At 41.6% G+C, this 121896-nt stretch overlaps 6 protein-coding genes and 1 long non-coding RNA gene across 17 annotated transcripts; 3 read left to right on the top strand and 4 right to left on the bottom strand.

Moving 5' to 3' along the window:
• Positions 1-998: 998 nt before the first annotated feature.
• On the top strand, positions 999-10389 carry LOC115165809 (SAM pointed domain-containing Ets transcription factor-like). The gene is made up of 5 exons (XM_029719209.1): positions 999-1496; positions 4355-4803; positions 8241-8438; positions 8676-8858; positions 9096-10389. The coding sequence occupies exons 2-5, from the start codon at positions 4368-4370 to the stop codon at positions 9272-9274; spliced, it is 996 nt and encodes a 331-aa protein (XP_029575069.1). The 5' UTR covers positions 999-1496; positions 4355-4367; the 3' UTR covers positions 9275-10389.
• Positions 10390-10478: 89 nt separating this feature from the next.
• On the bottom strand, positions 10479-63056 carry LOC115165808 (protein kinase C and casein kinase substrate in neurons protein 1). 4 transcript variants are annotated; one of them, XM_029719206.1, is made up of 13 exons: positions 62915-63056; positions 54361-54412; positions 53700-53770; positions 22571-22700; positions 20513-20669; positions 19725-19960; positions 18798-18953; positions 17160-17335; positions 15580-15700; positions 15193-15308; positions 15004-15045; positions 14177-14409; positions 10479-13674 (listed from the first exon to the last, which is right to left on the bottom strand). In XM_029719206.1, exons 4-13 carry the CDS (start codon positions 22631-22633, stop codon positions 13565-13567), a joined length of 1410 nt encoding a protein of 469 aa, XP_029575066.1. In that variant the 5' UTR covers positions 22634-22700; positions 53700-53770; positions 54361-54412; positions 62915-63056; the 3' UTR covers positions 10479-13564. The 4 variants fall into 4 exon arrangements, with proteins under 4 accessions (XP_029575066.1, XP_029575065.1, XP_029575068.1 ...); XM_029719205.1 differs by lacking the exon at positions 54361-54412; XM_029719208.1 differs by lacking the exons at positions 15004-15045; positions 54361-54412.
• A 3611-nt stretch (positions 63057-66667) lies between these two features.
• Positions 66668-73722, top strand: LOC115165814 (40S ribosomal protein S10). 2 transcript variants are annotated; one of them, XM_029719216.1, is made up of 7 exons: positions 66696-66746; positions 67281-67429; positions 68085-68234; positions 68418-68592; positions 72590-72676; positions 73466-73521; positions 73629-73722. In XM_029719216.1, the coding sequence occupies exons 3-7, from the start codon at positions 68085-68087 to the stop codon at positions 73674-73676; spliced, it is 516 nt and encodes a 171-aa protein (XP_029575076.1). In that variant the 5' UTR covers positions 66696-66746; positions 67281-67429; the 3' UTR covers positions 73677-73722. The 2 variants fall into 2 exon arrangements, with proteins under 2 accessions (XP_029575077.1, XP_029575076.1); XM_029719217.1 differs by lacking the exon at positions 67281-67429 and having other exon boundaries at positions 66668-66746.
• Positions 72719-73663, bottom strand: LOC115165818 (uncharacterized). Its single transcript, XR_003870242.1, has 2 exons — positions 73026-73663; positions 72719-72816 (listed from the first exon to the last, which is right to left on the bottom strand). It is a non-coding gene; the product is annotated as an uncharacterized LOC115165818 (long non-coding RNA).
• A 159-nt stretch (positions 73723-73881) lies between the features above and the next one.
• LOC115165813 (diphosphoinositol polyphosphate phosphohydrolase 1) lies at positions 73882-81068 on the bottom strand. Of its 4 annotated transcripts, none has more exons than XM_029719214.1 (6): positions 81048-81068; positions 79769-79875; positions 78356-78466; positions 77474-77518; positions 77235-77319; positions 73882-77015 (listed from the first exon to the last, which is right to left on the bottom strand). In XM_029719214.1, exons 2-6 carry the CDS (start codon positions 79865-79867, stop codon positions 76816-76818), a joined length of 540 nt encoding a protein of 179 aa, XP_029575074.1. In that variant the 5' UTR covers positions 79868-79875; positions 81048-81068; the 3' UTR covers positions 73882-76815. The 4 variants fall into 4 exon arrangements, with proteins under 4 accessions (XP_029575074.1, XP_029575073.1, XP_029575075.1 ...); XM_029719213.1 differs by lacking the exon at positions 81048-81068 and adding an exon at positions 80159-80253; XM_029719215.1 differs by lacking the exon at positions 81048-81068 and having other exon boundaries at positions 78368-78466; positions 79769-80123.
• Positions 81069-81074: 6 nt separating this feature from the next.
• Positions 81075-104030, top strand: LOC115165816 (small integral membrane protein 29). Of its 3 annotated transcripts, none has more exons than XM_029719220.1 (5): positions 81075-81470; positions 100932-101230; positions 101394-101419; positions 101950-102055; positions 102733-104030. In XM_029719220.1, the coding sequence occupies exons 2-5, from the start codon at positions 101123-101125 to the stop codon at positions 102799-102801; spliced, it is 309 nt and encodes a 102-aa protein (XP_029575080.1). In that variant the 5' UTR covers positions 81075-81470; positions 100932-101122; the 3' UTR covers positions 102802-104030. The 3 variants fall into 3 exon arrangements, with proteins under 3 accessions (XP_029575080.1, XP_029575081.1, XP_029575079.1); XM_029719221.1 differs by lacking the exon at positions 81075-81470 and adding an exon at positions 98375-98921; XM_029719219.1 differs by lacking the exon at positions 81075-81470 and adding an exon at positions 99942-100101.
• Positions 104031-106712: 2682 nt separating this feature from the next.
• On the bottom strand, positions 106713-115900 carry LOC115165804 (high mobility group protein HMG-I/HMG-Y). Of its 2 annotated transcripts, none has more exons than XM_029719193.1 (5): positions 115752-115900; positions 114698-114807; positions 113835-113915; positions 112726-112782; positions 106713-108982 (listed from the first exon to the last, which is right to left on the bottom strand). In XM_029719193.1, the coding sequence occupies exons 2-5, from the start codon at positions 114791-114793 to the stop codon at positions 108920-108922; spliced, it is 297 nt and encodes a 98-aa protein (XP_029575053.1). In that variant the 5' UTR covers positions 114794-114807; positions 115752-115900; the 3' UTR covers positions 106713-108919. The 2 variants fall into 2 exon arrangements, with proteins under 2 accessions (XP_029575053.1, XP_029575054.1); XM_029719194.1 differs by lacking the exon at positions 115752-115900 and adding an exon at positions 115509-115682.
• Positions 115901-121896: the final 5996 nt, after the last annotated feature.

Here is a 121896-nt window from a genome sequence, read left to right as displayed (position 1 = left end):
GTATGAACACGATAACACTGTAGCGATCCAAAGAACCTCCAGCTGTGGTTCTGTTCTCTTGCAGATCATGGCTCGCCTCCTGCTGCCTCATCACATCTGATATGGCACTGTTGAATAGGCTGGGTAACACTATAACCAGGAAAAAGACAAACAAATATTTATGTGGTGTAAATTACTGTGGTAATTTGTGCTGGTAAGGACGGTTATTTCGAAGAAACCCCCCCCCCCAAAACAAACAAAGTACACTCTATAGCAAGTGTCAAACACATTCCACGAAGAGCCTAGTGTCTGTGGTTTTTCGCTCCATCCTTGTACTTGATTGATGAATTAAGGTCACTAATTAGTAAGTAACGCCCCTCACCTGGCTGTCTAGGTCTTAATTGAAAGGAAAAAACAAAAACCTGCAGACATTCGACCCCGTGGAATGAGTTTGACACCCCTGCTCTATTGGCTTTATAATCCAAAATATTGAAAGGAGAGAAATATACTATATATGTAGAGAGTTTGTGACTTTCTTCATTTTTTTCTCAACTTCACCTAAAATGGCAAAAAGTAGAAAGCTTGTATGTCAAAAATCAGTGCATATTGTAATTGCTCATTTGGTAGACAAATGTGTTGTTACCTGCCTCTTATTAAGACAATGCAGCCTGATTCATTATGCCCATTTTTAAGTGATGAGAATTCTTCGAAAAATCCCCTCAGGCCAATGGAATGTTATCTTATTCACAAATCACAAATGTTGTATAGATTATAACAAATACTGAAGGGAACACTTTTAGAAAACTCGTCCTTTCACTATGAGAAGCCATGGTTGACAGCAAAGAGTTAACTGCCGCTCTTCTTAAGAGGGGAGGAAAGCTACAGATGTCATCACAGAGTTGCTCATTCACCTGTGGCTAGGCAGAACCACATTATTCATACTGTTTACATAGGGTAAAATGTCTCCTTATAAATATGACTTGAACTCACATTGAAGCAAGTATTCCTATGCACACACTTGCTTGGGCACACACCCTCCTCTGGCATGAATTTGTCAGTATTGTGAGAACTTTATTACAGATAAGGCTGGCCGGCAATGACCAATAACCTCGCCTTACACTCAACCAATCAAGCCAGCTGAGGACTCCCTCACAACTGTCAGAGCATCAGACAGAGCTCCGACCACCTGAAAGTTTTTGAGACACGGCTCCAGGCCTCCTAATGACCCTCTCTTTGACACATCACTGCCTCATGACCTGAGGGCCACAATCATCTGTTACAACCTGACGACTGCGACAGCCAACCAGAGAGGACCACTGAGGTAAAGCCTACATATTAGACTCATCCACCACCAGAGGAGCTTGGGACTTGAGCTTCTGACTGCTATCTGTATTGTGACTCACTGTGGAACTCCTCAGCACTTTGACAAGAAGACAGTCCTTTGACAGAGGCTCAGACAGATATCCAGAGTGACAGTCTCAGCTCAGACAGAATCAGCAGCCTACACCTCTGACCAGGTAAGTCTACGGGCACACCTGGGCTTGGGAGAGATGTTTATCATTTTGTCATTTTTTAATTTAACCTTTTATTTAACTAGGCAAGTCAGTTAAGAACACATTTTTATTTACAGGTGAGGTGATTCTCTTTTTTATGGCGTTTTCATTCCCCTCAGATATAAAGTGCAGGTGGTTTTCTTTCCTTTTGATGCACTGACATTTCCTGATCTTTTCTTGCATCCATGGCAAGTGCACAAAACTGCTTGTTAATTATCACTCACTAGCAACGTTTTTCATTTTTATTAACAATGCCCCAAGGGGAACCAAAGCAGTTCAACAGGTTGCCATGAGAGTTTAACCACTCTCTGCTAATGATAATGTGTGCCTGAATTCTGATTGAAAGTTTAGAAGAATACAAACACACTCAGATTTTTTTTATGCTGGTAAAGTAGCTAGATAAAGAAATAGGTGTGCATTTTAAAGTAGCCCTCCCTTTGATTAATGTGTGGGAGAATGCAATGAGTAATACATGACCAAATATCTTCATATCGACTGAATTCCTCTGATATCAGTTTACCATTGTTATCCAGCAAGGTATATTTTTGGAGCCAGTGCTTTGTTCTAAAGCAGTATTTCTTTCATGTGTAGTACAATAGTCACACATGCATGCACACATACCCACAAAGGAAAACATAGAAATGGAGCATGACTGTAAGACACTTCAATAAAGGGAAAGTATTCTTTGAGTATAACACCATGTACAAATCATTAATGTTTTAATAGTTTTGAGAATCAATTGAGATGTATTCATTCTAATGAACTATTTCATTTTCCATAGAAGATGAAAGGCCCCCATTTTACAGTATTTAGTCAATTAACTTCCCTGTAATAACTCACCAATTATGTTACACTTAGTCTTGGAAACGATAAGCCATATGATCTGACCAAACCCCTCAAGCACCAAATAGTAATAAAACCTAGCGGTGTAAAGTACTTAAGTAAAAATACTTTTAAGTACTACTTAAGTAGTTTTTGGGGTATGTGTACTTTACTTTACTATTTATATTTTTGACAACTTTTACTTGAACTCCACTACATTCCTAAAGAAAATGATGTATTTTTACCCGATACATTTTCCCTGACACCCAAAAGTACTCGTTACATTTTGAATGCTTAGCAGGACAGGAAAATAGTCAAATTCATGCACTTATCAAGAGAACATCCCTGGTCATCCCAACTGCCTTTGATCTGCCGGACTCACTAAACACAAATGCTTTATTTTTAAATGATGTCTGAGTGTTGGAGTGTACCCCTGGCTATCGGTATATAAATAAAAAAGCTAAAATATCATGCAGTCTGGTTTGCTTATTATAAGTAATTTGAAATTATTTTCTACTTTTACTTATGTTTTAGCAATTACATTTACTTTTGATACTTAATTATTTTTAAACCAAATAATTTTTGACTTTTACTTATGTAGTATTTTACTGGGTGACATTTTCTATGAAGGTATCTTTACTTTAACTCAAGTATGACAAGTGGTTACTTTTTCCACCACTGTAAAAACCTAAAAGTCTTTCCCATGTGATATCTGGAAAGGCAGGTATTTTAACAAGCCATGTTGTCAGCAGTAAAATTTTATTTTACGTGATATGGATTTTCTAAGATAATTTGCGTGAAAACGTCTCATGGTCTTGCGTGCCTAGTCCATCACCCAAAGACAAAAGCACCTGAAAACACACACCTAGGGGTAAGTATCTCTTCCATGATAATCTCTCTCAACTCTAGTCATCTTGGGAGGAAAAGCTCCTAGGCTCAAACAGCTGCACTATACTGTCGTTTGTACACCTTAGTGTCAACGGCAGCAGTACAAGATACAGCATAAGTCATACATAAGGATGGTGCATTCTGGTTTTAGTGCCCAGAGGCACAGCACTTCTCAGCAGTGTAATCCCTCCCGCTACGTGAGCATGGCCAGGGCAGCATTATGAGCTGTTGTGGTCACACCATGGATATGGGCTGGGTTATTCATTATCCACCTTTTATCTAATATGCCATGAGGGCAGGGACTTTCTTTTTACAATTAAGCTCAAATCAATCTTGGTGCCTAAAAAACTTAACCCTGTCAGTGTCCACCAGCACATGAGCAACCAGCCAGACATCCTAGGCCTAAAGGCCTCAGTTTATAAGTGCTGATTCAGCTGTCATTGATACAGTATTGCGTGACGTTATTACTTGACATTACAATATGTCTGTTACCTCAGGGTAAGATAAGAGGCCCCCCCACCGTAGAATTAACTGTCACTCTGGTATCCAACTGAACTGTCGTTTCACCTGCAGGGTTTCATCCTATAGGGTTACTAATAACGTGACAAAAAGTCACACCACACTCAAACCTGCTACTCTACATAATGAAATTATGTTTTAATGAAAAGAGATTGTTTAATTCAACATTTTGAAGAAGGTGCCAACAGACCAAAGAAAATGTATGAAATGTCATATTTGCTTTAGGATTACTACTGTTTAAATATTTGGGCATTTGTCCATGGTTTAAATGCAGAATAAAGACAGTACTGTCTGAGAGAATATAATTCCATGTGAATTGAAGGAAAATAAGACAGTCAAACAAAGTGACTAGAAAAGTGTAAATAGAAAGTGTCACTCATGGATGGCAGTTTCTGTTCTTCATCAGATATGATTAAAAAAAAAGTTTGTTCTTACACATCTCGTTTACTATGTCAATATATGAACAGTTTGCCATTGAGTTCGCTATTGTCTCCAATTGAGCCTCATGAGATACCGAAATTATATTTAGGTGTATCCAGTATAAATCGCTTTATACAACATGACTGATGAAAGTCTTCCTTTGTTTTCTCCAGCACTGTTGAAGCTATGGGGAGTCCAGGCTGTGACCGCATGAGAAGCACAGTGCACCTACCCCTGATGAGTTTCAGTGATTACTCCCACAGTGGGTCTGCCCTGAGGGCCTGGGAGGAGGAGGAGGACACCAAGCCGCCCCGGGGACTGATAAGTGTGCCTAAACACACCGCTCCTGAATGCAGCCTGCAAGGGGTCTTCCTGCCCTGCTTCGACATGCTCCTCACTGAAAACAGCTCGTGGCTGTTGAAGAAGTCTGAAGCAGCGCCCCCTGTGCCCCCCTGTAAGGCCCTGGAACAGTGCCCTGTCATCAACAGCCAGGGCCTGGGGCTCCCCTCTGGGCTAGAGGGACAGGTTGAGGAACGCTGTCTGGAGCAGGTTCAGAGCATGGTGTTGGGAGAGGTACTGAAGGACATAGAGACTGCCTGCATACTGCTCAACATTACTCCAGGTAGGAAAACTGTTAAATTACCAAGCTATTGTTTGCCTATAATTTGTTACAATACCATGTTATTACCACCTTATCCTGTCCTATAAACTGTGTTACCGTTTCATATGTTAAGTTCTCCAAAAGGTATAGACCTCATGCCTCTATCAGTCTCATGGTCTATTATGTTCACTACAGTTGAGCATGTGACCTGTCACTGTCAGTAGATTGGCTATTATATATAAGGATAAAAGAGCACAGAGAAAAGAGCACCTTTCATGCACTACTTTAACAGTTGAAGTACCCCCTTATGCATTATTGGATCTTACTTACAGCAAAGCAAACAAAACAGTGAAGGTCACCATTTAGGTTGGTCTTTCTTTATGCGACACTCCGACTTTATGGCAATGCCACTGACGATAGGCTAAACCCAATGAAAGGAAGTGTCTGGGGCCTCCCCGCCCTGTGCAAATGGCTCTGTTGACAATTCATCATTTCACACACTCACCAACTTGGTACCTGTCATAAAGAAAATAAACAAATATGAGTTCAGAAATTGCGTACAGTACAATGCACACACACCTCATCTCCTTCTCCTCAAAGGCTCCTTAAAGATGCACTAGCTCACATTTGAATAGGTAACCTATGCATTTGCATGAGTGCCAACCAGTGATTTATATATTGGCTAGATGACTGCAGGGGTGCTGTTTTGAAGCTTCTGCGACTCCATCTTGGCACTCCCCCACCATTTTTAAGCTATAGAAATGCATTTGTTCATGTTTACATTTGTTTTTGCCACATTTATTATATTACAGACACCTTAATGCATACATTTAAATTATATTATGTCAGCTAAACATAAAAATAAAACATGAAAATACAGTGGGGGAAAAAAGTATTTGATCCCCTGCTGATTTTGTACGTTTGCCCACTGATAAAGAAAGGATCAGTCTATAATTTTAATGGTAGGTTTATTTGAACAGTGAGAGACAGAATAACAACAAAAATATCCAGAAAAATGCATGTCAAAAATGTTATAAATTGATTTGTGTTTATCTAGTTTTTCTATTTCTATGTTGGGGTTTTGGAACAACCTCCAATTAGAGGAAGCTGGTTGTCGTTGCCTCTAATTGGAGGCCATATTTAAGTGGGTTAGTTTTCTCTTGTGTTTGTGGGTGGTTGTTTCCTTGTATAGTCAGTGCACCTTACGGGACTGTTTTTCGTTGTTTGTTTTGTGTAAGTGTTTTGGTTTCCTTCAATAAAAGAAGATGTTCACTATACCCGCTGCAGTTTGGTCCACTACCTATAACGACGCGTGTGACAAGAAGTTTACATACACTAAGTTGACTGTGCCTTTAAACAGCTTGGAAAATTCCAGAAAATGATGTCATGGCTTTAGAATCTTCTGATAGGCTAATTTACATAATTTCAGTCGATTGGAGGTGTACCTGTGGATGTATTTCAAGGCCTACCTTCAAACTCAGTGCTTCTTTGCTTGACATCATGTGGAAATCAAAAGAAATCAGCCAAAACCTCAGAAACAAATTGTGGACCTCCACAAGTCTGGTTCAACCTTGGGAGAAATTTCCAAACACCTGAAGGTATCACGTTCATCTGTACAAACAATACTATGCAAGTATAAACACCATGGGACCACGCAGCCGTCATACCGCTCAGGAAGGAGACGCTTTCTGTCTCCTAGAGATGAACGTACTTTGGTGCGAAAAGTGCAAATTAATCCCAGAACAACAGCAAAGGACCTTGTGAAGATGCTGGAGGAAACAGGAACAAAAGTATCTATATCCACAGTAAAACAAGTCCTATATCGACATAACCTGAAAGGCCGCTCAGCAAGGAAGAAGCCACTGCTCCTAAACCGCTATAAAAAAGCCAGACTACGGTTTGCAACTGCACATGGGGACAAAGATCGTACTTTTTGGAGAAATGTCCTCTGGTCTGATGAGACAAAAATAGAACTGTTTGGACATAATGACCATCATTATGTTTGGAGGAAAAAGGGGGAGGCTTGCAAGCCGAAGAACACCATCCCAACCGTGAAGCACAGAGGTGGCAGCATCATGTTGTGGGGGTGCTTTGCTGCAGGAGGGACTGGTGCACTTCACAAAATAGATGGCATCATGAGGTAGGAAAATTATGTGGATATATTGAAGCAACATCTCAAGACATCAGTCAAGAAGTTAAAGCTTGGTCGCAAATTGGTTTTCCAAATGGACAATGACTCCAAGCATACTTCCAAAGTTGTGGCAAAATGGCTTAAGGAAAACAAAGTCAAGATATTGGAGTAGCCATCACAAAGCCCTGACCTCAATCCTATAGAAAATTTGTGGGCAGAACTGAAAAAGCCTGTGCGAGCAAGGAGGTCTACAAACCTGACTCAGTTACACCAGCTCTGTCAGGAGGAATGGGCCAAAATTCACCCAACTTATTGTGGGAAGCTTGTGGAAGTCTACCCGGAAACGTTTGACCCAAGTTAAACAATGTAAAGGCAATGCTGCCAAATACCAATTGAGTGTATGCAAACTTCTGACCCACTGGTAATGTGATGAAAGAAATAAAAGCTGAAATAAATCATTCTCTCTACTATTATTCTGACATTTCACATTCTTAAAATAAAGTGGTGATCCTAACTGACCTAAGACAGGGAATTCTTGCTAGGATTAAATGTCAGGAATTGTGAAAACTGAGTTTAAATGTATTTGGCTAAGGTGTATGTAAACTTCCGACTTCAACTGTATATAAATATTTTCCTAAAAGTATATATTTTTTAAGTTAAAATGTTACTGTCCCCACTACAACAACAAAAATAATTAAATACATGTTATTTTGTCCTTGAAACATTTAACTGACTGTTCTTTCGCGGAGTGCCAATATGGATGACCGGTGGCTTCAAATTCTCTCACTGGGCAGTACATTGTCACGTCCTGACCAGTAAAGGGGTCATTTGTAATTGTAGTATGGTCAGGGCGTGGCAGGGGGTGTTTGTTTTGTGTGTTTAGTTTTTTTTTGGTTCTAGGGGATTTTGGTTCTAGTTTTCTATTTCTATGTTTCTTTTTCCATGTTTAGCCAAGTATGGTTTTTATTAAGAGGCAGGTGTTTTTTCGTTGTCTCTGATTGGAAGCCATACTTAGGCAGCCTGTTTTTTCCTTTGGATTTGTGGGTGGTTGCTTTCTGTATAGTCTGTGTACCTTGCAGAACTGTTGATTGTCGGGTTGTTGTTTAAGTGTTCACTCTCATTAATAAATTACAAAGATGAGCACTATACCCGCTGCGTTTTGGTCACCTTTCATCAACGCTTGTGACATACATAGCATCAGCAATACAGGGTTTATATACATCATTGGTGCCAACAGTGCCATTGTATTTAACTGTATATATAACTTGCTGTGGATAAATGTTTACCATTATATTGGTCCATCATTAACAACTCATCTCCTGTGCAGACCCCATGGAGTGGAATTGTGGGAACGTCCAGAAGTGGCTGCTGTGGACAGAGCACCTGTACAGACTACCCCAGGTGGGCAAGGTGTTCCAGGAGCTCAGTGGAAAGGATCTGTGCTCCATGACAGAGGAGGACTTCAGGCAGCGCTCGATGCAGTGTGGACACCTGCTGTACGCTCATCTGGACATCTGGAGATCAGGTAGGACAACTGACAACCTTCAATGGGTCCATTTACTTGTACTGTGGTATATATAACATGGCATGTATTTCATCTTCGGTGTGAGTCATTCCATTGTAAAAGTATTGCGTGTTTTATAGCCACAAGCCGAAGGAATACCGGGCTCATTCACTATACAGATTGTGCTGTAGTTTTCAGGTATTTTCTTGTGTAGAGATAACAAATGTGTAATTCTGTTCTATGTCGTTTTTGTCACAGCTGCATGCATGAAGGAGCCCTGCACACCAGGAGATAACAGGTTACATGGTGCTGAGGAGTCGTGGCCAAAGGCAGACTCCTCCTGCTCAGGCCAGCCCATCCACCTGTGGCAGTTTCTTAGAGAGCTGCTCCTCAAGCCGCACAACTACGGACACTGCATCCGCTGGCTCAACAAGGAGAAAGGTGAGTGGGCAGGGAGAAGCCATAAGGGTGGAGTGCATGCCGGTGTATGGTGTACATTTCAGGGCAAACCTCCTAGGTTTGAGGCTGAGGGTGTCCTAAAATGTACACAGTACGGGTGAGAAAAGTTTGCCATGGGAGCTGACTTGGGTTATTCAACATTGGGGCTTATTGTGCATTGGTTGCTGAAAAAGGTTAAATGTTCCATCTCTCAAAAATAGTTTTTCTTATAATCATCAGGAATCTTCAAAATAGAAGACTCGGCTTATGTGTCCAGGTTATGGGGCATCAGGAAGAACCGTCCAGCTATGAACTATGACAAGCTGAGTCGCTCTATCCGACAGTACTACAAGAAAGGCATAATCCGCAAGCCTGATGTGTCCCAGAGACTGGTCTACCAGTTTGTCCACCCTGTATGAACCTGTGGGGCAGCCAGCCAGAAGAGAAGATTAGTGTTGATGATGACTGGAGACCACTATCTAGCCAAACAGGTTTTGGCAAAAGGGTTGTTTTAGCTCCAGCAACGCAATGTATAGACTGCCTCCTGCATTGTGCACTCCTGCCTAATTCCAATATTATTAGGTAAACTGATTGGATATGGGGTTTTGTCATTTTTTATTGCCACATTGCATTAGATATGCAAAGTTTTACATTTCCAATATTTCCAATACTATTTGTCCAATATTTCATTTTCACGAAGGTCAAAACCATATGTCTGTATTCTTTTTCTCTGATTGTGACTTCACATTACTGTAACCACCATTATTGACTTTAAGGTGGTTTCTCTTTCATTTACATTACACAATGTCCCTCGGATATAAAAGCATTGGTACAGTCCATGGCATTTTGTTACAGGCCGGGTGAATATTGGAGTGAATGTGTGCAATGTGGTTACTACTGATCTGTAGTGGTATTCCCATGTATGGGGCTCTTCACGAGTCACAAGTAAGCACAGCTGTTAACCACACAGATCTGATGTTTACGTTGGTAATTTCATTTAAGTATAGAGAAATGATTTGACTCCGGTGCCCGTTCACTGGCGGAAGAATCAAGTCTAATAGGAATTTGTGAATACAGTAAACTACTGTAATATAAGCATTTCAATACCATTGCCACATTTCAAGTGCTAGAATCCATATGTAGAGACAAACACCAGTGACAGAAGCCCTGTTTATACCTGGTTCTAACATGCTGCCTTTGTCCTGATCTTATCCACATTCTGATTGTGCCCACATTTTTAGACAAGTGAAGACGATTAAAAGAAACATTGTGATCAAATCTTATAAGTGTAAACAGGCAAGATCAGGTCAAGATCATGACGAAGGACGCGTGTTAACGGCAGGTATAAACAGGGCTAGAGATTAGTGACTGAATACATACTGTACACATGTTAAAACATAATATTGAATATTTATAATGAGAGTGTGAGCAAGATGTCTTTTGTAAATATTGAGGTATAATGACCTAAAGCATACTGTATATCCTTCTATGTGTTTACATACTGAATGTGTCTAAAATAAATTGACACAATGTGTATTTTTCTGCTTTCTCATCAAGCACCCTGAGACTACAATCATAGCATATCACAATGTACAGTCAAAATCCATTCAAGAAACACACAAATGACACAAAACGTTTTGTTTGTATTCTCAACAAACTTGTTTTCCCCTTTCAAACCAATATCGCAATATTGACACCATCACAACAACTTTGATTCAGGATTTTCATTACTATCATAATTATTATCATAATCATAATCATCTTTATGCATATTTAAATGAACCTTTTGTTACATTAAGATGAACAGGCACTACACCAGTTAGGAGATCAAATTACATCACTAACTATAAACATACATACACTGCTAATACAGGGTTTTCACGACATGAGTCGTGTCGCCCTTGTGTGCATAAGGAAGAGAAAAATCAACATAAAAAAGCATTTACATTTACACTGTTTTTTACTGCCTCAACATAGTTAGGTTTCCTTTCCAACTCAACACAGTTGTACAGTTACAATAGAATATAATCTTTAAATTACATCATCATATACAAATTTGACAGCGTGGGGTAACATCACGCTCTGGTACATTGACAATTCCATTGCAATGAAATTCATACGATATGGTACCTATAACGTAATATGCTTTTCCATTGCTGTTATTTTGTTGTAACACATTTACATGTATGACACTACATTTTTCTTAGTATTCGATCACTTGCATTTTTTTTCTTTTTTTTCTTTACAATTACACAACTCATGATGATAAGGATGTTTGCCCCCAAAATATCTACCCGAGATGTGTGTGTGTGTGTTCCCCTGTGTGTGTGTTCCCCTGTGTGTGTGTTCTTCTGTGTGTGTGTGTGTGTGTGTTCCTGTGTGTGTGTTCCTCTGTGTGTGTGTGTGTGTGTTCCTGTGTGTGTGTTCCTCTGTGTGTGTGTGTGTTCCTGTGTGTGTGTGTGTGTGTAAAGGACATAGGATATCTCGATGATATTAGTTATTTTTGCTAGGCTGGACAGCTTACACTAATACACATTACTTGTGAGCTGGTGATATGATCTCTCAACAGTGATACCAAGACCTGGTGAAGTCTCCTCTTAAGCCTTAACCTAAACACATCCTGTCGTTAGAAAATGTTCTACGACATCAAACTTGAAGAGAGACCTACTGTATAACCTCATGTTCATGAGCATTCTGCTCTCACAACATCATCGCATGTGTGATTTAAATAGCTTACCATTGGCAACAATATTTGCATCGGACAACATCTGATAAGTTAGATTTCTCAACAAGTATTGTCGTGTTTTCTGTATATTTAAGCAATAAGGCACGAGGGGGTGTGGTATATGGCCAATATACCACGGCTAAGGGCTGTTATTATGCACGACGCAACTCGCAGTGCCTCGATACAGACCTTAGCCGTGGTATATTGGCCATATATCACAAACCCCAGAGGTGCCTTATTGCTATTATAAACTGGTTACCAATGTAATTAGAACAGTACAAATAAATGTGTATTCAAAGCAGGGGCTGCATTAGGTGTGAGCATGTGAAGTATACTACTGGGAGCAATCTAAAGTAGAGTTAATTACTGTAGACAAAGAAATGATTTCTGATATACTGTGGTCACTGTTGTATGCAACTGGCCTACCTGGTTAAATAAAGGTGAAATAAAAAATAAATAAAAAATGCTCTTGTCTTTTCCCATGTGGATCGCCTATTGAATGAACACAGAAATATTCAGAGGACAGGAAGCAGTTAGTTGCATGAGTTGCATCTTGACAAGAAAATCCTTGACAGGGTTATGTGATATGTGAGTTATTGCATGGATAGAGAGAGTTTTATACATTTTCGGATTTCGGTCATTCTTTGGCCTAAGTAGGTAAATGGGCTCAAAAGCACTTTTTTTCTGGTAGCGTTCTCTATGACAATGGAACAAAACATGCCTAGTTAAACACAGCATGTCTCCTTCCATGCCCCTACAATAGTACATTCATGTCCACGTTTCCATTTTAAGACAAGGATCTGCAGCATGGTACCGTCAAGATTGATGATCCTATTTTACAAGGAGACAACCATCAAACAGTAACATAGTTCAAAACCATTTTTCCTATATGCTGTTTTCCCCCTACAGCAGGAAAACAACTAAATTCACATTAAATATGCCTGAATACATCACCTGAACAATCAAATTGTCCAAAACGTTCTTGTCAGCACTGACAGATTAAATCAAAGCAAGCTGGTGATAATACCTTGCCTACTGACCCTAAAATGCAGAAGTTCCCTCACAGGTATTCTAGATATAACACAGCAATAGATCGAAATGAACAGATATTCTAAAAATACCTCGCAATTAACGGAAATGAGATGTTTGGATTCAATGGTGGTGAAAAAAATCTATCCACCCTCTCCACTTCCGGGTATGAAGGCAGACACAAGCTCATGGTGCTATTCCAATGCTGTGTCTGTGTCTAATGGTGAACTTCGGTCCTCTGCATTGGTCATATCAGGGGATTAGTTGCATCTTGTAGCCTTAATATGGCTTGAAGGTTAAGGGAATGCATGTTGCATAGCACATGCTGCTATTGCAAACCAATTGAGAAACAGAGACAAACAGATACTGTACCACTGCACAACTGGGAAAAGGGATGAGACCAAATCACAAAAGAGAAAAGAATAAAATCTAGGATACATTTTGTGGTACTTTTAACACTACACAGCATTCCCAATGTAAGGAGGAGGACTGAACACACACAGCATCGAAACTGCTACACAAAACGGTGTCATATATACACAATGCAGGATGAGTAGCTTGTTCTGGTTAAACCGGCAGGTAAATAGAATTGGTTACATTATCGTCACACTGTTATAGGAGAATATACTGCAAAAACGTTGAATCATCTGCATGATCTTTATATTGAACACAGCTACACAAATGTGTCCCTGCATTGGCTTGATGTTACAGTATGTTTGAGTGTGTGTACACTGGAATAAATGCTGCTCCTGTTTTAGTGTTTACGTCCTCCTCACTCCAAATACTGGATAAATATAATATACTACTAATATACTAAGATTTTATTTAGGCAAGACTGATTGGCGCATCTGTTGGGCAAGGGATGTGTTGCTCGTAAGTCTCTGGCTATGTGCAGTGCGATTGGATGAGACAGTCCGAGCTGCCTCCAATGGCATGTCCTCCTCCTTTGGGGTCATTAGATCTCCTCGACGTAATTGGCCGGGTACAGTCCCTCTCGGCCTGTATCCAGGCGACCTCTACACCAGCCTTGGTCATCTTCATCCTCAGTCTTGGTCAGTTCATCACCTGTGAAGAACATATGTACATTAGTTCTTAATCAACATGCATTCTATGCTCTTTTCCATGGTCAATAGTACATCTGGTCACCTTCATTGTTTCCTTTATCATGTCACTATTAGCAAAGATCAGGCAGGATGTGCATCATGTTTTTAGGAAGGCCCTACTAACACCATCTAACATATCGATTTTCAGAAGACAATTGCTAATAACTAGCAGGTGCCTGTAATTGAAGGAAGTGGAATGTGGCCATTATTGACTAACCACTACTATCTTCCTCCAGGAATAGAGGAGCTTCGAAATGGGATGAACAGAGATAGCGGGACATTTCCTGTGACCTCATCTCCACCCCCCTATCAAGCCAGCCTGTTCATGATATACCATGTGATACTGATAGTGTCAGTTCCAGAGTTTGGCTTACACTGTTGGACTCAAGAATAGGCTTTAGCTGCGAATGCATTGTAGCCAAATGAAGAGACATTAAAGATGGTGAAGTGTTGTCGTTGCTTACCAGCTTTGAAGGTGAGTTCATCTTGTTCCTGTCCGTCATAATCATACAGAGCACGCACTCGCACCCCGGACGCGGTCCCGGTCCCAGCACCCCCTTTCCCTGCACTGCCAGAGTCTTCCTCGAAGGAGTTACCATTTCCACCCCCGTTGGTCTCACCGCCTGAGTAGGCTGCAGGCGCATCGTCATCGGACCACTCAGTGGAGTAGGCCTGGTTCTTCTCATAGCTGCTCACACTGCAATGGAAGAGTTAGAGAAGATACAGGGGTTTGATAGGGAGAATTTAATCAAAAATACAAACATTACTGTACCGTAGACTAGAGCAACTGTTACTAACAGAGTGAATGAAATACATAAATAATCAACATCAATCCAGTTAATTATATGGAGACTGCAAAAAAAATCATGGCATCATGTTAGATCCCAGGGTGTATGATACAATTTAAGTAGTGGCAGTAGCTGGTGTGTGGCAGTAGCAGATGTGTGGCAGTAGCTGGTGTGTGGCAGTAGCAGGTGTGTGGCAGTAGCTGGTGTGTGTGGCAGTAGCTGGTGTGTGTGGCAGTAGCTGGTGTGTGGCAGTAGCTGGTGTGTAGCGGTAGATGGTTTGTGTGGCGGTAGCAGGTGTGTGTGGCGGTAGCTGGTGTGTGGCAGTAGCTGGTGTGTGTGGCAGTAGCTGGTGTGTGTGGCAGTAGCTGGTGTGTGTGGCAGTAGCTGGTGTGTGTGGCAGTAGCTGGTGTGTGTGGCAGTAGCTGGTGTGTGTGGCAGTAGCAGGTGTGTGGCAGTAGCAGGTGTGTGGCAGTGGTGTTTGATCAGTGTTTTGGTCCTCTCACCTGCCACGGTCACCAGGTGGTGCCACATGATCAGCGCTGATGCTGATCAATTGAAGGAAGACAGAAAAACAAATGATATGGCATCATAGGAGATATCGATATGAACCCTGGCATGTCATTGTGTGTGTGTGTGTGTGTGTGTGTGTGTTTGTGTCAGTAGTAGTTTGACCAGTGGAGTGGTCCTCTCACCTGCCACGGTCTCCAGGTGGTGCCACATGGTCAGTGCTGGGGGTCGGTGGGGCCCCAGCCGGCTTCTGCACCTTCTCCCTCTTAACAACAGCAGCAGTAGCATCTGGGTTGTACTCCTGGAGGTCAGAGCAGAGGATAAATACTTCTGAAAGTCTATACTGAAGCAGAGCCTCAGATCTGGCCAATGTCCTTCACTTTTCCTTTTAAATCAGAAAGTAGGCTAAATCAACAATCTTACAAATGCAAGAAACTGTATTAAGAAGATACAATATTTGCATCTGGGGGGGAATTAATAAAAAAATACCTAAACCTTTGTTACATGTTGTAAATAATCCTGAAAAGCAAGTATATGGATGAAATATATATATAGTATATAGGCCGCAGTACCTCGAACATTGGCCAGTTCATATGCATGCCAGGGCCATGGTGGTTGCTAAACCACTGCAGGTCCTCCTGTGTGTTGGCACCCAGGATGGTGCGCTCCAGTTCTCTGTACACTGTACTATAGCTGGGGAGAGGAGGACAGAGAGCACATTGTGACACGCAGAGAGAGAAGGAGCCTGTTTAATTAAGCAATAAGGCCCGATGGGGTGTGGTATATGACCAATACACCACGGCTAAGGGCTGTTCTTACGCACGACGCAACATGGAGTGCCTGGATACAACCCTGACTGTTTTGTCATACCCATGGTATATGGTCTGATATACCACGGCTGTCAGACAATCAGCATTCAGGGCTTGAACCACCCAGTTTTTATGAGACAATAACACATTAGGGCTGCCAGCGCCAACTGTCCAGCACTAATGGTGCTGTTTCCTGTAGAGTTTGTAGTTGTTTATAAAGCTCCACTACTCAGAACAGCGTGGAATGGTTGAAAGACAAAGCCATTCGATCAATTCATAGCATGAGGTGAAGCTACACAGAACACAGACAGTACATTTGCATTCAAATTGGCGTAGTGAGGTAGTCGCGACAGATGGGTATTTTTCCACCAGAAGGTGGAGACAAAAACACAGAATAACTGACAGTCAAGCCCTACAAATTACGACATTTCATGGTGATACTGCCAAGAATTGAGGAGTAAGATGCTATAATGGACAATAAAATGGACGATCCAAATGCACCACAGCACATAAAAGTTACAAGGGATTTTTCTCTTTTCACCGCTGTCACTGGGACACTGTCTGTATCTGCATAACTGTATTAGAGGGAGCTGAGGCCTGGGTTTTTAGTTATTAGCTTACCATTACCCTGTCTATGGTTGATTTATGGGTTATCACCAATACTGTGGTCCAAAAGGCCCATGTTAGTACTCCACACCACACCATAAAAGCCTATACTCATCCTTCATTCAGATCATAAACCAAGACTATGCATCCAGGAAACAGCTTGAATTAACTCCATATTCCAATCACCATGGAACCTGACTTTGTATCACATGCAATTTGGTCCACAGTCAAGAATATGACAAGAGTTCACTCTGACATGATGCAATTTGGCTGAAATGTCATTAACTGCATCCTCTGTATAATTGGTGTTGTGACTCTGAAAGACTGAAATGTGTTGAAATTAATCTATTTGAAAGGAACTGTAATGAAAGCAACATCATAAGCACATTGGAGTAAATTCCCTCTGAATGTAATATTTCAACTAATCCATAGACTCGACTAATAACATAAAGCAAAGAAGAGATCAATACTGTAATGAAGGTATTCTGACTATATTAGATACACTAATGTAGAACATCTTTTCAAGGCAGATTTGCTGTTGTGTAGATGAGTCCAAGTCGATAATATGTACATACGTATACGTACTGTACCAACTGAAATTGAAGACAGACATGTTTTTCCTCTATAACCTTTCAGTTCAAAGGCCATGTGGGAGGAAAGGTTGATGGAGATGATTTAATACAGCAGGATGGGCTACAGTATGTATGGGACGATAGAGGATAACACCAGTCACTGACCTTTGGTTCTCAGTGAGATTGAGGTGGCGTTTGATGTCCAGCAGGATCTCCTTGAGGAAGGTGAGCCTTTTGACCTCGTGCTGCTGGCACTGGTCAAACACCTGCTCCATGCTCTCCTGGTACGGGGGAGTGACAGCACTCAGCTCCGACAGAGACTTCTCATACTTCTCCTTAGCCTGGAGGAAGATAAGGACAATATCAGCTCTGACAGAGACTTCTCATACTTCTCCTTAGCCTGGAGGAAGATAAGGACAATATCAGCTCTGACAGAGACTTCTCATACTTCTCCTTAGCCTGGGGGATGATAAGGACAATATCAGCTCTGACAGAGACTTCTCATACTTCTCCTTAGCCTGGGGGATGATAAGGACAATATCAGCTCTGACAGAGACTTCTCATACTTCTCCTTAGCCTGGGGGAAGATAAGGACAATATCAGCTCTGACAGAGACTTCTCATACTTCTCCTTAGCCTGGGGGATGATAAGGACAATATCAGCTCTGACAGAGACTTCTCATACTTCTCCTTAGCCTGGGGGATGATAAGGACAATATCAGCTCTGACAGAGACTTCTCATACTTCTCCTTAGCCTGGGGGATGATAAGGACAACACGAGGAGTTGGACACAGTGTATTTCATCCAAAAGAGGTAAGAAGAGCTATGCTACTGCAGATAGATGTAATGTATCATTATCATCAACAATAGGCAGTGCAAACATTTCTGCTCTTTTTGTTACCAGAGCTCCGTGAATAGAGTGGGAGATCCACCTTCATGGATGATTGGGGCGGCAGGGACCAGTGGTTAGAGCATGGGACCAGTAACCGAAAGGTTGCTGGATCGAATCCCTGAGCTGACAAGGTACAAATCTGTCGTTCTGCCCCTGAACAAGGCAGTTAACCCACTGTTCCTAGGCCGTCATTGTAAATAAGAATTTGTTCTTAACTGACTTGCCTAGTTAAATAAAAGAAATGTCCTGTCTGATCACGAGAGTAATCTGCCACACTGAGTCGTCCACACTGTATTGATTCTGTTTTTCACAGCTTATTTCACTTAAGCCGCTAACAGAAACAGACTAATGTACTTAGTATACTGCAATAACACACACACCATGGTGTTAATAGCACCATATATATTTTAAAACAGATGGAATGACACTAGATAACATGGAATTTTCTCCTGTTTGATATGGAGAACGTCAAATGGCATCGTGTAAATTCAGCTCGAAGTCTTACCTTTTCATACATTTGTACAGAAAAGGTTGTCTCTCTGGACAGCTTTAAAAATAAAGTAAAAATATGTTTGATGTCTACTGTGCCCATATGAATAACCCCTATGATGTAACTGGAATGATGAGATAGATGTCATTCTTCTCTGTTTTTGTTTTATTATTTCACTGCCATACTGTGTTTAACTGTGTTGGATCTTGTCTAGCCATCTTGTCTCAAGAGGACCACAATGGAAATAAGTCCCAGACTGTATTGTGCGTTATCCTCCATGATTTTATTCATGTGCATGTATGGCTTTTTGTTTTATGTGTGCTTGTTTTTTTTTAAATGGTCAAATGAATAAACTAAACAAAAAAAAATAAAATGTGTTGCTCTATCTTCCATTTGTTAGACCCTGAGCCTCTCTGTCTCACCTTCTGCACGTCGTGTTTGCACTTGTCTGTTTTCTCATGGAGTTTCTTCTGCTGGTCAGTTGTGACGGAGGCCTGTGTCTTCCCATCTGCCTCGCGGGTGGCGGCCAGTTTCTCCTCCTTACACGCCATGTGGTATGTTTTCTTAGCAGTCTCCATCTGTGGAAGCGCATACAGAATCTTAGTATCCCTATAGATAAACTGTATAAATACTAATACATCTAAGTGACTTAATTGAGTTACTTTCACAGGGCAATGTTGTTCTCTGATGCTAAGCTTGGATGAGTGATGCAGCAAGAGTCATTATGGTACACAAAACAGAACTAACACATATGCCAATAGCTATAGTACCTAGCTGTTTGGCAGAGCAACTTGTATGTTGACTCAGATGTAGGTCAAACGGCCATTGCTTTGAAGATGGCCTCTGTAAACCCTATTAGGCCTGATTCCAGTGGGTTCCAGTCCAAGGACAACTGTGTAGTGTGCGTCACCTATCCTACACCCATACAGTACCTTTGCAGCCAGACACACTCTTTGGAAAAAAGGAGCTATCTAGAACCTTAAAGGGTTCTTCGGCTGTCCCCACAGAAGAACCCTTTGAATTCCCTTTTTCATTTCAGGTAGAACCCTTTTGGTTCCATGTAGAACCCTTTCAACAGAGGGTTCTACCTGGAACCAAAAAGGTGCTCCTATGGGGACCACATTTTTTCTAAGAGTGCAGACTGATGCACAGCCAAATAAACTAATCTAACCAGTTGCGGTCTCAGAGGTCAGTCATGAAGACAGCCAAGTGCATCAAATGCCTACTCACATATCAAATATAGTGTACCCTGTATTGGATTTAAGAATTAAGTGGTTTTCCTGTTAGAAATGCAAGTACACATGGAGGTTACAACAGATCCCCTTCCCTAACCCTTCCAGTCAATTTACCTCTTTGAGCTTCTTGGCCCATGGTTTCTGGGCCTTCTTGAAGCCCTCGTCGGCCTCTTTGGCCTCCTTGAAGCCTCCGATCATCTGCTTGTGGTACGCCTCCTTCTGCCAGTTCTTCACCTTCTCCAGGTCTTCGTTGAGCAGGCCGTTCTTCACCTCCTGGTGCAGCTCACTCACCTTCTCAGCCTCGGTCATCACACCCAGCCAGGCCCTCTCCACAGTGCCATACTGGGGTCCTGGGGTTAGAGAATATCACAGGGCAACATTCAATCACAACATATAGGTGACAGAAAAATATGATGGACAATATGAACGTGACTAACTCAGTGTCAGCCCTGAGATTGGAAGGTTGGAAATTTGATCCCTGACCAAGTCATACCAAAGATTGTAAAAAGAGACCCAATGCACCTGTGCGTGGCACTAAGCATTAAGGAGATATATTGGGGTTAAGGCCCTGCAATTTACTAACATCCTGTCCAGGGGGTGTACTTGTACATCAAGCTGCCTCATGCTACAGAAACAGGAAATAGGCTCCTGCTCCTATGAGGTGTTCCGGCTCGTGCAAGGCTACTTACATTCAACCAAACATATAGGTTTCAGGAAATATGATTGTTGTCATTTTACAGAAAAGACTCACAATACAGCTGAGCAGTGAGATGAATCAAATGAATTTAACATGGGATGAAGACCTCAAAACAGACTGCAACAAAAGCCACCATATGAGAAGCTTCTAATCCACACAGTAAGGTTTGGTTCATTGATTGAACCTCTCCAATCCCGAAACTGACCTTTCTCGATCAGCTGTCTCCATCTCTTGGACCAGGCGGTCAGCTGGTCACCATAGGCCTTCTCAATCTTGGCACGTTCCTGAAGGCAGCCCATGAGGTCATTGCAGAGTCGGTGGCCGTCGTCAATCCGCTTGACGGCACGCTTGTAGTTCCCCACCTGAGAATAGTGAGAGGTTAGATTAAAGGTCCAAGTTACATAAAATAGGAAAACACAAGGCTTCCCTTGAATTGACATACTGGTATCAAAGATTGAGGAGGAGGATGCAGTCATTTGCACACAAAAAATCTAAAATATGCAAGTGCAATACGCCAAATCTTTAATACCACTAAGACATTTTAAAATGGAAATAACTAATCTGATGGGCCAACATAAACTGTAAATGCATGTTATTTCTTGAGAGAGTCAAATTAGAAATGTAGTCAAATGGAGTAAAATACTACAACTCTGATGTAGTGATGAAAATGATATATTATCTATTAATACCCTTGAGTAACAAAGAATCATCTGTACTCTCTTTCATCATTCTCATACTACCTTAAGAGATGCCACCTTAAGAGATGCCACCTTAAAGACGTCATCCAGTGATTTTGGAACTATTCCTGCTGAAAAGTGATATCCCAAGAATAATGACAGTAAAGTACACACACTAAAGTGTAAAAAAATATGTTTTTAGCAAAATAGTGTTTTTTAAACACCTGCAAACTTCAAGGAGTAGGCCATTCTAGCAGTTGGTCTGATGGTGACTTTGTGATGTCATCGGCCTCCCCCCTTGCTTGAAGAAAAATAGAGGAGCGATAGAGACCAAAATAGGAAAGGCCCCACTTGTGCCATGTCATGAGGATACCTGGACCACCTTTTGAGATGTGCCTTTTATTAAGTAAATCAGGTCTTAAATGAGGTGAAAGGGAGACTGGAATATGACTTTATTATACGCAGTACAGAGATCTGAGGCCCCTCCCCCTCGTGCCTGCAGGGGGCGTGAGCTCATGGTGCATGACGGAGGGAGGGGGAGCTCGTGCCTGTGCATGTGTAGTTATGCAATGGCAGCGGCTTTGTGTGAGTGTGTGTGTGCGCTCTGTGTGTGTGTGTGTGTGTGTGTGTGTGTGTGTGTGTCTAATGGCCCGTGCATGTATGTGTGTTTGTCCCTGTGTGTGCGCACGCACGTCTGTGTGTGTGCTTGTGCACTGTGACTGCTATAATCCTGTACTCTGCTCTAATGCAGGCAGACAGATTATCAGGGATAGGACACTGACAGGACGAGGCAGAGACAGGAATGCAGCCCACAGTCACAGACCACTCTGTCCATTAAGACAGGATGGGCCCTGGGCTGGGTGGGACAGGTGTAGGGTACAGGGTACAGTGATTGCATCTGATTGCAGCAACAACAACCTGACACACACAAACTTGAGTTCTCCACTTCAGGTTATCAACAGTGTCTGTAGCCATACATTGTCCTCTATGTAAGATTAAAAACAAAGCCCCTTTGAGCAGAGTTGACAGTATATAGATGATATACAGATTTGTATTTGGTGTGTTTTTTGTCAGATATGTGCTTTTCATATCAAAACATCTAGCCCTGTGAGAGTCATTATGCTATTCACTATGCTGTGGCCAGGGCTTTCTTGGCCACATAGAGATCTATACAGGGCAGGTGCATGTGGGCTGAATGGCTCCCTCAGTGCTGCTTCTAACTGAGAGGCTCTGTCTGTCTGTGTGTCTGTGATCCTCCTCCATACGAAGACACAAAAGGGTCTCTGTGTTCAGTGAATTCATTAGCACTAATTGGATATTTTCTGTGCAACAACAACAATATCACCGCATTGGAATAAGCAACCATATTCCTATGGATCTTCGCGGAAATGAAATGACCTATTGTATCATGTTTGTTTTCTGTTGTCAATAACCTTTTCAAACAGAGAAAAGAAGATGGTGGCCAGTCATGCCTATGTTTAATGTCTCCTAAAGAGGGATTGTTGTGTGTGACTTGGCTTATAAAGGTCGATAGGATATTCCTTCATAGCCCAGAAGAACAGTATGGATGGTGTTTTCTGAAGTACCTCCCAAAAGCTGTCCATAGCGTCGTCAGCAGCAGCAGCAGATTCATCGTAGGACCCCGACATTTTCCTGGTTGTGGCAAAGCAGGCTAAACTCTAAATGTGTCAGCAGCAGAGCTGGGTTCCTCAAGCACTGGAAGAGAAAGAGAGAGAGAAAGAGGAGAAAAGGAGGAAAGAGTGAGAATGCATAGATATCATTTCTACATAGAAATGTATAAAATGCAATACAGTAGAACATCCTACACTCTTAGAAAAAAAGGTGCTATCTAGAACCTAAAACTATTCTTCGGCTGTCCCCATAAGAGAACCATTTGAAGAACCCTTTTGGTTCTTTTTCGAGTGTACAACATTCATCATTTACGACATGATGTGATATGATATACAATACTTGGGCTCTCTATGGTATTCAGAAACCATATGTTTTCCATAACCACTCAATGAGCAGCACTGATGAAAGGCTTCCTTTGGAGGCTCTGAGATAGCTCTAATAATAAGGTGAAAATAGTATTCTCTCCCCATGAATACTGCTCCCTGGCCCCAGGGGAAAGAAAGGCCATTTTCCACATGCCTGTCCCAGAAACCATAGCACAGACACCACAGGGAACACAGCATCACTGTCATCATGGAGGTATGACCCTGCATTGTACTACATAGTAGCTAAGCATAAAGTGTTCCTCTACCCTGACATATTCCATCTGGAAGACTGCAACACTACACCCTGACTGCACACAGACATGTAGGCATACTAACACACATGCACGTGTGCAAACGCACGCAAGGCGTGAGCACATTGACACAAGCACACACATGGACACACACAGACACACACACGGGCACTCGTGCACGCGTGCACACACACACACACACGCACAACTGGATTTCCGTTTGGAAAATGTGGCGCCAGATAACGTGACCGGGAAGATTTTAATTTACCTGCCATTTGAGAAATTTACCGGACCCATATGCATTGAGTGCATAACCCATTAGTTCGTCCATCCACAGAGCTCAGAATGATAGAAATCCCATTCAGATTATGGAAATATTTCTAACAGAACATGCAACTCATGTAATGAAGCAGCCAATAAAACGTCATTTTCAAATATTAGCCGAAATACCATTCTAAACAGCGCACATGATAGCGGTTCCATATGTGACATACCGGGGAATCTGAAGATGCAAGGTAGGTTGGGTTGCTATTATGACTAGGATTGTACTTTCGGATTCTGGACAACGGAAGAAAGAATGATATTAATACCAATAGAACAGAAGAGAAATGGCAAAGTGGTGGGTCCAACAGGGAAGTAAATTGAAATACATTTGACAAAAGAATATAATTACTCCTGTCTATACTAAAATAAAGAAATAATTAAAAATACTTCACCAGAAAGGAAGACCTAGCAACAGAAGAATCATCATTAGCTTATTATGATTTAATTTTGGGCTGTGGATTGTTTCAAATCACAAGCTCGTAGGCCTATGCCTATTAGGAAAAACCCAAATTGGGCAATAGGCCAAGTTGATTGTTTAGCTGTGGCTGTCAGTGAAAAGTATCTAAAATATGTCTGAAGATAATGTGTCTTGAGTATAATTTCAAATGTTGAGACAAGAAGGGAGGGGGGTGCGGCAAAGATACAGGCGAGTCTCTCTCAAGAATGGCTCAACTGTCTCTTGCCAATTCTTGCACATTCATTGTTTCATTGTGAATTGTTTGCCCTTTGATAAACATGTTTTATCAATTCCCCATTACGTACAGTACCAGTCAAAAGTTTGGACACACCTACCCATTCAAGGGTTTTACTTTATTTTGACTATTTTCTACATTGTAGAATAACAATAAAGACATCAAAACTATGAAATAACACATATGGAATCATGTACTAACCAAAAAAGTGTTAAACAAATCAAAATATATTTTATACTTGAGATTCTTTAAATAGCCACCCTTTGTCTTGATGACAGATTTGCACACTCTGTGGTAGTCACCTGGAATGCATTTCAATTAACAGGTTTGTCTTCTTAAAAGTTAATTTGTGGAATTTCTTTCCTTCTTAATGTGTTTGAGCCAGTCAGTTGTGTTGTGACAAGGTAGGGGTGGTATACATAAGATAGCCCTATTTGGTAAAAGACCAAGTCTATATTATGGCAAGAACAGCTCAAATAAACAAAGCCAAATGACAGTCCATCATTACTTTAAGACATGAAAGTCAGTCAATCCGGAAAATGTCAAGAACTTTTAAAGTTTCTTCAAGTGCAGTCGCAAAAACCATCAAGAGCTATGATGAAACTGGCTCTCATGGAGGGGAGCCACAGGAAAGGAAGACCCAGAGTTACCTCTGCTGCAGAAGATAAGTTCATGAGAGTTAACGGCACCTCAGATTGCAGCCCAAATAAAGGGTTCACAGCGTTAAAGTAACAGACACATCTCAACAGCAACTGTTCAGAGGAGACTGTCACGCCCTGATTAGTTTCACCTGTCCTTGTGATTGTCTCCACCCCCCTCTAGGTGTCACCTATATTCCCTATTACCCTCAGTGTATTTATACCTGTGTTCTCTGTTTGTCTGTTGCCAGTTTGTCTTGTCTAGTCAAGTCAACCAGCATGGTTTTTCTGTACGCCTGCTGTTTCCAAGTCTCTGTTTTTCTAGTCCTCCCGGTTCTGACCTTTGCCTGCCCTGACACTGAGCCCGCCTGCCTGACCATTCAGTCTGCCCTGACCTCGAGCCTGCCTGCCACTCTGTACCTCCTGGACTCTGACCTGATTTGTCGGCATCTGGGTCTCACCCTGTATCGTTATAGAAACTGCGTGAATCAGGCCTTCATGGTCAAATTTCTGCAAAGAAACCACTACTAAAGGACACCAATAAGAAGAGACTTGCATGGACCAAGAAATAAGAGCAATGGACATTAGACCTGGGAAAATCTGTCCTTTGGTCTGAAGAGTCCAAATTTGAGATTTTTGGTTCCAACCGCCGTGTCTTTGTGAGACGCAGAGTATGTGAACGGATGAACTCTGCATGTGTGGTTCCCACTGTGAAGCATAGAGGAGAAGGTGTGATGGTGTGGGGGTGCTTTGCTGGTGACACTGTCTGTGATTTATTTAGAATTCAAGGCACACTTAACTAGCATGGCTACCACAGCATTCTGCAGCAATACGCCATCCCATATGGTTTACGCTTAGTGGGACTATCATTTGTTTTTCAACAGGACAATGACCCAACACACTTCCAGGCTGTGTAAGGGCTATTTGACCAAGAAGGAGAGTGATGGAGTGCTACATCAGATGACCTGGCCTCCACAATCACCTGACCTCAACCCAATTGAGATGGTTTGGGATAAGTTGGACCACAGAGTGAAGGAAAAGCAGCCAACCAGTGCTCAGCATATGTGGGAACTCCTTCAAGACTGCTGGAAAAGCATTCCTCATGAAGCTGGTTGAGAGAATGCCAAGAGTATGCAAAGCTGTCATCAAGGCAAAGCATGGCTACTTTGAAGAATTTAAAATATATTTTGATTGAATATTTATTTGGTAACTACATGATTCCATATACAGTTGAAGTCGGAAGTTAGTCATTAAAACTTGTTTTTCAACCACTTTCTTGTTAACAAACTATAGTTTTGGCAAGTCGGTTAGGACATCTACTTTGTGCATGACACAAGTAATTTTTCCAACAATTGTTTACAGAGATTATTTCGCTTATAATTCACTGTATCACAATTCCAGTGGGTCAGAAGTAGACCTCAATCCTGTAGAAAATTTGTGGGCAGAACTGAAAAAGCGTGTGCGAGCAAGGAGGTCTACAAACCTGACTCAGTTACACCAGCTCTGTCAGGAGGAATGGGCCAAAATTCACTCAACTTATTGTGGGAAGCTTGTGGAAGGCTACCTGAAATGTTTGACCCAAGTTAAACAATATAAAGGCAATGCTACCAAATACTAATTGAGTGTATGTAAACTTCTGACCCACTGGGAATGTGCTGAAAGAAATAAAAGCGTAAATAAATAATTCTCTCTACTATTATTCTGACATTTCACATTCTTAAAATAAAGTTGTGATCCTAACTGACCTAAAACAGAGAATTTTTACTAGAATTAAATGTCAGGAATTGTGAAAACTGAGTTTAAATGTATTTGGCTAAGGTGTATGTAAACTTCCGACTTCAACTGTATGTTATTTCATAGTTTTGATGTCTTCACTATTATTCTACAATGTAGAAAATAGTAAAAATAAAGAAAAACCCTTGAATGAGTAGGCGTATCAACTTTTGACTGGTACTGTATGTCACCAGTTGTCACGCCCTGACCTTAGAGATCCTTTTATGTCTCTATTTTGGTTGGTCAGGGCGTGAGTTGGGGTGGGCATTCTATGTCCTTTTTCTATGTTTGGTATTTCTTTGTTTCGGCCGGGTATGGCTCTCAATCAGGGACAGCTGTATATCGTTGTTGCTGATTGGGAGCCATGCTTAGGCAGCCTGTTTTCCTTTGGGTTTTGTGGGTGGTTAATTTCTGTTTAGTGTTTTGTTATACCTGACAGAACTGTTTGGCTGTCATTTTCTTGTTTTGTTCAAAGTGTCTCGATTACAATTAAATATGAGCACTCAACACGCTGCGCCTTGGTCTACTCCTTCAAACAGCCGTTACACCAGTAGTAAATGTACTGTTAATCCCTGTCATTTGGTTACATACATTTATGTTAATACATGTTTTAATTACAGTAATTTACCATTCTCAGAGTTTAAACATTGTTTGCAGAGTTCGCAATCTGGTAGACGTGTGAGAAACAAGTTTTGGTTTATTTCATAACCATAATTTATTAGATTTGACTTTTTTTCATTTGTCTTTTGTTTGGAGTGCTCCATGTGAGCAATGAGAATGTGTCTGTTTTCTCTTTCCTGATTATGTTGCGGGAGTACACCCACCTGAGAACACATACGAGGTCCTGGCCTGCTGTGCAGAAATGTAGGGAAATGCATATATAATTTTTTTTTTACATCAATTACAAATTATAACATTAAAACTATAGTTCCTCACAGTAAGCTATTTGAAAAATCTTTCCAACAATCTCCCCCTCAGTAATCCCCAATCCTCGGTGTGATATAGCAATGGAAGTTAAAGCATTATTTTGGCTTTTTTCCCTCCCGGTTATTTTGGCCAGCAACAGTTTTATTTATCGCCTTTTCATTTTTTTAATCGCCCAAAAGCCGGCTATTGCCGACTAATGGAAACCCTGATGCACACACTGTATATCCGTTCTCTGAAAAGTCTACAAGAAGTTATACAGCCCAGATATCAGAAGGTAAAAGAGACCAAAAAATACATTTATTTCACATTAACATCTAGTGTAAGTTTATACAACTGTAGGTGCCCTCTAACAATGTGATTCAACTGCCAATTACTTTGTAAACCTTTCCACTTTCTAAAAAATATAGTGCTTCCTGGCTTTCCTCCAAGATTTGAGATGAATAGACGATTAGTATCTATTCCTTTGACGGCTGGTCGATGTTTCCCTGCGAATAATAAAATAGCACAGACTGGTTGGCGCTATTCTTGTATTGAGCTCTAATTGAAACCTAATCTATTTTGCTCTGGTTTCCTGTCTCAATGAACTATTTATTAGTGGCACCTCCTTCAGGCCTAGAAGTCTCCACAACTACCCAGTGCAAAATAGCAAGCACATGGAGGGATACACTACATGCAACAACGTTAAATGGTCCCTAAACAAGGAAGGAAATGTCTTAAAGACAGAATCCTGAGCATGTGTGCCAGCCCAACAACAGCCCCAATACTTGGTTTGAAACAGAACAAGCTACATAACAAGCTTTGGTTTATTTACAAAAACATAAATGACAAAACATAAACAATGGAACAATACAATCTCGGATTTGGGTTGATCGTAGAGGAAGATCGTAGAGTAAGCCATTTAGACATGATATTTTTCTCTGGTAATGCTCCCTAAGAGGACAGAAGTAAAGGTGGCATGTCTGTTCGGTCTTAGGCTGTCTTTGCCATCTAGCATCTGTGTCACAGGGAATCACCAGGTGAACTAACTTACACACTAACCATGTTCTGTAAATCCTTAGAGGGACCAACATAAGGTGAGTGTTGTGATCAGTTTGAGCCAACTTGACATATTAGTGTCTTTAAACACCTTACAGATGAGGATTGGTGGAACTCAGAAGCCAAGTTGTATGCACATGATAGAAAACAGCTACACATTTTCAGCCTTAATCTGTTACAAGGCCACCATAATCATGAACAGTCTACATTAAGACAGAAATTGTGTGGTTTGAGTGGTTGTGCCTGGGATTCTATAGCAGTGGTTCCTAACTCCGCTCCTCAAGTACCCCCAACAGTACACATTTTTGTTGTAGCCCTGGATAAACTCACTTGATTCAACTTAACAGGACTTGGTGATTAGTTGACAAGTTGAATCAGGTGTACTTGTCCAGGGCTACAATAAAAATGTGTGCTGTTCGGGGTACTCGAGGAGTGGAGTTGGGAAACACTGGTCTATAGGCTACTTGATATAGTATGCAATAGAGAGGCAATATAGATAGACAGTAGAGGTCGACCGATTAATCGGAATGGCCGATTAATTAGGACCGATTTCAAGTTTTCATAACAATCGGAAATCAGTATTTTTGGACGCCGATTTGGCCGATTGAAAAATTTTTTTTTGCATTTATTTTTTTAAGACCTTTATTTAACTAGGCAAGTCAGTTAAGAACACATTCTTATTTTCAATGACGGCCTAGGAATGGTGTGTTAACTGCCTTGTTCATGGGCAGAACGACAGATTTTTACCTTGTCAGCTCAGGGATTCAATCTTGCAACCTTACGGTTAACTAGTCCAACGCTCTAACCACCTGCTTTACATTGCACTCCACGAGGTTACGCGAATGCAGTAAGAAGCCAAGGTAAGTTGCTAGCTAGCATTAAACTTATCTTATAAAAAACAATCAATCAATCATAATCACTAGTTAACTACACATGGTTGATGATATTACTAGTTTATCTAGCCTGTCCTGCGTTGCATATAATCGCTTAGGTACACGTTGCGCCAACCATAAACATCAATGCCTTTCTTAAAATCAATACACAAGTATATATTTTTAAACCTGCATATTTAGTTAATATTGCCTGCTAACATGAATTTATTTTAACTAGGGAAAATGTGTCACTTCTCTTGCAAACAGAGTCAGGGTATATGCAGCAGTTTGGGCCGCCTGGCTTGTTGCGAACTTAGAAGACTATTTCTTCCTAACAAAGACAGCCGACTTCGCCAAACGGGGGATGATTTAACAAAAGCGCATTTGCAAAAAAAGCACAATCGTTGCACGAGTGTACCTAACCATAAACATCAATGCCTTTCTTAAAATCAATACACAGAAGTATATATTTTTAAACCGGCATATTTAGCTAAAAGAAATCCAGGTCAGCAGGCAATATTAACCAGGTGAAATTGTGTCATTTTATGTTCATTACACGCAGTCAAGGTTTATAAGCAACAGTTTGAGCTGCCTGGCTCATTGCGAACTAATTTGCCCGAATTTTACGTAATATTGACATAACACTGAAGGTTGTGCAATGTAACAGGAATAACGTTTTGTTTTCGAGATGATAGTTTCCGGATTCGACCATATGAATGACCTAAGGCTCGTGTTTCTGTGTGTTATTATGTTATAATTAAGTCTATGATTTGATAGAGCAGTCTGACTGAGCGGTGGTAGGCAGCAGCAGGCTCGTAAGCATTCATTCAAAACAGCACTTTCGTGCGTTTTGCCAGCAGCCCTTCGCAATGCATTGCGCTGTTTATGACTTCAAGCCTATCAACTCCCAAGATGAGGCTGGTGTAACCGATGTGAAATGGCTAGCTAGTTAGCCGGGTGCGCACTAATAGCATTTCAAACGTGACTCGCTCTGAGACTTGGAGTAGTTGTTTCCCCTTGCTCTACATGGGTAACGCTGCATCGAGGGTGGCTTTTGTCGATGTGTTCCTGGTTCAAGCCCAGGCAGGAGCGAGGAGAGGGACGGAAGCTATACTGTTACACTGGCAATACTAAAGTGCCTAGAAGAACATCCAATAGTCAAAGGTATATGAAATACAAATCGTATAGAGAGAAATAGTCCTATAATAACTACAACCTAAAACATCTTACCTGGGAATATTGAAGACTCATGTTAAAAGGAACCACCAGCTATCATATGTTCTCATGTTCTGAGCAAGGAACTTAAACGTTAGCTTTTTTACATGGCACATATTGCACTTTTACTTTCTTCTCCAACACTTTGTTTTTGCATTATTTAAACCAAATTGAACATGTTTCATTATTTATTTGAAGCTAAATTGATTTTATTGATGCATTATATTAAGTTAAAATAAGTGTTCATTCAGTATTGTTGTAATTGTCATTATTACAAATAAATAAACGTAAAAATTAATCGGGATCGTTTTTTGGTCCTCCAATAATCGGTATCGGTGTTGAAAAATCATAGTCGGTCGACCTCTAATAGACAGTGTGTTTACTTCTTCAAACACATTTCTGCAGTACATGACCTCGAAGCCTTGATGATGGGCTACTCATCTCAATCGGAACCCTGGAACATTTTGTACCCTGTGTGATGAATCGTGACTAGCAGGAGCACCAAGCAGCACAGGCAGGGCAGCTATACCGTAGTTACAGGACAGCAATGTCTGCATCAGCCCCGCAGTAATACAAACACAACAGTTATCGTCACTGCGCATCACACTGTCTTGCGTAAACCCAAGGCAGTTACACTACTGGTCAAAGGTTTTAGAACACCTACTCATTCGAGGGTTTTTCTTTATTTTTACTATTTTCTACATTGTAGAATAATAGTGAAGACATCAAAACTATGAAATAACACATATGGAATCATATAGTAACCAAAAAAGTTTTAATATTTTATATTTGAGATTCTTCAAATAGCCACTCTTTGCCTTGATGACATATTTGCACATATTTGCACATATTTGCACACACATATTTGCACACACATATTTGCACACTACTCATGAGGTAGTCACCTGGAATGAATTTCAATTAACAGGTGTGCCTTCTTAAAAGTTAATTTGTGGAATTTCTTTCCTTCTTAATGCGTTTGAGCCAATCAGTTGTGTTGTGACAAGGTAGGGGGATATACAGAAGATAGCCCTATTTGGTAAAAGACCAAGTCCATATTATGGCAAGAACAGCTCAAATAAGCAAGGAGAAACGACAGTCCATCATTACTTTAAGACATGAACGTCAGTCAATATTGAACTTTTCTAGAACTCTTCACAGAGTTCAAGTAACTGACACATCTCAATATCAACTGTTCAGAGGAGACTGTGTGAATCAGGCCTTCATGCACAAATTGCTGCAAAGAAACCACTACTAAAGGACACGAATAAGAAGAAGAGACTTGCTTGGGCCAAGAAACATGAGCAATGGCCATTAGACCGGTGGAAATCTGTCCTTTGGTCTGGAGTCCAAATTGGAAAGTTTTAGTTCCAACTGCCTGTCTTTGTGAAACGCGGTGTGGGTGAACGGATGATCTCCGCATGTGTATTTCCCACCGTAAAACACGGAGAAGGTGTCATGGTGCTTTGCTGGTGACGCTGTCAGATTTATTTAGAATTGAAGGCACACTTAACCAGCATGGCTACCACAGCATTCTGCAGCAATATGCCATCCCATCTGGATTGGGCTTAGTGGGACTATCATTTGCTTTTCAACTGGACAATGACCCACCACACCTCCAGGCTGTGTAAGGGCTATTTTACCAAGAAGGAGAGTGATGGAGTGCTGCATCAGATGACCTGGCCTCCACAATCCCCCGACCTCAACCAAATTGAGATGGTTTTGGATGAGTTGGACTGCAGAGTGAAGGAAAAGCAGCCAACCAGTGCTCAGCATATGTGAGAACTCCTTCAAGACTGTTGAAAAAGCATTCCAGGTGAAGCTGGTTGAGAGAATGCCAAGAGTGTGCAAAGCTGTCATCGAGGCAAAGGGTGGCTATTTGAAGAATCTCAAATATAAAATATATTTTGATTTGTTTTTTAACTATGTACTCTGAGAGTCGGGAAGGAAGTTCAGGGAGTGAATACAGAAGCGGACCGGTCACCTCTGCTAAGGCGCGGGAGCATGATGACCTAGAGCGCCAGAGAGAGAGCATATGTGACAGTACCCCCTCCTCGGCGCGTTCGGCTCCAGCCGCAGGACGCCAACCACAGGGACGATCCCGGGGATCCAGAGCGGACCGGTCGCCTCCGCTGTTTACTGTTTACTGTCACAGAGTTATTGCCTTGTAGTTTTATGAGCAATAAGATCTATACCAGGCATGGTCATCAGAAGTCGTGACTCAGCAAGGCATTAAATCTGTTTGATATGCTGCAGACAATGTTTCAGCCAGGGGAACCAAGACATTTCACACTTTGACCCGCTGGTCAGGTTCTCTAGATAACCTCAACCACAAGCTAGGACCCGCCCATTATTATTGGTGCGCTTCTCATTTCAGTGAAATCATAGGTCCGACTACCTGTCTGTCAGTCTGGCCCTCCAATTAGCCTCTGGATCCCTGGCTAAGAGGCATGCTGTCCTCCAGAGCCGGCTAAGCCCCTGCAAGACTCTAAAAGCTGAGCTCATGAAGAAACCCACATGGCTCTATACCGCACACTACTATAATATAGTTATTATACCATAGTGAGGCAGTTTCTAAATGTGAATAAAGCTAGATTATGCTTTCAACATTCATTCATTTGGGTGAAGAATGTGAATGTGAAATGTCATTGTCAAACATGCTCCATTTTGCAGGTATTTCCATACATTGAATTCTATTGGATAAACACTCAACCACACCTAAACATAACTTTATACTCTTTGAATAAACTGTATAAAACCTTAGCTTTTGCATTAAGTTATTTACTGTATTTTTGTGCAAAAACAAAAAACATTTTACATGATCAACGCTAATACTGTATATTTACATGTAAACACGCTTGTGACATTGAAAGGCTAACTAAGCACACCTAATCTTCAGCAGCATTACCATTATTGTGAAATAACAAGGGAAAAACAGAACTCATACCATTCCAAAATCATCTTATGAGACAAGCTACATGGAAGGTCACAGTCCTTTCATGCATGGTTACCGGCACAATGTTTGTTGATACTAAAGGATAATGTGGACACAAAGGTCCTCAGGCTCAGATGGTCACACAACAGAATGAGAATACATCATCCTCCGGTACTCAGGGTTGTAAAGTGGCATGTGCCACAAACAAAAGTGATCATCACTTGAGGGGATGTGTACCCCTGCACATTGAATCGGTACCGGTACCCCCTGTATATAGCCTCTTCATTGTTATTTTATTGTGTTACTTTTTTTAAACTTCAGTTTATTTAGCAAATATTCTCTTACATAAAAAAAAAGAATTACAAAAAAGTAAGCATTTCACTGTTGTATTCGGCGCATGTGACAAATACAATTTGATTTGATTGAATTTAATTTGGGGGGTAGGGAGACATGCTGCTTAGTTATTTTGGTCAATCCGCCAGTAGATTGTCTTCCTTTGCAATGCGTGGTAAGAAGGAGATGAGAAAGACAGAGAATAGCCTAATTGATTGAAACATCAATTGATGTTCAGTATGACAGGTGTCAAATCTATACATGAAAATAGCTATATCAAAGTTTCAATATATTGCACATAATTTTCATGTTGCTTGTGGTTTCAAGGCCACTAAATGTGCCAGTCCAAACAGATTCTACTTCTCCTTCTCAGAACAAGACTCAAAAGGTTATTTTCACTTCCTGTACCTAAAACTGATACAGTAAGCTGATAGTATCAAGCCTTTTCCACCATAAAAAAATGATTGAGTATCTTTTGCTCAATGAGGAGAATATGCCTATAAAAATGATCCAAACAGCTCTAATAGGCTACTACGATTTCTTGACAATTTATCAAACCATATCTCTAATATAAACTTGGTGCCCATATAAAAAACACGACCAGTACACAGTCTCTCCCTCAATAACTAGAGGATAGACGCTTTGACCAACTGAAGGCAAATTTAAATGACTTGGATAAGAGACATACATCCGAATGTCATATAATTGGGTCCATTAGAGTTTTGATCCAATCCTTGGGCAATTAATGAATCACCGACCGCTCTTGAAGACATAGCTTCCACGATATTGCACTGTACAATCAACATACTAGGATCTGTCTAACAGCACAGCCAGAAGGAAATAAAGGCAAAGGTCAAAGCCATTATGGCTCAGAAATGAGCAACAATATTAATGATTTTCGCTTACCCTATTTGCACCCATGAAAACAGATTGAAGGACACTATCAAAAAGAAAAGTATATCCACAAGCCCTTGTGGGAACCATACACGGGCTACTCCCTCTTCAAGTCTTATTTTGTAGTCCAGATTTGGCTTCTGTTTGAATTCATTAGCAGGGAGAACAGTGGGCTCTGTTGAATTTCTTTGTTTTTGGCCGTCTTAGCCAGACCCAGTGTGAACAAGCCAGTGTTTCTCAATGGTGGACAGATAATCCTGCAATGTTCCAATTGAATGGCTTAGAACGGGAGGGAGGGTGAAGAAGAGGATAGGAGAAGATAGGAGGAGCAATAGAATATAAATGCATTGCAGAGAGTGTGAGAGAGAGAAGGATGCAACGAAGGAGTCTGAGATTACACTAACTACCAGGATGTGATTATGTATTGACAGGCTAGCTAGCTAAACGTGCAAGGCATCCCAAACGTGTGTGTGTGTGAGAGAGAGAGATATATTGAGGCTGTGTTCAGTGTGTGTGATTGTGTATGCAAAAAAGCAGCATGCAAACCTACTGCCTGAATACTTAGATGAGGCGACTGGTGTGGAATAAAGAAATAAGGAGTGGTATTGTTAAACATGATGATGTATTATCTATGACTTCGTATATTGTGTAGCATGGGAGACCATGTTCATACCTTCGTCAAAGGGCTGTTCGTCGCTCTTCTAAAGCCTTGTGAGTGAGAACCACAAAACACTTGTAAACCTATTACAGTAATCAGATTTCAGTCAGGTTCTAACTTCATTCTCTCACACCCTACCATCCCCCTTTCTGACACTTTTTAGAAATGAGGCTGATTACCAAACCAGGTAGCTTACTCAAATACGCCTGAATCCATCTATAACTCACTCATCCAAACAATATGAATTCCATAAACACTGGTGGTTGTCTGGCACCCCAAATACAACTACAGTATCTGTTATGTTCTTTCTAGAATGATACACTCTACCTGTCATGGCTACTGTTGGACAGAAATACACTCTGAGAAGACCTTCAACTGAGAAGCTGATAAGGAGGACACTCAAGGAGAGAGAGGAGGAAAGAGGAGGAACAGGAGAGAGAAAGTGATAGGGAGGGGGAGAGTGAGGCTTCTGAAGGAGAGAGAGAGAGCGAGAGAGTGAGAGTGAGAGAGAGACAGCGAGGACGGGAGGTAGGGAGATGAGACTTGGTGGAGCAGGTGCATAGAGCAATGGAAGCTGTTGTGAGAAAACAGTTGGTGAGCGGAATAGAGAGTGCCACCGGGTCAGAGTGGTAGCTAAATAGATCAGGATAGAGACGTGATTCATCTCCGGGCGTGCGGGCGCTGCGGTTACAGCGGCAGGGTGGAATAAACAGGCTGTTGAATGTTGCTAGGAGACTGACAGAGCTACAGCGCTGTGTGCACGGGCCTTGCATCATCACAGTGGAGATGAGATGAGGGTGGGAAGCTGGCCACTATCCACATTCAGGCGAAAACATAAGGGGTGGTTAGGTGGATGAGTGTCGTCAGGTGACTCTGCAATCAACTCCTATAGGGTCTCCTCATATCCATAACAGCACAGCACCTGCACTCCAGTGAAAATGAGCAGGCTATATCAGTAAAAACATCAAGCATTCAGCGGTGTGTGTAGAGGGAGGATGGGTGTTTGGAAAAGAGTGTTAGAAAGGGAGGGGCAGAGGGTGAAAGTGAGGGGGGGTATTGTTGTATTTATCAGTGGAATGTGTTCTGCAGTGGGCCCTGTGCTCTGCTCTGCTCGCTGGGCCATGGATTGTGAGAGTCAAATCAGAGCTGACATGGCCATCCAGATGGGGAGACTGCAGCAGCATCTGAAAAATAGCCTCCCTCTCTCCATGTACCGTCTCCCCTGTCACACAGACAACAGAAGATGTTCATAGCCTCCCTCTCCTCTATACCTGTACTCCTATACCCAGACAACAGAAGATGTTCATAGCCTCCCTCTCCTCTATACCTGTACTCCTATACCCAGACAAAAGAAGATGTTCATAGCCTCCCTCTCCTCTATACCTGTACTGCTATACACAGACAACAGAAGATGTTCATAGCCTCCCTCTCCTCTATACAGTACCTGTACTGCTATATCCAGACAACAGAAAATGTTCCTTGAAACGATTCAGGGGAAAACTGGACAACAAATGTATTTTGGGTCAAAAAAATCTGTCTCTCAATCATGTACAGTTCTATGCAATGGCTGCTTACAGTAGTCTCGTGTTGCCATACCTCCAAAACCACATCGTTGTCATGCCTCCCTTTGAGGTTTGGAGAATGTTGTATTGCAAAAAATGTTTGAATGGTCTGCTGGTACCAGCAGCACAATTTTGATTGTATGTTTCATTTCAAGAACCCTCCCTTGACACGCCCATAAAAGCGGTGCTGTAAACGTTACTGTTTTCCTGTCGGGGTAGTTGCTGCCTATGCTAGTTTCAAGTGCTAGTTTTCCAATTATAAAGTGTGGGCGACAGTCTGTGATTTAAATTTATTAAAAGTGAATTATGCTGCTAAAGCCAAACGTCACAACACGTTCTAAATCGCTCTAGTGACACTTTTTTCCCCATTCACCATTCAATGTGAGCAAGACAAAGGAGCTGATCGTGGACTACAGGAAAAGGCGGGCCAAACAGGCCCCCATTAACGACGGGGCTGTAGTGGAGCGGGTTGAGAGTTTCAAGTTCCTTGATGTCCACATCACCAACAAACTAACATGGTCCAAGCACACCATGACAGTCGTGAAGGCACGACGACACCTTTTTCCCCTCAGGAGACTGAAAAGATTTGGCATGGGTCCCCAGATCCTCAAAAAGTTATACAGCTGCATCATCGAGAGCATTCTGACCAGTTGCATCACCGCCTGGTATGGTAACTGCTCTGCTGATCACACTGCTCATGTCGCATGCGCTCGCGTTGCAAAATACATTTCCACATGTAATTCAATCATTGCACCCACGCTGCTCGCGCATGCCAACGAGCGTCTGCATTGCCAGGCGCTAAAATAGAAGTTGCTTCTATTTGTGACGCAGATTGCGCTGCAAGTCCTGCCTCTCCCATCTCCTCATTAGTTATACACACGTGGGTGATTGAAAGACGAGCTGAGGTCGGTCGTCGTCATGGTAATAGTATTAGATGCCAATCGCCATATAAAGTACAAAGAAGAAAAAGCCTGGAAGGAGGAGAGATGACTAGAAACAATTCAGTTGACCGTTTTATGTGTGGATTAATTGTCAGAGTAGAGGACCTTGTGCATTTCAGGTAAAACAACAGCTCAACGTTTATATCCGAAGACAAATTAGCTAGCAATAGCAAGCTAGCTAAATAGGACAAATTAGCTATCAACTGCAAGCTAGCTAGCTAAATTGCCATACATTTTTTATGCTTTTCGACATGTCCCCAAATTAATATAATTGGTTCAGAGTTTTGTTTTGATATTTTAACCTGCGTGTTGTGATCGCGTTTGGTGTGGGGGGACAAAATCTATTTGCGCATGATGGCGCACGCACAAGGCCGGTTTGGGTACGGTGTAAGGTGCTACAGAGGGTAGTAACCAAATGGCCACCGGATGATTTATTATTGACAACCCCCCATTTGTTTTTTACACTGCTGCTTCTCTCTGTTTATTATCTATGCATAGTCATTTCACCACTACCTACATGTACAAATGACCTCGACTAACCTGTACCCCCACACTATATAGCCTCGTTATTGTTATTTTATTGTGTTACTTTTTAGAATTTTTTACTTTAGTTTATTTGGTAAATATTTTCTTAACTCTTTCTTGAACTGCACTGTTGGTTAAGGGCTTGTAAGTAAGCATTTCACGGTAAGGTCTACACTTGTTGTATTCGGGACATGTGACAAAAAGTTTGCTTTGATTTTGATTTGATCCACATGGTTGCTGGCTGCGCTTTGCTACAACCAAAAACATTGTGAAGATTGTCCATTATTTCGTTTTTGTCAGAACCCAAAAAACAGAGGCAGTGGGAGAACCTATTCAAGTGAGTAAATACATTTTTTAAATAAAAAACTATGTATTATACGATAGATAGCTAGCTAGCTGGCTACACTAGGCCACTTTGTAGCCTAACTCATCTAAGCTGCTAGCTAGCTAACTAACTAACTTTACACGCTGTTTAGCTAAGTGAATTAAATGTCATCAGCTAGCTAACTTCCTATTAGTTAGGTATCTTGATGTAATCAATGTAAATAACAAATGCAGTCTCCAAATACATTTGTAGATAATAGCCATGGAAGAGGGTGAAATTGCAGCTCCAGCTGTCAGTAAAGGGAGAGTGTAGCCTACTGGATAAGGGAGGTCATTTTTTGGAAGGACATTTTTAAAAGACATTTTCTCCAATTCCAGTCCCTAGAGGGGAAAACTTTGAGGACAGAGAGATAATAGCAACATAATGTTAAGTGCTGTCTAATTTGAGTATAATGAAACCAGTTTCTTTGTGATGTTTTCTGTCCTCAGATATGGAAAGCTGTGAACGCCTGTTTGCAAATGAAGAGAGAGGTCCCAATGAATGTCCTAAGAGACTAATGGAATATCCTAAATACCATGGGTTATATGAGTAGGCCTACCTATGTTAGCAAATGTTGTATACAAAAATACAGTTAATCACTCACAATGTATAAACCTATTACAATTGGAGCAGGCCAACCTTGCTGGAGGTCTGCTGGGTGTGCAGGGTTCTGTTTCAGCCCAGCAATAACACACCTGATTCAACTCAATTCAAATCTAATGAGTTGATAATCAAGTGTGCTATTGCTGGGCTGGAATAGAAGTCTGCTCACCCAGTAGATTAGGGATCAGTGGAGCAAGGTTGGCCACTGCTGGTATGGAGTTTTCTTTTTACCTGAAATTATGCTTTAGTAATAATAGCCTACTTGTTACTACTCAATTATCTATTGTTGTTTAGACTAAGATGTTTAATCTTTACATACGAGTTAGCTTATTTGTACATTTTGAAGTGATGAAGTGTTGATTCTTTGAAGTGAAGTGTTTATACTATTATTCAAAATGAACTAGTGTCAATGTTGATTAATCACCTATCACAATCCTGCAGTAAAGAGGGGAGGGGGTTCTGTCTGTAATGGGTCCGTGTTTCTGTGTTGTGTTCTCAAATCAACATTTCCTTTTTGTCTACTTCTAAGATCTCCAATCAGTTTTATTTGATTGTCACTCTCTCTCTCATTATATCAACGATGTGAATCAATTTTGCAGCTTATATGGCATGCATCGCCAATGCAGCTGTAGGCCTATAGTATGACGGCAATACTGGCCTTATGGGCATCTGTCATCTGAAGCAGAGAATAGCTAAACTCACACATGTTGAGCTCTATGTTCTCAATTCAAAATGATACCAGTAGACAATGTATATGAGGCAAACCATATACCAGATGTTTTACATGCCTTTTAAATGCTGAGAAATAAAATAGTTTAGTGCAAATCCAACCCTTGTAATTTAGGTAGAGTATGAAAATAAAGAGATGACAATTAGGCAACAGGAGATGAGCATTACAAGGCATTAACATTTTATGAGGTTCATTTTTTAAAATTCATTACAGTAATGTCTCTTGCAAAATGATTGCAGTTGTTCCCATAGATACTGTAGACAGTACATGGTGTCTCTATGTATCACTGTCTCTGGATAAGCTAGAGACACAGCTAACCTTCTAGGTCAATAATATGCTGTTTTTATTAACATTTTGTTGGCTTTATAATCGTGAGAGAAATTGAACTAGCTATTAAGCTATACCTAGATAGCTAACAAGGTCAGCAGACTTTTCTCAAAACTAACCTGTGTTGGTCCAAAAAAGTGCATTTGGGAAGTATTCAGACCCCATGACTTTTTACACAATTTGTTATATTACAGCCTTATTCTAAAATTGATTTCATTTTCCTCATCAATCTACACACAATACCACATAATGACAATGCAAAAACATTTTTTTAGAAATGTTTGCAAATGTATTAAAAAAAACTATTCAGACCCTTTACTCGGTACTTTGTTAAAGCACCTTTGGCAGCTATTACAGCATTGAGTCTTCTTGGGTATGCCACTACAATCTTGGCACACCTGTATTTGGGGAGTTTCTCCCATTATTCTCTGCAGATCCTCTCAAGCTCTGTCAGGTTGGATGGGAATGTTGCTGTACAGCTTTTTTCAGGTCTCTCCAGAGATGTTCGATCTGGTTCAAGTCCGGGCTCTGGCTGGGCCACTCAAGGACATTCAGAGACTTGTCCAGAAGCCACTCCTGCGTTGTCTCGGCTGTGTGCTTAGGGTCGTTATCCTGTTGATTGGTGGAGTGCTGCAGAGATGGTAGTCCTTCTGGAAGGTTCTCCCATCTCCACAGAGGAACTCTGGAGCTCTATCAAAGTGACCATCGGGTTCTTGGTCACCTCCCTGACCAAGGCCTTTCTCCCCCAATTGCTCAGTTTGGCCGGGCAGCCAGCTCTAGGAAGAGTCTTGGTGGTTCCAAACTTCTTTAATTTAAGAATGATGGAAGCCACTGTGTTCTGCAATGCTGCAGAAATGTGTTGGTACCCTTCCCCAGATCTGTTCCTCGACACAATCCAAAAGGTGCTTTAACAAAGTACTGAGTAAAGGGTCTGAATACTTAAGTAAATGTCATATTTCAGTTTTTAATTGTTAATAAATTAGCAAAAATGTCTAAACCTGTTTTTGCTTTGTCCTTATTGGGTATAATAAAATGACCCCAGAAGAAATGGCAGCAGTTTTACAGACGCCAACCAATTGTGCTATTATGTGTTTTTTTTCGCGTTATTTGTAACTTATTTTGTACATAATGTTTCTGCAACCGTATCTGTTACGGCTTGGTAATCGTGGAGGAGGAATGAGGCGCAGGAAGCAGCGAACACAGGGTAGTGGTGTTTTTAATATACACTCACACACAAAAAAACAAATGTTCCCACACACGGGAGAAAATACATACGGCGTCAAACAACGCCGACACGAACATAAGCCGTCTGACAAGAAACAATCATTAATCCCGCACGAACAGGAGCGGGCCAGCTAAACTAAATAGCCCCTCTAATGGCTAATTGACCACAGGTGTCACAAAATAAAAAAAGGGAAAAGCAAAAGGGAATCGGTGGCAGCTAATAGGCCGGTGACGACGACCGCCGAGCGCCACCCGAGCAGGAGGGGGCGCCACCGTCGGTGGGAATCGTGACAGTATCTTACAGCAGAAAAGAGCTTCTGGATATCAGGACAGCGATCACTCACCTCAGATTAGATGAAGATTTTTTTCTACAACAAAAACGATGCACAAGACATTCTCCAAACACCCCACAGGACCAACATCCCGTTATTTGCAAGAGGAAGCGACGCAGGTACAGAGGACAAAGAGCCGGATGCCTGGTCAGGACCCGGAGAAGCGGACTGGGAAAGCTGCCGTTACCGTCAATACTACTCGCCAATGAGCAATCATTGGACAATAAATTACACGAGGTACGATCACGAATATCCTACCAACGGGACATCAAACACTAATATCCTATGTTTCACGGAATTGTGGCTGAATGACGACATGGATATTCAGCTAGCGGGATATACGCTGCACCGGCAAGATAGAACTGGGGGGGGGGGGGGGTCTGTGCATATTTGTAAACAACAGCTGGTGCAAGAAATCTAAGGAAGTCTCTAGATTTTGCTCGCCTGAAGTAGAGTATATTGTGATAAATTGCAGGCCACACTACTTGCCTAGAAAGTTTAATGCAGGGAAACTTAAATCAGTTCTACCAAATTTCTATCAACACGTTAAATGTGCAAACAGAGGGAAAAATATTCTAGATCACCTGTACTCCACACACAGAGACGCGTACAAAGCTCTCCTTCGCCCTCCATTTGGTAAATCCGACCACAACTCTATCCTCCTGATTCCTGCTTACAAGCTAAAATTAAAGCAGGAAGCACCAGTGACTCAGTCTATAAAAAAGTGGTCAGATGCTAAACTACAGGACAGTTTTGCTATCACACACTGGAACATGTTCCGGGATTCTTCCGATGGCATTGAGGAGTACACCACATCAGTCACTGGATTTATCAATAAGTGCATCGAGGACGTCGTCCCCACAGTGACCGTACGTACATACCACAACCAGAAGCCATGGATTACAGGCAACATTCGCACTGAGCTAAAGGGTAGAGCTGCCGCTTTCAAGGTGCGGGACTCTAACCCGGAAGCTTACAAGAAATCCTGCTATGCCCTGTGACGAACCATCAAACAAGAAAAGCGCCAATACAAGGCTAAGAATGAATCATACTACACCAGCTCCGACCCTCGTCTTATGTGGCAGGGCTCGCAAACTATTACAGACTACAAAGGGAAGCACAGCTGCGAGCTGCCCAGTGACACGATCCTACCAGACGAGCTAAATCACTTCTATGCTCGCTTCGAGGCAAGCAACACTGAGGCATGCATGAGAGCATCAGCTGTTCCGGATGACTGTGTGATCACACTCTCCGTAGCCGACGTGAGTAAGACCTTTAAATAGGTCAACATACACAAGGCTGTGGGGCCAGACGGATTACCAGGACGTGTGCTCCTGGCATGTGCTGACCAACTGGCAGCTGTCTTCACTGTATTGCACTCCACACTGCCCTTTCCCACCTGGACAAAATGAGCACTTATGTGAGAATGCTATTCATTGACTACAGCTCAGCGTTCAACACTCAAAGCTCATCACTAAGCTAAGGATCCTGGGACTTAACACCTCCCTCTGCAACTGGATCCTGGACTTCCTGACGGGCCGCCCCCAGGTGGTGAGGGTAGGTAGCAACACATCTGCCACACTGATCCTCAACACTGGAGCTCCACAGGGGTGCCTGCTCAGTCTCCTCCTGTACTCCCTGTTCACCCACGACTGCATGGCCAGGCATGACTCCAACACCATCATTAAGTTTGCAGACGACATAACAGTGGTAGGCCTGATCACAGACAACGACGAGACAGCCTATAGGGAGGAGGTCAGAGACCTGGCCGTGTGGTGCCAGAATAACAACCTATCCCTCAATGTAACCAAGACTAAGGAGATAATTGTGAAATAAAGGAAAAGGAGGACCAAGCACACCCCATTCTCATTGACGGGGCTGTAGTGGAGCAGGTTGAGAGCTTCAAGTTCCTCGGTGTCCACATCAACAACAAACTAGAATGGTCCAAACACACCAAGACAGTTGTGAAGAGGGCACGACAAAGCCTATTCCCCTCAGGAAATCAAAAAGATTTGGCATGGGTCCTGAGATCCTCAAAAGGTTCTACAGCTGCAACATCGAGAACATCCTGACTGGTTGCATCACTGCCTGGTATGGCAATTGTTCGGCCTCTGACCGCAAGGCACTACAGAGGGTAGTGCGTATGGCCCAGTACATCACTGGGGCTAAGCTGCCTGCCATCCAGGACCTCTACACCAGGCGGTGTCAGAGGAAGGCCCTAAAAGTTGTCAAAGACCCCAGCCACCCCAGTCATAGACTGTTCTCTCTACTACCGCATGGCAAGCGGTACCGGAGTGCCAAGTCTAGGACAAAAAGGCTTCTCAACAGTTTTTACCCCCAAGCCATAAGACTCCTGAACAGGTAATCAAATGGCTACCCAGACTATTTGCATTGTGTGCCCCTCCCAACCCCCCCAACCCCTCTTTTTCGCTGCTGCTACTCACTGTTTATCATATATGCATAGTCACTTTAACTATACATTCACGTACATACTACCTCAATTGGGCCGACCAACCAGTGCTCCCGCACATTGGCTAACCGGGCTATCTGCATTGTGTCCCGCCAACCCCTCTTTTACGCTACTGCTACTCTCTGTTCATCATATATGCATAGTCACTTTAACCATATCTACATGTACATACTACCTCAATCAGCCTGACTAACCGGTGTCTGTATGTAGCCTCGCTACTTTTATAGCCTCGCTACTCTATATAGCCTGTATTTTTACTGTTGTTTTATTTCTTTACATACCTATTGTTCACCTAACACCTTTTTTGCGCTATCAATTAGAGTCTGTAAGTAAGCATTTCACTGTAAGGTCTACACCTGTTGTATTCGGCGCACTTGACAAATAAACTTTGATTTGATTTGATTGTGTGTAGATTGATGAGGACATTTTTTAACCAATTTTAGAATAAGGCTGTAATGTAACAACATTTGGAAAAAGTCGAGGGGAATACTTTCCAAATGCACTGTATATTCTATTTGTTGAGATTGACAGTCTATTTATTGTGCTATTGGTTGTGTGGAGCATTGGCACACAAACCTATTGGTGGATTTTTTTTGGCATATATTTTATATACTTATAAATATGGCATCAAAATGTTGAAAATCTAATTTCTCCCAAGCCGATGATTGTCTGATTGTAGTGTAGGCCTCAATGAAACAGGCAGGGAGAGTAAGCTCGTTCGTTGAGGTCAGTGAACCCTCAACCTTCTGGCCCGTAGCCCTCAGGGGCATTGACTTTACCACAAAAGCATGTTGAATTGGCAAAGTCGATATCCACGTTTATAAACACAAGATCGCTACAGTTATTGTTATTTGTGGTCGTAAACATTATTTTGAGTTAATTCTATGAAGGGGAAGGGTGTGCTCATTTTTTACAGTACAAGGGGAGAGTCATGTGAAAATACTTTTTACCTTGGGGAGGGGGATGCACTTTTTTTACACCTTCAATTGGGCCAGTCCCGATGACACCTTCAATTGGACCAGTCCCTATGACACCTTCAATTGGACCAGTCCCTATGACACCTTCAATTGGGCCAGTCCCTATGACACCTTCAATTGGGCCAGTCCCTATGACACCTTCAATTGGACCAGTCCCTATGACACCTTCAATTGGGCCAGTCCCTATGACACCTTCAATTGGACCAGTCCCTATGACACCTTCAATTGGACCAGTCCCTATGACACCTTCAATTGGACCAGTCCCTATGACACCTTCAATTGGACAAGTCCCTATGACACCTTCAATTAGGCCAGTCCCTATGACACCTTCAATTGGGCCAGTCCCTATGACACCTTCAATTGGGCCAGTCCTTATGACACCTTCAATTGGGCCAGTCCTTATGACACCTTCAATTGGACCAGTCCCTATGACACCTTCAATTGGACCAGTCCCTATGACACCTTCAATTGGGCCAGTCCCTATGACACCTTCAATTGGGCCAGTCCTTATGACACCTTCAATTGGACCAGTCCCTATGACACCTTCAATTGGACCAGTCCCTATGACACCTTCAATTGGACCAGTCCCTATGACACCTTCAATTTCTAACTTTCTCTAATCTGGTGCACACCTTCAGAGCTCCGCCCAAGCAATGCATTTCATTGGTTTGACGTGTTGCGAGGTGTCACTGATTTACAGCGGGTTCCGACCCCTCTTTTTAGCTGATTTCTGCCATGGAAGTTCCCAGCAATATAAGGAGGGTGAAACGTCATATGAGGACGACAATGTCAAATGTCCTCTCAGAGACAGGGAATGAAGAGAGGGAATGAAGAGAGGGAATGAAGGGGCTGCAGCACTGAGTGAGATATAAGTTCTACAGGCTGCTCTTTGGAAGCTCTTTCAAGAAAAGACTGGATCATTGACTGGAAGCAAACCTAATCCAAGGCAGAATCTGAGCAGTATTGAGCATAATGTGAATGCACTGCAGTTTGTGTGCGTGGGATGCATTCCTCCTCGTGTGAGTGGGAGGGAAACCAGTATGGTGCAGAAATGCATGTGGGTGGGACTGCGCTATACACCATCACAATGATCATAATGTGATTCAGTACAAATACACCAGTAACCACTGCATTCACATTGCCCCTAAATGTCTACTCAGATCTGGCCTTAACAAACAGACACACAGATGTAATACATCCTGCTCATACAACTAATCTCTGTCATCATGTATACACACACCCTCTCTCTCGCTAACTCACACAGGAAAAACAAATGAATTACCATTAGTAAATATTTGATTTTTCTCTTTCGTTACTGCAAAATATTAAAACATGTTTTAAAGCTGCCTAAGTTGTCTGTCTGCACAGAGCGGTCTGGCTGGATGGGATCACTATTTGGGGAGACAAACGTGTGACTCAGTCCTCTGATTCAGAGGTGGCCTACAGTACAGTCGTGGCCAAAGGTTTTGAGAATGACAAATATTAATTTTCACGAAGTCTGCTGCCTCAGTTTGTATGATGGCAATTTGCATATACTTCAGAATGTTATGAAGAGTGATCAGATGAATTGCAATTAATTGCAAAGTCCCTCTTCGCCATGCAAATGAACTGAATCCCCAAAAAACATTTCCACTGCATTTCAGCCCTGCCACAAAAGGACCAGCTGACATCATGTCAGTGATTCTCTCGTTAACACAGGTGTGAGTGTTGACGAGGACAAGGCTGGAGATCATTCTGTCATGCTGATTGAGTTCAAATAACAGACCCGAAGCTTCAAAAGGAGGGTGGTGCTTGGAATCATTGTTCTTCCTCTGCAATCATGGTTACCTGCAAGGAAACATGTGCCGTCATCATTGCTTTGCACAAAAAGGGCTTCACAGGCAAGGATATTGCTGCCAGTAAGATTGCACCTAAATCAACCATTTATCGGATCATCAAGAACTTCAAGGAGAGCGGTTCAATTGTTGTGAAGAAGGCTTCAGGGCACCCAAGAAAGTCCAGCAAGCGCCAGGACCGTCTCCTAAAGTTGATTCAGCTGCGGGATCGGGGCACCACCAGTACAGAGCTTGCTCAGGAATGGCAGCAGGCAGGTGTGAGGGCATCTGCACGCACAGTGAGGCGAAGACTTTTGGAGGATGACCTGGTGTCAAGAAGGGCAGCAAAGAAGCCACTTCTCTCCAGGAAAAACATCAGGGACAGACTGATATTCTGCAAATGGTACAAGGATTGGACTGCTGAGGACTGGGATAAAGTCATTTTCTCTGATGAATCCCCTTTCTGATTGTTTGGGGCATCCGGAAAAAAACTTGTCCGGAGAAGACAAGGTGAGCGCTACCATCAGTCCTGTGTCATGCCAACAGTAAAGCATCCTGAGACCATTTATGTGTGGGGTTGCTTCTCATCCAAGGGAGTGGGCTCACTCACAATTTTGCCAAAGAACACAGCCATGAATAAAGAATGGTACCAACACATCCTCTGAGAGCAACTTCTCTCAACCATCCAGGAACAGTTTGGTGATGAACAATGTCTTTTCCAGCATGATGGAGCACCTTGCCATAAGGCAAAAGTGATAACTAAGTGGCTCGGGGAACAAAACATCGATATTTTGGGTCCATGGCCAGGAAACTCCCCAGACCTTAATCCCATTGAAAACTTGTGGTCAATCCTCAAGAGGTGGGTGGACAAACAAAACCCCACAAATTCTGACAAACTCCAAGCATTGATTATGCAAGAATGGGCTACCATCAGTCAGGATGTGGCCAAGAAGTTAATTGACAGCATGCCAGGGCGGATTGCAGAGGTCTTGAAAAATAAGGGTCAACACTGCAAATATTGACTCTTTACATCAACTTCATGTAATTGTCAATAAAAGCCTTTGACACTTATGAAATGTTTGTAATTATACTTCAGTATTCCATAGTAACATCTGACAAAAATATCTAAAGACACTGAAGCAGCAAACTTTGTGGAAATTAATATTTGTGCCATTCTCAAAACTTTTGGCCACGACTGTAGATAACAGAGCTCTAGGGCTTGCTGCAGGGCCAGGCCTTCTGCCTCTCCATCTCTCTCTGGATGGTGGAGGAACAAAACCACCACACCCAGCTCCCTCACATCTTTCCCTGCTTCCCTCCCCATTACGATGAGCTCTCATGCTAGATATTTCATCCTAGCCTGCCCAGCCCAGGCCCAGCATTCCGTTAGAGTACAGCAGGAACAACTGCTGATGTCCTTGCTCCAGCAGGCAAGAGCCACTGACCTGGTCACATGGGACAAGCTTAGCCTGGTCAGTATTGGGCTCTGTGGTCTTGTTAAGATTCCAGGGACAGACAGATTTGGCCCTCTGTCCCTGTCAAAAGACTCTCTGCCTTTCTTTCTCATTATGTCTTTCTTTTCTTTCTCCTTAGAAGATGAAGATGGGTAAAGCAGATTCAACCCATGTTCTCAGGGGGACTTGATTCATTTCTAACCTTCACACCACATACTAAATCCCTCCTGTCAAATCAACAAGAGTCAATACACAGTGTCAACAAAGAGCTGATCCAGCCCTGAGCATGGTACTGAGAACAAACACAGCTACAGGATGAGTATAATAGCCACAGTAAATATCTATATGCTACAAGACAGGCCAGAGCCAAGTAGACTAGCCATGCAGGAAAGCCAAAACCTTGCCATAATGTTAGAATAGCAATATCGGAAGAAGCAGCTTTGAGTTTTTTTATGTGATTTTATTAGGATCCCCATTAGCCGACGCCAATGGCAACAGCTAGTCTTACTTGGATCTGACGCATAACAAAAAAGACATTACAAACAAAAGCCTTCACAATTTACATACATTTATGAAACTTAGCAGAAGCTCTTATCCAGGAGCAATTAGAGTTAAGTGCCTTGGTCAATGGCACAGGCAGATTTTTTTACCTAGTCGGCTCGGGGATTCAAACCAGCGACCTTTCGTTTACTGGCCCAACACTCTTAACCGCTAGGCTACCTGCCGCCCTAGCATCTGGGCCAACGCGGGAACAATGAGCTACTTCTCTGGAGCAAAATAGACATACTATCATTCCCTGTTATACATTGAACGCTGTACACCTTAGTGTGATGTTTTATGTGGAAAATGATTTTGTTAATTCATGAGCTACAAGCTACCATTTTCTATTAGAATGTTATTTTTAAGTACCATTGCATAGTCCATAATCCCTGAGGGGTCATTGACTGACTGGTACGTTGTGAAAAAGCTCTTAAAAGAAAAGGAGAAAAAAAAGAGAATGTACATAAAATAACTCACAGTCAGTCTATCTTGGAGCTGTAAGATGGAGGAATGTCACAATTACAACATAAAGAGATCAAAGTCAAGGTATACTGAACATTGTTCCATTCAATGTAATTGAGAGATTAATAGAGCTTAATGCAAGGTTTGAATAGCAGTTTTCTATCAAGAGCCTCAGAATTTACAGGTATGAATTCCCTGTGCACATACTGCATTAAACATTTCTTTCTGTCTTGAAAGTCCTCACTGCACACACTGCTTTATGATTAGCAATCATTTTCATTACAAAGCTTCAAGGAGAGCAAAATGTTGATGCAAATTTAGAGCAGAGTACAATGGAGCAGCGTGGTTTTCATTATTTTGATGGCGGCTCTGTTGCTGGCTGTGTGTGCAATTTAAGGACTGCATGTCCCCAATATTACAGAAGCATTATTAAGCAGCCACTGTGTAGCATCATACTCATATTCTACAGCCCTGTCCAGGTAACAGAGAGAAAGAAAGACAGAGAGAAAGAAAAAGAGAGAGGTGTTGAATGGATAGTGTGTAGATCCCCAGGCTTGGCACTGCTGATATCGCACAGTAGGCAAGCTTTGTTCAAGGCACAAATTGCAGAGTGCACATACGTTGGACACACACATCCATCCACACACACACACACACGCTAACCTACAACAATGACATGTATTGCCCGCATACATTAAACCACCACACACACACACCCTTAGCACATGTGACTCCTAGTCCTGATTTAACACACCCCTGTCCAGATAGTGCTGCTGCAATGCTTATGTAACCCACAAGCCTCCTGGTGACATTGAGTGTGGTAAAGAGAGAAACCCATGGAGGGAGGGAAGAGAGTAGGATGGAGAGCCGAGGAGGAGAAAGAGAGAGGAGGAGGAAGACTGAGATATTTTAAATGGTTTTAAAGGAAGGGAAGAAAATGAGCTGCACCAAAGATGATCTCGCCTCTTCCTCTTTGGCTGCACTGTACAGGAAGCAGCAACGGCTGTCTGCTCCACCACTTCCTTCTAACTGGGAGAGAGATAGTGAATGTGGACAGGGCTCTCATGGCCCTTCACACCGGTCCAGGTTTTCCCAGAGCCGGGGCTGAGATACAGAGACAGAGGGAGCAGGGAAAGGAGTGAAAGGAAGGAGGCGATAGTAAATCTGTGAGCGGAGCTCTTCAAACACCAGCCTTCTTCTTCCTTCTCTACGTTTAACTGCCTGTCGCTCCCCAGAATACTGATGGGGGCTCTTCAAAGGCACGGTAAATACTGCCAAAGTGTGTGTGTGTATATATATATATGTGTGTGTGTGATTCGTTTAACATGGCTGAATTAGGATTTTCATTCATTCTAAGTGAGACAGCTTCAATAGTGAATTTCTCCATTTTGTTCTCAGAGTTCCCACCTTCTCTCAAATGTTCCCCTGGCTTCAATAGGTCTTAATAACCTGAATACATGTCTGTAATAAGAGGATACAGAGAATCTAAAAATGTTTGTGGAATAGCATACATGATGGATGGTTAACAGCGCTGAGGTGCAAATTGACAACGGTATGTCAACGGAGTCCCTGCCCATCTTCCAAAAACATCTGAGAACCTACTTATTCAAAGAGTATCTTAAATAAGACATCTCAGTCTTAGCCCCCCCTTCTTCTTTTCCTACTGGCACTGACTTTGCTGATTACTTCTTTATTGAGGAAAAATGTGCTTACTACGACTGTGATATGTGGTTGTCTCACCTAGCTGTTAGATTAATGCACTAACTGTAACTTGCTCTGGATAAGTGTGTCTGCTAAACAACTAAAATGTAAAAATAACTCAATGTAAATGGAGGGTAAAAATAAAACGGCAGAAGCCCTAATTCAATTTTTGTAAATATTTTTATTTTTTATTTTATTTTCTTTATTTTACTTTTCTAATTTGTTAATTAGTTTTTTTTTCAGAAGGACTAATGATGACTGACATTAATCTACATGCTATATAACACCATGTCTACCTACTGACATTAATCTACATGCTATCTAACACCATGTCTAAACTACTGACATTAATCTACATGCTATCTAACACCATGTCTAAACTACTGACATTAATCTACATGCTATCTAACACCATGTCTAAACTACTGACATTAATCTACATGCTATCTAACACCATGTCTAAACTACTGACATTAATCTACATGCTATCTAACACCATGTCTAAACTACTGACATTAATCTACATGCTATCTAACACCATGTCTACCTACTGACATTAATCTACATGCTAACTACCAATATTAATCTACATGCTAACTACTGACATTAATCTACATGCTATCTAACACCATGTTTAAACTACTGACAATCTACATGCTATCTAACACCATGTCTAAACTGCTTACATGAATCTACAGCTTAGTCTTTGTAACACCTATACATAACACCTACATAACTGCCTTACTACAATGATTATGTTGTGTCAGAGAGAGTTTAGCAGATGCATACATACAGAGCAAAGTGTACGGGATCTACTACGGGTTTGGTCGTATCACTCCAATCACAACCTCAAGTCAATCAAGGCAGTATATGAGCAGCACTAAACAGACATGACCAACCATGCCTGACAGTTGAGATACAAAGACAGGAGCTCTGTCTAAATGTGCAGACCATAAGCATCTTATGCTTCTATTAATACACAACTCTTAAGTCCACAGAGAGATCAGTCACTTTAAGGTCTAAGGTCTTGGTTGATCAAGGTTAATCTGACTATCGTGTACAGTCAGTGTATGCATTATGACTCCAAAAGAACAATGGGTAACTTGACTAACTATTTTCATTCTTGCAGTTTGTGCATTTGATGGATCGCACGCTATTGATTTACAGGACTTCATGCATGTACATGCACAAACACAATTCCTAGAGTCCCTATTTTCCCACCAACACAGATCAGTATGCGTGAGTAGTTTGGAATGTGCAGGTTAGGTCCCCTGTGTTTGTTCTAGGCTCCAGTTTGCTCCCATGCAGCTCCCTTCTATTCCCCAGACCAGACAGCTGTGCTTCCTGGAGTAGAGTAGACCCACAGAACCGGGCCACGATGTGTTGATGATGAGCAGAGAATCCACTCTAACAACCCTGCATATGCAAACAACATGTCTGTGCTAACCAAACACAGCCTCCTCTCATCACCTCCCGGGAGTGGGAAGGAAGGTGCTCTCTTACAGACCACAAAGAGCAAGTGGTCAAACAAGGAACTCTGTAATTATTCCAGAATTATTGTTTGACGGTGTTTGTGCTATTCTAGGGGATATGATGAAAGCACTTGTGAATTTATAAATTACTTTGCCTGCAAAACTGCAAGGGGAAGTCAGCAGTAAAGGCTTGAACTGCAATCCATAGACCAGGTGAGACCAAATTTGGAATGAAGGGTTAAATACTAGAGGACACCAAGGCCAAGTCAGAGAAGGCCTAGGGTATGTGGACATAGGTAAGTATTTACTGTATGTCACAGGTTACATTGGATGGAATAGAATGGACAGGAAATAGAATGGCCTGTTTATCTGAGTGCAGTGCCCTCTTACAGGAAACCCCCAGTGACCCCGGGGCTATAACGGAATGACCTCCTCATGAAATATTAGTGGGGTTGCTGATGTGCTTTTTATTAGCCCAATGGGAGCGCTTACTTAGTTAAAGATTCATGACCCAAACGGCCATTAGAACAATGCTTCAGAGACTAAATGACAGCCAACAACATGTGGTTCCTCTGATAAGCCTGATGACCACTGCAGTACTATCCCATGTAAACAGACAATCATACTAAATCCTACAGAGAATTAGACAAAGAGGACAAGGTTGAAGACGCACCTTCACCGCTGGATGAGAAATCAGGTTTCCATAAACCCTGGAGAGAGCTGCTGTCCTTTACAGGAGGTCACCTACACAGAGAGACAGACAGAGAGACAGGTTCAGGGATACGTGTAGCAGACGACTTCTATTTTCTGCAGTCTTATTTGAATAAAGCTGATCTGACCACGATTCAGCATGTGGAAGATAAGATGGCAGTGTGTCACCTTGGCCAAACACAAGACCACCAGACACAGCACAAAGGATGGGATGGACAGTCTATGGATCTGAGCCAATGACCAGCTCTTATAATTCACTAACACAAGAATTGTTACTGACCATGATCTTTTCTTCACTCTCCTACACTCACACTCTTTCCATGCATTTTAGCAAAACTGTAGAAATACATTTTTCTGTTTTTGTTTAAGTCACATTCAGCTCCCTGGAGTCAATTCTAATTGTTCCTGAAACCGAGAGGCAAAGTTTTCAAAGTGCTACTTTGAAGCCGATAACAGTCATTTGGTAGCTACAACAGTAAGCCCATACCCTCCAATTGCTCCTCCTTGACTGTGGAGCCATGAGTTACAAATCCTTTAAAAGGGTAACACAGCCCATTATTTCTCCCTTGTGCCCTCCATGTTTCTCTCTAATGTGTGACTGCATGTCTAGTCTGCTTACTTACATTTTGGAGGACACAGTCTGTGTGTTTGACTCTGTGGCAGGCCAGGAACCTTCTGGGAAAAGGAATTATGTGAGGCTATAAAAATATGCAGTGCTTCTGATATCATACCACTCCATATGCATCCCACACAGACCTAGTGAGAGGGAACCGACCATAGCCAGGATTCTAAGCAGCACAGTTGATCAAACATTTAAAGAGACACTGCCTCTGATATACGATGTCAGTGTGGGCATCACTATGAAAACCCCACATCCACACACATATAGGCTGCTCATGCCTCTCACGCTGAACTGAAGACACACAAAGGCAACATTACATTATGGGAACATATCTGGAACATTTGAAGAGAAGCTAATGCACACATATGCAAACAGATACACCTCAAAAGTTGACCAGTTCAAATGGTGAGGCCTACGTTAATGAGGAATACAACCCCTAGTGTTCAGAATGACACACCTGAAACCCAACCCTTCAGTGGGTAACCAACCCTGGGTGGTTACAGTATTACCACCATAGACACATGTGTTTATATACATCCTTGATTACCATCCATCCGAAATGAAATGAAATAAAATAAACAAAGCAAAGCCAGGAGAAAACGCTGATCGTTGAATGTGACAGACGGGCCATGTAGGTGAGACAAACAGGCCATGTAGGTCGCCATTATGGGAAGCCCAAAGCCACTTGTATGACAAACTGAGTCAGTCCATCCCTTCACGCTGGGGCTGAAGCTGAGTCATCCAGTCCATCCTTGTAGGCTGGGGCTGAAGCTGGGTCAGTCCAGTCCATCCCTTCAGGCTGGGGCTGAAGCTGAGTCATTCAGTCCATCCCTACAGGCTGGGGCTGAAGCTGAATCATTGTCATCTTTTTCACAATGGCCAACGATCATGTTAAGATAAAATGTCAGAGGTTGGAAGATAAAGCATTTTGTCTTAAGCACAGACAAGAGAATAATGATTATTAGCTGTGCCTCAGCTACCTATTGGTGAAGGCCTTCATCCAGCCAATAAAGGGAGATGTCACATTATTACTTCCTTCCTGTTCTCCCCGCAGCCTAGAGCGTTAAGACAGCCGGGCTATCCTTCAGACTGACCATTCTCACATTCCCTCCTTTCCCTCTTCCACTTTCACAGGTTGTCAGACACCACCGCCTGCTCTGAGAACATGACAACTCCATACAGTCACAGCAACAGCAAATGACTATCACCTCCCACTAACAGATTGGCTCTCACGGTGGAACCCCTTGGACCCGCACCATCCCAGAGCTTCTCTCTTGGTAACACTATCACATAGATCATGTCCACACACATTATATTATGTACAAAACATTAAGAACACCTGCTCTTTCCATGACATAGACAGCCCAGGTGAACCCAGGTGAAAGCTATGATCCCTTATTGATGTCACTTGGTAAATCCAGTTCAATCAATGTAGATGAATGGGAGGAGATAGCTTAATAAAGAAGGATTTTTAAGCTTTGATACAATTGAGACATGGATTGTGTATGTGTGCCATTCAGAGGGTGAATGGGCAAGACAAAATATTTAAGTGCCTTTGAATGGGGTATTGTAGTAGGTGCTAGGTACACCGGTTTGTCTCAAGAACGGCAACATTACTGGGTTTTTCCATGCTCAAAAGTTTATTGTGTGTACCACCACCCAAAGGACATCCAGCCAACTTGACCCAACTGTGGGATGCATTGGAGTGAACCTGGGCCATCATCCCTGTGGAATGCTTTCGACACCTTGGAGAGTCCGTTCTCCAATGAATTGAGGCTATTCTGAGGGCAAAAGGGGGGGTGTTCCTATTGTTAGGTATACTCAGTTTGTATGTGACAAACATGAGAGCTGTAACAAGATAGAGAGACACTCAATAACAGCATGCCTGTCCTGTGAAAGGTCACCACTACCGTGGCTTTTAAAATAAAATAAAATAAAAATGTAACCTTTACTTAACTAGGCAAGTCAGTTATGGACAAATGCTTATTTACAATGATGGCCTACCGGGGAACAGTGGGTTAACTGCCTTGTTCAGGGGCAGAATGACAGATTTTTACCTTGTCAGCTTAGGGATTCAATCCAGCAACCTTTCAGTTACTGGCCCAACACTCTAACCACTAGGCTACCTGTCGCCCCGGCTTTGAAGCTGCAATATGTAACTTTTTGGATGACCGGACCAAATTCACATAGAAATGTGAGTTCTCATTAAAAGCAAGTCTAAGAAGCGGTAGATCTGTTCTATGTGCAGTATTTCTATGATTCCAGTTCTTAAGTTTAGTTTTAGTGTCTTTTACTTTCGGTTTTGTACACCAGCTTCAAACAGATGAAAATACAGTATTTTGGGTTATTGAAAAGATATCACACAGCAGTTTAGATGCTACTGTCACGTATACTCCCTCTCCGGCCTCTAGGTCATCAGGCTGCTGATTATCCCGCACACCTGTCACATCGTCTCGCGCACCTGCACCTCAGTACACTCACCTGGACTCCATCACCTCCTTGATTATCTTCCCTGTATCTGTCACTCCTCTTAGTACTTTCCTCAGGTATTATTGACTCTGTTTTCATGTCGATGCGTTGTTTGTGTCTCGTGTGCATTGTTTCTTTTATTTATTAAAACACTCACTCCCTGAACTTGCTTCCCGACTCTCAGCGCACTCGGTACAGGTACAATGATTCTCTACACTTGCTTGTTTTTTCACATAAACTGAAATTAGGCAAACTATTAGAATTTTAGCAACCAGGAAATGGTAGACTCATTTCTGCATACTGCACCTTTAATAATAAGGCCTCTGGCTCCAGAGGAGCAGAAGCTCTCTCTCTTCCTCTGGTATTTCAACTAATGAGATCTGAAATGAACATCAACTGATCAAACCAAAAGATGTTACCTTGGCAACAGATTTCCTAATCTGAGTAAAAGACATAGACAAAACAAACAAGTGTATTTGATAAGTAAATCTACAATGGAAGACTTTGCATTTGAAAAAAAAAAATGTTAATAACATAATAGTTAATAGTGCAACTTCTTGTTCCACTTTTGGAACTTTAATTTTGGATGATTACAGAGGAAGGCGAGACAATGATGCCTGTGAGTCATGGCAAATGTGAAAGCAAATATAATGTCAGTGTACCGGGCGTGAATGTGTTATGTTTTTTGAATCCCTGGATAATTTGACTGAGACATGAGTAAGACTTCCTAACATTTGGTTGGGAAAGTCAATATGGCCGAATCAGGTTAGGAGGAGTTCTCAGAGGAGCCATTCGCCATCCAAGCTCCCAGCTTCCTAGATAGGCCTACTCGAATGGAGGCTGCTGAGGGTAGGACGACTCATAATAATGGATGGAAGCCATGTGTTTGGTGTATTTGATACCATTCCACTTATCCCACTCCAGTCATTACCACGAGCCCGTCCTCCCAAATGAAGGTGCCACCAACCTCCTGTGACCTACTCCCCATTATCTTGCTAGAGAGTCTCCTCGGAGCAGAACCTATGAGAGAAAACGGTCGCTGTCTAGGTGCCGAAACTGCTGAACGGACGCTGTCCATTCTAGTGTCACTGAAACGCTGATAATACTGTTTTGTTTTATAAACAAAAATGTATCCACTCACTATAAGAGCATCTGCTAAATTACTGAAATTTCAATGTAAAAAAATAATATTAATAATACTGTTTGTTAAAGCACCACTGACCCTTCGCTCTTAATCGTGATATAGTCACCACAACAACCTCTTCATGAAAACAAGGTTCAATCTTTGAGGATCATCCAATGTTCTATATTAATGGAGACTGGTATTCTCTTATTCTGTTAGCAAACAAACCCAACATTGTGTTTATATTTGTCCTGTTTCGCACATGTACAAACAAGTAACCTATACAAGTATGTAGTGTGAAAAGTGCACATCCCACGTCGGCTCAGGGATTTGAACTAGCAACCTTCTGCAGCCCACTGGCTGCAGAATTAAAGAGCATTCCATTACTCTCTGGATCAGTGGCATTCAAAGTCGGGGACCTGCAGTGGGGTCGGCAAAATGTAAAACAATCATGTCATTTTTTTAGGAACAAAATTAGCGTATTGGACAATATACAAAAGTGTTTGAGAAAGATGTAAATGTAGTTATTGGTTTCGTTTCATTTTAATAAGAGATATAAATGCAATGAATTGAAGGTTATTTGTTGATGTAAAAAAATGTATTTACTGATTGTGTCATTAGATTTGGGGTGGGGTCGCAAGTATTTTTTAGGGGAAAAATGGAGTCCCCAAAAGTTATGGTAAAAAGAATTGGGTCCTTGCTGAAAAAGCTTGAATACCACTGCTCTGGATGATAATTACAGTGATGTGATAGAGCCGTTTGGATGCATGAGCGCAAATCATAATTGAATGCTAAAAAACAAACTTTCAGGCTCTAAGCAGCAGCAGTTTCCACAACCACACTGAGAAGCAAGAAAAGTGAAGCATATTATTATACCTACCTACACAGTGCTTGACTTGGACTGAAATAAGGAGCTCAAGCAGTAGAACATTTGAGGTGCCGGTACTCAGCTCCGGTGAACTCTTGTCCAAGTCAAGCACTGGACATAGAAAAAAAAAAACACAAATGTGATTGTGGATCAAACTCACATACATACAGTACCAGTCAAAAGTTTGGACACACCTACTCATTCAAGGGGTTTTCTTTATTTTTTACTATTTTCTACATTGTAGAATAATAGTGAAGACAGCAAAACTATGAAATAACATATATGGAATCATGTAGTAACCAAAAAAGTGTTAAACAAATCAAAATATACTTTATATTTTAGATTCTTCAAAGTAGCCACCCTTTGCCTTGATGACAGCTTTGCACACTCTTGGCATTCTCTCAACCAGCTTCATGAGGAATGCTTTTCCAACAGTCTTGAAGGAGTTCCCACATATGCTAAGCACTTGTTGGCTGCTTTTCCTTCACTCTGCGGTCCAACTCATCCCAAACCATCTCAATTGGGTTGAGGTCGGGTGATTGTGGAGGCCAGGTCATCTGATGTAGCACTCCATCACTCTCCTTGGTCAAATAGCCCTTACACAGCCTGGAGGTGTGTTTTAGGTCATTGTCCAGTTGAAAAACAAATGATAGTCCCACTAAGCGCAAACCAGATGGGATGGTGTATCGCTGCAGAATGCTGTGGTAGCCATGCTGGTTAAGTGTGCCTTGAATTCTAAATAAATCACAGACAGTGTCACCAGCAAGCACTCCCACACCATCACACGTCCTCCATGCTTCACGGTGGGAACCACACATGCAGAGATCATCTGTTCACATACTCTGCGTCTCACAAAGACACGGCGGTTGGAACCAAAAATCTCAAATTTGTAATGATCAGACCAGAGAACAGATTTCCACCGGTCTATTGTCCATTGCTCGTGTTTCTTGGCCCAAGCAAGTCTCTTCTTCTTATTGGTGTCCTTTACTAGTTGTTTCTTTACAGCAATTCGAACATGAAGGCCATGAAGGCCACACAGTCTCCTCTGCACATTTGATGTTGAGATGTGTCTTTTACTTGAACTCTGTGAAGCATTTATTTGAACGAGATATGGTGCAGGTAACTCTATTGAACTTATCCTCTGCAGCAGAGGTAACTCTGGATCTACCTTTCCTGTGGTGGTCCTCATGAGAGCCAGTTTCATCATAGCGCTTGATGGTTTTTGCGACTGACTTGAAGAAACTTTAAAAGTTCTTGAATTGTTTCACATTTACTGACTTTAATGTCTTAAAGTAATGATTGACTGTCGTTTCTCTTTGCTTATTTGAGCTGTTCTTGCCATAATAAAGACTTGGTTTTTTACCAAATAGGGCTATCTTCTGTATATCCCCCTACCTTGTCACAACACAACTGATTGGCTCAAATGCATTAAGAAGGAAAGAAATTCCACAAATACAATTTTAACAAGGCACACCTGTTAATTGAAATGCATTCCAGGTGACTACATCATGAACCTGGTTGAGAGAATTCCAAGAGTGTGCAAAGCTGTCATCAAGGCAAAGGGTGGCTTCTTTGAAGAATCTCAAATATTAAATAATGTAGGCTATTGAAGATAATAGTGTGAGCTAGGGAAAACAGGCAAAGGTTAGAAGGGCCTACCGGGATGCAATGGCCATGTGGATTGTGCAGATATTATAATTGCCCACCACACACTTCTCTGATCTCAGTTACTATATGTCATTACAAGAAAAAAATGAATTGCAACAGGTTCTCAGAAACTAAGAGCACAATACAAGTCCAGAAATCAATGGCAGTTGTGTTTGCCTCTGACAAGCTTTGTGTTGAGGCCCGGTGCCCCATTTTTATTAACGCCTCCTTCCATCACAACAGAGACGCATAGACACATTTTCCAGATGACTCATATTGCATGATGGGCACTTGGCACACATGGCACTTGTAGCAGTTTGCTTTTGAATCATGCAATCATGTCACTGCGGGGGCTTCCCTGTCTGCTTCCATTTTAGGAAGTTATAGGAACTGGGCATCTCACCCACAGACATGTAATTTTGGTTAACCAAGAACTAAAGTATCACGTAATTGGTCATATGTAGTCTTCCTACAAGAGATTAACAGACATGACACTGAGAATCTCAACTAATCCAAGATCAGTGACAAACTGACATTGTCTGAGAGAACAAACAAATGGGTGAAGGCAGGACACAGTTTATGTGAAGAGACTTGGATGCAGTGCATGACCTCTTTGAATGTTGGCGCCAGCTTTTAGACTAGCTTTCCCTCCAAGAGATTGTGTGGGCACTTGGAACACTGCAAGTGCGTTTTTGCAATGCACAATGAATAAAGAAAAGATTCAAGATTAATCCAAGCATGGACTCAGTTTCAATCAACAAGAGAGATTCCTTTTAGTCAACTGATATTGAAGTGTTCCTGTTGAAAGACTCCACTCCAAGGTATAGGAGAGTGCATGGAGTCAGCTAATTAAAAGAAAACCCTCTACAACTGCTTATGGCGCACTACAATTGGATTATTCCCCTCACTGCATCATGTCCATCCTCTCCCTCTGCAGCCATATCTCGTTCACTCAGGGGCACTGGCACCTTTGCTGACAGGCTTATAGACAGCGCGGTCTACCAGAGCTCAATTTCAGCACCATGGACAGCTCCCAATAGACAACGGACAGAACAGATGGCGGTAATAGGCTACCTTCCCTTCCTCAGCATCAATAAACTATGCTGAGGCAGTCACTCCCCTCATGGACAGTGTTGACACCCTGATGAGCGAGGCATAAACAACCCGTTTCTCTAAAGGGCCTGACATCCCCTTATTCACACAGCCAGTTCTCAGTTGTTGGCTATCTCCTACAGCCATCACTAGTGGTGCAGAAGAATCACTAATGATATAAACATCTCCAAACTGCATAAATGTTTATGCATGTGCATTCTACCAGACTATCTTCTGTTTTGACTGTACTGAGATATATTTCCTTAAGACACACGATAGGAAATACAATTCCATGAATGGCAATAATGTTATTGATACGTGAGGCGAGCAGCAGTGCTTCCACCGAGAAAAACAATGACGATAGAGTAACGAAGGCTCCTCACTGTGCTATGACAGGCTATTACATAACAGCAGACCGGAATGCCCTCATTAGTATTCAATACCCTATTCTGCATTACGATTTTCTGGCATTACACATTACAAATGTTGCACCTGATAGGCTACTAAACAATAAATATAGACTACTATTCGTCGTTGGTCGACTGCTTTATTAAATAGTTTTCAGAAGCATCGTCGCGACCTTGCTTATTCATCCAGGCTACCTCAATTGTCTAGTTTCTCTCACTGTTCGTGCTAGGAGGGGGCATAAACGGCAATCTCACAACCTTGGTCAGTCAGTTTTTAAAAGGACGTGTGGTGATAGCATCTGCGGCAGATAGCCTGTAGTCTTTTATCCAAAATTCATTATATTCGATCTCTATTCATACACAGGTTAGGTTACATTGTTACAATTACCCACAGAAAACGCTTAGCCATGCTTCAATTTCTCAAGGAAAACATGAGCCTATATAGCACATATAAGGTCAAAACTCAGGAATAACCAGGCAATCTAACTTAATAGTGCCAGTATGTGATCAAAGACGAAAACATATGCATGGTGGAAAACATAATCTCTCGTAGAATCTCATGAAATAAAAAAATTGTAATTAAAAAAACATTCACGGAGCCAAAAGCAATAAGACAATTGCCAAATATGTTACAATTTAGCACAACCCCATTTTTGAAATGACATGTGAAACGTAAAAGTCTACAACATACAAAATAACATACCTGGCATAAGATAGGCTATATCAAGGTCGTGACAACTAGACATTAGAGTATTCATTTCATAATTATGAAAAATACGTCGTTTAGAGATCGAAAACACACTGGATTGCAATCTGACGCGGTCGAGAAAAATGTATGGGAAGGAATCATGCGAGAGATTCCTTCATCCCTGTGTTGCCCTAGCGTTATATAACCATGGACAGATACTATGTAACGCCAACAATGGACGAACATGCACGGCTGACTTACCAGGGTGTAGGCTAAGCGTGTTATCCAAATATATTCTAAATGTTTATCAGCTCTCTTTTTGGAATGACAGAAGGTGACCCTGCTTCTTCTGCAAGAGGCTCTGCATCTGCGAGATCACGATGCACGCAGCAAGGGGGAGCTGCAAAGCACTCGCGCACATTGGGGGATGGTCCAACAAAAAGCTATCGCTTGTATCTTTAAATGCTTCAATATTGTCCACCATCAGAGTTCTGTCATGAACATAATACGATGGATTGGAAACATTTTGGTCTGGTCATACAGTTATTTCGTTATAGTCACATTGTAGGCTATGGTGTGATATGATTGGCGAATGCTGCGGCGAGGCTGTAGCCCACTATGGGTCATTTCTATGGGCCCACTCCTACAATTAAAAGTGCAATCAAGATGTCCTGCTACATATTGGTAATTGCAAATGTTTTGAATACCCCTTGAATATGACATAAATGTCTCAATGGGCGGTAGTACAACTCATACAAGGCTATGTCTGCCTAATTAGACATACACAAAAGTAAATGCCATTCATGTGTAATTACATGATTCTGACACTTAGTACATCTGGAAAGAAGACATCTGGGAGTTTGTGAGGAAATTATCAGAAGATAGATAGCAGTTACATAGTTCAGAATACATAACATCAAGCACACATAAAATAATTTTTTGTTTGTTTTTTAAGTCATCTTTCATTGACAAGCTATAAGTGAATTATTGATGCCCAAAGCTGGAAACACATCAGATGGCTTGCACAACATGTGAATGATATCAGAAAAAAATGGGATTGACAGACCTAACAACTAGAAATGGACAGATGTTTTAGTAAGTGGTATCAGGTGTGGTCATGAGATGTTTCCAAGCCAGATAGCAATAGTTCGCATTACATATAAGTTCTAGGGCTTGCTTTGTCCCACCCAGGTCAACTGCATATCCCTGGAAAGCTTATCTCATTGGCTACAAGACTGTCAAGGTGCCATAGTAGCCAATCCCCTGTGTAATGGATGCCTACAGCGCTTAAGCAGGCAACATCAAATATACAGTCACTCATTGGACATTCGATGTTGCTATTAAGTCATAGATCATCAGATAACATTGACAATAGGCTAGATTTGTTCCTACCAACTGAAGGATTAATTTGAAGTAGCTATAGCTCAAACACAGACCAAATCGAAGCTTACCTTGTAAGATGTGTGCTGTTTGGTGAAAACAATGTGTAAAATAAACATTTTAACTCTTGGGGCTGGTGATCAATAATGGTAGGTCACAGGCAGACAAATAATATATAATCATGATCTGTGGAGTCCAGGCTTTCGGTGTGTATCAACGTATTCCGTGTTTAATTTGTTTATGCTTCACAACCTTAACCGGAATGTAGGTAGCAGCCATCTAGAAAGGAGGTCATCTGCTCTGCCTGCCCTTATTCATTCGTATGCCCATATATGGTAGTAAGTCACGAAAGATATGAAGACACTAATCAATAGTCAAAATACTCAGCTTTCCACATACACCCTGCTTTTGCAGATAGAACGGTAGCCCCTCATACCAGACTGAATTGAATAAAACAAATCTAATAGGGTCCCCAAATATGGGGACTTTACATTTAAGAGGTTAAAAGTGCAATCAAGATTTCCTGCTACATATTGGTAATTGCAAATGTTTTGAATACCCCTTGAAAATGACTTAAATGTCTCAATGGGCATAGCATACTAGTACTAGGCTATATTTGTAAGTGTAAACAACAGGTTTACGGGTTTACATCTGACATAACACAACATAACAGATAAACTACACTGTGTGTTGCTCTCTGACAGTTAAAGTGCCTTCAGGGAGTATTCACACCCCTTGACTTTTTCCACATGTTGTCATGTTACAGCCTGAATTTAACATTGATTAAATTGAGATTTTTTCTGTCACTGGCCTACAAACAACATCCCATAATGTCAAAGTGGAATTATGTTTTTAGAAGTGTTTACAAATTAATTAAAAAAGGACAAGCTGAAATGTCTTGAGTCAATAAGTATTCAACCCCTTTATTATGTCAAGCCTAAATAAGTTCAGGAGTGAAAATGTGCTTAACAAGTTACATAATAACTTGCATGGAATAACTCTGTGTGCAATAATAGTGTATAACATGATTTTTGAATGACTACCTCCTCTCTGTACCCCACACATAGAATTATCTTTAAGGTCCCTCAGTCGAGCAGTGAATTTCAAACAAATATTCAATCACAAAGTAGGGCACCTATTGGTAGATGGGTAAAAATAAAGCAGACATTGAATATCATTTTGAGCATGGTGTTATTCATTACACTTTGGATGGTGTATCAATACATGCAGTCACTACAAAGATATAGGTGTCCTTCCTAACTCAGTTGCAGGAGAGGAAGGATTTCACCATGAGGCCAATGGTTACTTTAAAACAGTTACAGAGTTTAATGGCTGTGATAGGAGAACACTGAAGATGGGGTTAACATTGTAGTTACTCCACAACACTAAGTTAATTGACAGAGTGAAAAGAAGGAAGCCTCTACAGAATACAAATATTCCAAAACATGAATCCTGTTTGCAACAAGGCACTAAGTAAAACTGCAAAAATGTTTGCAAAGAAATTAACTTTATATCCTGAATGCAAAGTGTTATCTTTGGGCCAAATCAAACACAACACATCACTGAGTACCACTCTTCATATTTTCAAGCAGGGTGGTGGCTGCATCATGTTATGGGTATGCTTGTCATCAGAAAGGACTAAGGAGTTTTTTATGATAAAAAGAAACGGAATAGAGCTAAGCAGAGGCAAAATCCTAGAGGAAAACCTGGTTCAGTCTGCTTTCCAACAGACACTGGGAGACAAACTTACCTTTCAGCAAGTCAATAACCTAAAACACAAGGCTAAATATACACTGGAATTGCTTACCAAGATGACATTGAATGCTCTTGAGTGGCCAAGTTACAGTTTTGACTAAATTGTCTTGAAAATATATGGCAAGACTTGAAAAGGGCTGTTTAGCCATGATCAACAACCAACTTGACAGAGCTTGAAGAATTAAAATAATAATAATGTGCAAATATTGTACAGTCCAGATGTGCAAAGCTCTTTGAGACTTACCCAGAAAGACTCACAGCTGTAATCGCTGCCAAAAGGGGTTCTAACATGTATTCACTCATGGAGTTAAATACTTATCTAATCAAGACATTGTTTTATTTTTCATACTTTTCTTGTACAAATCTCAGAATTTCTTCCACTGATATTACAGAGTATTTTGTGTAGCTCATTGTAAAAAAAAAAGAAGACAATTAAATCCATTTTAATCCCACTTTGTGACACAACAAAATTGGAAAAAGCCAAGGGGTGTGAATACTTTCTGAAGGCACTAATGGCTGGGGTGGGGCCATCTTCTTTAGCTTATCATTGCCTTGGCAAAAGCTGATCAGGCTGGTATTCCGGTTGTCCACTCACAACAGGCATTTCGATATTTGCTAATATCATAAAGTACATTACATAATTAATTTCCTATGAAATGTAGCCTAATCATGAGTGCTGCTGATGCTACTGATGTGACGTCACCACAGCTCTCAGTATCCCTCGCTCCCTCCCTCCCTGTCCTGTACCTGGCTGAAAAATAAATGTAAAATATAGACAACCATAACACCCAAACAAAATGCCATAGGCACACCTGCACAAAAATATATTAATGTTGAATAATGCATTGACAGTTCGATAATCAGGGATGTTTTCATGTATCATGGCTGTGCTGCATAAAATCACATCAATACGCATGCGTCGGTCTCTCCGGCTCCGGTCTCAAAACACGCATTCAAGGTACAAAAGCAGCTTACTTTAATCATCCTGTATGATCCCAAACATCATGAGACATGGCGTTGTCATAACTGAAAGTAGTGTCTGAATTGTGCTTCTTGGAACAGTCTAACATTTACGCTTAAATGTTATTTTATGGCCCTTAATGACTGTTTCTACGAATACTAAAGCGTTAGCTGCACTACTTATAACTATGCATGGCGGCTGCTAACTAGTTGGCTTGCCCTGCTGTATTCGTTCCACTGATACAATAATACAATTTAGCATAGTCTTGGCTTTATAACTAGCTAATTGTAACGTTATCGCCTATATCAGTGTATGCCTTAAACATTGTGTCTGATGTTTAAAAAAAGTGTTATAGGGACCCAGGCATTATGTAGCTAGCTAGTTGGGTAACGTTAGCAAAGCGAGTAGTTAACTAGTTAGTTGTAACTACCAGTTAGCTAACTAGGCATACTTGCCATGATTAAGAGACACTGACAAGTGTTCAACCTTTCTACCATATTTGGTTAATCTCTTCTATGTGGTCCATTTTAGGTTAGAAGTGTTTGCTGCCGGCTAGTTAGTGTTAGCTAGCTCACTACTAGCGGACTGAACTCGCTCATGGTGAAGGAAGTTCCCGATGACTCCAACCGAGACCAGGCAGCAGGCTTTGTGGAATCTTCTGACTACACGATTCGCCCAAGGTCAATATTTAAAAAATAATTATGGAACGCTTAATAAACCTTGTACAGATGTTTATCTGTAGTTGCATGCCTTTATTAGCTGAAATCCATACTTTTTCAATAAACGTTCATGAACTACAACAGACTGTCCTTGTTGAGATTCAATTGGCATTTGAGCTGAGTTGTCATCTTAAAGCAACAGAAATTAGCAGTCAGTTTTATTTGATTGTTTATTGAAAAAGTATGGATTTCAGCAAGCTGCTTCAGAGGACAAACATGGGCACATGGTAGGTGATTCATAATTACACATTTTGTAAGTATTGACATTGGGCATATCGATGTAGTTGGAGCTAGATTCCACAAAGCCTGGTCTCTGCTCCACTGTTGGAGTCATCAGAAACTTCCTTCGCTGGGTAGTTTAGTCAGCTAGCTAACTACAAGTCCTGCATTTTTGGATACACACCCAGAATCAGACATTTATTTGATTCACCCTGTGGGTCAATTCAGTTGATGTAGCCAGCATTCCAAGTATCTTTAGCTGCCATATGACCATTATCTTACACGCCATGGAGGAAGTCTCAACAGCACAGCTGATGCCTGTTGACCTTTCTTGCATGTAACGTTAACTTGAGCGTAGTTAAACAGCTGACGGCCATGTATTTCTCCGCCCCTCCAGATGCTGATGCCCAAGAAGAATCGTATAGCCATCTACGAGCTCCTCTTCAAGGAGGGAGTGATGGTGGCAAAAAAGGATGTGCATCTGGCTAAGCACCCGGAGCTGGCCGATAAGAATGTGCCCAACCTTCACGTTATGAAGGCCATGCAGGTTAGATTTTGTACTATATTCTGGTGCCTCATATAGTGTCACATGATTGAGAATGAAACCAGGATAGGATCAACTTTATTGTCCCTAAGGGGAAATTTGTCTTTGACACCCAGTATTGTAGCTGTAAAAAAATGACTGGTTAGTTGGAAAAATGTCCAACTGAATGTGACCCTCCCTCTGCAGTCTTTGAAGTCAACTGGGTATGTGAAGGAGCAGTTTGCCTGGCGCCACTTCTACTGGTACCTGACCAATGAGGGCATCCAGTACCTGAGGGACTTCCTGCATCTGCCTCCAGAGATTGTTCCTGCCACTCTGCGTCGCCAGATGCGCCCTGAGACCGCTCGGCCCAGGCCTAAAGGTAGGCTGCATATCATGACTGTGGCCTTTTCTCATTTGGGGAAAAAGTCTTTCCTCCATGACCCGGAAACCGATAAGTGGTCGAGGAGAGTTGCCACATTCAAAACAACTGGGAACTCAGAAAAATACGAAGTCAAATCATGTCAGTGATCTTCAGGTCGGAAAGACGGAGTTCAAGAAAGAGGCCCCAGTTGGATGACCATTTTTAAATTATTTTTCCCAGTCGGAGCTTGTTTTTTTCCCCTTGGTTCCAAGTTGTTTTGAACGCACTAAAGTTGGAGATTTTCGAGTTCCCAGTTTTGAATGCGGCAGGTGTCAATTTGTTATTAGGCAAACGGAAGACTGTTCTCCATTCCATTTGGCAAGGAAGCACAACTGTATCCTACCAGAGTCCTTTGTGGAAGAGTTTTCAAATCTGCCACACCCTTTGAATCTGCTTTTGTTTTCTTGAAGGAGAAAAGCATGCAAACATTTAAAAACAATACGCTATTTAAATCTATAAAATGTATTGCATAACTAGCCAAATGTTTATCACTTTATACATTTATTTTGGGATTCCAACCTGTAAATGTAATTTCTCTGACGCGTGATTAGAGGAGTCTCATTTTATACAAGCGCATTTTCATCCACTTGCCCTCTCCGCCACTCCTCAATTGCCTTTGACCTTTTTCCAATTGTGAAAAGGCCCATATGTTTCACTTGGGGCCTGTTCAGGAGGGTGCACTGTAAAAATATAACTGAACTCTCCCTTTTTCAGGACCCTGTCTTTGAAAGATCATTTGTAAAAATCCAAGTAACTTCACAGATCTTCATTGTAAAGGGTTTAAACACTGTTTCCCATGCTTGTTCAATGAACCATAAACAATTAATGAACATGCACCTGTGGAACGGTCGTTAGGACACTAACAGCTTACAGACTGTAGGCAATTAAGGTCACGGTTATGAAAACCTAGGACACTAAAGAGGCCTTTCTACTGACTGAAAAACACCAAAAGAAAGATGCCCAGGGTCCCTATTCATCTGTGTGAACATGCCTTAGGCATGCTGCAAGGAGGCATGAGGACTGCAGATGTGACCAGGGCAATAAATTGCGACGTCTGTACTGTGAGACACCTAAGACAGCGCTACAGGACGGACAGCTGATCATCCTCGCAGTGGTAGACCACGTTTAACAACACATGCACAGGATCGGTACATCCGAACATCACACCTGCGGGACAGGTACAGGATGGCAACAACAACTGTCCGAGTTACACCAGGAACGCACAATCCCTCCATCAGTTAACCTTTGCGAGGCTGCCGGCCCAGATGGCATCCCTAGCCGCGTCCTTAGAGCATGCGCAGACCAGCTGGCTGGTGTGTTTACGGACATATTCAATCAATCCCTATCCCAGTCTACTGTTCCCACATGCTTCAACAGGGCCACCATTGTTCCTGTTCCCAAGAAAGCTAAAGATAACTGAGCTAAACGACTATCGCACCGTAGCACTCACTTCCGTCATTATGAAGTGATTTGAGAAACTAATCAATGATCATATCACCTCCACCTGACACCCTAGACCCGCTCCAATTTGCTTACTGCCCCAATAGGTACACAGACGTCGCAATCACACTGCCCTAACCCATCTGGACAAGAGGAATACCTATGTAAGAATGCTGTTCATCGATTACAGCTCAGCATTTAACACCATAGTACCCTCCAAACTTGTCATTAAGCTCGAGACCCTGGGTCTCGACCCCAACCTGTGCAACTGGGTCCTGGACTTTGACGGGCCGCCCCCAGGTGGTGAGGGTAGGAAACAACATCTCCACCCCGCTGATCCTCAACACTGGGGCCCCACAAGGGTGCGTTCTCAGCTCTCTCCTGTACTCCCTGTTCACCCATGACTGCGTGGCTATGCACGCCTCCAACTCAATCATCAAGTTTGCAGACGACACTACAGTGGTAGGCTTGATTACCAACAACGACGAGATGGCCTACAGGGAGGAGGTGAGGGCCCTCAGAGTGTGGTGTCAGGAAATGAATCTCAAACTCAATGTCAACAAAACAAAGGAGACGATCGTGGACTTCATGAAACAGCAGAGGGAGCACCCCCCTATCCACATCGACGGGACAGTAGTGGAGAAGGTGGAAAGGTAAGTTCCTCGGTGTACATATCACAGACAAACTGAAATGGTCCACCCACACAGACAGCGTGGTGAAGAAGGAACAACAGCGCCTCTTCAACCTCAGGAGGCTGAAAAAAATGTGGCTTGTCACCAAAAACACTCACAAACTTTTACAGATGCGCAATCGAGAGCATCCTGTCTGGCTGTATCACAGCCTGGTACGGCAACTGCTCCGCCCAAAACCGTAAGGCTCTCCAGAGGGTAGTGAGGTCTACACAACGCATCACCGGGGGCAAACTACCTGCCCTCCAGGACACCTATACCACCCGATGTCACAGGGAAGGCCAAAAAGAACATCAAGGACAACAACCACCTGAGCCACTGCCTGTTCACCCCGCTATCATCCAGAAGGCGAGGTCAGTACAGGTGCATCAAAGCTGGGACCGAGAGAGAGAAGCTGTTTTTCAATCTCAAGGCCATCAGACTGTTAAACAGCCATCACTAACATTGAATGGCTGCTGCCAACATACTGACTCAAATCTAGGGCCTCTTTAATAATAAAAAATTTGATGTAATAAATGTATCAATAGTCACTTTAAACAATGCCACTTTATATAATGTTTACATACCCTACATTACTCATCTCATATATTATACCATCTACTGCATCTTGCCATGCCGTTCGGCCATCACTCATCCATATTAATATGTACATATTCTTATTCATTCCTTTACACGTGTGTATAAGGTAGTTGTTGTGAAATTGTTAGATTACTTGTTAGATATTACTGCACGGTCGGAACTAGAAGCACAAGCATTTCGCTACACTCGCATTAACATCTGCTAACCATGTGTATGTGACCAATAAAATTTGATTTGATTTCAGTGCTCAGACTGTGTGCAATAGGCTAAGAGAGGCTGGACTGAGGGCTTGTAGGCCTGTTGTAAGGCAGGTCCTCACCGACAACAACGTCGCCTATGGGCACAAACCCACTCCACTGTCGCTGGACCAGACAGGACTGGCAAAAAGTGCTCTTCACTGACGGGTCGCGGTTTTGTCTCACCAGGGGTGATGGTCGGATTCGCGTTTATCGTCGAAGGAATGAGCGTTATACCGAGGCCTGTACTCTGGAGCGGGATCGAGTTGGAGGTGGAGGGTCCGTCATGGTCTAGGGGCGTTGTGTCACAGCATCATCGGACTGAGCTTGTTGTCATTGCAGGCAATCTCAACGCTGTGCGTTACAGGGAAGACATCCTCCTCCCTCATGTGGTAGCCTTCCTGCAGGCTCATCCTGACATGACCCTCCAGCATGACAATGCCACCAGCCATACTGCTCGTTTTGTGTGTGATTTACTGCAAGATAGGGATGTCAGTGTTCTGCCAGGGCCAGCGAAAAGCCCAATCTCAATCCCATTGAGCATGTCTGGGACCTGTTGGATCTGAGGGCTTGGGCCATAAATGTCCAGGAACTTGCAGGTACTTTGGTGGGGTAACATCTCACCGCAAGAACTGGCAAATCTGGTGCAGTCCATGAGATGCACTGCAGTACTTAATGCAGCTGGTGGCCACACCAGATACTGTTACTTTTGATTTTGACCCCCCTTTCTTCAGGGACACATTCAATTTCTGTTAGTCACATGTCTGTGGAACTTGTTCAGTTTATTTGTCAGTTGAATCTTATGTTCATACAAATATTTACACATGTTAAGTTTGCTGAAAATAAACAGTTGACAGTGAGGACATTTTTTTTTACTTCCAATCAGTAATACAGGGTTGACTGATTCCTATACTTAGCATGTTTCCTTCATGGATGTATAGTGTGGTGAACATTGCAGGTGTTATGCCAGTTGTATGGAGATGAGTAGTGTAAAATGTCCTCCTGTTTCAGGTATGGAGGGTGAGAGAGCTGAGAGGCCAGCCAGGTTTAACCGTGAAGGAGGAGACCGAGACAACTACAGACGTTCTGTTGCACCACGTGAGTACTCAAATCACCTGTTTTATGTTCGATAAGCATGCGTTGTAGCTCCCTCCAGTAACCACGAGCACAACCGTTCCTTGATTTTAACTGGCGGCTTTATTCTGTAGTTTAGTCAGAATTATCACCTTCCGTGAGAACTATAAAGTAAATGAAAATACAGTTTAAGCACACTCTTACACCTTCTTGTCTTATGAGTGACTTATTAGCTTGGTACAACTCTGAAGTAATTGCATACATAAACAGTGACTTATTAGCTTGGTATAACTCTGAAGTAATTACATACATAAACAGTTTAGCCGGAGCTATAACAGTATCAGATTGAACACACGAATAAAGGAAAAAATACCTCATTGGCTGCTTATTACAGAAGGGAGGAAATCAAACTTCACACTTATATTCCTGGCATGAATTCACGCTTCATCCTAACATACACATTTCACCTTTACGAACTACACCCGGTAACATGAAAGCTTAGCTAACATCGCACGGGAAAGCCTTCACCCCCAAAGATGTGTTGCTACGATAATGATCCCCGTTACAACAGTTGTTAGCCACGTAGTTCCACCTGTCTTATCATTTCCCCCGTATAGCGAACACGTAAACAATTCAAACAAAAAACAACGACATAGACTTACAGATTAACTGTCAGTTACATGCGTCAATATGGAAACATTGGGCCAATACCAATATTTGCCATGGTGGCTAACCTACGTTGCAACACATGGTAATCTGAATGAAAGTTACCTAATTCTTTACTTGTCTGATGATCATACTTTGTCCTTTTAGCTGGTGCAGACAAGAAGGCTGAAGCAGGTGCTGGTGCAGCTACTGAGTTCCAATTTGTAAGTAAATACTTTTCCAAGCATTTGAATCAAGGATGGGTGCCATGCTATATTGTAGCCCAATAGAGATCTTCAAGGACCGAAAATATACCAACTTTGTGTTGCAGAGAGGCGGTTTTGGACGTGGCAGAGGACAGCAACCACCACAGGAGTAAAGCAGACTGTTCTTGTACAGTATAATAAAAGGTGATTGAGATTACACCAATGTGTCATGACTTTAATTGCATGAGACGTCAGTGAATCATTATCATAAGATGTATACACTTGAATTTGAAAGTAAGCTTAGTCATTACAACCTACAAAGTAGGTTAGTTTACCAACAAATTGCTCCATCAGCTGAAAGAAACCCAAAGAAAAGAGAACACTGAAATACTGGTTTTTATTAATTGGCACAATTCATTTTACATTCAGGCTTACACTTTGTACCCATTGAAGAAATCTGAGTTGACAACATGGAGATGTTTAGCCATATAATTGCAAGGCCAATTGAACAATGAACAAATGCCTGTCTGATTTGCCTGATTGGACCATTGCATGTAATGACTACATTTCTGAACACCAGTCTTCAAGAAATATTTCCTCATTTGATTTATCCTGTTAAGACCCTTAACCTTACCATTAAACTGAAGTAATTATGAATGGGGGAAACACTGCGATAACTACCATCACCTGGTTAGATGACCCATAGCCAGTAGATGGCACAACCTCATGACAGGCCTCAGACATGGGCATACTGAGGAAAATAATGAAATTCCTACTGGCCCTATAGTGGGGAAATAAAGCCATGTAGGTCATTACGTCCTGGTGCGATATTATGACTTTAGGCCTAACCCTTTCTATTTTTACATGTGCCATAGGCAAGTAGTCAAAATATATTAAAATGCAGTTCACATGCAAACATCACATTCTTATGTTCAGGGTCAATGTTGAAAGGAACCAAAACTCCACATGATAGGCATTAAACATTGGCAAGAGACAGTTCAAAGATGAACAAAAGGAGGCTGAAAACTGAACAGCTCTTTGTACCAGATCAGTTGGGTCAATGTGTAAATTTTGACCAATGCAGCTCAGCAAGAATATTCAAATTCTTGCCTAAATGCTCAGTGGCACAAGCTGTTCTGCCAGAGCCAGTCAGTTTCTCACAACATGACACCTTACATTGTTCTTGGCAGGGTAACTTGGGGGGCCTGAAACAATCACATACCTAGCCCATCAGGGTTTTCAGCTGTTTATCACAGAGGTCTCAGGAGTAAGTACTTCATCAAAACCAGCTAGCAACTACAAGATGACAAGTGTGAGCGAAGAAGAATCTACACATTCATTTGTGGGCCAGGGAGACGAGCAAACTACAGTACCAAACTCCAGGGTCAGTAGCAGAGTTTGCTCTCTGCATTGACAGACTATAGCTCATTAACATATCTACCAATCCCAGTTATTTGTTCCCAAGTCCTGACAAGGCCAGAATCACTATGGTTCTGAGACTCGGCATCCATCCATTCGTCAGAAATACGGCTTTTAAAATATTTAAATGATTAATTTGAACAACCAATGAACATACCAAAAGTAGACAATATATTAAGACCTGTTAAAGTATTTTTAAAGAAACAAAAAAAAACAAATCTCACTGACAAAAAACAAGTCCAGTGTTAATTTAAGGGAAAATGCAGAACTACATCACAGTGTAAACATTTGTTAGGAATACAATTTAGAATTGATGAAATCACGAGTGTAAATGTACTCACCAACGTGCAGGTGATTTACCTTGGCATTGCATCTCAGGTTGTGCAACCTCTTTTCCTGCATCACACACTGGCTGCATTTTGACAGACAGCCCAATTCTGATCTTTTTCCACTAATATGTCTTTTGACCAATCAGATCAGCTCTGAAAAAGATCTGTGACTGGTCAAAAGACCAATTAGTGGAAAACAAATATCAGAATTGGACTGCCTGTCTAAATGCAGCCATAGTCACACACGCAAATACACACCAATCAGCCCTCAACTTACACAATACACACACAGAAAGGCTATTAGTACAGACTGATAAATGTCCATCTGCAATCAATCACCATAACATAGGAAAATAAATATGAATATTAACAAAGTAAATTGATATAAGATTATCGAATAAAGTGGAAACCATAACATCAATGAGTGGGGTCTAGAGTGGGGTCCAGAGTGGGGTCCACATGTTTTGCAGCAGTGGCATAATCTTCCTAGTAGCATTTTAAATTAGCCTTACTATTCAAGCACAAACAACGACATCACTCCCCACCTCCTGATACACAACCAGATTCAAAAGACTGGTCTGGGTCCTTGTTCCTTTCCCCTGAGGATCAGATAACATGCACAATTCTGTCTTTCTGGTCATTGAATTATAAAACCAATCAATAAATCATCTTCATAGTCTGAAATAGACTGACAAGATGTGAGACAGCAGATGACTTAGATTTCAATGTTCTGGTTAGATGTGCCCCAGTGTGGTTAAAGGCCCAAGCTACTGTGGGAGTAGTTTTTCTTGTCAGCCCCTTATCAAAGCTTCTCTTTCAAAACACCAAACGCTTGTGCTACCTTCACAATGTAATACAAAGGGAGACTGTTTGTACCAGATAATTCCATTCCTACAGATTGCGTCACACAAGACACACCCATGTAGCTTTACCACACATGCAAAACAAGAAACTTTCCCACAAGCCTATCTAACCTAAAGCCATTCATTCTTAAGGGATTAGGAAATATATGAAAAAAATAAAAATAGAAAATGTCACACTGAAATAGACTGTCATACTTTATAACTCTTAACAGTTGGGAGTAGGTATTACACTAATGATCTGTCACGGTATATGGTGAGAGGTTGTCATTCTTATGAATGCCATATAAAAAAGGGGTGTGGCAACTTCAAGTAGTGTTAGCAAAACAAGACCATGGAAAGCCTGTTTTCTTCTGTAAACACATTCAATACCAATACTTTACGTCGCCAAAGCAGAAAGTTTCATTCATCAAACCTCAGATTTATGAGAGAGGAACCGAGGTAAAGGAGGACAAGAGTTTGGGAATATCTCATGCAATCACTAGTAAAAAGCAACAAAAAAAACATTCAAATTACAAAGTGTTATATCTTCTTCGCCCAACACTTGTCAAGTCTGTACCTCCACTCTGGCACAAGAAGGCTGGCAAGGCAAACATTTCTGTTGATATTTTGAAGGTAAAAAAAAAGTAGTAGGAGCAGGATTAAGTAAGAAAAAGAAGCAGGTAAAAGATGTGGAGAAGTCTCCAGGAGTTTCTGTGTTTTAGTTATCTTATACTCGATCTGGAGCTCTGGTTGATATTGTAGGTAGGGGAGTGCTCTTCTCCCCCTATCATGGTCACCAGGGGTGTCCCGTTGCTGCTCAGGCTGCCCTGTTGTAGGGCCTCAAAGTACGAGGCCTGCACAGGCTTGTGGCACTGCAACACTCTTCTGGCATCCTGAGTATTAAACCATTCCCTTTTTCTCCCTGTCAACAGAGGGATAAAGACCAAAGGGGAGTCAGGAAGGGGGCAAAAAAAACAAAAAAACTGGTTTAGTCTAGATTAACTCAGGAATGAAACATGACTATGAAGAATCTACAATAGTAGTAGGATCTACTGGCCAATCCATGTGTCAATGAATCAATTTGATAACAAAAATGATTGTCCAGTCAACATAGCTTTCACAAACCACAAAAACAACATACCAATAGTCACAGAGTCCTCCCAGTCTTCTAACATCTCTGTAACGATGAGGACATAGACATATGTTCTGTGCTTCCTGTCTGTGTTCTGAGTAAGAGTAAATTGAGAAATTCTCAGTGCTCAAGGTTAGGAGGCAAACAGTGGAAATAAATGAGCAGTTCCTCCCACCCCAAATTTAAAGACAACCACACAGACATGAAAAAAATGGCATCATGTAAAATCTTCAACTTTTTCAGCTCACCTCGAAAATTCCTAGTAGACGCCCCAATGTCCCCTTGACACCAGCCTGGAAAGACAACATGGCCAGTGGGAATGAAACAGCAGATAAAATCATTATTCTTAGTAAAAGCTGGACACTTGTGATAACGTTTTTGCATTTTCACCCGATGAGACCTGGGGATTCTGAGAATTGATGCCATTTTCAGTCACAGGGTGGGGGGAGGCCATGGTTGTGTATGGTGATGAAGGAGAGGGAGAGATCAGTTCCTATTAACATGGCGTCATCGTAGTACTTTCTTCTTCAGGTTACAGTTTCTCTATTTATAAACATGGACTCTCAATCAAGAGGCTCCTCCATCCCCATTTACTCCATAGGTTCCATAGAGGAACATCTAGACTCAAACGCATAGATTTTTCAGGCTTGAAATAAGGGCTGCCAAGGTAACGGGTATAAACTTGGTACACTCACAAAACCCCCAAATCCTGCAAGAACATTTGGCAAAGACAACAATACATCAGATTGTGTTTCACTGACAAATGAGCTCAATATCAATCACAAGGAACTCACAAAAGAGGCTGAATACACTTAATGGAAAAGCAATAAACTTAAAATGACAGGAAGATCCCATTTGTTATAAGAGAAAACACTAACTTCTGTTAGGGAGAAGTCAAATACGTTATATACCCTCCTTAAGAGCTTTAGGCAACACTTTAGTATGAGCGTAACCCTTCTAGAAAATGTTGCTGAGGGACAGGATTTTGGGGGAAATCGGATCAGATTAATAAGCCTATACCAAACCATTTAAAGGCCACCTGTGCAAAAGTGAAATTATACTTCCCATGAGCTCCTTGCTTAATAAAAACTCTGAATGCACAAGTCAAGTTGACAAGTAATTCAGCCTACCTCTTCACACACCTCTCGAACAGCAGCAACATTGGGCTCTTCCTCCGGCTCCATCCCTCCACCAGGGACAATCCACTTGCCTGGATGCCGGATACTACTCACCAACAACACCTGTATGATTGACAGTTATTGAAATGCAGATAATATGCCCCTACCTTCACAAGATTGAGTTGCTCTAATTGAATACCATTACTTGAGCACTAATATAGGCCTATAACAGAAATCAAGCACTTGAGCCCCCAGGTGTTATAATACCCACAAAAAAACCTAGCAGTCAAACAGGGAAATGGTTCCAATAATTTTCCACCTTTCATTTTCTCACAGGGAATTTTAGAAACACTTAAAATAAGGGATGCGTTTCATGTAGGCTTACCCTGGCATGATGTTTTGATAACCAGGCAAATCTCTCTCAGACAAGGTGATTTATCAATATATTTCAGCTACATTTACGCTCAGATTCGAAAATGCCAATTAGCATCAAAGTAGACATCAAGCAAGACTACAAATCCCTGCAAGTAATCTCCAGCTGCCACCTTTGCTAACAGGTATTGTGTCAATTTAAATCGTGCACAAGACAGTTCACAGAAATGTCAATTTAAAGAAATGTAGCCAATTTCTTCATGACTACATTTAGCTAACATTAGATAGTTAATCCAGAGATGATTATTTTTGCCTTCATTGGGCAGTCTCACCCAGGTCATCATGACATTTGTAGTTCTTTGTGATAGCCACATTAGCAGCTAATTAGCGTTTCATTTTTTTTGGGGGGGGGGCACAGGCGAACATATTGATACATTTCACCTTGTCCGAGAGATTTACATGTTTATCATCAAAACGTCACACAAGGGTAAGCATACACGAAACACAGCCCTTATTTTAAGTGTTTCTAAAATCCCATATGGGATAAATTAATGGTGGAAAAACGATTGGAACCATTTCCTTGTTTGACCACTAGGTTTTATGGGTATTATGACTCATACTGTGGTACTCTATTTGCGTAAGGCATGTCATGGAAGCATTTGCGCCATGCCTTACATTTTTTGTTGGCCCACTCCTTTGATGATATACACACACATTGCAGAATTTGTTGCAATGGCCCAAAACTAAATGGAAACTGCATTGCATAAACTCACTGACAACTCTGGGGAAATACAATTATATTATATTTAGTCTAGGCGTCTACGGTTAATGTCAGTTTGAGAATTGAAATAGTTTTTGACACAAAAACATGGCAACCATGTTGTTGCCATCAATTCTATTTAGGCCTTCTCGCCACCAAATATATGCCTTTCGTTGACAACTCGCCCTCTTCTCTTCATTCGGAATCGCTACCCCCAGACTATCTGCTGGCAACGTGGCAAACTGTTTATTCACAAGGCCCGTTCCACCACACCAGTCTAGCCTCGGACTTACCTCCTCCTCACTCTCGTTTCTGAAGCACAGACAGGCGGCGCGCTTCTTGTAGCCATCCCCGTCATATGTCCGCGTTTGATTCGATTTGATCTTCATCATTTCGGGGTCTCAAAAAAGAAAAAAAGTGAACAAAAATCACTGGAAGACGTTCACAGCCCACTTACTGAAACCCTGTATAAGTCTCAATTTCTAGAATAGACTTCTTCTCCGCTTCATTTTTGAAGACCTGGTCGCATCTCTCGTACAGACGCCATTATTAAAAAGCTGCGTAAATTACGCACCACCGGAGATAGAATAGTCAAACGTAGCCCAGGCTACACATTTCGGTATTCACGTTTCAATATTTGAGAATAAGCACAGTTGTGATGTTTCTGGTTGGTCTAGTTTTACCTGGTTTGTATTGTATTCGGAGTCCAGGAGCCACACCCGGCTTCCCCCTAGCCCCTCTCCATCATCCGCCTTCTTAGAGTGCGCACCTAGGTGCCTCCTTTATTTTATTTAACTAGATAAGTCAGTTAAGAACAAATTCTTATTTACAATGACGGCCTAACCAGGACGACGCTGGGCCAATTGTGCGCAGCCCTGTGGGACTCCCAATCACGGCTGGTTGTGATACAGCCTGGAATCGAACCAGGGTCTGTAGTGACGCCTCTACCACGGAGATATTTTATGCACAGATTTGATTGTACTGTACGTTCAAATCCACGCCAAGGTTGGAATTTATCAACCTTGAATTTGGCATGAATTTTTTATGTTTTTTTTTCATTTAAAAAAACATGAAGGCTATAGAAAAAAGCAAGTAGGCAATAAAAATAGGGTTTTGTAACAAATAATATGGCAAGGATCCTGTTCCAACCCTCAAATAAGATAAACAAACCTTTAGGTACCAAAGAAGGCTGATGGGAGGAGTTATAGGAGGACAGGCTCATTGTATTGTCTTCAATGGTATAAATGGAACGTATAAAACATACGGAAACCACATGTTGTACTCCATTAGAATACTCCATTCCAGCCATTACAATGAGCCCATCCTCAAATGGCTCCCCCCACTGGCTTCCAAGTCGTGTTTATCCTCTATATACAAGCACAAAATAGCCTATGGTATAGGCCTATTACCATGAAAAAAGAATATCATTATAGCCTACTGAAATTAAAGAGATCTGGCAAATTTACAAATAATGTTTTCATTATGAGTAAATAGGCTATGCATTGTAAGCATGTTATTGCCACTATTCCGAGCTATAATGTAAAGTCATATCGCACATTTTACGGAATGCACCTTTCTTTCAGTGGGGCCGAAACCCTTTTCCGTTCGCTCCACTGTGGATGACTTCATTGTCTGTGCCATGGATTGCTGGAACGGTGCCAGACCAAATCACACACACGTGACCGGTCTTTCTGGGAATGTTCCTGGAAAGACGTGCGCTCGATCAACAATTAAAACTAGAGAAGGAAACATTGTAAAAATAAAAAACTAAGCGCCCAGACCCCTACTGGTACAGACTGATAGAGGGTCAAGTCATGCGTGTAGACGGCAGCTCGTGGGGAACATTGTGGATTATTTGTTGATTATATTCCTGAAATGTTCTGATTATACAGCAGGAAACAAAACAAGCGCTCCAGACCAGATCTTTCCATCGTTGTGTCCGCTCAAGGCTTCAATCATGAATTTCGGAGGACATGACCTGTTCAACCAGTGCAGGTAAAATTAATGATCAGTTGTAGCAGCCAAACATATATCTTCTGTGTTATTGAATGTATGTTGGCCAAACAGGAGTAACTGCCATGCGATTTCTATGACAGGAAATGGCTTCATGCCTCAAGAAGACGTGAGTTGAGATTCAGCATAATATTTTGTTTGCAGCATTAACATGAATACTTTTCCAGTTCAATCCCATCACACGCAGCATATTCATTAGTATATTCGTAAGCATGTTATATATTGCCAATTGACGATGTAGGCTATATAGAGCCTACGTATCCAGCCTAACCGTTGCGCAAACTACACAATTTTCATGTAAAATTGTGAAACGTTGAAATAAACTGTGAAAAACGTGAAAAGTTGTCATTTGGTTCTAGGAGTTAGAGAATATCTTCTGAGTAGGCTATTTCAAGGGTTGAACCACAGAACAATGAGATTTAGTTACTTATAAAAAAAATATTGGGTTGGCCCTTTGGGGTCTTCCAAGAACGCACTTAGTAGGTGAGAAATAGCACACTTTCAAATGCCTGTATGTATGTATGTATGTATGTATGTATGTATGTATGTATGTATGTATGTATGTATGTATGTATGTATGTATGTATGTATGTATGTATGTATGTATGTATGTATGTTAGCCTACAAGTTTAGTCTAAGATTTGTCCAACGACCATAGGACACATGTAGGACGCATGTACAGTACCTTTAGGGAGTATTCACACCGCTTGACTTTTTCCACATTTAGTTTTTACAAAGTGGGATTCAAATTGATTTAATTGACATTTTGTCAACAATCTACACACAATACTCTAATGTCAAAGCAGATTTTTTTTTGAACATTTGTAAAACATTTATGAAAAATAAAACACTAATATATCTTGATTAGATAAGTATTCAACCCCCTGAGTCAATACATGTTAGAATCACCTTTGGCAGTGATCACAGCTGTGAGTCTTCCTGGGTAAGTCTCTAAGAGGAAAATTCACTGTCTTATTGGTAAACAACTCCAGTGTAGATTTGGCTTGTGTTTTAGGTTATTGTCCTGCTGAAAGGTGGATTAATCTCCCAGTGTCTGTTGGAAACCGTTTATTTTTTATCCTTAAAAACACCCCAGTCCTTAACGATTACAAGCATAGTCATAACATGATGCAGCCACCACTATGTTTGACGATATGGAGAGTGGTACTCAGTAATGTGTTGTATTGGATTTGCCCCAAACTTAACATTTTGTATTTAGGACAAAACATGAATTGCTTTGCCATATTTATTTTGCAGTACAACATTAGTGCCTTGATGCAAACAGGATGCATGTTTTGGAATATTTCTATTCTGTACAGGCTTCCTTCTTTTCACACTGTCAATTAGGTTAGTATTGTGGAGTAACTTGAATGTTGTTGATCGATCCTCAATTTTCTCCTATCACAGCCATTAAACTCTGTAATTGTTTTAAAGTCACCATTGGCCTCATGGTAAAATCCCCAAGTGGTTTCCTTCCTCTCCGGCAACTGAGTTAGGAAGGATGCCTGTATTTTTGTAGTGACTGGGTGTATTGATACACCATCCAAAGTGTATTTAATAACTTCACTATGATCAAAGGGATATTCAATGTCTGCCCTTCTTTGAGAGGCATTAGAAAACCTCCCTGGTCTTTGTGGTTGAATATGTGTTTGAAATTCACTGCTCGACTGAGGGACCTTACAGATAGTTGTATGTGTGGGAGAGAGAATAAAGTAGACGGCATCGGTCAAAATCGTGATTTATGACCCTATGTCCTGATGGCGCGTACATGCCCAAATAATGGCATCCGGTCAGGACATGATGGCGGGAAGGTGTCACGTGGTTAGGGCCATATAGTTGCATCCTGTTCTGTCACGTGTTAGAGTGTTTGTTATTTTATATCTATATTGCATCTATTCCTTTGAAGTTGTCATGATGATTGATGTGTAGGGACCTCGTTGAACTGGGGGGTTGTGTTTGAACATTTCAAAGAGGATGGCCCCACACCCCACCTATTTTATAGCTCTTAGGGTTGTTGTCTATAAAGTAGGAATGTCCGGGGGGGGATTGTGTTGGAGGCAGACGACTTATAAATAAGACCCAGAACAACACATGCGGCCCCAGAACACTAAACAAGATTTTAAAAATAAAACCCTGAACATTAAACAGAAAATTATGTTTCCTAAGCCAATTCTCGGGGTACTATGCGCCTCTTGTCGCGAACCCAATGATAAAAGAATCGAGGATCTTTTGGGTGAGGCCCCAAAATGTTTTAAATCGTTTTTGGATACCAGTGATGGCCATATGACTTACATATTCAACTGTGAAGATTTTCACAGACAGCGGCCCCAGCCCCTTTATCAAGCAAAACCCGGGAGTTTTTCTCCTGCACTGCGTATGAGAGAATGGCTTAAGATACGGCTAGCACTCTGTCAAATTGAACAGGCCCTGAGTGGTACAAACGTGCCAGGCTATGCATTGGAAGAGCTTGTGGGTGGGCGCAATGATTTGAAAGCCATAAGGACCTCTTCAATGGCTTATAGTCCCGACTCCAAAGTGACAATTTTAGCATGTGAACAATTTGATAGTACACATGCAACAAAGTCTGTCAGTTCATATGTATTTTCCAAAGCCTGCAAGGATGTCAACTTTTTTATGCCTGTGTTTAGCTTTAAATGGATTGATTACCCTATATTCATAACCCTGATGAATAAGCTGGACAGTCTTTCCCAAAATCGTGAACAATTACGTTGCTGGCCGCTTCTATCCTTAAGACATACACAGACTCTACATGCAAGATGTTTGATCTATCCATGGAGTGAAAACTTACGGAGTCTTGACACGGGAGAATTGGAAACAGACAGTGGGTGGGGTCAGTGACAACCCTATAACCTGGGGGCCTTTGTCTGTAAGAAAGGAACAGTAAAATGTTTTTTAAAAGGTCTGTACTAAAGATTTACCATTAAATAAAGGGTATTAATGCTACCCCTTAACGAACGGGAATCTGTCATTTCTCTCTCGCCCCGGTCTGTCGCGGAGAAATGCAATGTCTTATTTTATACGAATAGTCTTTCCTACAACATGTCTTTCCTACATTACATGTGCCCGGTAATGGTGTCTGACCTGCTGTACAAACATTGTTTATACATAAAAAACATTATTGCCTGTTTCAATATTGCGCAGTAAACATGTTTAAGTAATTATTGCATGTTTAAAAAGGCCTGTACTAAATATTATGAATTAAATAAATGGTTTTAAAGCTGTATCTCACCTTTAACGAAGGGGCGGTGCATTTTCAAGCCATCCACAAGCCTGTCCCAAAAGGATTCCTGAAAGACGTGTGTGTGCGGGAGTGTAGGTGTGTGTGTTTCAAAACAAATAGGGGGTGGGGGTGTGTGTCTCTGCATGGGTGGCTTTTGAAACCAGAAAAAGTGTGTGTGAGTTTGTTTAGGATTGTGTGCGTCTCTTCAATGGGGCTTGGGCACTTTCGATTTTATTACCACACAAGCCTTTCAAATGCGTATTTATCTCACCCCCAAGGATGTGGGGCCTAAAAAGTCAAACAGCCCAGGCAGAATATATCTTGTCTAGACAACCTCCTACGGTTTAAAACATATGTTATTTCTAATCAGCGCAAATACTAACGGTCCCCCCACCCCGGGATATACATTTACAACGGACACCACCAAGCGGTGCTATGAAGCATAAATGCAGTACTGGCAGAAAGAATGTGTCGAGATATGGTTTTTGGGTCTCTAGACATTCGTGGGTACTTTATATGACCCTTTTATGCATACAGGATGTCGCCTGAAAAAACGGCACCCCCGCTCTGTAAGCTCATTACAGAATATTTCTCGTTAGAGACACGACCTCGGAGCGAGGCTAGGGAAACAGATCATATCCATTCTGTACGACAGACTAGAGCGCAACTCCAGACATCAGGCCAACAGCCCCGAAGAGTTATCACCCCCGGACAGCTAAAAGATCATCTGTGAATCCGTCCTAATGCAGCTTTCTGAAGGTGAGTTAGTGAAAATAATATATTAGATTTGGAGAAGTATTGTAAGGATATTTAAAATTTGAAAACTTTCTGAACATCAAGATTGTGGTTTTGTACCACAGTAGAGCTAATGCAACTCTCTTGAAATTCCAAAACAACCCACAACCTCATCCTCAGATTCTGTACTTTTATGTGCAAAACGAGCTACACCCGAAAGGGGGGGCACCTGTGCCGTTATAACTGTTCCGTATGTCTGGATGAAAATTGTCCGATGCAGCCCTTAAACCTGACACCCTGTGAGGATTGTCACAGGACATGTCATTCAGCCTACTGTTACGAAAACACAAAATTGAAACATGGCACCCCAAGGTCTGTAAATCTGTAAGCAGTTGTGACATTAACAAGAAATGTCCAAAATGCCATTGCAATTACAACCTTAAAATAGACAGCCCTAAACCTCATGTGTGTGGAATCATACATTGCCCAATCTGTAAAGGGCCTTTAAAAAGCAGAGACTCTGAAGTGGTTCAAGAAGTGCCACACAAGTGTTATATTCAACCCTTGGCTGAAGATGAACATTCAGAGAAATACGTTTTTTATGATTTTGAGACTAATCAACAATCGGGGGTTCATTTGCCTATTTTTGTATCTACCCTGACTTTCAAGGGTGATAAGTGGTCAGCAGAGGGACACAATTGTGCACTCCTCTTTCTAAAACACTTCAGAAAACCCCAGTACAGAAACTTCACATTTATAGCACACAATTCTAGAGCATATGATTAATACCTTCTTTTGAACCCTCTGATACAGCAAGGCGTTGCACCCAGTGTCATAGCTCAAGGTAGTAAAATCTTGTGTTTTGTAGACCCCGCTTTCAACCAGAGATACATTGACAGTTTAAGCTTCTTACCCATGAGATTGGTTCAAATGCCTGAGGCCTTGGGTTTTGAGAACTCTGTGAAAGGTTGGTTTCCCCATTTTTTTACATCTGAGGAGAATCTACATTATATTGGCTCTTATCCGAGACCCGAAATGTACGGGTGTGATCAAATGTCTCCCAAAGAGCGAGAGAGATTCATAACATGGTACGAGACAGTATGTCACAGCACTTTTGATTTCCACAAAGAGATGGAGTCATACTGTGACAACGATGTAGTTATACTTCGTGAAGGATGCCTCAGATTCAGAGAAGAGGTAATCAAAGATGCAGGCATTGACCCCTGGAGTTGTACAACTATTGCATCGGCATGCATGAAAACCTATCGTACACACTTTCTACCTACAGCATCTATAGCTATCCCCTCGCCTGACAACTACCGACGCCAATTCAAGTCATACTCTAGTGGCTCCATTCAGTGGTTGGAGTACTTGACCCAGGATAAAGACATTTTTATTCAACATGCTTTGAATAGGGGTGAGAAGGCGTTTGGGGCTTATCATGTAGATGGATACACACAGATTGACGGTGTTGAGACCGTGTTTGAGTACAACGGTTGTTTCTTCCATGGTTGTAAATCTTGTTTTGAGCCACAGGCCATGTGTGTGTGTCCTAACCCAAAAGATTTTTGGGGAAATGTACCAAGAGTTTCAAGACAAATTGGAATCTTTACAGGCTACTTACGGTTTGAAAGTGAATGTTATGTGGGAGCATGAGTGGATGGGACTCAAAAAGTCTGATCCTCATGTTCGAGCTTTCCTTTCCAGCTTTGACCCACCAGAACCCTTGGAGCCACGACAGGCCCTGTATGGAGGCCGTACCAATGCTTTGACCTTGCGGTATGTAGCGCAACCAGACGAGACAATAGGGTATGTAGATTTTACATCTCTTTATCCTCATGTAATGAGTTCCTCATGCTATCCTATGGGGCATCCTGAAATTATTCACCGCGACTTTGACTTACCCCAAAAATATTTTGGTCTGATCAAAGCAACGGTCTACCCACCTAGGGGTTTGTTTATACCAGTGTTGCCTTACAAGGGACCTCAAGGAAAACTTTTCTTTCTCCTATGTCGCACCTGCAGTGAAAACAACAACCAGGAAAAGCCTTGTGATCACTCAGATCAGGAACGAGCCCTGACAGGTGTATGGGTCACAGTTGAATTCTCTAAGGCTCTGGAGATGGGGTATCGCGTGGCCAAAATCTTTGAAGTGTGGAACGATTCCAGGAAATCAGACACTCTTTTTAAAGAGTACATCAAGACCTTCTTGAGATGCAAGCAAATGGCTTCAGGCTATCTGGCATCGGTCACAGATCAAGAGAGCAAAGACAAGTACATTCAAGACTATCACGACAGAGAAGGCATACTTCTTGACCTGGACAGAATAGAGGTCAACAAGACCAAACGAAATGTGTCGAAATTGTACTTAAACTCGCTATGGGGGAAGCTTTCGCAGAGATGCAATATGCTAACAACGTCGATCATTAAAGACCCCAAAGAATTTTTGGAATTTGTTTTTTCGGACAAATACGAAATTTCACATTTTTCATTCTTGAGTCAAGACATTGCCCTGGTGCAATGGAGACGTAACAAGAAGTGGGTTCTACCCCCGGGTAATGTAAATGTGTTTCTTGCTGCATTTACCACGGCCTATGGCCGACTTGAACTGTATGCCCTCATGGAGCAGCTTCAGAGGTGGGTTCTTTACCATGACACAGACTCTGTGGTCTATGTAAGCAAACAGGGTGACTGGAGCCCCCCACTTAGCAACTATCTGGGTGGTTTAACGAGTGAACTCAAAGATGGTGACCATATCACAGAATGGTCCTCCTGTGGGCCCAAAAGCTATGCTTTTAGGACTAAAGACAATCACGTGGTGTTGAAAGCCAAAGGCGTGACTCAAAACTACGAAAATGCCCCGCGTGTAAACTTGGAATCAATCACACGCTTGGTTGAGGGGTTCATAAACGATCGGAATAGTGACTTAGAGATTTTGAGCTCCTACAAAAAATTGTTAGGGATAAAAAGGGCTTCCATCTCAGGATTGCCCCACTTACTAAAAGATTCAGGGTAGTCTATGACAAGAGACTGCTTTTACCTAACGGGACCACATTGCCCTTTGGCTACTGACTTATGCTGCAAGCCCCAGTGTGTCTTAAAGCTTAAGATATAATGGCTGCTGTAGAAGGTTTTGCCCCCAGTTGCAACTACCATTTGCGGCCTTAATCGCAGGCTCCTCCAACAGTGGTAAAACTTGTTTTGTAAAAAGTATTTTAGAGAATTCTGAACATGTGTTATCTCAGAAGCCTGACAATATTGTGTGGTGTTATTTGTGTTATCAACCTTTTGTATGATGGATTGTTGAAGAAAATAAAAATCAAGTTTGTTGAAGGAATACCTGAATCCCTGTCTGATGATGAACTTTTACCTCCTCATAAAAACAATCTGCTGGTTTTGGACGATATGCTATTTGCAGGTAGTGAACATCCTGAAATTGCACGACCTTTTACCCAATATACTCATCATAGAAACCTGTCCGTGCTTTACTTGGTGCAGAATGTGTTTCACCAAGATAAAAACAGCCGTACCATTAGTTTGAACGCCAATTACATGGTTTTGTTCAAAAACCCTAGAGACAAACTACAAATTAACACTCTAGCTCAGCAGATGTATCCGGGAAGGAAATCCTACTTTATGGAGAGCTATGAGGACGCTACCAAAGCGCCATTTTCTTATTTAATCGTGGATTTAAAAGCAAATACTCCAGAACACCTGAGGCTCCGAACCGGCCTGTTCCCGTGGGAGTGGCCGGCTGCGTACATTCCTAAAAAGTAACCGCTATGTCGCTGTGTTTAAAAAGAAACCTGCCCCTCTTGAGAAGCCTAGTTGGGGCTACAGCTAAAGAACGGAAGGCCATCTTGGGTCACTGTTCTTCAGATCTCATATTAACCCTATGTGAGATTGCTTTGAATCTTCTCAAAGGGCGCATTCCACTCACCCTGACCCAATTAAAACATTAAAGAGACAAAAGACCACGATCAAACTCTTTGCCAATAAAAGAGCCAGTCTTCAAAAGAAAAGACATAAGCCCCCAGACTGTTGTAGGCTTTCTTCTGCCGTTGCTAACTATAGCTGTGCCCTTCATCACCAGCCTTATTGCTGCCAGACGTGGGGGTTGAACACATAGTATGATGGCAAATAAAATATACTTGGTGCCTCAACAAGAGTTGGATAGACTAAAAAAACAAATGCACGGTCCTGAAAATATCAGACAAACAGCGGAAAATGGTTTGGATACAGCCATGAAGGATATTTGGAACCGAAAAGGATATAAGGTCCAAAAATACACAAACCTCTTGCAAAGGTATTTGGCCTTGGTAAAACAAGGTGAGAGAGATACCAACCGTTTAACGCTTTCCCTACCGGAACCTTTAAACCTTTAAAAGATGACGCGTCTAGAGAGACCCACGCCCCTGTAATGCCTGTACCGGCGATCTTACCGGCTGAAGATCAAATGCGTGTTGAAGATAATGTTATGCATGACATGTTGACATGTTCCGGCACGTAACAGGAAAAATGTTAGATACATTATGAACAAGATAAAAGACTCAAAGGGGACTGTTACTTGGAATGACAAAGGAGAGTTTATCCTTCAGGGCACTGTTGTCAAGTGTTCACATATGCTTGACTTGCTTAAAAGTACCACGGCAGCCCACAAGGTTGCTGATGACAGAAGACCACCAGGGTGGCGTCAGTTTCTTAAAGCCCTGGCAATCCTCAACATTCCCCTCTCGGGGGTACCCAACCATAAGCTTCGTCACTAGATTCAAGCTTTAAAACAAAAACCTTCACCGAGCTACAGCACCCCTAAAGATGTCCCAACAACCCCTCCCCCCTATGAAGGGGATGATGATGACTCATTTACCCCCATGAACTAATCCCGATCTCTCGGGGTGGTTAGACTTTTGAATGACTTTTGAATGACTTTTGAACGACTATGATTAAATTCAATAAATTTTATTTAAAAAATTAAGCAAATTAACATTTGTGGCATTCTTGAAACATTTGATGTGAGCATACACCTTGAATACACGGTCTTTAAGGACACATATTTGAACACTTTTGATATTTTCTAACAAAACAAGCTACAACGGTATCATTACTTCTTAAATCATCATTATAATGAGACATAACATCTTCAAAAGAAACTCCACGGGCTCTTTGGCACAGGTAGAATACACAGAGTTGACCACATGTAGTGGAAAGGTTATCTTGCACTTGTTTGATGCTGTAGTAGATCTTTGATCCGTTTTTGGTGAAAAATTCTTTAATAGATTTGGGAAAATGTGAAAAACCGGGGGGAAAGCCGTAGGAATAAAAAAAAGTTCAGATTTTTCTTCCTCCTTCATCTTCTAGTGTCACAGCTATCCAATGTTCAACCGGCATGTGTTTAGGATGGGTATTAACAATAAACATGGCCGGCCGGTCAGGCCATTTCTCAATAGGTAATTCATCACAAGCCCACACTCCATAAAATTGTTTTCCAATCAATCGGGTCATGAGCCCTTCCAACTCTTGGGTATTCATGTCTTTGCTCAACGATCCTTAATAATAATCCACTAAGACCTGTCTTCGGGCATTCACTTCCAAGATTGAATCAGAGCACGCATAAACAATCATGCTAACTGTACAGGCTAAACGTGTACGGAAACGCATTTCCAGCCTGAGGTTACCTTGGGACACCACAGACAGATTTCCTGAGGTGTCATCATCAGGGGATAAATTGAAAGCATACAATGTGTAACCCTCTGCAAAATCATTTCTGTCAATAGGTAAAGAGAGATCTTTTAGATGCCTCCCGGTAGCCAGGAATAGATTGTAAAATTCTTGCACAGATATGTTATTAAATTGCAGTTGGAAAGCCTTAGCAGGGACCTGACGTCCGTCCTGACAGAGAGCTACATACTCTGCATTGAAGTGTTGAAAATTAAATGGGTTTTTATGTAAGCTGCCCGTATTAGAGGCGTGATCAACCAATCTTATAACCACGTAGCGGGTTAAAGGGCCTAGAAAAAGGTTTTCTTGACTGCAGATTCTACTGCCCACAGGTATGCTAAAGGTTTTCATGGTAATTCTTTGGAGAGGGTAAAGGGCATTTCCTTTCATCAAAGCCTGTGTGTGACCCAGACGAACTGCCGGAGATACAGACACTTTTTTTTAATAAAAAGCGTTGCTCCCAAAACTTTTAAACTAAAGTCACCGTCTTGGGCAGACATCAGACAAAACTCATCCTTAGCCCTGGTTAATTTTAGTCTTAAATCAACCGAATTTAAGAGTAAACGTTCTTGAAAGAAAATGTCAGAGTGTATAGGCCCTAGCAGATGAAACTCTCGAGATTCGGCACAGTAGCGAGCGCGCGTGCCTCCAGTCCTTTGTTTGCAACAGTGGAAGGGTCTATCGATTCCATAGAGACCCCTGCAGTATCCTTGCTAAACAGCCCGGCGCTAAATTGTGTCTTGAGAGTGTCTTCGGAGTAGTTGAGTAAACACTCCATGATGGCCCTATAGGGGTATGTGGCACTGCTTTGACTGATTAGGCGTTCACCCAAAGTCACATTCACTTGGGAGAAGATGGTGGCCAAGGGGTAATTAATGAGACTCACTTTGGCATCGTTTGCAATATTAGTACCATCTCTTTTGGTCACTTTTAGACGTAAATGCACCAAGGTGTTGTTGAGGTCCAGATAGTTGTCACCATGGCCTGGTATGAAAAAATCTATAGGACCGTTGTCGGCAATGGCAGAGAGTGGGGCTATCTCCACATAACTGGAGCTGTCTATTGAATGTTGGGTTAAGGGGGCCGTGAAAAGATTGAGCTCTGTCTTTATAGCTTCAGAGGACATGCGGTGTAAAAGAGACATGTTGCTTGTTCTTTTAGAAAATACTTCAGAGTATTCTTTTTGCCGTTTTTGGTCCAGACCTCCTCACTTTACCACGTCTTTGAGTTACTGAGTTTCTTTTAATGGTTAACTTCCGCTTTTTAGGGGCAGGCCTACGCCTTATACCCGGAGGTCTCTTTTTTGGTCTTCGAGACAACATCATAAGCCCTGAGCCTTCTTGATGCATTTATAAAAAATGTAAATAATAATTTTATATTAGTGAAGCATGGTGGTGGCAGCATCATGCTGTGGGGATGTTTTTAATCAGCAGGGACTGGGAAACTGGTCAGAATTGAAGGAATGATGGATGGTGCTAAATACAGGGAAAGTATTGAGGAAAACCTGTTTCAGTCTTCCAGAGATTTTAGACTGAGACGGAGGTTCACCTTCCAGCAGGACAATGACCCTAAGCATACTGCTAAAGCAACACTCGAGAGGTTTAAGGGGAAACATTTAAATGTCTTAGAATGGCCTAGTCAAAGCCCAGATCTCAATCCAATTGAGAATCTGTGGTATGACTTAAAGATTGCTGTGCATCCAACTTGAAGGAGCTGGAGCAGTTTTGTCTTGAAGAATGGGCAAAAATCCCAGTGGCTAGATATGCCAAGCTTATAGAGATATACCCCAAGAGACTTGCAGCTGTAATTTCTGCAAAAGTTGGCTCTAGAAAGTATTGACTTTTTGTGTGTGTGTGTGTGTGTGTGTGTGTGTGTGGGGGGTTAATAGTTATGCATGCTTAAGTTTTCTGGTTTTTTGTCTTATTTCTTGTTTGTTTCACAATAAGAATATTTTGCATCTTCAAAGTGGTAAAAATCTATTTTTATTCCAGATTGTAAGGCAACAAAATAGGAAAAATGCCAAGAGGGGTGAATACTTTTGCAAGCCACTGTATAAAAAACGTATGTAAATATCACATTTACATAAGTATTCAGACCCTTTACTCACTACTTTGTTGAAGCACCTTTGGCAGCGATTACAGCCTGAGTCTTATTGGGTATGATGCGACAAGCTTGGCACACCTGTTTTTGGGGAATTTCTCCTGTTCTTCTCTGCAGATCCTCTCAAGCTCTGTCAGGTTGGATGGCACAGCTATTTTCGGGTCTCTCCAGAGATGTTCGATCGGGTTCAAGTCCTGAGCTCTGGCTGGCCACTCAAGGACATTCAGAGAATTGTCCCGAAGCCACTCATGCGTTGTCTTGGCTGTGTGCTTAGGGTCGTTGTCCTGTTGGAAGGTGAACCTTCGCCCCATCTGAGGTCCTGAGCACTCTGGAGCAGGTTTCCATCAAGGATCTCTCTCTACTTTCCCTCGATCCTGACTAGTCTCGCAGTTCTTGCCGCTGAAAAACATCCACACAGCATGATGCTACCACCGCCATGCTTCACCGTAAGGATGGTGCCAGGTTTCCTCCAGATGTGACAATTGGCATTCAGGACAAAGACTTCAATCTAGAGAATTCAGACTAGAGAATCTGGTTTCTCGTGGTCTTAGAGTCTTTAGGTGCCTTTTGGTATTCTCCAAGCGGGCTGTAATGTGCCGTTTACTGAGGATTGTCTACCGTCTGGCCACTCTACCATAAAGGCCTGATTGGTGGAGTGCTGCAGAGATGGTTGTCTATCTGGAAGGTTTTCCCATATTCACAGAGGAACTCTGGAGCTCTGTCAGAGTGACCATCGGATTCTTGGTCACTTCCCTGACTAAGGCCCTTCTCCCCCGATTGCTCAGTGCGGCCAGCTCTAGGATGAGTGGTTGGTTCCAAACTTTTTCCATTGAAGAATGATAAAGGCCAATGTGTTCTTGGGGACCTTCAATGCTGCAGAAATGTTTTGGTACCTTTCCCCAGATCTGTGCCTCGACACAATCCTGTTTCGGAGCTCTATGGTGTCTGCCTTTCCAAATCATGTCCAATCAATTAAATTTGCCTCAGGTGGACTCCAATCAAGTTGTAGAAACATCTCAAGAATGATCAGTGGAAACAGGATGCACTTGATCTCAAATTCGAGTCTCATAGCAAAGGGTCTGAATACTTATGTAAATGAGGTATGTTTTATTTATTTTAATACATTTGCTAACGTTTCTAAAAACATGTTTTTGCTTTGTCATTATGGTGTATTGTGTGTAGATTGATGAGGAAAAACAATTATTTAATCAATTTTAGAATAAGGCTGTAACGTAACAAAATGAATACTTTCCGAAATGCACTTTAGATGATTTGTGTGTCTGTTTGCGTTCTTAGTGCGAGTCTAAAATAGCAGACAGTGACTCCTACCAGACCTCGGGTCAACAAACAAATTGAGGACCATTGGATGCTCAAATCCTCAAGTGTTCCATTGCTGTCATGCCCAATGATTATACCGACCAGTGCCCCCGATAAATACCTCAACGCAATCCGGCTAAAGGACTGCAAGCTGGAGTCATGTCGAAGTGCGTCAAGACTAAGAGAGAATGCCGCACGGTTGCAAAGAGCCATGTCTCACCTTCGGGAGTCAGGTTAGCATATTTTCATTATTGTAGGCCGACATTTCGATTAATGGACTATTTCAGTTGCTGTGTAAGGACTCTGAACACATTTTCCATTTTATTAGAATATTCAGACTACATTGAATTACAACAGATTGAAATGTCTTTTTTTTTAAATAAGCAGAATTGAAACTTTATAGCCTGCTATATCTGACATGAATGTAGCCTAACATTTAAATTCAGATTACATTATGTAAAGAATATTTGCCAGCCTAAACGTATTGCACACTTATGAATCTAATATTCTCAGCCGCATGTCCCTCTCCCTCTTGCTCATGCTCCCCTCTCTCGGTGTTCTTCAGGCTGGTACTGGGGCCCCCTGACAGCTACTCAGGCTAAACAAGTTCTAATTAAAGCTCCAGAGGGGACTTTCCTGTTGCGGGACAGCTCCTACCAGGGCTACCTCCTCACCCTGTCTGTGAAGACCAGCCTTGGCCCCACACACCTCCGCATAGAGCATGGCACTGGCATGTTTGGCTTCGACTCTGTGATTGTGGCATGGCTACGAATACGGAGGTTTGAGGGGGCTGTAAATCTGGTGCAGCACTATGCCTTGACTTTATAAGCATCTGGCCAGTCAAAAGGAGAGACTCAGGGCTCAAAAGGAAACAGGAGGGGCAACCCCTTCGCCCCCTTTAGAAAGAACTCTGCAGCTCAAGCTCATCCGCCCCCTCCATAAAGTCTCCCCTAGTCTCCAGCACCTTTGCCGCGTCACTATTAACCAGCATTCTCGCTGTCAGCAGGACTTACCCTTGCCAGGGCGGCTACATGATTTCTTGCTGGAATACCCTTTTGTGCTGTAGGAAATGTTCATCTGATGTTTTGATATTCCTGAATTAGACTTAAATTGGACATCAATGATCAATGTCCTAATGTAGTGTTGAAAATTGGCTCTCAGCTGTAAACACGTTGGTTCCTAGATGATAATTTAGAAAATCCCTACATGTATTTTTACACTTGAGTCCTTTAGCAGACGCTCTTATCCAGAGCGACTTACAGGAGCAAAAGGGTTAAGTGCCTTGTTCTAGGGATCATTGACAGATTTTTCACCTAGTCGGCTCTGGGATTCGAACGAGCAGCCTTTTGGTTACTGGCCCAACGCTGTTAACTGCTATGTATCAGAGGCAAAATTCACCTACTTATCACCATCTTAGGTTAGTTAAAATAAATTAACAATTGAGAGTACTGAAATGGAATGCTGAAATAAATAACCGTTAGAAGAACATGACAAGGGGGAATAGATAAAAGCTTTGTTATTGTTCTATAAACAGTATAAAAGAAAGATTATTTCATAATGGACCACATTCATTAAAAACACTATACAGTATTCAACCAATTCACCTGATGTACCATGGCTTTTATTATGGGGGATTTTTTTATGCTGATGTGAAAAGGGCTTTATAAATAAATTGGATTGAATTTGATTGATGTGGATTCCAGACCATCGTCTTGCCTTAGTTGTCTTATAGTGGACATGTCTTTATGCTGCAAAGGTGGTTGATCTGAGTGTCCTATCCATTCCCATTTTCTCTGAATCCTGCAGTGTAACTTGGTCATTATCAAGGTTGTGTAGTTTCAGCTGATCACACTTTTAGTTATTTTTTAAGACTGTCAATGTGTTACTCAATTTCAGGTCTAAATTGGGGTTCCTTTATAGATCTTCGAGATGCTGAAATAACCATCTCTTGAAATTAGCAAAAATACTTCCAAAAATCCTTCTACACCTCCTTATGTACAGTGTAAATGAGCCGCTTATGGTATTTGCAACCATTTGGCAGAGCCATTGGGATATGGCATTGATCTGTTTTCATGTGTGACAGAAGCTAAAGTAAAACATTTTTTTTAGATAAGCCATAGAAATTTGATATTTTATAACTGCCTATTTTATAACTGTTTCTGTATCTGCCACTTGAGAATGATTGAGAATAGCAAAAGTACATTTTAACCGTATTTTACTTACTGTAATTTCCGGACTATTAAGCGCACCTGAATATAAGCCGCACCCACTGAATTTTCACAAAATTATTATTTTGAACATAAATAAGCCGCACATGTCTATAAGCCGCAGGTGCCTACCGGTACATTGAAACAAATTAACTTTACACAGGCTTTAACGAAACATGGCTTGTAACAAAAATAAATAGGCTTTAACGAAACACGGCTTGTAACAAAAATAAATAGGCTTTAACGAAGGCATGTAACAAAAATAAATAGGCTTTAACGAAGCACGGCTTGTAACAAAAATAAATAGGCTTTAACGAAACACGGCTTGTAACAAAAAATAAAAAATTTGCAGTAAACGGTAGCCTACCAAGAAAGTCATTGGTCACCATCTTCCTTCTCCTGTGCACTGAAACCATCTCCTTCGGTGTCGGAGTTGAATAGCCTCAGAATTGCTTCATCCGATATTGGATCGTTTTCATTGTCGCTCTCGTCACTTTCAACCGGAGGCAAATCCCCCGCTGAGCCCTCTTCAACATGCAGCAGTCCAGCCTTTCGAAACCCGTTGATGATAGTGGATTTTTTGACAATGCTCCACGCTGTCAGGACCCACTGGCAGACTTGACCATAAGTTGCTCTTCGCATGCGGCCCGTTTTAGTGAAGGATTTCTCCCCACTTGTCATCCAAGCCTCCCGCTGAACATGGAGCGCCACCTTAAATGCACGATTTACACTGATGTCGAGTGGCTGCAAATACTTTGTTGTACCCCCAGGAATCAGGGTGACAGAATGACTCCCGTAATCAGAATGATGGGAAGTTTGAGAGCGCTCGATTTAATCTAAACAGTAAACAAAAAAGATGTTTGACCTTAACCCGTTCGGCAATTTCATTGGTCTAATGAAAGCTTCATGCTGCCAAAAAACTGAGCACGTCTGTTAAAGGAATTTTATATCTTGATGATAATAATCAATTCGCCTTGACTAATGCCCAAGGTTTGTAAGACAATGGGTTAAATAATTAGGCAAGGACTCAGCTTTCTGCAAAAGGTTTCTGTAGCTTTATTCAGAGAACGTTCTGGCGTCAGGATAACAAAACAGTCATTTTATAGTTCTTGCTTACTTACGCACATGCATTTACACACAAACTGTTGGTGACCTGCATACCCCATTGACTTCACACACACTGTTTATCACCATCTAGCTCAGCCTGTTCCTTTCCCTCAAGGTTAGGAACCCTTTGAAGTTTTACTCCCTTTACCATCTGTCCCCTGCTCTCTATACTAATTGCATACACACATTTCTTTCCCTCTCCAGTGGTTCCTGGACTTTCTGGAACTAATCAGAACAATCGATCACTACATTGATCATTACATTGATTATTCATTAACCATGCTGTATGACTAATAATTCATCATGGTTTATTGATTAATTTACCTTTATTAGATAATTCTCTTATCAACGTCACAGAATGTGTTTTTTTGGAGAGAAAAAAATTGAAAGCGGGAAAAATCCATATATTAGCCTCGTCATTGTTTAAGCCGCTACGTTAAAAGCGTGGGGAAAAAGTTGCGGCTTATAGTCCGGAAATTACGGTAATCCCTTGATGTTTACTTAGCTCAGTTTGAGCTCACCGCTCTTTCTAGGAAAATAAAGACAGGGAAAATGCAATGCTCTTTGAGGAAACCATAGAAACTGAGAGAGAGCGTGTGTTGAAGGGAGTGGGGGAGTCTTTTACCTTTCCCAGAATGATTAACCCTGTTTCTGTTTGACTCCAGTTCAACCACAGACTCTTTGTGAAGTGTCTCAGATTTTTCCTTTAATTTCAATGTGGACATTCATTGATTATTGTACAAAAACAATCTCCCCCTCGTAGCTTACATCATTGCAGAAAGATGCTGTGAGTGTGCACAGAGAAGGTTGGGGCTTATGCTGTAGTAATATGGTATTTTACTAATGCAGAGGTGTGTATGTGTCTGAGTGAGTCTGTGTGTGTATTTGTTGAGCCGATTGAATGACTCAGTTCCTGGAATGAGGATTCCTGGAGGCTGCTGCACCCACACCGGATTCCCACTCAAAGACCCAACTACAGAAAAAGAGAGAAAAATAGACAGAGAGGGGGTGGGTTAAGATAATTTTGAACAATGACTTTTCATGCCTTTTTTTACAATAATTTGCCATATTCATTCTTGTCTCATCAAACATCTTTATTACAGTTCTTTACAGGTTTACTACACATTCTTATCTACTGCTTACTTACCAGTAATTGACTTAGAGGACCCTGTCCTTGAACAAAACACTGTAAATTATTGAAATAGCAGGTATGATTAATGTAAACACATTTCTTATTTTTTTTAATTATAGATTGAATAAACACATCTCTTTTTTTCAGAGTTCATGCTCTTACTCCGCTGTAGATAGGCTCTTTATAACTGCCCAAATAATCAAAATGTTCTAGGTTCAAATCACGCATAACCAGCAGAGCAACCAGTCGATGTACAGTAAATGCCCATGCCTTAATGTAGGTTTACATAGACCCACAAGTACAAAGATGATTTCATCTCCCAAGCACCAACATGAGTGGAGGTCTCCCACCAGTACAAACTTTCTCAGTGCCAAATATGATTGCTCTTTACTTTGTCCATCCTCTCCATACCTGAGCAAGGACTCATCTTTTTTCTTACGTTTACCATAAGTCACCATGGTCTACTTAGTGTATGGTTCACACTGTACATGTTTGTTTCCCCCCCAATTTGACCAAGCGTGGTCCATTATCCGCCCTGGGCCTTCTCTCATTGTGTCTGCCTGCAGTTCTTGGTATTGAACTTCGTATTGAACTGGCTGCCTATGTGCCAGACAGTCATCTGTTTACATGAGCTATGTTTTCGAGGGCCTAGTGAGGGGAAGGGATTGGTGGTGCAGGGCTTAATGGGGAGAGGGATGCGGAAAAGAGTTGCTCTGAGAAAAAATGTAATTGCAATTCCATCTGTCTATATTCATGGAAGGAGAGTCAACCCTCTCACTGCATGGACTACCTCTTCCTCCATACAATAGGCCCACTAAAATACCAGAGTATTTGGTAAATTGATACGACAGTCCTTAATAAATGGCGTACAGTATGAGTTTGGCGACACGTACCGACGCATCAGGTGCATAGCACTCAGCTTCTCTGTTCCAGAGACGCTTCATTGGCTGCATTCCTCCGTCTCCCATTCCTTGCTTTCGTGAATTGGCTTGTCAATCAAAGGGCTATTATGTTTTCATCCTGGTTAGCTGCAAAGTGAAAGGGGAGTAACGTTCGGTGAGTGTTCATTACAACCACTTTCCTGATTTAAGGTAAATTGGACAAATAATTTAGAGCGAGCAATATGGTTATCCGCAGAGGTACTCTTCTAAGACACTTGCAATACGCCAAAGTGAAAAATAAATTGAGCTGCGCTACCAGGTTGGTCTGTGACAACGTTAGCTGGAGCTGTTCAATTCAGCAAGCTAAACACACGATGCATGACATTGCTTGCGTAGCAACTTTAACGAGCCAAGTAATACAGCTAGTTACTAGGTTACCTAACATCGGGTTAAGCCCGGTTTGACCTACACGGTTTTGGCCACCCAAAGCCATCATACAACCAAGTGTAGTGGTGGCCAGCATATTTGATGTATGTTATTCACGTGCGTCGGCCTGGGTGCTGCGCACATTCGCTAAATCTGAATCTTAAAAAATTATTTGTAATAATTTAGCTAGAAATTTGAGTATTAGTTTGCTAAAGCTAAATCAGATAGTCCAATCTGAGCAGCATTTTACCCGAGCCCACACATGTGAATAATATGGACATTGTTGTGTGGACCACATGATTACTTGGTAAAAAAGTAGGACATATCCAAAAATGTTACGTCAATTATGGGTCATGCTCTCTACTATTACCGTTTCATGTGGAAACGGTGGCAAGAAAGCAGATTAGAGGCCCCCATAAAAAAAGCTTGCCATCATAGCTAGCTGTTAGATCAAAGTGCACAGAATAAATAGTTTCACTATCTGTAACAAATTTGTGTGAAGATTTCTCTGCCATTTTTCCTCTTTCTCGTATGCCTAACCATGTGATTTCTACTTGTTTTGTCTTTTGGCCCTCTCAGGCATATTTCACACTGATTAGTGAAAGGGGAGAGACCATGTGGAAGTCACATGAGCGACAAGGATGAGGAAAAAACAACTGGGAGAGGACTGCTCCGCCTAACTTCTCAATAGGACTGGGGATTTGCTGCTTCCGAAGCTTGGCTGGGACAGCCTAGCAGCCCCTGACTCACCCTCTACCCACACATATGCAATGAACAGCACTACTCAGCCCCCTGCCCCCATAGACAGGGATGTGGCAGTCAGCTCCGTGTTGGTACCATTCTTCCTGATCACCTTCATCGGGATAGCTGCAGCTGTGGTGAGTGGCTAACAGGAACATCACATGTTGGCCTACAGTGATACAGTTAAGAAGTACTACTTTGATGAGCTAAAGCTTTTGATTTAATAACCTTTAAAATGACCACATAACAACTCCTGCATTTTATTTGAACCAGCTAATCTAGTCATCTTTTTTATTGCAGGTGCTGTATGTGCGCAAGAAGAGAAGGTAACTTCCTTTTATTCTCTTCCTTATTGCTCTCAGCAGGTGTATGGTTACTTATTAAAGCTACATTATGTCACTTTTTGGGTGACCTGGCCAAATTCACATAGAAATGTTTGTTATAGGTCTTTCATTCTCATTGAAAGTCAGTGTAAGAAGAGGTAGATCTGTTCTATGGGTGCTATTTCTATGCCTCCCTTAAGTCTTTAGTTTTTGTGTCTTTTGCTTTTGATACTGTACTCCAGCTTTAAACAGCTGAAAATAAAATATTTTTGGTTATGGAAAATATATTTCACAGCAGTTTAGATGGTACAAGGATTCTCTACACAATGTCTGCTTGTTTTGTCACATAAACTGAAATTAGGCAAACTATTATAATTTTAGCAACCGGAAAATGGTGGAGTGATTTATGCATAGTGCACCTTTAAATTGGCCAATTCCTTTTGAACAATACACAGAAATCTTACAATAATGTCAAAAAATGGTCGTCTTGCATTGGTCACCATGTCAGTGTCCTTTCCTATTGTGTGTTTCAGAATTGACAGGCTCCGGCACCAGTTGCTTCCAGTCTATACTTACGACCCCTCTGAAGAATTACATGAAGTTGAACAGGAAATGCTGTGGAAAGAGGAAGATACTAAGGTATGATTTCACCCTCGTCTTTGTCTATGAATCAATTGATAGGCTACAGTAACATCTGAGCTCCTTCCCTATGTGGCACTTTTACAAACACTAGATGGCGACATTGGCTACGTATAAATAAAGGCCTTTTTATGTAATGTAGTAGTATCAAATGGAGCCGCTTTGTAAAAAAAAATAAAAGACCAGTTCTGAAAGTGGTGCTGTAGGATAATCAGTGCTGCCTTTTAAAAATATTTTATGAATGACGATATTAACGAATGTAGACATTTGAGAACTTGGTCAACCGGATAAGCGTGTCTGCTAAATGACTAAAATGTAAAGGTAGGTTTATTTTGCGGAGATACGGTACGACTATCTACCCTCGCGCGTCGGCTGCCTTTCTATCTAACTTTCCCAGAGAGTCTTGTCACCCGACTTGGTATCACTTTACGTTTCTGCTCGGTATAAATTGCGTGTCGGCCACGTGGGGAAACTCCCCTAGCTGGATTTGTTGGAGCTTGAGCTGTCGTTTCCAACTTTGGTGTAAGTCAATTCGGCTTTAGGCACACCTAGTGGGTCATTTAAGATATTTGCACACAGTGTTTATTTAAAATGCATGCCATATACAACAGTAATGAAGAAAAACTCAGGCGACAGTCAGATTATCTGAAAGCTAGTATGTGACTTTGTGTCTGCAGGTGGTGAAGGGTTGGGCACGATCATACCAGCAGCAACGTCCCCTGTTGATGAAAGATACCCACGCATGAGTGTGTTGGAGCAGGACATAGATCTGTGACGACATGCAGATCAGTGGAGTTAACCCTTGAGATGCCAGATTTGTCAGTCATTCAACGTAAAGGGGTTTTAGGAAAAGCATGGACAAGCATGGAGAACAGCCTGTCATGCATTCCGCATCATGCACCTCCTCAGTCATCATCATCTCTGTTGGAGCATTTACTTTGTACAGGGTCAGCCTCCAAGCTAAGAGGAGGTTGGTTATTATGTGATTGTGAACCTCTGATGCCATGCCCCTGTGCCCGAAAGCTGCGGCATACCCGAAACCACGACATGTTGGCTAACTACTGGTGGACATTTTATTTATTTGAGATTATTTATTCAAGTTTTTTTTAAGTTTTTTTTACTGTGTTTGTGTGTGTCATAATGTGGGCGTTACTGAAACTAAGATGGTGCCATCCATCCAAACTAGACACTGATGTAACATTTGCCTTAAATGTCTATTGTTTTAAGTAGGTGTATACCAGCGAGGTTAGCGAAGCCTTGACCTTGGGTGGGATGCTTACCGTTGTACTACTAGTTTTAGTGGTGTAAAATTAGGTTACTATGTCCCTCACCTCATTCAATGTAATAGAAGTTACACAGAAGGTATGCAGTCAATCAATTTTAGTTCTTAAGTTGCTGTTTTGTTTCCCTGTTTGTGGCACCTTGAATGCCATTTTGAAAGGAACCAAAAGAATACCTCCTCGTCATCATACAGATACTGTATGTTATGATGAAAAGGTGGTGAAATCAGAAGGAGGATGTGTAGATAGAGAAGAGATGGCAAATTAATGTAACTAGTCAACCAACCTCCCCCACCCACTCCTCTTCACTATTTAGCTGTGACTACTGCCCTAAAAATGTCCTGTTGGGAAGACAGGGCACCAGGAGGATTGTTCTTCTAGCAGCAGAATCTCTTTCGAAGAATGCCATAGGCCTGACTGTATACAGTACTCAGGAAACCTCAGCCACCCATATCTTTAAAGAAATAAGTGACCAGTGATTCATCCTTGAATTAATTATATGTGCTCTAAGTTACCCCCTTTCCTCCTTGCATTTGTGAATGTCATGTATTCAGGATGAGAAGGATGAAGGCTTCCATTGAAATCAATCATCTTATCAGCGCATGTATATGTACAGTATGTTGGAATCCACTTGATAAGAATTTAAACATGGCTATATACACTGTGTACAAAGCATTAAAAAGACCTTCTCCTAATATTGAGTTGCACCTTCTCAGAACAGCCTCTATTCGCCGGCGCATGGACTCTGCAATGTGTCGCAAGCGTTTCACTGGGATGCTGGCCCATGTTGACTCAAATGCTTCCCACAGTTGTGTCAAGTTGGCTGGATGTCTTTTGGGTGGTGGACCATTCTTGATATACACGGGAAACTGTTGTGTGAAGAACTCAGCAGCGCTGCAGTTCTTGACACACTGGTGCGCCTGGCACCCACTACCATACCCCATTCAAAGGCACTTAAATCTTTTGTCTTGCCCATTCACCCTATGAATGACACACAGACACAATCCATGTCTCCAGGCTTAAAAATCCTTCTTTAACCTGTCTCCTTCCCTTCATCTAAACTGATTGAAGTGGATTTAACAAGTGACATCAATAGGGATCGTAGCTTTCACCTGGTCAGTCGATGTCATGGAAAGAGCAGGTGTTCATAATGTTTTGTACACGCATTGTAGATCAGGTATTTCCATTTATTTTAATGTGGAATTGAAACTTTTGACATGAATAGTTGACTTTCTCCTGAATGCGAACTGCTACATATTACTCTCTACTATTTATAAAGTCTATGATTTAATTCCCATGGACATTAAACATATACAGTTGAAGTGGGAAGTTTACATACACCTTAGCCAAATACATTTAATTTCAGTTTTTCACAATTCCTGACATTTAATCCTAGTAAAAATTCCCTGTTTTAGGTCCGTTAGGATCACCACTTTATTTTAAGAATGTGAAGTGTCAGAATAATAGTAGAGCGAATCTTTTATTTCTTTCATCACATTCCCAGTGGGTCAGAAGTTTACATACACTCAATTAGTATTTGGTAGAATTGCCTTTAAACTGTTTAACTTGGGTCAAATGTTTTGGGTAGCCTTCTACAAGCTTCCCACAATAAATTGGGTGAATTTTGGCCCATTCCTCCTGATAGAGCTGGTGTAACTGAGTCGGGTTTGTAGGCCTCCTTGCTCGCACACACTTTTTCAGTTCTCCCCACAAATTTTCTATAGGATTGAGGGCAGGGCTTTGTGATGGCCACTCCATCTTTGTTGTCCTTAAGCCATTTTACTACAACTTTGGAAATATGCTTGGAGTCATTGTCCATTTGGAAGACCCATTTGCGACCAAGCTTTAACTTCCTGACTGATGTCTTGAGATGTTGCTTCAATATATCCACATAATTTTCCAACCTCATGATGACATCTATTTTGTGAAGTGCACAGTCCCTCCTGCAGCAAAGCACCCACACAACATGATGCTGCCACCCCTGTGCTTCATGGTTGGGATGGTGTTCTTCAGCTTGCAAGCCTCCCCCTTTTTCCTCCAAACATAACGATGGTCATTATGGCCAAACAGTTCTATTTTTGTTTCATCAAACCAGAGGACATTTCTCCAAAAAGTACGATCTTTGTCCCCATGTGCGGTTGCAAACCGTAGTCTAGCTTTTTTATGGCGGTTTTGGAGCAGTGGCTTCTTCCTTGCTGAACGGCCTTTCAGGTTATGTTGATATAGGACTCGTTTTACTGTGGATATGGATACTTTTGTACCTGTTTCCTCTAGCATCTTCACAAGGTCCTTTGCTGTTGTTCTGGGATTGGTTTGCACTTTTCACACTAAAGTACGTTCATCTCTAGGAGACAGAACGCGTCTCCTTACTGAGCGGTATGACGGCTGCGTTATCCCATGGTGTTTTTACTTGCGTACTATTGTTTGAACAGATGAACGTGGTACCTTCAGGCGTTTTGGAAATTGCTCCCAAGGATGAACCAGACTTGTGGAGATCTTGGCTGATTTATTTTGATTTTCCCATGATGTCAAGCAAAGAGGCACTGAGTTTGAAGGTAGTCTTTGAAATACATCCACAGGTTCACCTCCAATTGACTCAAATTATGTCAATTGGCCTATCAGAAGCTTCTAAAGCCATGACATAATTTTCTGGAATTTTCCAAGCTGTTTATAGCCACAGTCATCTTAGTGTATGCAAACTTCTGACCCACTGAAATTGTGATAGTTAATTATAAGTGAAATAATTTGTAAACAATTGTTGGAAAAATGTATTGTCATGCACAAAGTAGATGTCCTAACCGACTTGCCAAAACTATAGTTTGTTAACAAGAAATTTGTGGAGTGGTTGAAAAACGAGTTTTAATGACTCCAACCTAAGTGTATGTAAACTTCTGACTTCAACTGTAATAATGCATTTGATTAAAATGCATTGCACTGTTCCAAACATGGCAACCCTGTTTGCTATTAACAGTTTCTTTGTGGAATTGCAGTGGTGAATTCTGAAGAAATACAGGATATAAACTACTGATGAAAATACATTTGTTTTATGTAATTTTGACTTATCAAGGTTTCACACACTTGTTAAAAGACTGATTGTGTTGCTTGATTGTACTGTCCATGAAGTAAACTTGTATATATCTTAGAGTGAGATTATGGACTTTTTATGGATGGTTTGGTTGTAAAGCAAAAATAAAATGGAAAGAGTACATATCCAGGCATTGTAATCATTTGATAACGTCAGTGACAATTGGGAGAAACTGGGAAAGAGCTGCAATAAGCTATGTGTAATAGATCTATACATTAGTCTAGCTTTTGTTAGTCTCACAACATAGGCCTATATATTTTAAGTGAAGAGGATACAGGACAAGACAACCGAACAAATTATACATTCTTGTATTTATTGACCATTTCTGGATACAAATTGTCATAGGGCACAATAGAAATATAGACATTGTACATTTATAGACAGTGTACATTTAAAGAATGATCCCATCTCAACTTTGCATGAATTAATGTACATGGATGATGTTGGTACATAAGGGCATTGTACATTGTCAAAATAGTTGCAGCTGTGATTGGATATATTTCATTACCGGAGTTCCACATGAACATGATGCCCCTCAAATGGTACCCTATTCCCTATATAGTGCACTACTTTTGAACAGGGCTCTGGTCTAAAGTAGCGCACTATAAAGGGAATAGGGTGCCATTAGGGACTTATAAATGGAAAGGAGCACGGTGCCAAAGCCGTACGAGGCCTACAACGGAATTACAAGCTGGAGAGAACACCCAGTTTTTGTCACTAAACACACACATGACAATCTGAACAACCTGAACCAAGCTAACATTTCAGTGCACCAGAAGTAAGATTTATTAAAAAGATAGAACACGCTGGCTAATCGACTACAGTCAGCGAACACAGTTTGCAAAACTGCCAGATCTCCCTGACTTTACACATCGGCTTAGTGACCTGTCTAAGCTAGGTTTAAAAACGGGGTGGTGGGGGTGGGGGGGCAAATGAGCACACTTTCACTAGTAGCTAGGCAGTTGTCTTTAAAATACCAAGCTACAGTCAGATTAAAAAATACAGAAAATACAGACTATGTAATACAAACATTTCTCAAACACTTGCAAGAGGTTACATTGTACATTTGAAACCAGTTGAAGAATGCAATATGGGAAAGTTAAGTGAGTATGAGATTCTGGGCCTTGTCAGGCACAATGCAGTTTTATGGGTTTTTATAACTGAGTTTGTAGCAGCTTGTAGGTTTGAGGAGACCCAGTAACTGGACTGTGATCTAGAGATCCCTGACACTGAGAAACACAACGAAACAACAACAAAAAACAGTTTTTCTAGAGTAGACAGCAGACACTGACTGTATCCTCACAGACAGAGCAGAGTATTTCAACATCCTGTACAAAGTGATGATGACACAGAACGGGCCTTGGGCATGTAAAGAGGTGAAATGGAATGATCAGCTATTATACAGACCCATTGGATAAAACAGTGCCACAACAGTAACAATCCAGCTCCTAGTTTGGGCAACCACAGTTTGTTTCACCTAGAACTGACCAAGTGGCGATGGGTCGCAACAAGTACTGTAGACTGGAGGAACACATTAAGAGGAACAGCAGATGCCAGAGTTCAATAAAAGCTCCCTGGAGTGATGAGAGAATGTAGCTCCCCACTCAATGAATGCCTACCCATCCTTAAGCCATTATGACATTATTATGTTGAGTTTTCGTAGACGTCAAAGCAGCACAATTCCTCAGGTATTTGAGGACATGTAATGACCCGGAGGAACACGATAAAAAACAATCAGTCTGATCAGATCTTTGATTAATAACAGTACACTTTAGTTTACACAAGCCTTTTCCAGTGGCGCCCCAGAGAGGCTATAGGGAGACAAGCACAAGTCACACCAGAGAGACTAGTAAGGGACAGCTTATTTTGGGTGGGAGGGAGGAACAATTCTGCACAATCAGGAGTAACAGGGAGATGTCTACTACAGAGATTATACATGAATAACATTGCTATAACCATATATTTAATGATCATACTGTATATCCTCGAGATCACTGGTAAGTAGGTGTAATGGATAGATGAACCACTTCACACTTAAAAAGCAAGTATAGGCAAAACTCACCTTTTGTCCAATAGAAAACCTGGAAATAAGTGTATATGCCATACCAGCTCAAGATACCGGTGTTAAGGAAAAAATAGTACCGCTAAGCCGAGAGAATGTCCTATACACTAGTCTTTTGAAAGCTGTGTGTCCAAAAACTCATCATCAGAGCATACTTTAGTCCAATATAAAAGACTTGCAATACCATGACATACCCACAGAGAAAGTGTTGTCTGTCACCTGTCCTGTGATTCTTTGATAGATATATGCTTGTCGAGAAACATCCATTGGTTTTCCAGTGCATTTGCAGATAGAGGTTGGATGAACTGTGTTGTTGACCTTCCTTTGGCTAGAAGGCAAGAGTGAACAGTAGAACAGGGGTTCGGGTGGTACCAGTATTGGAGATTCAGTCCAGCTCTGGTTGACAGGAAGTCAGTAGGTAGAGTGAGGTAGCAAGTTTACTGGTCTTCCTCCTCCTCTCCTTCAGATGATGATTCCTTGGCTGTCTGTTCCTCCTTTTCCTGAAAAGACACCAAACACAGACCGGTCAACCCATGTTTCTCCTGGTTCACACCAACGACAAAACGGAATTGGATTAAATATACTCTAAGTCACCAGCAGACAGTGCATCAATCTTTCAACTACAATAACTGATTTGCAATACAAACAACAGTATCTATTAGGAGTCAACTATACCTAATTGGGTCAAAGACTCACTCAAGACAAACATTTTCAGTGCATGTTTTATTCTCAATTAACTTAACATACATTTGTGCTAAAAAAAATAGTAACAACAACAAAAAGGGTTGGATGTGTAAATATGTAGAAAATAGTATGTACATAATACAAAGCAGATACAATATGAATGAAGTAAAATGAAAGACCAACTGATCTGTGTTTCAGACAAGTAACAGTGGTTCACTCTAGTGCACTATCGACTCAATAAAAGCATGTCTGTAAGGCAAAGACACATTTTCTTTCTTTGTAAATAAAATGGCTGATAAAGTTTTGAACTTGACAGTTCCTCAATAGCTCTATAACAGAACATACAGTTCAAGTCGAAAGTTTACATACACCTTAACCAAATACATTTAAACTCAGTTTTCATCATTCCTGACATTTAATCCTAGTAAAAAATTCCCTGTTTTAGGCCAGTTAGGATCACCACTTTATTTTAAAAATGTGAAATGTCAGAATAATAGTAGAGTGAATGATTTATTTAAGCTTTTATTTCTTTCATCACATTCCCAGTGGGTCAGAAGTTTACATACACTCAATTAGTATTTGGTAGCTTTGCCTTTAAATTGTTTAACTTGGGTCAAACGTTTCGGGTAGCCTTCTACAAGCTTCCCACAATAAATTGGGTGAATTTGGCCCATTCCTCCTGACAGAGCTGGTGTACCTGAGTCAGGTTTCTAGGCCTCCTTGCTCGCACACACTTTTTCAGTTCTGCCCACAAATTTTCTATAGGATTGAGGTCAGGGCTTTGTGATGGTCACTCCAATACCTTGACTTTGTTGTCCTTAAGCCATGTTGCCACAACTTTGGAAGTGTGCTTGGGGTCATTGTACATTTGGAATACCCATTTGCGACCAAGCTTTAACTTCCTGACTGATGTCTTGAGATGTTGCTTCAATATATCCACATAATTTTCCATCCTCATGATGACATCTATTTTGTGAAGTGCACAGTCCCTCCTGCAGCAAAGCACCCCCACAACATGATGCTGCCACCCCCGTGCTTCACGGTTGGGATGGTGTCCTTCGGCTTGCAAGCCTCCCACATTTTCCTCCAAACAAATCAATGGTCATTATGGCCAAACAGTTCTATTTTTGTTTCATCAGACCAGAGGACATTTCTCCAAAAAGTACGATCCTTGCCCCCATGTGCAGTTGCAAACCGTAGTCTGGCTTTTTTATTGCGTTTTTTGAGCAGTTTCTTCTTCCTTGCTGAATGGCCTTTCAGGTTATGTCGCTATAGGACTCGTTTTACTGTGGATATAGATACTTTTGTTCCTGTTTCCTCCAGCATCTTCACAAGGTCCTTTGCTGGGATTGATTTGCACTTTTTGCACTAAAGTACATTCATCTCTAGGAGACAGAATGTGTCTTCTTCCTGAGCGGTATGATGGCTGCGTGGTCCCATGGTGTTTATACTTGCGTACTATTGTTTGTACTGATGAATGTGGTACCTTCAGGCATTTGGAAATTGCTCCCAAGGATGAACCAGACTTGTGGAGGTCTACACATTCTTTTCTGAGGTCTTGGCTGATTTCTTTTGATGTTCCCATGATATCAAGCAAAGAGGCACTGAGTTTGAAGGTAGGCCTTGAAATACATCCATAGGTAAACCTCCAATTGACTCAAATGATGCCAATTATCCTATCAGAAGCTTCTAAAGCCATGACACCATTTTCTGGAATTTTCCAAGCTGTTTATAGGCACAGTGTATGTAAACTTCTGACCCACTGGAATTGTGATACAGTGAATTATAAGTGAAATAATCTGTAAACAATTGTTGGAACAATTACTTGTGTCATGCACAAGGTAGATGTCCTGACGACTTGCCAAAACTATAGTTTGTTAACAAGAAATTTGTGGAGTGGTTGAAAAACGAGTTTTAATGACTCCAACCTAAGTGTATTTAAACTTCCGACTTCAACTGTACATAGTGATGCATAGCACGCCTTAATAAGTCTCTCAGTCCAGTGCAGGCTTGCCAAGAGTTCCTTGAGCTCTTTCCGCTGGCGCTCAATCAAGCCCGGGAGATATACAGACTTAAAACTTTCACACATCTCTGGCGTACAACTGGCCACTAGTTGCATCATAGCTTCCACCATATCCCTTGCATAAGAACTATTTCCTAGCCTCCATCCCTCCTGCTCCAGCTCTTTGTCCTGACATAAATACAGAGCAAGCATTTTGCTGCTGGCAAGATGATGCTCATATTTCTCCTCAGAGTCCCAGGTCTCCGCCAGTGTTTGTTCCCCCTTAAAGATAAATAAAGAGTTATGACATGAGATATCATGAAAGGATAGTTATCTACAGTTAGGTACAGCTAAAGGTTTAGGTTTAATCAACAACAAATTCAATACCACAAAACATCTAGTGAACACATTCCCCTTAATGCAAAACACAACTACTTCAAAACAAGCAAAACTATATTGTCATATATGTAAGTCTTAAATTGTTTTATTTTATATAGAGTGTTGTGTTTAGAGAATTCAACAATCATTGCTTACCTCGTCCTTACCTGTCTTCAGAATCGCATGAAGACGAGTCCCACAGGTCAGCTTTAGGTCAAAATGTGTCAATTCCTCATCAGAACTAAACAATTCCTCATCAGAACTATCTGTGTTTTTGCAAAAAAGTAATCCTGAATGTTTCTTCAATGCAAGTTGTCTGGAATATTTATTGTTTCAAATGAAGCACTATACTCCAGGTGTAGTTGACTTCACACCTGGTAGCTGGTTGTTGCAAACAGAAAAGGTTAAGTTGAATGTTTTAATTTACACACAATAGCTGCCATGTTTTTTTGTTGATGGCTGAATATCAGTGGAAGATAAGCAGCAGCCACTGAAAACCCTCCCCCAACTTAATTCAACCAATCACAGGGGTGGTGGGTTTGGAGTTCACCTGGAATGAGTTTGCTAGGTTACAAAATGGTGTCTGTTTAGGACACGCCAGGGAACATGCCGGACGACGAGTTTGATTGTTCGTTGTACATAATTTTGTTTGTATGAACTAGCCATAAGCATTCTAACCTTTGGGATTTCTGGCAGCAGTGAGCATGTGGAGGGGAACAGTGGCGACTTAAAGAAAAAATCCATTCAAAAACTATTAGTCCACTGTTGATACAGTCCCAAAATGTTTTGCATGTCAGCAGTCAACTTTTTAAGATTTTCAAGAAGCAAAGTGTCACTTGCCACATTATCATGACTATGTGTTTTGCAGCACCATGATGATGTGTTTTCAGCACCACGATGATGTGTTTTGCAACATCGTGATAATGCATTTTGCAGCATCATAATAATGTGTTTTGCAGCATCATGATGTGGCACGTGAAACTTTGCTTCTTGAAAGTCCAATATCTTAAAAACGTAGCTACTAACATGCAAAACATTACAGAACTGCAATAACAGTGGACCGATGGAGAAAAAAAAAAGTTATTTAATTTAGGAGTGTGTCAGAGTCAAGGGACATTACTGAGGGAGGCATTAGTTAACCATAATATTAAGACCTATGATAATAAGAATTACTCTTACCTCCTTCTTAGGTCTTCCCCTGCGTTTCATCCCTGCAGTTGAGGCTGCTGGTGTCTTCTGTAGAAACCGAGGGAAGAAAAACAAACAATTAATCTAACTGCACAGAAACCTGCTAATCTACTGTCACTAGAGGGCACTAATACTCCTATAAGAAAGCAGATGGCTTGAGGGCATCAGGTTCATTGGCTATTATCTTGGAAGCTGACAGGAACGGCACACAGGGCACTCCAGTTCGCTGGCCACCTGGTCTGGGGCTCAGAGACAGCTGGTGAAACTGGGCAAGAAGAAACGAGCCCACTTCAGATCTATCCTTGAACCTAAACACATTTTCATATATACACATATATCCCTTCCCTGAGCCCACTTCAGATCTATCCTTGAACCTAAACGCACATATACACATATATCCCTTCCCTGCACATACACATAGACACACCAACACACAGCGCTTAGAGGAGCGTGGGGGTTGGGGCGAGGAATAGAACTCGCCTGTTGCTATGGTGACAACAGGGAGAAAAGAACTAGGGATGTGTGTTGGGGGGGGGGGGGGGGGGGGGTAATGTCAGCTTGGAAACAGTCTTGCAGCCTGCTGCACCTGCACCACACTGTGCATGACAAGCTACAGGAAGCTGGAGGACAGGAAGCCAGGAGGAAGTATTAACTCAAAACTGAGTGTCTCTTCAAGCAGCCAGTAAACCAAGATCTTGGAAAGGGAAGCTCTGGTCCTGTTATTTTTTACACTTGAGGCGAGAAGGGCCAAAACAGGTACAGTTAACGTATAAATCGTACTTAACAACAGGACATCCTTTGAACCTGATGAGGTTAGCTACCCTTGTGATAACAAAAGGGTCATCAACCGTCATAGGGACATGAAAGTTACTTAGTGCTTGACTATGAGGATGAGGGTAAAAACTCAGGTAATATCAAGTTAAAACCATAGGGGCAGCTAAAACTATAGGGGCTTGTGACAGCTGCTCCATCTGACCCTAATGGTAACCTGTGGTCAACAGGGGCCTGCAGGTTTTGGCAGGATGACTGCTAAGCGTAAGTGACAGTAGCAGGTCACATTCTCTCAGTTGTGTAAAAATAGGGCTACCAAATTGCCTTACCTTGCCCTTGGTGACAGTCTTGTTCTTGCTGCCTTTTGGCCTTCCCCTGGGCCTCTTTGGGGTAGGGGACCCACTGGGTTCCTGAAAGAAAAATATGGGAAATGGTCAGGCATTGTGCACAACATTACAGCCAAAGATGAAAACATGGAAATGGTGGTTCTATAGATGTTGCATCCCAAGGTTTGACACTATGGGCGCAACAATAAATGAAGTGTCTTTTTTGGAGGGCAAACACAACATGGTATATGATGTGAAGCACACACCTTCTTAAATTGAATACTTTATTATTCAAGACACAAAGAGTGTGCTGTTCAAGGTCAGTGCAACTGACACCCGTTGCTACTTTAGGACTAACAGGTGGTCACAGCCACAGGCTGCCAAGTTCTATTAACTGTAACAAGCTCTAGAGAAATGACAGTGGTTTAAATCAGACCATACAACAAGAGGTATGTAGGAAGTAGTGGCTTACTATAACGCAACAATAATATAGCTTTATGAAGACCAGTGAAGACTGCTACAGGAAAACATTGCTTCTACTTTGCTTACATAAACCGATCAGTTAGAAGCAGAGGGAGAGTATGTGGGTTACTACTGGTTTAAGGGGTTCAGGTTACACATCACGGACAACCTGCCAGAACACATGATGGCCATTACAGATGTACACAGCCTTGGCTGGTGGAGGGGGGGGGGACTGGTTAATTACCTAACCAGGAAAACCCGGGGCTCGAGTTGGGTGGTCATAGCCAGGCCTGGGAGCCATAACCAACTAGGGCTCTTAGTTTATCCTCTGCAGGCAAACTCCAGGGCCTACACATGATCTATCATACACAGAGAAACTAATGTTGTGTTATAAAGACACTTACATCAGAACCACTTTTCACCGGTGGCTGTTTCCTTGGCCTTCCACGTCCCCTCTTCTCTGCTCCCTCTTTTGTTGAGATGGTGCCCTTATCACTCATGTTGAGGTGTAATCCTAAGAAGAAGAAGAATAATAGTGTCTATTTTCACAATGCATGTAAATTGCATATACTACAATCTCTATTGGTGTATGTAAAACTGACACTTTACCGTAGGGTTCTTATTAGTGTTATTACATAGTAAGTACAGTGACATAAGCATTTGACACGTCCCAATGTATTTGCAGCACTATTTGTGTCTCATCTGTGCTGTATTCGTGGACTACTGATAAATAAACGGGGGTGACATCAACCGGTTGTATATAACACTACATACAGCCGGAGTCCGCGCACAATGGAGACAGTCTACCAAGGAAATCTTTATTTAAGCGAAAACAATGTGATGAGTGAAATTGCCACAATTCAAGAACTGCACAAATAGCAATAATTTAGAAATACAAATTGCATGCGAGGCTACAGCAGAGTGAAATGTCCTAGTTTGGTATAGGCTGAATGTTTAAAGCCCAGTCGCTACGGGTGCCCCGTTGCTCCATGAAGCACAATACTCAAACGAAAACAAAAAGAGGAAATTCAATCGGAATAAGACTGTATGCAATATCGTTATTTTAGTCCAAAAAATCGGCACCACTATGTTATCGAAGCACATTTACAACTTTTACGCTTCCAGCCTATCGAATCCTATGTCAAAATAGCATGAAAACGTGACCGAATGCAAGGTCAGTTTTGTGTTCGTTGCAATAGGTTGGATTGCTCCTACCTTGATCCCTTGAAGATTATGGCCCTCAGCCGAATTATAACGAATGGTTCACCCACAAGCCAGTCGCTTGTTTTACCGGTTAAATCCTTTTGCTAAAGCTCTTGTTTTATTCGACAGAGACTAGGCTACACAAAATCCGCCCCTTTAAATGCCAGTGTGCAGCACAGCTAATAGAAGCATGCTATACAAGAGAATCCCTAGACAAGAGAAAGTAAAAAATATTTTAGGATTGTTTAAAATTACCTTATTTAAAATGAAGCAGGCGAAAGTGCAGATCCAAAGCGTGCTAAAAATAGCTGTCTGTCTTTCTCCAAGATAAAGAAAATGCGCCAGTCTCAAGGAGTTTAGGGCAATTTAAAGAGGCGTCCTCACAGGAGCTATAACATTGGAGGGCGGAGATATGATAAGTGGGCCACCATCATCAACCCAACACCCCAGCCCCTTCATCCATCCCCAACCCCCATTCACATCCAGATGTATTGTTTCAGTGTCCAGGTGGCTAACCTGTAGTCTGACATTTCTTTATGCCTCTATTCCTACAGCCAGGTTAAAGCTGCAGTCTGTAGTGTTCCCACAGCAATATTAAATAATGAAATATTTCCCTTGGTTTGAAAGAAATGATGTACCTTGAAATCACGTTTTTAAAAAGTTTTGCTTTCATGGAAAGAAATTACTGGATGACTACATATAATAGAAACCAAGGAAAAAGTTGTATTGTAAGTAGGCCTAGTAGGCTTGTAGCCTATCACATTTAGCATGTTCTCCATTTATAAAATAAAAAATGGTGTCCCACTCTTTGAGTGTATCCATACATTAAGGAGTTTGCTTTAATAGTGTGGTTAATGGTTTCAATTCATTCAGGACTGTGTGCCATTAAATAGCTTTTTTAAAGTCCTTTTTTAGCTTAAGGATTCATATCATGAGCTATAAACTTGGCTTAAGGTGCATTCTGTGAACTGTAACAAGAGATTTAAATCTATGAGATAGACAAGCTAGATAAGAAACATGAAATGAAAAGAAACAAAGGAAACCTCTGTCTGTTATCAGATAGATGATGTTTACTGGCGTGATTACTGCATGACGTAACTGCCACCGTACTGTATGCATAGTCACCCTCCTCCATTGGTAGACCTCTCGACTAGACCTATAGCTTTACTTGAATGTAAATCTCCCCCCAACCTGGAGTTGATGGGTTCACAATGAATGTGAGAGAGATAGGTGTCAAACCATTAACTGATGTCCCATTGGAACACACCTTTTTAGCGGCAAATGGCTCCACATCCCCCACTCTGCACAAACATAGAATAAGGGACAGATAACAATGAGCCATCTACTGTGGTGAAGTGTATTATACCTGGCCACCTTTCCCCCAGACACACACCTCCCATCCTCCTAAACCGGAACAGGAACACTTCCCAATCCCCCCCGCTCAACAAATGCTTTCCATGTGCCTGCTAGGCTGCTATATAGTTATCTTTGGTTCCATCTGACTGTCTAGGACTCAGTTTCACACCAATAAGCACAAATAAAACAACAATTATTGCTGGAATGTACATTTGCTTAAATGTACTATGTGTTGCTCAAGTAGGCATTTTAAAGAAACAGTGAACAGCGAAGTAAAATGTAATAATGCAGTAATTACAACCATCAGTGTGATATTTTTATTTAGCAATTGACACATTATTGAATAATTTCAGTAATAGCTGGTACAACTGAAACATTAAAACAAAACAAAAAGCCGTTTCACAGGATACTTTTAACCCATTTTCTGACCCAGTTTCAGTTTGTTTTTAAAAGTATCTTGTTTAAAGAAATTGTGTTAGTTTCAAAGGTAAATAGTTAGGTGAACAAAATAGTTAGGTAAATAGAGATTTTAGTTTATGGTGAATTGCTTAGTACAGGGGCTTCAGAGTATGAGCCTGTGTGAACAGTATCTGGTGAGATATACAGTGTATGTATACTACTGTACATGGTGGTCAGACAGGATGAGTGGGTAATGGGGGAGATTAGATGGGGAATGAATGGAGAGAAGTTCTCTTTTTCTGAATGAATCAAATGTTCTGCTCAGCATGTGCTTGCCTGGCACGCCAGCTCCCCCTCTCATTTCCTTCCTCTCTTTTTTCCCCCAGTCCCCCTAACTCATCCACCCGCAACCCCCCCCCTCCCCCCATCCTCCCCAAGCTTCTGCCATGCTCTCTATACTGATGAACACAGGGCAACCAGCCCAGTGAGTGTGTGTCTAAGGAATGTCCTCCACCCAAAGATGGGATGAGCCTTGCTGCTTAAAGACTCACTATTTCTTTACCTTTCCTGTTGAAAAACAATATCCCACGTAGAAATACAATAATGTACACACTTAAGGGCGAACAAATATGTTTTGAGGAAAATCGTTTTTTTTTTACTTCATGGAGTAAGCCAATTCAAGGAGTTGGTCTGATGGTGCACTCTGATGTCATCAGCCTCCCCCTTGCTTGAGGAACAATAGAGAACAAAAGAGGAAAGGCCCTAGCTGTTAGCTGTAACTATAGACTTCCAGTTAGCAATTGCGCTAACGCTAGTTAGCAACTTCCTTAAACTGCACGAAGAGTCGCAGAGACATACAAATCCACGAGTTCATCTGACTCTGGGGATGTAGATATTGCCAAAATCCTGAAGTATCCCTTGAAGTAAATCAGGTGATAAATGAGCTGAAAAGAAGACTGGAGTAGGACTTTAACCATGCAGCATGTACAGCCTGGAGCAGGAAGGGGTGATGATGGGCAGTAGCTGATGTACTTTTGCTATAAAACATTTTTTTAGATTAGACATGGCAGAACTGAGTAATGGTGTAGGCAATAACGGACCTGTGTTCAAATAATATGTTTTCACATGAAAAAAAGTATTCTTAAATACCTTTTTCAAAAACTTTTCCCCTTTAAAGTATTTGAAATACATACCCCAAATAGTATTTCACTGCAAGTGGACAACACCTGTATTCTAAATTGTGAGTTGGGTTGCATTATAAAGCAGTCTGTTGACAGTTAACACGCAAGCTTGAATATAAATACTTTCATTTCAATGGATAAATAATCATGCAGAATTCAGCATTACAAAGTGATAAGGAAACTCTCCTAGTTGCAGCTGAACAAAAAACAAATGGCTTTCTTATCACCAACCAGTTCAAATTCAGCAAAAACACACAATGAAACACACCAAAAAGCCAATCACTTCCATTCCAGACTTAAAGCACTCTCTGGAGAACCGTCTCCTGGCCTGTGGACGATCACAGGCAGTTCTAGGCTATGGGAATCCTAATAAACTCTGGGGGGGTCTTGGCCCACTTTGGCATGCTAACCCCCTTTCTCCTATCTTTCTTCCTCCTTTAGGCTCTGTGCAAACCACAGAGCTCTGCAGCCAGACCGACTAACAGATGTGGACCAAAACATCCTATTCCTGCCTGCGCCTGGGTTTCCCCCTGCGTGTGCGGCTAGTATTGGCCCAGGCTGGATCTGGAAATGACTCATACTACGCACACACTCGTCCTGCAAGAGGGAAATACAGAAAGAGGGAGAGTGAGAAGGAGTCAGAGAGAGGGATAAAGAGAGAGCAAAGAGGGATACATATAAACATACACTTAGCACAGTTCTCCAGACAGGACCTCGGGAGGGGTGAACGAGGGAACAGGGCATGCAGAGGCAAGGCAAGGTGGGTGGGGATGGGAGAGAGGGTCATTTTTCTAAGCGGAAGGGGCGGGTGGAGGTGAGGTGGCAACGGATGGGGGCTGATTCACTGAAGTTCATGATGAGTAATGGCTGACTCACACAAACACAGGAAGTGGCGTGTGCTGCTCATTTAATGAATAAAGTGCTGGTATTTATTTGAAACTGAAATAACATATCGCACTTCCTAATTTCACCGTGATGCATCATTCGGAAAAATAACTTCCTGTGCTAGTCAGAGCTACACTTTAATTTTCACATCCTGAACCCTCTAGGTAAGGATCCTCTGGGTGACATTCCAGGGTCAGACTTTGGCGCCAGATAGGCATAGCCCTACATCTAATGCTCTTCATTATGCAAAGGCTATCATTTCCAAAACTTTACAATAAAATTGGGTTGACTCGCAATTACTCTGACTGATATGTGAATCCTTTCTGATGTAAGTATAATAACAGCAATAACAAAATGCATCTTTGAATCTAAAATTGAATTTGAATTGCATTCAAATCTCACCGCCTATACCAAATCAACCCCTGCCTCTCCTCTACCCTTCTATGCACTATGGTAGATCTGAAAGGATTGGATAAATGTAAGCAATATGTAGTATTGGGGAGTAATGAACTACATGTAGCTCAACTAGTCATTTAATGACATTTGCAGAAACCTGGTGGTTGTTGAGCTAAAATTACATTTTGGTAGTGTTTTCAGTAGTTGAAGACTTATTTTTGCCATGCAGTGATGTAGCTAACTACTGAAACCACACACTACTTTTTTAGCAAAAATGTAATAAAATATGGGTGAAGTAGGCAATAATTTATTTGCATTTCCGGCATCAGACCTGCTTAACTCTCACTTGAAACCAGTGAAGGCTGCTGAGGGGAGGACGGCTCACAATAATGGCTGCAATGGAGTAAACAGAATGGTATCTAACACATCAAAGATGTGGTTTCCATGTGGTTGATACCACTCAATTGACCCCATTTTAGCCATTACTATGAGCCTTCCTCCCCTCAGCAGCCTCCACTGCTTGAAACATAGTTTTTGTGTTTAATGGGCTAAATTAAACATTCTGTTAACATCTGACTCCAGAGTGATATGTACTTGCAATTTTTAATCTATGACATTTCAGATTTCGATATGATAATTTATCACAAAGTAGTTTGAATGTGGTGAACTACTTTTTCAAAGTAACTTTAGTTAAGTAAACTATATTTAGCTTTAGTGTATAGCTTAACTTCTTCCAGCATGAAGGAATTGCTAGCTTGGTAAATTATATTTTCAGAGTAGCTTTCCCCAACACTGGCAATATGGCAGACAATCTACCGAGCCTATCAGAGGCCATGGTGGAACTATTAGCATATTGCTTATACCTATACAATCCTTTCAGATCTATAGAAATACGTACACTACATAACCAAAAGTATGTGGACACCTGCTCGTCGAACACCTCATTCCAAAATCATGGGCATTAATAGTGAGTTGGTCCCCCCTTTGCTGCTATAACATCCTCCACTCTTCTGGGAAGGCTTTCAACTAGATGTTGGAACATTGCGGTGGGGACTTGCTTCCATTCAGTCACAAATGCATTAGTGAGGTCGGGCACTGCTGTTGGGTGATTAGGTCTGGTTCGCAGTCGGCGTTCCAATTCATCCCAAATGTGTTTGATGGGGTTGAGGTCAGGGCTCTGTGCAGGCCAGTCAAGTTCTTCCACACCAATCTTAACAAACCATTTCAGTGTGGACCTTGCTTTGTGCACGGGGGCATTGTCATTTGGGCCTTCCCCAAACTGTTGCCACAAAGTTGGAAGCACAGAATTGTCTAGAATGTCACTGTAGCGTTAACATTTCCCTTCACTGGAGCTAAGGGGCCAAGCCCGAACAATGAAAAACATCCCAGACCATTATTCCTCCTCCACCAAACTTTACAGTTGGTACTATGCATTGGGGCAGGTAGCGTTCTCCTGGCATCTGCCAAAATCAGATTTGTCCTTTGGACTGCAAGATGGTGAAGTGTGATTCATCACTCCAGAGAACGCATTTCCACTGCTCCAGAGTCCAATGGCAGTGAACTTTTCATAGGGTTGTGTGTGGCTGCTTGGCCATGGAAACACATTTCATGAAGCTCCCGATGAACAGTTCTTGTGCTGACATTGCTTCCTGAGGCAATTTGGAACTCGATAGTGAGTGTTGCAACCGAGGACAGACGATTTTTACGTGGTATGAGCTTCAGCACTCAGCGGTCCCGTTCTGTGAGCTTGTGTGGCCTACCACTTCGCGGATTGTTGCTCATAGACATTTTCACTTCACAATAACAGCACTTACAGTTGACCAGGGCAGCTTTAGCGGGGCAGAAATTTGACAAACTGACTTGTTGGAAAGATGGCATCCTATGACATTGACAGGGCGGCAGGTAGCCTAGTGGTTAGAGCGTTGGACCAGTAACCAAAAGGTTGCTGGATCAAACCCCCAAGCTGAGAAGATAAAAATCTGTCGTTCTGCCCCTGAACAAGGCAGTTAACCCACTGTTCCCCGGTAGGCCGTCATTGTAAATAAGAATATGTTCTTAACTGACTTGCCTAGTTTTAAAAAAATGATATTGCCACGTTGAAAGTCACTGAGCTCTTCAGTATGGGTCATTTTACTGCCAATGTTTGTCTATTGTGATTGTATGGCTGTGTGCTCGATTTTATA

The sequence above is a fragment of the Salmo trutta genome, chromosome 28 (assembly GCF_901001165.1).
Source record: "Salmo trutta chromosome 28, fSalTru1.1, whole genome shotgun sequence".
NCBI classification, from domain to species: Eukaryota; Metazoa; Chordata; class Actinopteri; order Salmoniformes; family Salmonidae; genus Salmo; species Salmo trutta.
The sequence above is the reverse complement of the archived record's forward strand: the minus strand, read 5'-3'. Positions and strand labels throughout refer to the sequence as shown.

Excerpts from the sequence above, each read along its gene's own strand:
- LOC115165809 (XM_029719209.1), top strand. The coding sequence starts at position 4,368 with ATGGGGAGTCCAGGCTGTGACCGCATGAGAAGCACAGTGCACCTACCC. Across the intron at positions 4,804-8,240 it reads ACTGCTCAACATTACTCCAG|ACCCCATGGAGTGGAATTGT; the intron begins GTAGGAAAACTG and ends TCTCCTGTGCAG. Across the intron at positions 8,439-8,675 it reads TCTGGACATCTGGAGATCAG|CTGCATGCATGAAGGAGCCC; the intron begins GTAGGACAACTG and ends TTTTTGTCACAG.
- LOC115165816 (XM_029719220.1), top strand. The coding sequence starts at position 101,123 with ATGAACAGCACTACTCAGCCCCCTGCCCCCATAGACAGGGATGTGGCA. Across the intron at positions 101,420-101,949 it reads TATGTGCGCAAGAAGAGAAG|AATTGACAGGCTCCGGCACC; the intron begins GTAACTTCCTTT and ends TGTGTGTTTCAG. Across the intron at positions 102,056-102,732 it reads GGAAAGAGGAAGATACTAAG|GTGGTGAAGGGTTGGGCACG; the intron begins GTATGATTTCAC and ends TTGTGTCTGCAG.
- LOC115165814 (XM_029719217.1), top strand. The coding sequence starts at position 68,085 with ATGCTGATGCCCAAGAAGAATCGTATAGCCATCTACGAGCTCCTCTTC. Across the intron at positions 68,593-72,589 it reads CGCTCGGCCCAGGCCTAAAG|GTATGGAGGGTGAGAGAGCT; the intron begins GTAGGCTGCATA and ends CTCCTGTTTCAG. Across the intron at positions 72,677-73,465 it reads CAGACGTTCTGTTGCACCAC|CTGGTGCAGACAAGAAGGCT; the intron begins GTGAGTACTCAA and ends TTGTCCTTTTAG.
- LOC115165804 (XM_029719193.1), bottom strand. The coding sequence starts at position 114,793 with ATGAGTGATAAGGGCACCATCTCAACAAAAGAGGGAGCAGAGAAGAGG. Across the intron at positions 113,916-114,697 it reads CGGTGAAAAGTGGTTCTGAT|GAACCCAGTGGGTCCCCTAC; the intron begins GTAAGTGTCTTT and ends TTTTTCTTTCAG. Across the intron at positions 112,783-113,834 it reads AGACTGTCACCAAGGGCAAG|AAGACACCAGCAGCCTCAAC; the intron begins GTAAGGCAATTT and ends CGGTTTCTACAG.
- LOC115165808 (XM_029719206.1), bottom strand. The coding sequence starts at position 22,633 with ATGTCGGGGTCCTACGATGAATCTGCTGCTGCTGCTGACGACGCTATG. Across the intron at positions 20,670-22,570 it reads CTATGGACAGCTTTTGGGAG|GTGGGGAACTACAAGCGTGC; the intron begins GTACTTCAGAAA and ends CACTATTCTCAG. Across the intron at positions 15,309-15,579 it reads TGAACTGGCCAATGTTCGAG|GAGTACAACCCAGATGCTAC; the intron begins GTACTGCGGCCT and ends TCTGACCTCCAG.
- LOC115165813 (XM_029719214.1), bottom strand. The coding sequence starts at position 79,867 with ATGATGAAGATCAAATCGAATCAAACGCGGACATATGACGGGGATGGC. Across the intron at positions 78,467-79,768 it reads GAAACGAGAGTGAGGAGGAG|GTGTTGTTGGTGAGTAGTAT; the intron begins GTAAGTCCGAGG and ends TCAATCATACAG. Across the intron at positions 77,519-78,355 it reads TTCGAGAGGTGTGTGAAGAG|GCTGGTGTCAAGGGGACATT; the intron begins GTAGGCTGAATT and ends TTGTCTTTCCAG.